The sequence below is a fragment of the Setaria viridis genome, chromosome 6 (assembly GCF_005286985.2).
Source record: "Setaria viridis chromosome 6, Setaria_viridis_v4.0, whole genome shotgun sequence".
Classification (NCBI taxonomy): Eukaryota; Viridiplantae; Streptophyta; class Magnoliopsida; order Poales; family Poaceae; genus Setaria; species Setaria viridis.
The window spans coordinates 31,536,460-31,655,451 of NC_048268.2; the positions used below are offsets into that span (position 1 = coordinate 31,536,460).

Below are 118,992 nucleotides of genomic sequence, written 5' to 3' on the forward strand. Positions count from 1 at the left end.
TAACTGCGCATGATCTCTTCTTCTTGTTGTTTAACTTGAAACATGTCGATCCTGTTGCTAGGATGCTGCATTGCCCCTATGAAGTTGTTGGTGAACGCCACCTTGAGATCCTCCCGCGTGTCGATGGAGTTCTTGTCTAATGACTCGAGCCACATGAGTGGCGTTGCCTCCATGCAGATGGGGAAATAGATGATCTTGGTGCCGTTCTTCCCTCCTGCTACTTGTACTGACAGTGAGTAGCACCACAGCCATTGGACTGGATCCTGCTTGCCATAGTACTTGGTGATACCCGGAGGCTTAAATTTGTCGGGTAGAACTGTCCTCCTTACTCGTCTTGAGAAGGCGGGGAACCCATCAGAATCCTCTCCTGGGTACTCGACTTCTTGCTCACGCTCGCGGCAGCGTCCATCAATGATTGTACGGAAGTCGCGGCCGGTGTTGATCTTGTGATGAAGATCCTGTACTGGGCGTTCAAGCTTTGGGTTGGGCCCGCGATGGCCACGGCCGCTCGAGGGTCCCGCCCGACTACCCTCTGCTCCAGCTTGGCTTGGTCTGGCATCTCCAATTTGACTTGGTCTAGATAGAGTGCACCTATGGTTGTTGTCATGCTGGGATGGGGTGTGTGGAACTGAGTGTATCGGGTTTTGCTGATCGAGTTGTTTGTACGCGTGTTCCGCTAGTTCAGCTAATTGCCTAGTGTACTTATCTTGTGGCATTGCACGGGTAATAAGATCAATGGACGAGATGGTGGCGAAAGGAGTACAATGTGATGCGATTGAACTGCTTCAAACGAGTGGTCTAAGTTTATGATCGGCAAGTTTGCCGCAAGGCGGCGGCGACGCTTTGCTCTTTCAGCGTTTCTTGCTCGCCGTCGAGTTCTTTGAGATTTAGTTTCTTCTTCAACAACGTTGGCGATGACCTATGTAACGATTGAGCTCTCTAATGAACATCGTTAAGGTCAACAAGATCATTAGAGTCTTATTGAGCTGATGAATTAGCAGCTTTCACAGCAAAAAGACCACAATGACCTTAAGGAGTTAAACTACTATTTATATCCTAAACCACATTTTTGCACAACAACTTTAAGTTTCACCAACAAGAAAGTTGTCCAACTGGTTAAATACCAGCAACCTTGGTTCTCAACTTTTGTTTTTCCTTAGCTAGCCAGAGCTCCAAATCTGTGAGACAAGTTCAACCTTGGAGCCTTTTTACTCCAATCCGTTGCGATCTTGATCTAACTTCTTTTGGCAAAGTTGTGCACGGGTTCAAGGTCAGAAACTTGTTAAAGGGTTCGATTGGAGCGCGGTTCAAATTTTTGGAGAAGAGTTGCAAAGCAAGTAACGCCTCTATCCTCTTTGCGCCCCAAACCAGAGCACCCTGTGCGATGTCTCCGTGTGGCACGCCACCACCGACACCTCGCCGGCAACCAACCCGCAGTCGTGACGCGACGGGACAGTTCACTACCCAATCGTGCCAGCAGGCCATCCCTCCTCTCTGTTCCGAATCCCTGGCGCCCAATCCCGCTCCACCTCTCCCCTCTCCGTGAACGCCACACCGCCGAAGCTCACCGGCATGCCTTTGCCCAGTAACCAGCGTGACGCGACCACACGCGCACAGACCTAGCAAATCCGCGTGCTCAGCGAACCCACTTTGCCCCAGCCCCCAAATCCTTGCTGCCCAATCAAGGCAAGATTGCGTCCGAGCTCGCCAATGGAGGCGCCGACCAATCGCCATCGCGACAGAGCACTTCCTTCTCCCTCGATCTTATCATCTCGCCTGCTCGAGCTCGTTTCCTTCCTCCGAACACTTCCGCGCATCTATAAAAAGGTACCAAAGCCACCACCGCCATTGCCGCACTACTTGCTCTATTTTTCTCCACTGCACTCACCGCCGCACTTGGAGCTGCCACTCCGGCCAGCCCCGCACAGTGACTCCTTCACCGTCAGCTTCATTTTGGTTGCTTGGAGCTCGCCGACCCATTCAAAGAGCTCGCCGACCTGCTCAAGGAGCATCTGAGGCTCCTGTCTCGCCGGATCGCCGCCGCCAGTTTTCGCGACGTCGACCCAAGCTGCCGTTGTTCCTTGTTTTGCCTCGGCTTATTTCTTCCTGACCCCGAGACCTCATCAGTAGGACCGGAGGTGAGCTGTTGACCCCCTTTCTAGCTCTTCCCGACCCTGAATCATTCGCGAAGGCGACCGGACCTTGTCCGCCTCGCCCGAGTGCTGCCCGCCTCGCCGGAGGGCTCGATTGTGTCTTTTCTTTTGATCGAGCGTATCTATGTTAAATTCCGAGGACTTCTCTGTCTTAAATCTGAGGATCCTGGTATAGTTATTCCTTAAGTCTAAGGGTCATATTGTAAGTTTTTCCCGATCCGACCCTTTTAACTCGAATTAAATCGACAGAAACTTGGAAATTACATCTTAAATTGAGGAAAAATCAGAAAAATGTGAAATCACTTTGGTTGGAATCCTCGTTCTGAGTAGAATCCATTAAAGTAGGCTTCGCATCTTTTCCTATAGTTTTCCTACAGTTTTGGGTTTAAATCCTTGCAAATACTGTTGAAATCACTATCTAAGTATCTTATCCTTGCATTGCATCTCGTGTAGAACTGAGCGTTGCCGACGGCACCTACGAGCTGCATCAAGTGCTTGACGAGGACTCTGCTGCAGAGCTACTCCAAGCCGGAGCAGAGCCCGTTGTTGAACCCGCCAAAGGCCCTCAAGCTAACTTAGCGTGTGAAGGCAACCACGGAGCATAACCCGGTTTTTCTAAACTTGTGCATGCCTTCAGTTGTTAATGTTTGTGCATTTACGTTTACAGGAGTTGTTTGGAAACTCTAGTTGCATGATCCTAGGTTCCTTTGTTCTGAATACTAGTATGACAGGATCTCGAGTAGCTTCTTTGCTTAAATAGGACTCGGTAAAAGTTGAGTGATTTCCTATCACTCGCGAGTTATACGAGTTGCTTGCTTTCTTTTTGCAACAACTATAAGGACGGTGGATGCGGCAGGGCCTTGTGAATTATTTTGGTGGTCGGTGGATTGCCCCGTTTGTCTAAATGAATTTGACTAAGGTTGAGATATGCTAGTGTTCGTGATCAAGTGTTTGAACAATGCTAATCTCATACCTAGTATGGGATGGGGAAGCCTAGTACCTGATTGAACCGGCAAGTGGCTTATACCCCTGCTATCCTTGGAACGTAGTTCCCATGGTGCATCATGTGGGTGCAAGTGCGGTCATAGTACGGGAGAGATCGGGACTGTGGAGCATTGCATGCCAAAGGCAGTTTGGACCTGACACGCGCCTGGGAATTGATGGGGACGATGGACAAGTGAAGCTACCCTTTGTGGTGAGCGGATGTCGTGGGATTATTTCCACCATGCATGGTTAAAATTCGGATCGATTCGTCTGCCTCTCACAGCTTGAGACTACTTGATCACTATGCTACACTGAGTAAGAAGAGGACATGTTGATGATGTTAATGGTGATGTTTTCTATTAATTGTTTGTATAACAACGCTTGTTCAATATGAGTTGCAAATGTAGAATGGTTAATGAACTAGAACTCATGGCTAAAATATTGAAAGTAAGGATCCACCACTAGTCGCTTTTGGCAAAAACAACCCCTCTGGCCAAACAGCCTGCATGTCTAGGTGTTGGTGGATTAGTACCACCTACGGGTAAGTCTTGTTGAGCGTAGTCGCTCAGCCTTGTTGTGGCTTACCTTTTCAGGTTTTGTTGTGGAAGAAGGTACCGCTTGGCCCTCCCAGCTCCCTTCGGGATGGACGGTCGAGTGGGCTCCCTCCTTGGACGGTGAGGATGGAGGTTACTGGTGTCGTGACCGGCTTCATCACGGTGTCGGGCGTCAACGTTTAGTTACCGTTTTTTATTTCCGTTGCTGACCACTTTGCAACTTGTGTTGAATTTCGAACTCTTTTGTTGTAATAAACTTATGCACTTGTTAAAAGTATGGACTGTTGTAATCTCTGCAACCACTCACTCTCGGATGAGTCCGCTTTCGCGATCCTGTAGCGTGGTTTCATCGGAAAGAATCCAACAGATGACCAAATTGGCTTGATTAAGGTGCACGATCGCATGTCAGGCGACTTAAGTGTGCTTTAGCCGAGTTAATTTGGGTGGTTCTGCCACAGCCTCATCCTTCCGGGTGACGTTCATGCCGTGGATTTCTCTCTGGTTGCTCTTCCTTTTCGCCTCCTTGTGCAGCAATGAGAGCGAAGAGTTCTCATTCCGGAGAATAGCTTCCCGAACTTGACATGATGACCTCCGTGGAGCTGCCTTCTTCGTAGATGGGCGACAGAGGAGTTTCCTCCTGGTATGGAAGGGTGTCAAGGTAGGTGATAAGGCGTGAATTGTTGTTCTTGGCAAGAGCAGGTAGCTTCATTTTGGGCCAGTAGATGAAACTGCCTTGTGGGGTTGATGTGATTACCAGGCCCTGCTGTGGACCTGATAAAGGGGTCTCCTCGCCTGGATCCGAGTAGTAGTCGGGGTCCTCAATCATATACATGTGGGATTGTGATCTGGACAGGGAAGCTTGGTAAATAGCACCCATGTTTCAGAGTTCAAACGGGAATCGACTTGGGTCGTAGTCCGATTCGCACGATGGCTTGAGCACCAGCGCGTGAAAATCAGTCCGACTAGCGGGAGAAGTCGAGTTGTACTCAGACTCGTCCCTCAACCACTGACTAAGTCAGAACGTGAAATTTCGCCGAATTTCTCGATGAGATCCTTCAGAGCTTGACGCTGGAGCTTCGTGGTGTGCTTCTTCTTCTCCGGGGCCGGCACAATGTGCCAGTGAAAATTTCCAGCGCCATCTGCGATGCAAACCCGGGAGCCGAAGATGAACGTCGTGCCCGCTTCGAACGTGACGATTGGCTTGATGATGACTTGGGCCATCGAGTTCGCTAGTGGATTCTCAGCGAGTGCCCCTACCTGGCGCGCCAGCTATTGGTATTTAGACGCAGCAACCTACTAAGGGGGGTGCCCGAGGTAGTGTTTAGTGCGTGAGGCTCGCTGAGATCGGGAACTCGAAGGTGAACTCGAACACACGATTCAGACAGGTTCGGGTCGCTAGATTGCATAATACCCTACGTCCTGTGTGTTGGTTGTATTGAATTGCTTTGAAGGGTGTCCCTGCCTCACCTTATATTGCCGGGGGCAGGGTTACAGGTCGGTCGGTTGCTTATAAGAATACTAGTCGGATTCGACTAGATGGGTCCTACTCTAATTCCTACGAGTAGTTTTCTAATCCTTGACCATTTGTTGTCCTGCCACGTAGACTACACCGTCCTGCATCGTAGTCTCCATATCTGATACGTCTCAGTATCCAGCCTTGTATATAGGACTGTTCAAACCTTCTGGTGGGCCCATAGATGTATGTACGACAGTAGAGAAAAATAAAGGTAACATTTATGGGGTTTTTTTGAGTTGGGTAGTGAAAACGAGGACTCAGAAAATGGGGAACAAACCTACTCAGGACATAGAGGCCCTAATTTAAGGGCCACCGTTGAAGATGCTCTCCTGTCTTAGAAATGAAGTTATGTTTAATTTCATCCATGAATATACTCATGTAGTCGTATTCTTGTGACAAGTTCACCAACAAACTGAAGAGCAATTACCGGGACCTGCCATTAGAATATTGCAAAATTTGCTCACCGAACGCTACAAGAGTTTCCATGACCCCCGACGGTTTTTTCAAATAGCCATACAGTATTTAGCACGTTAGTAAGTAGCCCACAGTGTTCGTATTAGAAATTTATATCATCCCTTGCAATATATCACCTTTTATTAGCCCCAAAATAGGAATAGGGCCTGAATGTATGTGGGCCTAAATTTAAATGGGCCGGGTGCTGTTGTGTGCAATTTCAGTTTCAACTTTTTTGAGCTGCGCCAGCGATACGAAACGTTCGTAAAGTATCAAAACTAAGCTACAACATACTACTATTCTTTCTTTTATGAAGAAGAGGGAATTGAAACCGGTCTACTCGTGTGTGTTTGGCCTGTTTTGAGTTTTGGCATTCGCATCATTCCCGCCCAGTCCTGTTCCCGCCGGCCAAGCACAACACGCCACACAGAAAATTGACACCGGAATCCTTGGAGACCTCCGGAATACTTCTCGAGCAGTGTGTCGTGCGGCCACGAAAAATTCGTTTCGTTTCTGCACAGCCATTCCCCGTGGACGCTCCATCGCCCCGAATAAATGAATGGATCATTCAAGACCGACGGGAAATCGTATCCGTGTCGGATACACGCACCGACGACGGGCAACGCGCGATATCGATCGGCGGCTCGCCGTCGCCATCGGCAACGTCGCCGCCGGTCCGTGTACATCACGTCGGGCCTTTTGCAGTTGGCATTTATTTTTCCGGCGGCAATGGCGTACGTCACCTCTTACGTGTAGGCATGCACACGCATACGAACGTGTAGTAACTCCCAAGGCAGCAGCGCCACGAAGTTGGCGCGCGAGTGCGATCGATACGGACCATACGGTCATACGGAAATCGATGAAATCGCAGCAAAAGACAGCAGGAAGGGCACACGAAGTCACGAACAGGAGTACAGATCCTGTCGTTGGCTTTTAGCCTGTATAAACAGTGGGATTCCAATGTACAAACAGTACAAGAGCCCAGGGTCCATCCGAAAAGACGATGCAGCGTGCACCCTGATGGCCTGATGCTGTGTCGCCAGGCGAGAGGCGATGACCCGGGCCCGGCCGCCCGGGTCGGACGGCGCCGGTACGCCGGGAAGCCGACTCGCCGTAGAAATCATCTCGAATGGTGGTTGTAGAGTGCGCGAACGGCTATGGCCATGGCCGCCGCTTGGACGACCGCGGCGGCGGCGGCGTGCGCATTCATATTCCGAGTCCCTAGGAGCGGGACACCGATGCTGCGATGATCGGCGCACAGTGCCCCGTAAGTCGTAGCTTGTTTGGTGCAAAGTCCAAATCGGCTTGGAGTACGTGGTTGATGAGCAACCAATTCAGTGGGACTGTGGGAGCGGGGGCCATGGGTTCACTCTCGCTGATCATCATCTGGAGAGACATATGAGCTAGATAATATATGAGTATGGCTGCATGCTAAAAGCACGTAACTCATTGACATAGCCAGTGTGCAAGTAAACTGTCTGAAGAGAGTGTAACCCGCGACTATAACAGATGCAGTTCGTGGACAACAGATTATCGCTCTACCCTTCGTCTAGACTTGACCTATAGTTACCCGATGCAGTGCGGATCGTAGATTGTGGTAATACAAGACATAGTTGAAAAGCTTTGAGCGGTCGCGTAGTTGCGCCATTCAAAAACTTTATAGACTCCATGATGGCAATGGCTTGAAAATATCGTTCACCCTCCTCCTTCGTACCAAAACACAATTTAAGGGGGAATGGAGGAATGTATGTTTTCTCTTGACAGAAATTATATCTTTTCCTAACTGTTCCAATAATAACACCTCACTAATTGGCAGTAGTAACAGTGTAATTAACTCGGGATTAAAGTTCTGGTTGTATTTGTCCAATTGAGAGTTTGAGAAGACTAGCAATACGACACATAAATCACTTTCCAGCACAGCTTGTTTGCCCGGGCCGCTCCCAAGCGAACGTAACGTACGCAGTCCAGGTGTTTCGCTGGGCGCCTCTCAATCTGGCGATCTCCCTTGTAATAAAACGAAAAAAAATTAAAAAAATCTGGCACTCTCTGCCCCGAGATCGGCATCACCCAAACTGTGGAAAAGTCCTCTTCCTCACTTTTCTCGCGGAGCGGTGCAACATGTTACCGCGAGTAAAGTACATCGATCGGTCCCGAGACAGTCCCCGACGGTCCCGACGACTCGGGCCATGTTCAGGTCTCCTTTAGTTGCCTAACTTTAAGTGCTAAAATTATTGTAGCAACACTGTAGCGTTTCGTTTGTATTTATGAATTATTGTTCAAATATTGACTAATTAGGCTCAAAAGATTCGTCTCGCAAAGTACAATAAAACTGTGCAATTAGTTTTTGATTTCGTCAGTTTGTGCAAAAACAAGATTTCCCATCACATCAAACTTGCGGTACATGCATGGAGTACTGAATGTAGACGAAATCAAAAACTAATTGTACAGTTTTGTTGTACTTTGCGAGACGAATCTTTTGAGCTAATTAGTCAATATTTGGACAATAATTCACAAATACAAATGAAATACTACAGTGTTGCTACAGTATTTTTAGCACCCCTAAGTTGAACAACTAACAAGCCTCGATGATACGCTGACACGTCCAGCGATAGCTGCACCATGCGCGTCCAACAGCTAGTATACATTGCCGCAGCCGAGCCAGACCCCACGGCACCTGTGCCCAGTGCCCCACCGGTGCCCCCGGGCCCCGGCGAAACGTGCCGGAATTGGGGGTTGGTCTGCTGCTCCGGCCAGTCTGACGGCACCGACGAGGCGACGACATCGCCCATTTTGGTTGGCCCGCGGCAGCATGCACACTCTATCACAGGTCACAGCCGTCTACGACCCTCCCTCTCTGCACTCTATATACAGCGGGAGCCGGAGCCAGCAGTGTCGTCGCAGCTCGCGCACCGCTCGCTCGCGACGAACCAGCCCGACCGCGTGCGTACGTCGTCGTCGTTCGTAGCAGGAAGCGCGCCGTGCGCTGCCATGGAGCAGGAGGAGGCGCGGGCGCCGCTGCTGCAGCCGCAGCCGCGCGGCGGGGCGGGGGAGACGGCGGCGGCGGGCGGCACCAAGGCCGGGCGCGCGAGGCGGGCGGCGGTGGAGTGGTGGGTGGAGTCGAAGAAGCTGTGGAACATCGTGGGGCCGGCCATCTTCCAGCGGATTGCGCTGTACGGGATCAACGTCGTCACGCAGGCCTTCATCGGCCACCTCGGCGACCTCGAGCTCGCCGCCTTCTCCATCGCCTCCACCGTCGTCGCCGGCTTCAACTTCGGATTCCTGGTACGGCGCACACACCAGCTCATTGCCCGTTGCTCTTGCTTGGTCATGCCGTTTTCACGCACGCATTCGTGCCTACCGCCTAATCACAGTCACAGCCCAGTTCACCACACATGCGTGGGGCTCGTATCGATCGGACCTGCCTTTCTACTGCTCTCTCTGTTCGTTTCTTAAGGCAGGCAGATCACGTGAAGTAACTTGCTCGTCGCTCCCATCGCGTGAACTGCGTTTTGCCGCTTTGGAGAAACAGGAACGTGTCTTCTGCGTCTGGGTTTGGAAGATGAGAGAGTAGGTAGTAGACGGATCCAGACCCACCGAGCAATCTCCATCCAAGTCATCACGAGTTCTTGCGGCTCTCAAGTCAGAACCGAATCGCTCTGATCGAAACCTTTATGCTAGAAATATGAAATGGCCAATCCAGCGGGCAGCCTTCCGGATGCAAATGGCTCTGAATATTGCTCAACCCGTACTTTGCAATGTTAGTTAATTTACCTCCAAATAGGATTAGGCCTCATAAAAAAATTATATAATAGAGTTGAGCCCCTGGGGGCACGCGGTAGCTGGTTATGAACTTATGATTATTTTTCAGGGAAGTAGCTACTTATGAATGAACAGAGATGAGAGATGTGATGCTATAGTCGAATTTGATTAGATTTATGGACCGGGATATTCGGCCTGCCACTCGTTTATGATAAATTAGAGCAAGCCGCGTTTAACTGGCTGCGGCTGTTGAAAATTACAGGCACACCAACATGTTCAATTAATAAGAAAGTAGCTTGCTAAGTGTCGCTGTCTCAGTATCACCAGCTAATCGCTTCTGTCTGCTGGTACCTAGCTTTCACCATTTATTTCAGGAAAGGCCCATCCATGGGTTACTGAGATCGATCGGATCCCCGCCGGAACTCCATTTTCTGTGAATAGTTTTGACGTCGACGCTAGACAGCAAAGAGATGCAAACAATTCCGGTTCAGGGACCGAATCCAATCCCGGTGCAGTGCTCCATAGATCTTGCCGAACAAGAGCCAATCAGGTGAGCCATGTTGCCATCTCGGCCGAAGGTCAGGAGAGGAGACCCGTGTTCTAGTTGGGTGCGTGCGTTTACGCGGTCTCATGCATCAGTGTGGGATCGATCGTTGTCACCGGCTGAAGTTTGAGTTCGTACGATTCCAGTGTGTCGACGTTCTTACCTTTGTCTCCATGTGCCTTGGCCGCTGCCTACGCCGTCTAGCTCTGTCTGCTACTGGACACTGGCACAAATCTAGGGTCACCACCTACGGGCGGAGAGCTCATCAGAGCTCGCAGGAGCCGTACAAATATAATGTGGTCAGTGGTCACCATCTTCAGCCTCAATTATTCTGCCATTTCGTCATGGCTCACGCCATGCACTGTAGGAGTTGTACAGCATTGGGCTACGCAGTCACGCAGTAAAAAAACGTGCGTAAATCGCACTAATACTGATGGTTAAGTTAATGATCTGATGATGTGTAGCTGGGCATGGCGAGCGCGCTGGAGACGCTGTGCGGGCAGGCGTTCGGGGCCAAGAAGCACCACATGCTGGGCGTGTACCTGCAGCGCTCGTGGATCGTGCTCCTCATCTTCGCCGCCGGGCTGACGCCGACCTACATCTTCATGGAGCCGCTGCTGCTGCTGATCGGGCAGTCGCCGGAGCTGTCGCGCCTCGCGGGGCGGATGAGCATCTGGCTGATCCCGCAGCACTTCGCCATGGCGATGCTGCTCCCACTCACGCGGTTCCTGCAGAGCCAGCTCAAGAACTGGATCACCGCCGTCACCGCGGGCGCCGCACTCGCCGTCCACGTCGTCGTCACCTACCTTCTCGTGCAGTACTTCCAGCTCGGGATCGTCGGGGCCGTCGCCGCCGCCGACATGTCGTGGTGGCTCGTCGTGCTGGGGCAGCTCGTCTACGTCGTCGGCGGCTGGTGCCCGCTGTCGTGGAAGGGCTTCTCGATGGAGGCGTTCAACGACTTCTGGGATTTCATCAAGCTCTCCTCGGCCTCCGGCGTGATGCTCTGGCACGTACTTCCATTTGACAGCTAGGAACATTTTTTTTTGTTACTGTTCCATATTTCTCAAGCTGTTAACATCCTATGAATTTGCTGATCGGCAGCTTGGAGAACTGGTACTACAGAGTGCTAGTGTTGCTGACAGGTTACCTGAAGAACGCTGAAATCGCTGTGGATGCACTCTCCATATGGTACGGAAATGGTGCTTAGCACGAACAACAGTCTACGCCATTCACATCCAAATTAGATCAGTTTCTTTTTTAAAACGAAAATTAGATCAATTTCATATCTAAGTGCAATATGCCAATATGCATTGGTTCCACTTCTTGATCCAAATGCAGCCAGACGATCAACGGATGGGAGATGATGATTCCGTTCGGCTTCTTAGCAGCAACAGGGTACGTACACGATCGGTGTATACATGGCCAAGTGAAATCTGATGAATAGTACACTAACCAGCAGAGATTTGCCGGTGATGGAATGCAGGGTGCGAGTGTCGAATGAGCTCGGCGCCGGGAGCGGCAAAGGCGCTCGCTTCGCCATCATCGTCTCCATCACGACGTCCGTGGTCATCGGCCTCGTCTTCTGGTTCTTGATCCTCTACTTCGACGACCGGATCGCGCTCCTCTTCACTTCCAGCGAGGTCGTGCTCGCCGCCGTGCACAAGCTCTCCGTGCTGCTCGCCTTCACCATCCTCCTCAACAGCGTGCAGCCCGTCCTCTCAGGCAAGCCGCCGACGAACCTGACATGGCATGGCCTACACGTGCCCACGGTTCCAACTTCCAAGCAGGATAAGCTGACATTTTCACTGTTGCCGTTGCAGGGGTCGCCATTGGTTCAGGATGGCAAGCGTTGGTCGCCTACGTGAACGTCGGGACGTACTACCTGATCGGAGTCCCCTTGGGTATCATACTCGGTTGGCCGCTGCATCTCGGAGTCGGGGTAATGCTATCAAAACATGCGCAATCAGTATCCATCATGGCACCAACGACTTTGTGCGAAGCACAAGGCAAAGTTTGGGCTGATCTTGACAGTTTACGCGCCTGAATTTCAGGGAATCTGGTCGGGGATGATTGGCGGGACCGCCGTTCAAACGGTGATCCTGGCCTACCTCACCGTCAAATGTGATTGGGATGAAGAGGTAGGCATCACCTCATCTTTCCTTTGCTTCTGAAGTTTTCCATTTCTGTTCCCTGTATCTCAGTTTATTGCTTGTACTGTTTCTTTGCAGGCGAAGATAGCCAGTACGAGAATGCAGAAATGGGCGGCCGACTTAAAATAAAAAAAGCTGCTCAGGGGGTGTTTCCTAAACTTTAGAACATGTCACATCAGATGTTTGGATACTAATTAGGAGTATTAAATATAGTCTAATTATAAAACTAATTGCACAGATGGAGTCTAATTCGCGAGATGAATCTATTAAACCTAGTTAGTCCATGATTTGATAATGTGGTGCTACAGTAACCATTTGTTAATGATGGATTAATTAGGCTTAATAGATTCGTCTCGCGAATTAGTATAGGGGTTCTGCAGTTAGTTTTATAATTAGCTCATGTTTAATCCTTCTAATTAGCGTCCAAACATCCAATGTGACCCTCCTAAAGTTTAGTACCTCGTATCCAAACACCCCCTCAGCAATACTGGTGCAGTTTGTTAGCCAAGCCTAGGGAACGACATTGGAGCTCAGCCATGATCAAGATAACTCCCGGTAAAAAGAAGAAGAAAAAGCTACTCAACTCTCTTGTTAACTCTAAAAAGAAGAGTCGAGTACACATGACGATACTGAAGAACAAATGTTGCTATGTTCGTTGTACAGGTATAGCCATGAGCTCAGCCTTCAACTACGTACATTTGGCGGCTGGCGACAAGTTTCTCAAGGTAGTGTACGGCACCTGCCAAAGAGGACCTCCGTACCACAAGTCCACCATATCAGAGTCGTCATCACATAATTACATTTGTGTTCCTCTTGCAAATTTGTAGTAACATGGATTATGTTGCACCACTATTTCAGTACAGTGTGCAAATACTGCGTGCCATTATTGAGCGAATCTAGCACAAGTCATTCGCCAATCGCCATCTGGTCCCAATGCTTATTGTCGTTGTCAAGATTGGCGGATCAAGACTTAGACTAGTAAATTTCTTTTATGCGCGTAAAGCCTCAGGTGGTGGCGTGGGAGACACGGGTTTAGACTGGTTCGGGCAAGGGAAGTCCTACGTCCAGTATCGAGGATGTTCGTGTTGCCCACGCGGGGTTCTGTAGTAGGGGGTTACAGATCGACGAGAGAGGGACTGGTCCCAAGTCTCTTCCGTGCTTGTGCTCTCAGGGAGAGTAGTGGTGTGCTGTGGTTTGCGGGGGAGAAGAAGCCGATCCCCCCTCCGGCCCGGGGCTCCTCCTTTTATATCGCAAGGGGGGTGACCGGAGTTACAGCTGGGATCGGGTGAAGAGGACCGTAAAGTGTAAAGCGTAGAATGGTAAAAAATACGACAGGAAGGAGGAGCAAGATCCTAGACGCCTGACGCCTCCGCCGGCCCCTGGCGAACGCCGGCGTGCATGCCGGAGGGGGAAGCGGTCGTGCGCCAACTGTCGTTGCTTCCTACAGGTAGCTCCTTCGGCACTCGTAGGCGTCGGGTCATGATGAAGGCGTTTCGTCGTTATCCTGGTGTCTGTTGGGGAGGACAGTGGATGCTACCGTTCAGACGACGGCTCCTGGAGAGAGGGCGTCACATCCTTGCTGCTGGGCGCGCGGGACACGAGGGCGCGCGGGGCCCGAGGACAGGCCGGTCTCTCCTCCGCTCCGGCCGGCGCAGGCCATGAGTACCCTGCGGCGAATGGGAGCGAGCCGCCAGCACTGTAGCTTGTACAGTGCGGTCGTGCACGAGTACTTACGACGGGTTTCGTGAGGGGCGCGGTCATCCCTTCCCTTTGCCCGGCCTGCGGCGCATTTATGGTGAAGCCGACGGGGGAACCCACAGGATTTTATCTGTCCTGCCCACCTGGCAGGCATCCGAGGGGGATGCCTCCCCCGGGGGCCCCAGCGCGCCTGACCCCTCCGGTTGGGGTCGGACGAGGCGGAACTTCGTGGCGAGGGGTCGGGCGCCCCCGACCCCGGGGCCGCAGTCGGGCGAGGCGGAGTTTCGATTATGCTTAGGTGGGCTCGGGTTTTTCCTCCTTTAAGCGGTATGTTAGGGGATTGTTAATATTTCCCCCCAACAGTAGCCCCCGAGCCTGTGGTGGAGCAGGAGTGCTCCTCCGAAGGCTTCTTTCGCTGTTTCGCCGCGGGCTCTGTTTTATGGCGTGCTTGTTTTATCCCAGCTTGGCCGGGGAGCCTGCGAATTGTGACCACACGCGTGGCCGTTAGTTGCGATGCTAGCCTCTGAGCCCCCGCGCGTTGCAGGAAACCGGTCGGGAGGCTAGATCGACTTTTGATCGTTGTCCCTCAAGCGTCCGTTCGCTAGGACGGAGGGGTTGAGCCGGGCCACGTTATCCTCGTTGGACGAACCGTGGTGCTCGTTTGAGCTGCAAACGGGTAGGTTCGAGTGGAGTCCCGGTCCCCGTTCGGGGGGGTCCGGCTCGGGCCAAGCTGGTGGCGCACTCCAATTTCCCGCCGGCCAGTTCATATAGTTCCCGGATTCGTTCGACCGGATCCTGGGGCTTGTTGCCTTTCCCTGTGGAAAAACCATGAACTTTATACCGGACGGGACTCGAACGTGAGGTCGGGACGCCCTTGGCTTTCGCTTGCCTGGGTGTTGGCCGCTAGCGGACCCGTCCCTTCTCACCCCTTGCTCGGGGGATGTCCTGAGGCAGCTGTCGAACCCGTGCTGGGCCAGCTTTCGAACCTCTGGACCGTAATGGGCCGTACGGGCGTTTTCAGCCCCGTATCCCTTTCCTACCTCCCTGGGGGCCGTGGGCCGGAGCGAAGCGGTCGTTGCATCTGGGCCGAACGTGGGAGACGTCGTGGGCGTGCCATCCGGGAGGTGGAGTTATGGGGAGCGCCGTCCCGCGAATTGAGGAGGATAGGATGTTTTCGCGGCCGATCGTGCACGCGGTTTTCGAAAAGGAAACGGGCATGGCAGGGGCGTACCTGGCGCTGCATTTATGGCGGCCGGGGCGTCGATTTGGCTTCCCCGGTACCTTTCCTATAAAAATGGGAGCCCACCGCGCCGGTTCCGCCTCCCTTCTGCATTCGAGCCTTCTCACCTCCCAGCCTCACGCTCAGTTCATCCGCGCCTTGCTTCGTTTCCTTCGCTCCAAGCCGCACGCTCTTCTTCCCGTCTCCGTCGATCTCCCCCCTCCTCCGGCGATGGGTTCCTGGGGGGTCTCTCATTTCACCTCCTCGCGCGCCGAGGGCTTAGTGCGGAAGGGCCTCCTTTGCGAGAGGACGGCGGCGGGTGAGTGAGAGCTGCCGGGGCTGGAGCAAGTTCCGACGCCTCCCTCCGACTACGTCGTCTCCTTCGCTCACTTCCATGAGCGGGGGTTCGCCTCTCCCCCGAGCCGCTTCTTCCGCGGGCTCCTCCACTACTATGGCCTCGAGCTCCAGCACCTCAACCCAAACGGGATCCAGCACATTGCGGCGTTTGTCGCACTGTGCGAGGGATTCCTGGGCATCGAGCCCCACTTCTCGCTGTGGAAATATTTTTTCACAGTGAGTTTGTACCAGAAGTCGGGGAAGGCTGGGAGTCAGCAGCGGTCGCCTCCGGTGCCGATCGGGTGCGCCGGGATCCACCTTCGTCGTACTCGCTCCAAGGAGTATATGACGATGAAGACCTCGGCGTCCCACAAGGGGTGGCACAACCAGTGGTTCTACGTGAAGAACTACTCGGACTCCCCCCTGCCGGCCTTCACCGGCCGTACCATCGACGCGGCGCCGGATGTGTGGGCGTACGGGCCGGTGGAGAAGGAGAAGAAGCGGTTCTCCGACCTGCTGCAGGCCATCGAGCGGCTGAAGAGGGGCGGGCTCACCGGCGCCGGGGTCATCGGAGCGTACCATGCCCGACGGGTGGCGCCGCTGATGCTCCGGATTCGGCCGCTTGCCACCATGACCCCCGACGCGCCGACCGAGGGCACCGCCCTGGCGACGGGCGCGCTTGCCGCCTCCGAGATCCGGCAACGGATTCGGGAGGAGCTGGAGGACAAGGACGTCGAGTACCCGATTCCCGGGCACCCGCCGATGCGACCGGAGGCGGGCTTCAAAGACCTGGTAAGGAGTTGAGGCGTCGTCCTCCTTTCTTTGTATCCTTCGATTGTCGCTCTGACGTGGAGCTGTTTTGTTTTTGTAGGGCCCCCTAACCCGGGTCGCGGACTCGCTTCCGCCGGTGCCAGAAGATGCTGAACGGCGAACTCGCAATCGTCTCCTTGCCGAGGCGCAGAAGCGCTGCAAGGACAAGGAGACGGCGAAGAAGTGGAAGAAGGCCGCCAAGGAGCTCCACCGGCGGCGACGGGGGTCTGTCGTGTCCGACGACGACGACGATGACGACGATGATGATGAAGAGGATGAAGATGAGGAAGGTGATGAAGAGGAGGAGCTGGTTCCCCCCCGATCGGGCGCCCTTGTCATTCGGGAGGCACCCCCGCGGACGGCCGCGGGAGGTGAAGCGGGGGAGGCGTCCGCCCGGGCTTCGGCTCCACCAGGCCCTGGGGCTGTGCCTCAGGGGCCAGCACAGCGTGTGCCCCAGGAGTTGGCGCGGGACGCCCCCCAGGGGTCGGCGCAGGACGTCCCCCAGGAGCGGGTGCGGGACGCCCCCCAGGGGTCGGCGCAGGGCGTCCCCCAGGAGCGGGCGCGGGATGCCCCCCAGGGGTCGGCAACGGGTGCCCCCCTAGGGTCGACACGGAGCGCTCCTCAGGGGTCTTCGGAGCCTGCCCCCGCCGCAGCTTTGGAGCCGGCGCGGGGCGCTCCCCAGGAGTCCGCTCAGGGCGCTCCTCGGAGGTCCGTGGAGCCTGCCTCCACCGCCGTGCCCGCTGCCGGAGAGCAGCGAAGCGGCGACAAGCGGCCGTTGCCGGATGCCCCGGGGTCAGCGTCGGGCTCCGAGTCGAAGCGCGCGCGCCGCCCTTGTGCTTCATAAGTTGCCCTTCCTTGCGCCTTGTTCCTCGCCTCTTCTTTCGTCCGTTTCTGCTGACGTCTGTTCATTGATGTGCAACATTGCTCCCCGTGGCCTCACCCTGCAGCTGGCGCCTAAGAAGGCGCTGCGGTTGTCGACCTCCTCCGGGGGGCGGACCGCTGTCCCGCCCGCGGCGAGCGGCGGGGTCCCTGGTGAGGTCGCGGACCCCTCCGCGGAGGTGGCCCCTGCGGCGGCGGCTGGCGGAGCGGCGGTGGCGTCAGCCGCAGGAGGGGGAGCGGACCCCACTCCGCCTTCGGTCCCCCTGGTCGCCCCTACAGTGCAGGGCGCGATCCTCCCGGGTTCTCAGGCCGGGGAGGTGATCGACCTCGATGCCGACGAGGCAGAGGGGACGGCGGCGACGGGAGGTAGGGCGGATGCCCCCGCAGCCGTGGCGGGACCGGAGGTGGAGGGAACGCCTGCTCCCGAAGGCGCGGCGGCGGCGGAGGCAGTGGTGACGGAGGCAGGGGCCTTCGCCCCAATCACCCCCGAGGGAGTGGCTCCGGCGGCGGAGGCGGAGGGGCCTACTAGGATGCCGCTGGCAGCCTCGGCGGCGACGAGCGTGCAGGTGCCTGGGTCGTCGATAGACCCGGCGGCTCTTAGTGCAATGGTGCCGACCTTGACGGCAGTGTCAGGGTCGGCCCCTGCCTCGGCTTCGGCTTCCTCCGTTCCCAGGGCGTGGAGGGGGTCTGTCCTTCGCTGGTCATCCCGCGATGACCCGCCAAGGCATCTCTTCGCGCTGGACGCCGCCGCCGAATGGCACAAGTGGCAGGCGGTGCAGGGCGGCATTGCCCACGTCCAGGCGGCTATTCTTCGGCGTTGGGGGTTCTGGGTAACACCGTCCTCCCTGGCAGCCAGGTACGTTGCTCCTACTGTTGGTGATTAGCGTCTTCCCTTTGCTTTTTTCCCTAACGGCACGTTGCTTTGCAGGCTCTCCAAGAGGGCAGTCGGGGGAAATCTGATTTCCTCCGGCGGCAGCAGGGTCTCTGGGAGCGCTTCAATACTGAGAGGGAGCGCACCAGGGACCTGTCCCTGCAAATCAACGCCGCCCAGGGGGTCATTCGTGACCTGCAAAGGCGTGACCGGGCGGCGTTGGAGGAGGCGCGGCGAGCGGAGGCCAAGCTCCAAGCCGTCACTAAGAAGGCCCGCCTCGACCTCGAGGAGTTCCAGGCCGTCGCTGAAAGGGCCCGCCGCGATGCCGAGGAGCTTCAAGCTGCCGCTGAGAGGGCCCGCCGTGACGCCGAGGAGCTTGCACAGCTGAGGGGGGAGCGTGAAGCCCTCAGTGCGGAGACTGGTCACCTTCGCTCGCAAGTGCAGGGACTTCAGTCCGCCGTGTCCCGAGGGGCCGACCGGGAGCGCGAGTTAAAGACCCAGGCCGACGGTGAGGTTCTTTCCGTTCCCGCGTTCCCGTGTTGTTTGTGTTCTGTTCTTTGACTTGGTTTTTCTGGGTGGTTTCTGCAGGTGAAATCGCCAAGTTGCAGGGTCTGCTCGACGCGGAGCGCGGCGAGCACGGCGCCCTTCGAGATGCGGTCCGCGTCGTCTGCGACGACTTTGGCGTAGCTCCGGAGGAGGGGTCGAGCTCTCTGCCGGCTCATGTCCTTGGGGTACGCCGTCGGCGTCGCGAGATCGCCGTGGACGCGCTTCACATCGGCGTGCGGCGAGCCTTCGTGGTCTTCGGCTCTCACTATTCTGGCATCAATTTTGCCGGGATGAGTGAAGGGTACGCCGCCGGTTACACCGAAGCTGAGCTGGACGGGATCGATGCAGCTGTGACCGCGCCGGCGGAGGCCCTCGCCAAGCTCCTGGAGGATGAAGCCGTCCCTCCTGCCGACCCCTCGTCAAGTTAGCTGTGCCGGGCTTGTGCCCAAAAGTTGTAAATATGTCAGTCTTGAACTCGTTTTGCGTTGGCCATACGGGCCTGTTCTATGACTTTGTTGCATGAAAAAAATCCCGATCCCCTTTGCTGTTCCTTTGAGCTCGAAAGCTTAGAATGCGTTGCCGGGAGCGTCAGTAAGTTTTGATGAGCGAAGGTGCCGTAGCCGCTGGGGCGTAGGTTTTTTCGCAGTCCGATCAAACTTGCCTGAGCACCGTTCACGCATCCTTCTCTTTTTTGCGCTCAAAGGTCTAGAAAGGGAGTGTTCGGTTTAAAAAAGAAAAAAACGTTTCTTTTAGTTGGCGCCAAGCGGCTGGGGTCGGGACCCCTGATAGCCCCCGAGGGGTATGCGGTCCTGGAGCAAGGCCAGGGTCGGATACCCCTGAGTCTTAAAGGACTGAACCGAGGCGGCTCGGGGTTTCTTTTTTCGCAGAAGAACAAAACTGGTAGCCCCCGAGGGGTATGCGGCCCTGGAACGAGGCCAGGTTCGGATGCCCCTGAGCTTAAAGGAAAAAACAGAATTGAAGGCAAGTTTATGCAGGACTTGGAAATAAGAGCTATGGGTAAAAGCGCCTTAGCTGTTCTATGTTCCAGGCGTTGCTGAAGACCTGCTCGTCGGGAGTTGCCAGTTTGTAGGTGCCTGGCCGTAGTACTTGTACGACGATGAACGGGCCTTCCCATGGGGGAGTCAACTTGTGCCGACCCCTGTTGTCCTGGACGAGGCGGAGCACTAAATCACCGACGTTGAAGGCTCGGCCTTGTATCTTGCGGCTGTGGTAACGCCGTAGGGCCTGCTGGTATTTAGCTGAGTGTAGTAGGGCTACGTCTCGCGCCTCGTCGAGTTGATCTTGTGCGTCCTCGAGTGACGCCTGGTTTCCCTGTTCGTCGTATGCCTTGACCCTTGGTGACCCGTACTCTAGATCAGTGGGCAAAATGGCCTCTGACCCGTAGATCATGAAGAATGGGGTGAACCCCGTCGCCCGGCTGGGGGTCGTCCTCAGGCTCCAGAGGACTGCGGGAAGCTCCGCAACCCATCGTCCGCCGAACTTTTTAAGGCGGTCGAAGATCCATGGCTTGTGACCCTGGAGTATCATGCCGTTGGCTCGCTCGACTTGCCCGTTCGTGCGGGGGTGCGCCACGGCTCCCCAATCTACTCGTATGTGGTGGTCGTCGCAGAACTGGAGGAATCTCTTCCCGGTGAACTGCGTGCCGTTGTCGGTGATGATGGAATTTGGGATCCCAAAGCGGTGGATGATGTCGGTGAAGAATTGTACCGCCTGCTCGGACCTGATTTGCGCCACTGGTCTTGCTTCGATCCATTTGGAGAACTTGTCGACAGCGACGAGCAGATGGGTGAAGCCCCCGGGCGCCTTTTTGAAGGGTCCGACGAGATCCAGCCCCCAGACCGCGAACGGCCACGTGATGGGGATGGTTTGCAACGCCTGTGCGGGCAGGTGAGTCTGGCGGGCAAAGAACTGGCATCCTTCACAGGTGCGGACTACCTGGGTAGCATCCGCGACCGCGGTCGGCCAGTAAAAACCTTGTCGGAAGGCGTTGCCCAATAGGGTCCTTGGCGCGGCGTGGTGACCACAAGCCCCGGCGTGGATATCCTGGATCAGCGCCTTTCCCTGCTCGATCGGGATGCAGCGCTGGAGGATCCCAGTGTGACTTTTCTTGTAGAGCTCCTGGTCGATGATGGTGAAGGATTTGGCGCGGCGCGCGATCCTGCGGGCCTCTGTTCTGTCCGCCGGGAGCGTGCCGCGGACGAGGTAGTCGAGGTATGGGGCTCTCCAGTCGATCAGGGGGTCGGCCCCCGCCGCGGGGTCTGCCGTGATTTCCATGACCACGGGGTCGGATGGATCGGCTTCCAGGGCCGAGTCGGGCAAAGCAGCATTGATTCCCTTGGGATTGGTGCTCGGGTCCGGGGCAGGTGGTGCGTTGCCGACCTCCCCTGGCTTGGGTCCCGATCCCAGGGCTGGGAGTGCTTCGCCGACCCCTGCCGGCTCTGGATAGCGGATTGAAGGCTTCAACTGGTCGCTAACGAAAACGCCGTCGGGGATGGGCATTCGGCCGCACGCCGCCTTCGCCAGCTCGTTGGCGACTTCGTTGAATCGCCTTGCAACGTGGTTGAGCTCTAACCCGTCGAACTTGTCCTCGAGCTTACGGACCTCGTTGCAGTAGGCTGCCATTTTGGGGTCGTGGCAGCTCCACTCCTTCATGACTTGTTCGACGACCAACTGGGAATCGCCTCGGACGTCCAGCCGACGGATACCCAGCTCGATGGCAATGCGGAGCCCGTTGAGGAGGGCTTCGTATTCGGCGACATTATTGGATGCAGGGAAATGGAGGCGGATCATGTACCTGATATGCACGCCCAATGGAGAGACGAAAACGAGGCCCGCTCCGGCGCGGGCCCTCATCAATGAGCCGTCGAAGTACATTGTCCAGTACTCCTGCTCCTCTGGCACCGATGGGGTTTGAACCTCCGTCCACTCAGCCACGAAGTCGGCAAGTGCCTGAGACTTGATGGCGGTGCGGGGGACGTAGGCGATACCCTGGTCCATGAGCTCAAGCGCCCACTTCGCGATTCTCCCCGTAGCATTTGGGTTCTGGATTACTTCACCTAAAGGGAATGATGAAACAACCGTTACCGGGTGGGAGGTGAAGTAATGACGCAGCTTCCTCTTCGTGATAAGGATGGCGTAGACGAGCTTCTAGATCTGTGGATAACGTGTCTTGGATTCGGACAAGACCTCGCTGATGAAGTACACCGGGCGTTGCACCTTGAGAGCGTGTCCCTCTTCTTCCCGTTCCACCACCAGGGCCGCGCTAACCACCTGGGTGGTCGCCGCGATGTAGAGCAGGAGGGTCTCGCCGTTGGTAGGCGGGACTAGAATCGGGGCCTTCGTCAGGAGGTCCTTGAGTCGGTCAAGTGCCTCCTGGGCCTCGCTGGTCCATTCGAAGTGGTCAGACTTCTTCAGGAGCCGATAGAGAGGAAGACCTCGCTCGCCGAGGTGCGAGATGAAGCGGCTTAGAGCTGCTAAGCATCCCATGATGCGTTGCACCCCCTTTATGTTCCGGATTGGCCCTATGTCGCTAATGGCCGCTATCTTCTCTGGGTTTGCCTCGATGCCGCGCACGGAGACGATGAAGCCTAATAGCATGCCCCTTGGGACTCCGAACACACATTTCTCGGGATTGAGCTTAATACGCTTATCCCTCAGCCTTTCGAAGGCTAGCTCCAGGTCGGAAACGAGCTGGTCACCCCTCCTGGATTTAACCACGATGTCGTCAACGTAGGCCTCAACGGTCCGCCCGATGAGGTCTCCGAAGCACTTCAGCATGCATCGCTGGAAGGTAGCCCCCGCGTTTTTGAGGCCGAACGGCATCTTAACGTAGCAGTAGGGACCAAAGGGGGTGATGAAGGAGGTAGCGAGCTGGTCGGCCTCTTTCATCGCAATCTGATGGTAGCCGGAATATGCATCGAGGAAGCTGAGGGTCTCGCACCCGGCGGTCGAGTCGACTATTTGATCTATGCGTGGCAAAGGAAACGGGTCCTTTGGACACACTTTGTTGAGACCGGTATAATCGACACACATCCTCCATTTCCCGTTCTTTTTTGGTACAAGGACAGGATTGGCCAGCCACTCGGGGTGGCGCACTTCCTTGATGAACCCGGCCGTCAGAAGCTTCTGGAGCTCTTCGCCAATGGCCCTGCGCCTTTCCTCGTCGAAACGGCGCAAGCCTTGCTTCACTGGTTTGGAGCCGGCCCTGATGTTCAAGGAATGCTCGGCGACTTCTCTCGGGATGCCAGGCATGTCCGAGGGCTTCCACGCGAAGACGTCGCTGTTTACGCGGAGGAAGTCGACGAGCGCGCTTTCCTATTTGGGGGAGAGGGCCACGCTGATCCGCACAACCCCTCCGTTCGAACAGCCGGGATCGAGAGGGACTTCCTTGATACCTTCGGTGGGCTCAAAGGAGATGTTCGACTGCTTGGAGTCGGGCTGACCCTCGATGACCTCCGCAAGCTGGTCCGCTATGCCGCTCGTGATGGTGATGGCCGCGGCGTACTCGCAGCACTCGACGTCGCACTCGTATGCCTTCTGAAAGGTCGTGCCGACGGTGATGACCCCGTTGGGCCCCAGCAGCTTGAGCTTGAGGTAGGTGTAGCTGGGGATTGCCATGAACTTCGCGTAGCACGGCCGTCCTAAGATGGCATGGTAGGTTCCGCGAAACCCCACCACCTCGAAGGTGAGGACCTCCTTCCTGTAGTTGGAAGGGGTCCCGAACGTAACGGGCAGGTCGATTTGCCCGAGAGGCGTCGCCTGCTTCCCTGGCACGACGCCATGGAAAGGTGCCTTGCTGGGACGGAGGCGGGAACGGTCGATCCCCATAGCGTCGAGAGTCTCGGCGTAGAGGAGGTTGAGGCCGCTGCCCCCATCCATGAGTACCTTGGTGAGGCGCGTCGTGCCGACGATGGGGTCGACGACGAGAGGGTAACGCCCCGGATGCCGGACGCGTCCAGGGTGGTCGGACCTATCGAAGGTGATGGCCGGCCCGGACCAGTCGAGGAAGGCTGGAGTCGCAGGCTCGGCCGCGTAGACCTCCCGGCGCTCCAGCTTTTGCTGGCGCTTGGTATCGTACGCCGCGGAGCCGCCGAAGATCATGAAGCAGCCGTCGACCTTAGGGAAGCCATCTTCCTTCTCTTCATCGCCCTTCTTTTCCTCATCGGGCTTCCGCTTCCGGTCGCCTTTCACCGGATTGCCCACGAAGTATCTCTTCATAAGGTTACAGTCTTTGTAGGCGTGCTTCACGGGGAACTCGTGGTTCGGGCACGGTCCCTCGAGCAACTTGTCGAAGAAGCCGGGAGCGCCCTCGGGGGGCGGCTGCCCCCGCTTGCGCTCGACCGCGGCCACGAGGGGGGCCTCGCGCCGCTGCTTGCCCTTCTTCTTCTGCTGGCGGTTGGAGGTGCCTTCGTCGGCATCGTCCTCCCATTTCGCCTTGCCTTTGGAACGGTCGAAGATCGCTCCGACGGCCTCTTCGCCAGAGGCGTAGCTAGTGGCGATATTGAGGAGCTCCTCCGTGGTTCGCGGGCCTCGGCGCCCCAGCTCATGGACGAGGGGCCGACAGGAGGTCCCTGCTAGGAAGGCTCCTATGACGTCGGCGTCCGCGACGTTGGAGAGCTAGGTGCGCTTTCTGGAGAAGCGCCGGATGTAATCCCGGAGGGACTCATCCGCCCCCTGGCGACAGCTCCGGAGATCCCAGGAGTTGCCGGGGCGCGTGTACGTGCCCTGGAAGTTTCCTATGAAAACCTCCTTCAGGTCGTTCCAGCTGCGAACGCGTCCCGAAGGGATATGTTCTAGCCAAGCTCGCGTGGAGTCGGCCAGAAAAAGGGGTAGGTTGCGGATGATAAACAAGTCATCATCCGCCCCACCGGCTTGGCATGCAAGCCGGTAATCGCTGAGCCACACTCCAGGATTCGTCTCCCCTGAGTATTTGGCTATACTCGTGAGTTGCCTGAAGCGCGGCGGAAAAGGCGCGTTCAGGATGCGCGTAGAGAAGGCCCGGGGCCCAGCCGGACCAGGGCTTGGGCTGCGGTCTTCCCCGCTGTCGTAGCGTCCGCCACGATGGACGTGGTAGCCTCGATCTACCCCGTCCTCCCTGTCCGCGCAGGAGCGTCTCCGCGCATTCAGGGTGTCGCGGGCGTCGCGGACGAGGCCGACGCGCTGGTGGACGGACCGAGCCTCGCCTCCCGCGGATGGCGGAGTCCGTCGGGCGGACGCGGCCTGATTCGCCCCCGGAGGGGGTTGATGGACAGATTCCCCCCGCCTTTCTGGGGGCGCGTCGGGCGTCGCCCGGCTGGCGTTCTGCCCGCGTCGCCGGGACGCCGAACTTTCCGCCTGCTGGACGGCAGCGCATTCGAGTAGGTTGCGCATCTCTTGGCACGCCCGCCGCTCCTCGGGTGTCGCTGGTTCGAGGAGCTGTCGGAGCAACACCGCCGCGGCTGCGACGTTTTGGCTAGCGCGGGCGAAGAGCTGCGGACGCTCCTCGTCCGCGCAGATGCGTTGCTGGACGTCGCGCGCCCGTTGTCGCGCTCCCCCCTCATGGTGGGGGTGCTCGACTTCTTGGTGGGCGCCTGCGCGCGCCTCTGGTTGCCGAGAGCACTCCGGGGCCCTTGGCAAGGCTCCGGTTGTGGCTGCGGCGCGCAAGGGGGGAGCCCTTTGTCTCCCCTCGGCATCGTTGCCGTTGGACCCCTTGGAGTGCGCGTCGGCCATGAGGCACTCGCGCGAGGGGTGTGGACTCCCGCTACTGGAGCCAGCATCAGAGATCGTCCTCGTTGCGCCTACGAGCTCGTTGCTCGCGGGCGACGCGGTCATGGACCGTGCTAGGAGGCGTCCGTAAGCCCCCGTGGCGTTGCGTAGCCCGAAGGGCTGTCCCCTGGTGAGGTCCTTCCAGTGGGCGAGCGGCCGTTCGCCGCCGTCCCGGCAGCGGGGCCGGGGGCGGCTGAGCGAGCGGGCAGGACGAGGACAGGGATCAGCTTGATCCCTTCCCCGGTGGCAAGGAAGTCCAGGCTCCCGAATCGGATCAGGGAGCCCGGAGCAAAGCTACTATCGTAATTGGCCAACTGAGGCTGGGAATGTACGCGCAAAGGTCCCCTACCTGGCGCGCCAACTGTCGTTGTCAAGATTGGCGGATCAAGACTTAGACTAGTAAATTTCTTTTATGCGCGTAAAGCCTCAGGTGGTGGCGTGGGAGACACGGGTTTAGACTGGTTCGGGCAAGGGAAGCCCTACGTCCAGTATCGAGGATGTTCGTGTTGCCCACGTGGGGTTCTGTAGTAGGGGGTTACAGATCGACGAGAGAGGGACTGGTCCCAAGTCTCTTCCGTGCTTGTGCTCTCAGGGAGAGTAGTGGTGTGCTGTGGTTTGCGGGGGAGAAGAAGCCGATCCCCCTCCGGCCCGGGGCTCCTCCTTTTATATCGCAAGGGGGGTGACCGGAGTTACAGCTGGGATCGGGTGAAGAGGACCGTAAAGTGTAAAGCGTAGAATGGTAAAAAATACGGCAGGAAGGAGGAGCAAGATCCTAGACGCCTGACGCCTCCGCCGGCCCCTGGCGAACGCCGGCGTGCATGCCGGAGGGGGAAGCGGCCGTGCGCCAACTGTCGTTGCTTCCTACAGGTAGCTCCTTCGGCACTCGTAGGCGTCGGGTCATGATGAAGGCGTTTTGTCGTTATCCTGGTGTCTGTTGGGGAGGACGGTGGATGCTACCGTTCAGACGATGGCTCCTGGAGAGAGGGCGTCACATCCTTGCTGCTGGGCGCGCGGGACCCGAGGGCGCGCGGGGCCCGAGGACAGGCCGGTCTCTCCTCCGCTCCGGCCGGCGCAGGCCATGAGTACCCTGCGGCGAATGGGAGCGAGCCACCAGCACTGTAGCTTGTACAGTGCGGTCGTGCACGGGTACTTGCGACAGGTTTCGTGAGGGGCGCGGTCATCCCTTCCCTTTGCCCGGCCTGCGGCGCATTTATGGTGAAGCCGACGGGGGAACCCACAGGATTTTATCTGTCCTGCCCACCTGGTAGGCATCCGAGGGGGATGCCTCCCCCGGGGGCCCCAGCGCGCCCGACCCCTCCGGTTGGGGTCGGACGAGGCGGAACTTCGTGGCGAGGGGTCGGGCGCCCCCGACCCTGGGGCCGCAGTCGGGCGAGGCGGAGTTTCGATTATGCTTAGGTGGGCTCGGGTTTTTGCTCCTTTAAGCGGTATGTTAGGGGATCGTTAATATTTCCCCCCAACACTTATGGCATGTGAATGTCGGTGTGTATGTGTTTCTGATTATGCTCACTGTTGCATTCCTGTGTGTTACAGCAGGAGCTTGAATGTTTTGTTTCCCGAAATATGGAGCTTGAATGTGTTAAACGGGAGAAAATGTAGTTGAGTACGAACAGTACAACCCAGCTGACGACGTGCAAACGTCGGAGCAGGGGTCTAAGGGAACCCCTTTAAAAAGATTCGGCCAGGGGATGAACGTGTTGTTCTCTTGAATAGTACGAGTGGTGAGCACGGAGAGATTTTTACCCAGGTTCGAGCCTCCCGAAGGATAATAGTCCTACATCTTGCTTATCAACATATTTTGTGGCAGTGGGAAAAGCTCGTTCTTGAGCTATGGATCTGAGGGAGGAAGAAGCCCCTTTTCCCTACCCCGGGTATCCTCTTTTATACTCCAAGAGGGATCCCAAGTATAGAGGAAAATAAAGAAGCTTGACTCCACAGTTGACGAGACGCTGCATGGGTGCCGACATGCCGCCGCCCGCCGGAGTGTGCTGGCCTTCTTTTATTGCAAACATGCATGCATCCCCCTATCTTGGAATCTTCACCGTGGACCACATGCTCTCACACTGAGTGAAAAGACCACATGCTCTCACACTGAGTGAAAAGAGCAAGTGGGTGGAGAGAGAGAGGGAGAGTACATGGCTGCTACCCTCTCATGATACATCTTGCGCTTAGGATCAAACTTTGGGGTTTCATGCATGTATTACTGTGGAGGAGTTGTTCTTGGTCATGTCTTGTCCTTGGTGAATGCATGTTGCCATCCCATGCATGCTGCCATCCCTATTCCAAAGGAATCTTGGCCACTGTAGGGTGTTGTTGCATACTTGCTTCTTTAATATTGATGGCCGATAGTCTTCTATCTTGTGGTGTCTGCCTTCATATTAGGATAAGATAACAGTTTAACATTGATGGCTGATAGAAGACGTCTTGTATCTTGTGGTGTCTACCTCCATATTAGGATAAGATAACAGGTGGGAGGCTTGCTTGGTCTCCTTATTTAAGGTGTCATGTGGGTTTCCTTCGTACCAAAGGAAGAGTTAGCTGTGTATGTTTTCCCGAGGCTCTTTAGTGACGATGTCCTCGGGAAGTTTATGGGGCATCCCGAGGCCAATGGACCCATTCCGGGATCCACCGTGGCGGTTGAGCGCCTCCCTCAACCGTTTGCGCGGGTACCCGTTCCCTTGACGCCGACAGTAGCCCCTGGCCCAATGCCTGGCCGAGGACCCGATCAGGTGTGGGGCCACTCTCCTGCGGACGAGGCTTCGAATGCCACCCTGCGGCCACCACGACAAAGACTTCTCTCTTTCTTTACATTTCTTTTCTACCTACTACGACAGACTTCCAAGCTCATGCCCGTCGAACTTCCGAGCCGGCCACGGCCAGCCACCTAGTGTAGCATTCGTTCACTTTGATGGTCGCAGCAACAAACAATAGCATGTGCGCGTGCGTGCTTGCATGCGTTAAGCGGGCGTTAGCGTGCGTGCTTGCACGCATGCGCGTAGCAGCACTGGCACCGTACCCGGACATGTGGTGTATTCGGCCGGGTAGCTCATACACGTCATCCTGTCGTAGTCATCTCAGCAGTACGTCCGGGAGGTGATTGAGCCGAGCAGCACACGAGTGTGCATGCCTGAGTGCAGCCACGCAGGTGCACACGCACTGGGCTACGTACTCAGCCATCCCGGGAGACAGAAGTTGCACTGGTCCGGACCCTGGGATGCGGGCAGCCGAGGCCCCGGGATCTCCCGGGACAAACCGCGTCGTCGGTGGTCCTAGGAGAGCTCCCGGAGGAGGCCCCGGGCTCCGGGCCGCATGAGCCGGACTCGAGCTCGGCGCGCCCGCGGGGGAGGAGTTCCTGACCCGGGCTCAAGTGCGTCCCCGGGGACCTCCTCAGGAGCCTGGCTTCCTTCGCTGCCCATTTGCATGGAGTTGCCGTCCGAGCTGTATGCCATACTGACGCACCCGTGCATATGCATGTGTGCTCGCATAGTAGGGAAGACGAGCAACTTGATTAGAAATATTTCTGTACTTGCATGTATCTCGATCTCAATCTTTTGGCGTAAGAAAACGGCACGTCAACCACGTGTGCGACCGGCATGCACCGCGGTTTTAAGTGAGTACGTGCATGGCATATTATAGCTATGCACGTAAATACCCAGATACACGATTTAATGCTTATTATGTATGAGAGAGCACGTATGCGTTGGCTCATGTACGCGGGCACAGTACCTTGGTCGTGCCCACCGTACGCGTGGGCCTACCCGAGCAACCAACGCTCAAAGTGGTACTCATGAGCTGTGGTGAAACCAGGCTTTGGTGCGACCGCCGTGAGGCGGCCGCGGCCATGGCCGGGCCGCCGGGGTTTCGTGCGATCGGAATCGCCTCTCCGCCGGAACGGCTACCGGGGTGGATTTTAGTGCGATCGGAGTCGGCTCTCCCCTGGAGCAGGCCACCGGGGTGAACTTTTCGTGCGACCGGAGTCGGCTCTTCGCCGGAGTGGGCCACCGGGTGGATTTTAGTGCGACCGCCATCGACCTCGGCGTCGTTCGTGCACCACCATGAGTCGTCGTGGGGTCATCCGAGATTGAGTGGCGCCGTTGTTGTCGCACAATGTCAGGTGCGGTCGCTGGCAACTCGAGGTAGCCGCCGCGCCGTGTGTGGGCGTCGCCACACCGGGTCGGGCGTCGAGTCAACTCGGGCGTCACCACGCCAAGTCGGGGTGGCCGCGTGCTTCAGCACCGGGCCGGGGTGGCCGCGAGCCCGGGATCTCGGTAGCAGCGGTGGTTCATGCCGGCGAGCATCCACGTCAATCGTTCGTGCCCGGGAACATCAGTAGCATATATATATGCCCGGAAGCATCAGCTGTACGCGTCCCGGGAGCTGCGGTAGGATGCCCAGGAGCAGCACTAGTACGTGCCGGGGCAGCAGCCCGGGTCCCGGGAGCAGCCGTAGGGCATGCCCGGAAGCAGCACTAGTATGCGTAGGCAATGCATGCCCGGGAGCTGTGGTTTCGTAGTTCGTGCCCCGGGGCAGCAACATCATATGCTCGGGGCAACATGCCGGACGTCTCGGGAGGTAGCACGTGGGCCTTGCCGGGGCGCATCCGAGAAGTCTCACGTGCAGCTGCTTGGAGCGGCCAGTGCAGTACACGTGCGGACGTGCAACTCAATCTGCAAGAGACGATAAGAGAGAAAAGAGGCAAAACAGTTCCATGCACATCCTTGCTGCGATGACACAAAGCATGCCTGGACCAGCCTCATTAGTAAGTAGCGGCGGCAGTACTAACAGCCATTCTAATACAACATGCTGTTACAGGCTACGGAGTATTAACTGGTCATTGGTCAATACTTGAGCATGGTTTAAAGGTTATCTTGTCGTGAGATATTTAAATAAACATTTACGGCAAGACTTCCTGAATCAATAACGATACGGCAAACCTATGTCGGCGTGGTGGAGTCCTCATCTGCTATCTGGAGCCTCACGGGTCATGGCCATGCATGCAGGCTCTCATGGTGGTAGAACTCGATCCGCGTCCGGCCGCAGGGTAGTTACAATACGTGCCCGGGAGCGGCCGCGTACGCGCGTACGGGGCAGCGACGGCACGTGGCCGGGAGGCCCGGGGCAGCGACAGTACGTGCCCGGGAGGCCGGGAGTGGCCGCGTACGCGACTACGCGCGCCCGGGGCCGCGACGACTTGTGCCCGGGAGGCCCAGGGCAGCGATAGTACGTGCCCGGGAGGCCAGGAGTGGCCGCGTACGCGCGCCTAGGGCAGCGACGGCACGTGCCCGGGAGGTTGTGAGTGGCCGCGTACGCGCGTCCGGACTCCGGAGGCAGCGACGGCACGTGCCCGGGAGACCCGGGCCAGCGACGGTACACGTGCCGGGTAGTAACAGTACAACCCCGGGACGCAGGGATAGCACGTGGCTTGACATCCCGGAAGCAACGCGTGGGCCCAAGCTCGCGGATAAGCACCCGAGCGCTTGGGATCCACCAGAGCACAAGCGAGCCGCCGGGCGTGCGGCTGTTTGGAGCGGCCGGCGGCGTGCGGTGCGTACGCGGGTACTATGTTTTGGCAGGGTTTCTTTTAATTCCGATTCGTCGTGGAAGTTGATTTTTTAAAAAGTGGTTACGTGACTAAAAGTGATTCTCTAACATAAATTTTTAAAATCAGAATGGAAAATCACTTCACAGAATTAGAAGAAATAATATTTTCAGTTCACAGCCTCTTAGTTCATTTCAGATAATCACTTCACAGAATCAGAAATAAGTACTTTTCTCTAAAAATTGCTTGGCAGAATTCCTACTGGAATTAGCAGAGAATTAGCTATAGAAATTATGTCAAATACACCCTAGATCGTCCTTCAAGAGACGATAAGAAAAAGAAAAAGCAACACATGCAGCCAAACCCACGCATGTGAGTTGCGTGCACTAAAAGCGTGTGTATAGATCTCAATTTCTCGAGCAAGTAACTAAAGGCCGCACTAGCGGCTATACTAGCACGACGCACCCTTTCACGATATTGAACCTCATAATGTATTAGGATATGTTTGCATGTGAATCATTTAAATAAGCCAGTCCTCGTGAATTGAAAGTGTCACGGTGAACCTGTGTTGGCGTGGAGTCCAGGCCTCCTCTTAGGATCCGGAGACGCAGAGAAAAGAGAGACAACACCTCAGCCCCTAGTGCACCAGCTTACGGTAGTCAAGCATCGAGAGCGGGGATCCGATTGGATCCTCTTTTAGAGATCCAGCCTGAGGTTAGTTTGTGCGTAGGGATTCGGGAGGAGTTTAGTGGAGTTAGTGTATGATGTCGGTAAAAGAGCTTTTAGACAGGTTCAGATCACTCGAGAGCGTAACACCCTACGTCCTGTGTGTTCTATTGCTTAGAGTCGTTTGTTGTGTTTGTACAAGAGCTGGCCTTTTATAGGCCAAGCCCATTGAGGGTGGAGGAGGATTGATTGGGGCGAGCCTTGCACCCCAATCCATCTTGAACGTGACGACCCAATGACCGTCCTCCTTGCTACAATTCCTCTGACGCGTTGTCCATTTGCCCTAACGCTCCCTTGCCTTGGTACGCACGGTGCTGGAGCACCCCATCTAAGTTCTTTGTATGTCAATTTCATATTTTACCATCTTACTTTGGTAATCTTGCTTTTATCAGCCCGGCCCCACCGTCCCGGGATGGGGAGCGTTGAACGGGGCTCCCGTGGACCTTCCCGGAGCCCTTCGCCGCTTCCCGGGTCCAGAGTGTGGGCCTACCCTTCTGACAGAGTCTTCGGGGGGCTTTTTGCCGCTTCCCGGGTCCTCAATGTGGGCCCGCCTCTTCTTTGGCAGAGGGTGGCCGGGAGCCTGGCGGGGTGCTCTTGACACGAGAACGGCGCCCACCACCTGTTGTACGGGACGGGTGTGCCCGTCAGTCCCTGAGGCACACAGGCGCATCCCATCAATCGTTATGATGGTATTTTTACGAGGACAGGGTGCCTGCTGACGGCCTATCTCGACTACCGCGCCCTTCTCATGCCAGGATATGCCACTGCTTGCTTAGCTGCGAAGTGAGCCTTCCCAACTGCCACGCCCTTCTCATGCTAGGATACGCTACTGCTTGCTTAGCTGCGAAGCGAGCCTTCCCGGGAGGCTTCCCGGGAGGCCTCTTCAGCCCACGTGGGCCCTCGACAGGTCCCGTAATGTGGAGACGATATTTTCCTAATCCTTCCTAGGCTTCATATTTCGAGGCCCATCCATTTAGTGGGCTCCATGAAGAGGGAGCCTTTTTCTGCAAGTGGGCTCCAACTGTAAGTGCCTCTTCGGGGGACCTCGTTCCCTTGGCGCTGACACTTGCGGATGTTTAGGGTGGTGCAGCTAGAAATAAAAATGTGCAAAGTGTTTTTTATAAAAGAAATCCGCAGTACCTTTCAATAATGTTAATTAAGACACGGAATAGCAAAGTTTTCGAGTACTGGAATATGCTAGGAAAACGGTGTAAATATGAAATAATCTAGGCAAAATTAAATAATTAACCTATGTTCCCATTTTATTTCATTAGCTTTGGGTTGCGATAATACTGTTACTATAGTCAATAAGACTTTATTTCACATATTATAGTATTATTTGAATCTTTAACATGTTAAAAAATTACGTAGAATGAAACCTATCGTTATAAAAATATCAAACAACTTTTTCTAAAAAATATTTAAACTAAGTCTTAAACAATTGACCTAGAGACAACACGCCTAATTTGATATATGCTCATGAAGCACTACTAACCATCTCTACCAGCTCATTCGTCCGACAAATAAAGAACCGACATGAATAAGATATGAAAGTTGGCTCATAATAAGAGCCCGCAATGATAGGAGCCCCACTCCCCAAGTGTTATCCATGGGCATGAGAAAAGGTCTGGTGCACTCGTGTCCTCCTGTGCTCCCGGCCGATGTGCATCGTTGGATGCACATCGGATGGTGCATCTTGTGGGCACTGTTTGGACTGAGGAGCTGATTTCCAAAAAATGTGAGAGCTGAAATGCAAAAGTGCATCTCCACTGTGCCCATGAGATGCACCATCCGATGTGCATCCAACAATGCACATCAGCCGAGAGCACGGGAAGACGCTGGTGCATGAGAACCTTCCTCGGCATGAGCATAGATAGTTTGACAAGTATCCATGCCAGCTCATATTACCAATTGACTCATGTACTTATTATCCGTGCCATCTCATAATACCAGCTAGTATGGATACTTTTTAGTGTTTATCCATGTTGATGCTGGCTTCTAATATGATCTTGCACATATACATATCATCCATGATGGTTCTTATTATGAACAGGCATGAATATGTTCCTGCATTTGTCAATTAATTTTAGCTTATTTTGTAAATTTACAAAACTATCAAACGGATTCAGATCGAGACAAACTTTATTATATAAAGATATAAATTTTGAACAAGATGAACGACTTTCTAGTTGTTCTGAACATACTCATGATCAATCCTTGTTGCTTGCATATTGGATAACCGACATGGATTAAAGTTAGGAGCCGGTGCGGATAAGGTTTCGTCGTGCAGTATTTGAAGGCAACAAGCAACATTTTGATTGCAAGCCGATGCTTTAGATCTATGAAGCATGCCATTTTGGTTTGATTCAGATGTAGTGGAATTTTTTAAACTTCAACCAGTCATTCATTTTCAATTATATTGCTGGGGTTTAGAACATCTTGTTTTCTAAAGAGAGACCGATAGGTTAACCTACCGATCTATGTATTTATAGAGAAGGTGCTGAGATTCATAACATGAAATCAGAGTTATTTTAAGGTCCAAAATAGTATTTATTTCCTCGCAAAAAATATTATTTATTTGAAAAAAATAAGAGGAAAAATTTTTAGATTTTTTTTGTTGATTATTAAAGAGAGATGCCATCAGAATTCTAATGTAACAACCCAGCCTAGAAAAATAACTGCACGTTGAGTGAACTATACTTACTCTACAACCTGCTTACACTTTCGTTCTCGTTTCACATAAAATGGTTAAACTAAGATTGTAATGATTCAGAGTTAGTTATTTAAGTTAGTCTCACCCACTCTCTATTTTCAATTTGGGACTAAAGTCCTAGTTACGCTGGGTCAATACTCAATAGGTCATATGTGACATGACGGCGACTCCGTGTCATACTGTCGTCCTTGAAGTCGTTTTCTTTTCCCTTTGGTTAAGAGATCCGAAGTGATCGCTCAATCGCTTAAACAAGCATGCTGATTTTGCCGATTTGATCCATTCTCCGGCAGATGGCCCCAAAGGGAGTGGTTATTCCCTCGCGGGTGCGCGCTACGCGCCGCGCGCTGTGCCCGTCTCCAACCCTTTATATAACAGGTCGCCAGACCAATCGTGGATCGCCCACCACTAGCAACCAAAACCCTGCGTCCTCTTAGCGTAGAGTGAGACGATGGAGGCGGCGACGGGGACGGCACCGCTGCTGCAGCCGCGCGGCGGCGATGGGTCGACGACGACGACCAGGGGGCGCGCGAGGCGGGCGGCGGTGGAGTGGTGGGTGGAGTCGAAGAAGCTGTGGCGCATCGTGGGGCCGGCCATCTTCCAGCGGATCGCGCTGTACGGGATCAACGTCGTCTCGCAGGCCTTCGTCGGCCACCTCGGCGACCTCGAGCTCGCCGCCTTCTCTATCGCCGCCACCGTCGTCGCCGGCTTCAACTTCGGATTCCTGGTACGCTACTACTACATTTTACGCTGACAGGGTGCTGAAAGAACGAACTTTGTAATGTACGCTTATTACCTGAATCGATGTGATGTGAGGGTGGCATGCATGAAAAACTACTAGATGGTTTCTAAGGCCCTCTTTAGCACGGCTTATTTCGACTTTGGCTTCATCTATTTCACGCAAATCGAGATATTATAGCGTGAAGCCGTTTTGTAAGGTGGGACTAAAATGAACTAGAAGCTGGGTGAAGCCAATTTTTTTAGCTTCACCGGCTTTGGCTTCACCGGTGAAGTTGTTTTGGGATGAGCCGTGACAAAGGGGGCCTAAGTTGAAGTTGCCCCTAGATGATTCTATGCTTACCCATTTGCACCAAACCTCATACTGTGACGAGTTACGATAAAAGAAATGAGAATAAAGCAAATTGATCCCAAACCAATCAATTAGGACGCTGACCCTGCTCGACCGTAGTCGTCCTTTTCCATAGGTTCATGATTACGTGGTAGTTGAGTTTTATTATTTAACTTTTGGATGCATCAATCGACCGTTGAATTTACGGACACAAATTCCGCGTGCTCAATCGTCATGATAAGGAGGATCCATGTTTAACTATTTGGCTAGCCCCATCGAAAGCTATAGGTAGATCAGGTCGTGATTACTTTGTTAACTCTGGCTGTCATACCATCATAAGGTAATCTCTCTGTCGAGTGTCGACCAGTAGTAACTTAGAAGTCTACTTTTTTTCTAAAAGAAGAGGTGCATGCATTGCAAAAGATTGAATCTCAATCAGTCTGCCTCCGGTGCCGTATTTTATGTGGATGATTGCTGCCTACGATAGACAGCCAACGAGCCAAGGCATAAACAACTTTTGACACTCTTCAGTTCAGAAAAAAAAAAGAGAAGAGAATCCAATCCTTGGAGTTCTGCCAAATTAGTCAGTCGGCGCATGATGGATGTTGTCATTTTTCTAAGCGAGACTAAATGAAGTGATGTGCCATGCTCGTGCCCCCGGTCGTTGAACGCTTGCGTGTACGCGCCCGATGGCTGTCATGCAAGCCCAGGATGTGTCATGGGTGTCATGTCATGGCATACGACATCTGCAACTGATCTGCCATTACTCGTCATGGCATACCACATGCCTAGTGCTTTTTTATAAAATATAGAAGCCATTCTAGGGAGAATCGAGGCCGATGGTAGAAGAGAGCCAACAAAAGAGCACACAATTCACTTTATCTAGATCGCTTCAGCAGGGGAAAAAAAAAGAAACAATTCGCGTGACCTTTTATGCCCAAGCAACCATCCACTTTTCAAAAGTATAGATTCAACCTGTTTCTCCTACAAAAAAAGTGGATCAAATGATAAGAACTTTCATATTATTTTCAAGAACATTAAATCTGTATGAAATAATTTTTCCTTTGTACCGGAACATACAAGTCCAATTTCTTTTTGACAAAAAAATGTGACAGGTAAGTAGCAATTGTCGAAAATTAAAATAGATAACCTAAAAGGTGGGATAGCGATTTTCAAACGATTTCCTGTAGTGTTATATTCTAAAACGAACTTAAGTCAAACTTTCTAGTGCTTACATGAGTACAGTAATTTATTTGAGTTTCATAGTCTCCTAAATGTTTTACTTAATAAACATTATTCTGAAAATGTGGTAATTTTTTGTATATTCTTGTGATTGACTCATAAATGAATATCTCATTATTTTCAGGAGGCTAATAAGAAACTCAAAATTACCCACTCTTGTCCAGCACAAATTAATGGATCTCACTGAAAAGAGCTTTCATTACTCAAATACTAGATTATAGTAACAATTACCGGCCCTTGTGATTGATTTGGTGCAGCTTGGCATGGCGAGCGCACTGGAGACGTTGTGTGGGCAAGCATTTGGTGCCAAGAAGTACCATATGTTGGGCGTGTACCTCCAGCGCTCATGGATCGCGCTGCTCCTCTTCGCCGTGGCGCTGACACCAACCTACATCCTCATGGAGGACCTGCTGCTGCTGATCGGGCAGTCGCCGGAGCTGGCGCACCTCGCCGGCAAGATGAGCGTCTGGCTGATCCCGCAGCACTTCGCCATGGCGATGCAGGTCCCGCTCACCCGGTTCCTGCAGAGCCAGCTCAAGAACTGGGTCACCGCGGCCACCGCCGGCGTCACGCTCGTCATCCACGTCGTCGCAACGTACCTGCTCGTGCAGCGGTTCCAGCTCGGGATCGTTGGGGCGGTCGTGGCCGCGGATCTGTCGTGGTGGCTCGTTGCGCTGGGCCAGTTCTTGTACGTCGTTGGCGGCGGGTGCCCGCTATCTTGGAAGGGGTTCTCGATGGAGGCGTTTGCCGATTTCTGGGAGTTCATCAAGCTCTCTTTGGCCTCCGGTGTGATGCTCTGGTACATCCATTATTTGATAGGAACATTTTATTGTTATTCCAAACTCATGTCATTAACATCTTAATGAATTGCTCATCTGCAGCTTGGAGAACTGGTACTACAGAGTGTTGGTGTTGCTTACTGGATACCTGAAGAACGCTGAAATCGCTGTCGACGCACTCTCCATATGGTAACTGGTACTTTAATTTTCCATTTCGATCCAAATTACTTTCCAAGTAAATCTAAATGGAATGACTGATTATTCTTCCAAATATAGCCTGACGATTAACGGATGGGAGCTGATGATCCCCTTGGGCTTCTTGGCTGCAACAGGGTATGTGTACGAGCTCACTTGTCTCAGAGAAATCAGCCGATCAGTCAGCGCTAATATAACCAGCTTTCTGCAAAAATGTCAGCGTGCGGGTGGCAAATGAGCTAGGCGCCGGGAGCGGCAAGGGCGCGCGCTTCGCCATCGTCGTCTCTACCACGACCTCCGTGTTGATCGGCCTCTTCTTCTGGTGCGTGATCCTCTACTTCAATGACCACTTCGCGCTCCTCTTCACGAACAGCGAGGTCGTGCTCGGCGCCGTGCACAAACTCTCCGTGCTGCTTGCCTTCACCGTCCTCCTCAACAGCGTTCAACCCGTCCTCTCAGGCAAGTCACTGAAGCTGAACTACCAGACAGGACATGCATGTTCAGTGTAGAGCCATGGCCAAACATGAGTAACACTAATGTGGGCTCTGCATTGTTAACTGGTGTTGCAGGCGTGGCTGTCGGTTCAGGATGGCAAGCGTTGGTCGCCTACGTGAACATCGGAAGCTACTACTTGGTCGGAGTCCCCCTCGGTGTCATACTCGGTTGGCCTTTGAATTTCGGAGTTGGGGTAATGATCCAAATTTACACGACCGACTGGAGAGACTGCACAACGAACTCGTGCAGATTAGTTTGGATCGAGCAATTTTCAAGTCAGATTGACAATCATTTATGCCTAAAATTGCAGGGAATCTGGTCCGGATTGATTGGTGGAACCGCCGTTCAGACGCTGGTACTGGCCTATCTCACTACCAGATGCGATTGGGATGAAGAGGTGAGTATCTCATCTTCTTTCTCCTTATCAAGTTGTTCTTTGGAGATTTGAATTTACTACTAAATGTTTGTGTTGTCTATTGTTCCATTGCAGGCAAAGAAAGCCAGTACACGAATGAGAGTATGGCCCAGCTCAAAATGAAGGTGCAGTTTCTTGCCTCACAGTGAACATTAATTGGAGCTCAACAAAACGATCATCAGTTAATTTGGAGGATTGAAGGAAAAATGGGTATATATACGGCTATGAGCTCCAACCTTCAACTACATTTGGAGGCAGGACTGCCAGCAGAACTTCGGAGCCAAAGAATAATGATTATATGCGATTCTTTTAGCCTTCTAAAATTGCACTAAGGTTTCAAAATCCAAGCGCCTAGGGCACCGTAAGCAAAGTTTGGACAGCAATCATTAGCCATGTCATCCCCCCATTGTCTTTTGTGTTTTGTGATATTGACTAATCCGTTAATCCATTACTTAAGACAGCACCACTAATCACAAAATTAAGATGTCATCATGGGTTATAATTACCTAATATGCTGGGGGGTTGCAAATCAACTCAGCCTATATTAAGAGGGGACAGTGGCAGTCCTTGCAAGGGTGATATCCGATTTTTTGTTTTTTAGCTTTTTTTTTAAAGATAATCACAATTACACTCTGGAGGTATCCTTTCAAAATATAGACCCTGAGCTCGGCGCTATGGCTTTTGGCGCCGAGGAAACATGTCTCGGCGCCATGGCCGAGGTCTTGGCGAGGCGTCACACGTGGCGGTGACCTAGCACCGACGTGGACAAGATCTCGGCGCCATAGATCTTGGCGCGTCCTAACCACCTGAACTGTAGTATGCTTGTTGCATGCTTCTCGGAACAATTATACTTGTTTCATCCTAAACGTCAAGAGCTATAGAGTAACACCTCGACGCCAAGATCTATGGTGCCGTGCTTGGCGCCAAGCTCTATGGCGCCGAGGCCTTGTCCACGTCGACACCAGGTCACCGCCACATCCGATGCCTCGCCAAGACCTCAGCGCCATTAGCCATGGTGCCGAGATGTGTTTCCTCGGCGCCAAAAGTTATAGCGCCGAGCTCAAGGTCTATATTTTGAAAGGATACCTCTAGAGGCTAAAAAAAAATACGGTGATAACTACGCCTCAACCCCCACCCACCCTAAAAAAAAAGAACACATCTTGACTTTGAAGGCTCGCTACTCCAGCACACCTCATCTAAGTCGGCCCATCTATGATGGCCCAAAGCATACCGGTAGGGATATGCTACTATTGATCCCTACTAGCCCATAATAAGCAATAGTAGGATACGGTAACATTCATATCGACATGTTATTAGTACTGGTGTGCCTTATTTGGTTTACTATTAGCAGCCTTACGCTGGCTTGCCTTATTTGGTTTACTATTGACTATTTGGACAAAAATTTTTATTCAAAATTTGACAACTTGATCCACATGTCAATGACTCAGAATGATCCCACATGTCATTGTGTTAGGGGTGTTAAATTTTAAAAGGCGTACGAATTGAGACCCAAATCCTGAAATCTCTCAAAATAAATTATACAAACTCACAAAACAAATATAACCGGTGCATGCTTGAAATGCAATAGAGGACGAAATTGATAACATCACCCAAAAATATCTACAGAACCCTACATCTAAATTAAATTCTGATTCCATCAATACAAGATCTTCCACCAATAAGTTTCTTACAATAAAATCTTCAAAACAAGATCCACTTAGTATATTTGCATAAATATTTTATTAAATTTTTACCAAGTTGGAAAATTTTCTCAAATATATATATATAGAACAAATTTTACAAACTCACATAATAAAATAATTATTATTGGCGGCAGAATAATTAGTTCTAACTCCTGCAAACAAATGACAATTTTCTACGAATAAAAAATTAAACATGACGAACAAAAAATGATATAATGCGAACAAAAGGATTGTGAATCACGAAAAAAAGATTAAACACGATGAACAAAATAGTGGTATACCACGAACAAAAATATTGAACATCATAGACAATCGATCGTACATGGAAAATATAGAACAGGAACATCACGAACAAATAACTTAGTCTACATCTTCGAACAACTTAGTCTACAAAATAACAAATAACATAATAACTTAATTATTTAGTCATGAAAACAAACACGAAAATGGAAAAGTCCACATCTTCGAACAACTTATTCTACAAAAACTAAAAAATAATTTAGAATCATGTCTAAAAAATTAACATAGATTCACACGCCGCCAAACTATTCATACAGATGAATACTTTAATCTAAAATATGAACAAATAATTTAACATAGCAAAAAAATTAGTTTACAAAGGTGAAAAATAACTTTATGCGCAAATTAATTATTCTTACAGGTGAACAAAATACGTGTAGAACATAATAGAAACTGGATGCTATGAACAAATAAGTTTGTATTGCCGAATAAAGATATACAAACCAGAATAAATTATACGAGCTTACGAAATAGAGATGTGTACACTTTGAACAAATTATATGAACCTGGAGAATAAAACAACTATACACGTCAAATAACTTAAACAAATTCAAAGATGTATAAATTATACAAACTTACGGAGCAAAATTTTACACAGTTAGAACAATTTATATAAATATGAAGAAAAAATAGTGATGCACGTTGAACAAATTGAACCAACTCATAGAATAAAATAATACGAAAATAATAGAGAAAAATAAATAAAGTGAATAATATAGATATCACTAATAATAATTAAAAGCAAAATAAATTTTAAAAAATAAAAAATTAATATAATAATCTAAAAAGGAATGAGATAAAGAGAGGAAGAAAAAAAAAGGAATGAGAAAAAATCGAACATGGTGTGAAAGTAGCCTGCATGCATTAGAAATTGAAAATAAAAAGAAAAGGCAAAAGATAGAAAAGATGAGAAGAAAAAAGAAGAAGAGAAACATAAGAAAATAAATGGTATTACCAAAAAATTAATAAAATATAAGAAGAAAAGAAAAGGAGAAAGAAAGGTAAGAAAATAAATAGTATTACAAAAATACAATAGAAGATAAGAAGAAAAGAAAAGGAGAAAGAGAGATAAGAAAATAAAAAGTATTCACCGTAGTTTTAAGGGTATACGTTTTTTTTTCTGTGAGTTTGTATAATATGTTCGATGCGTATGATTGTTTTATTCCACGGGTTTGTATAATGTGTTTAACGTGTACAGGATATGCAACCTTGATTAAAAAATACGAATAAAAAAAGTTCGTCCAAATATCTTTAAGTGGGATCGTGTTGTAAAGTTAGAAATCCAGTGGTGCAATTAGAATTTAATTTTGATGCTCGACGCAAGATTTATAATTTTTTTAAATCTAAATAGTTTTGCATGTGGGATGACATCATCAGTCTTAAGGGCACATCGTCGTAGAGAACTTATCCCATGGAGAACCTAAATTTATGGATTGGATAACGTCTTTGTGTCTTGCTTAAATGAGACAGATTTCGGACATAAGAGGCCGTGCTTCTCTATGCTTTTCAGGCATTTTGGACTGGTCCATGATTGATTTTCTAGTTCGATTTAGGAAAAGTAAAGGTACCAACAAAGCACCCAAGCCGTATTCTTAAGGCTGTGGTTTTCCCCCTTTATTCCCTTTCTTATTAATTTATATTAAGAATTTACTGATTGTTGCGAGTTAGAGTTATGATTATGTGACCATCTAGTTTTAGTTAGAAGGATTATTGTCTCGAGTCAAAATGGAACCAACAATTAAACTAGGTTTGTAGCAAGCACTGAGCAGTAGCATGCATCTAAGAACATTAAAAAGGATCAAAACATGGCCTAAATTTGGTTAGTTTCTAACTCAAACATTCCTCCCAAGTCAAGTCTCAGCCTAGTTCTTCTAAAAGCGCAGAATCAACCAGGAATCCATGATGTTGAACGAGAAGCTGTGTAAGGTCGTGATAATTAGCTCTGGACTGAAAGATACACACCGTCAGGGTCACGTACCAGTACCAAGACGAAGCCCCATATTCACAGGTCCAGACATGACCCATTGACCCCGGATTGCGCCCGCGCACTTGATCGGGCGTGCAAACCGACCGTTGAGAAGACGATCGAGACTCCGTCAGGTAGAGGCGGGATGCCATGCCCTCGCCGGCAGCCAAGCGAGCGGTTGGAACCTGCGCGACGGCTGGAGGTTTATGGGGCCTCCTATGCATCTATCGGATGGTGGGTAAGGGAGTTATCTTTGAAGCCCAACAGAGCCCACTCCATCTTCTTCCTCCTCCCGTCAGCTTCATCTACCTCCCGCTGCGCGCCGCTCCCCCGCCTCGCCGGCCACCAGCTTCTCCCTCCTCTCCGGCGCTGCTCCCCCGCCCCGCTCGCCTGCTCAGTCTCCGGCGGCGGCCGCCGCCGGATTCGCCTCCGCCATCCCCGCCGCCACTAACCGAGCCAGACGCGGCGCCATCTCCGCTGCCCCCGCCGTCCTCCACGCCGCCGCGCCGCGCCGCCCCCGCGCCCACCTCCCCTCCGGCGTTGCTCACCCATCCCGCCGAACCGCCACCGCCGTCGGGCTTGCCGCCGCCGATGACCTTCTCCTCTATGTCCGGTGGACATTGGATCTCCGGCCGCAGAAACCCGAAATCCTAATTGCCGCCGCCTCGACCACCACCCACGGCTGGCGGCAACCTCGCCGCCGAGCCGTCCCGCCCACCTCCCACCCCCGCCAGCAGCTTCCTTATACAAATCTTAAAGCGGAAGATGAAAGGCTTATCCACCTTCCGGAAGATGGATAGGATTTCCGGAGGTTTATCGCCTTGTGGTAAAGTGTTGTTGTGGGCTGGACTTCCCAAAAAGATAACATATGAGGTGGCAACTGAAGCAGGCCGAAATTGTCTATTATGGACAATTAGAGGGGAAGGCCCGTTTGTTGATCTCTCAAGTAGGACGGCCCATCATATAAGATACGACCCAGTTTCATCCTGAGAGATCAACAATCTCATAACGCTGATGCCGATGCTCGAACTCTATTTCGCTATGAGTGGTCCTCCTCACTAATCAAGCTGCTGCTACTATCATCTCGTACGCCAACCTTTATGATCTTCAGTCCTCTGTCCAATTGTCGATACAACTGCATTAGCTGCTCAGGCTAATTTAAAATTTCCTGAAATTTGTGGAACATGGAACATGGCATAAAAATCTGCAGAAGCAGTCTCAGGCTTTAGCTGAGCTGTTCAATCTCAGTTCTCAGGCCCTGCGACGTCAGATCACGCGCTGCACCCGGGCGATGTCCAGCGCCGCTTTCCCGTCGAGCTTGTTGCTCTGCTGATGCTCCATGTAGTCTCTGTACCTGACGCCTCGGAACTCGAGGCCCTGGCCGTCGGGTGCCAGCTCCGGGACAGGCTCGACCACGGTGTCCAGGCACGGCGAGATCATGCTCACCATGGACATCCTCGCGCGCTCGCCGCCGACCACCGCGCGGTGGAGCACGCCCTTGTATCTCCCGTTGCTCACGATCTGCACGCACAGTCGAACACGTAGACGGCATGACATATGCTGGCGTGCTTACAACCGTGACAAGAGATCGTGAAGCCAAAACTGAGGTTGTTACCTCCAGCTGGTCGCCGGCGATGACGAAGAACGCGCCGGGGAGGGGCTTGGCGAGGAGCCACTGCCCGTCGTGCTCGACCTGGAGCCCGTCGACGCCGTTCTGGAAGAGCAGGGTTAGCAGGCCGTGGTCGGAGTGCGCGGGCAGCCCCATGCCCACACTGTCCGGGCCGGTGTACGGCGGGTAGCGGTTCACGGCGAGGATCTGGAAGCAGGATTCGAGATCCATGGCCTCCGAAATGCGGCCGCCGCCGAGGCCCAAGCTCTCGGAAATCGCCTTCACGAGTGACAGCAGCAGGTCTCTCGTCCTCACCGAGTACTCGGCAGCAACGTCCCTGACAAAGCACACGGACACGATCGTTGCAGCGATGGATATGGTGCCAAAGATGACAGACACAGCGCAGCAAACTGATTGGCAATTGCACCAGTAGTCCAGTACCTTAGTTTTGCTGGCTTTGCAGGGCAGTGGAGCTCAGGGTGCGCGAACATCTTCAGGTAGTCCCTCCAGTACCTGACGCCGTCGACAACGGAGAAGAAGCCCGTCCCAATTCGTATAGGATCCATCGGCCCGGCCTCCAAATGCTCCACCTTCTCCTCTTCCGGTAAACTGAACAGCTCCTTGCATGTCTCCATCATTGCATCTTTGAGCTCCTCAGGAACCCCATGGTTGATCACCTTCATGTCGTGCCAGATCGATGTCGATACACGCCATTAACGATCTTGCACGTACGTAAGCAAGAAGAACAGCGTGCATCGGCAGTGTTCTCCAAACGTACCATGAAGAAGCCCCAGTCCTTGCACGCCCGGCCGAGGTCCCGGATCGCCTGCGCCCGTTGATCGGCCGCGCCGTTGATGAGGACGTCGAAATCGACGACGGGGATGCCGTCGTCCGCACCGCGTGTTCCCATGTCCGACGAGGGCATGGCAGGGTGGTCGTGCCCGCTGTGCTCGCCGTTTGTGCACGGATCCGTGGAGTGATGCAGAGAAGTTCCCGCCATGGCTGTGGAGTGCAGAGAGGCCGGAGATCTGGAGCAGCGCAGAGCTATCGAGCCAGGCCACGCGCGACGCGCAGCTAGTGTAGGTGTTTGCCGTGGCGCCCCGGCGTTCATTGAAGGACACAATGACAATCGTAAGCGGTGCGGCGTTGGACGTGACATGGCAGAAGCCACATGGTTCAGCAGCTGTTGTGTACGTTTGTGAAGATATTTTTCGCGATGCTGTACACTTGTACTCAGTTGTCATACAAGAAGGATTCGTCGTTTTGTGCCTTCAGCTAAAAGCATAAAACATGACCGCGCGTAGTGCATGTGCAAGTCATTTTGTTTTCTTTAAACTAGCAAAAGGTGGTCCGCGCAAGCAGCGTGGGTACCTAAGTAACTTTTATGCCAAAAATTTAAATATGTTTCTTCAAAATAAATGTATGCGAACAATTTCATTTAGCCATGTCATGTGTGCCTTTTTTTCATCATCATATTTTGTGGCGGCTTTTAAAACATGAATTCAGAGGGAAAAGGAATGTCTTGCATGGAAAAATATTATTTGGTATTTACCAAAATGAATATAAAACATTATACATATTTAACAGGAATATAATTCTTTATTATGTCTGTTTTGTCCTAATAGAAAAATATTATTTTTGGCTGGTGCCACCATTTTAGCGAAGCTTTCCGGAGGTTAAATGGTTCACCAGGCAATATGCGACTTGGTTGAGATTTGAGAATTCAATCTAGCTATATAAAATGTTCGTGTTTCTAACACCATTATTATTGCTAGGTGAGATGGGCAAAACTGAAAGCGAAATTGTATGACTATTTGGAAAAGGATAGATGAGCTAGCTGTGTCAACATTAATTTCTCCCCCGCATTAATCCAGACGTTAACTTGTTCACAAGGGGAAAAACGACATACATTTAAGTACTTCATACTTCGATCTGATCATTATAAGAACTACGTGCTTTGAAATTAAAAGAACAACATCTACTAGTTTCATACCGCGTGTCTCGAGCTGGTAGCGCCTTTGATCCAAAAATAAATGTTGCCTTATATTAACGAGGCGACCTGTTTACTTGCAAGTAGCCAAGTGGGAGTGGTTGCTGTTTCAATGTTTGCATGGACCGGCTACAATGAGATGGCCACAGTAGTGATCATTCAGAGACAAATTTCTATGGTTATAGTAATTTCTTATATGCGGTGTAGAGGACAACTGTTGTAGTTACAACTTACAACACTGCTATATGTACAATTATTTGGGTATAACTTCGAGTAATGCAGATGATGATCGAAATCAATTGAATGGAAATAGGGCTGTAAATGAGCCGAGCTCGAGCGAGCTTGCTGCGTCAAGTGTGAGCTTATTAGAAGATCGAGCAAAACTCGACATGTACCTTAAGACCTAGGCCTACAGCCAGGCTTAAGCGTGGCTACTTTGTAATTCGAGCCGATCTTGAACTAGAGTATAAGACGAGTTGTTTTAGGTCTTGTGCTTTGTTAAGCATGATCTATAGAGTAACGGGATCTTGTTGGTTTGCTCTAGGAGGTTTGGGCAATGCAGTTGGATAAAAAAATTTAGAGTAAAATGCAACGGAGGTCCAACAACTTGTAAGGAGATGTCACTTAAGTTTACGAACTCCGAAAGTACATTTTTAAATCCATAAACTTGTTAAGTCATTCACCATAGGTCCATACCCCTTCACATAGGCATCTTGTGCTGACATGGCATGGTAACCGGGCATCTCCTCTCCCATCCTTCTCCATCTTCCGCTATCTCTCTCTCAGGCATTTCATCGAGCAAGTCGTGAGCGCCGCCTTAACCCATCGTTCGTCATCCTGCCACCGCTAGTGAGCGTGTCGTGCTGCCATCGGTGAGCATGCTCACCAGTTGTTCTTCCCCCATCAAGCTGCCTCTACTGCCGGCCCACATCCTTTCTCCCGTTCCTTCTCAAAGGAGCAGAGCAAGAAGCATGGAAGATGGCTGCCGCCGCCATTCACATCCCTGGCGGCCATGTCATGAGTATGGTGGGCCAACGCCATGGTGGGGTCATCATCGAGGAGGACGGCGCCGACATTATAATCCTTCCGTGGCAGCGGTGGCTCGATGGGGAAGAAGGTGGTGAGCATGCTTGTTGGCGGTAACGGCGGAGCTCAGCAATGGTGGCATGCCAACCGAGGTGGATTAAGGCATGCTCATGACATGCTTGATGAAATGCCTGAGACGGAAAAGGAGGGAGAGAGAGGAACGAGAGAAGAGATGCTCAATCAGCGTGCCATGTCAGATGTCCATGTGAAGAGGTATGAACCTACGGTGAACCACTTAATAAGTTTATAGATCCAAAAATACACTTTTGAAGTTCGTGGTTGAAGTAGCACCTCCTTACAAGTTGATGATCCTTTGCATTTTACTCAAAAATTTATAACACATTTACATACACCACACGGAATGGTGCCTAGCAGTAATGCACGAGCTTACTTGAGTTATTTGAGCTCGAGCTTGTTAGGCTTACAAGCTTCGGCTCATGCTTGAGGTTGGCTCATTTACCATTCGAGTGTATCTCGAAACGAGTCCAAGATCAGAAACACGAGTAGTTCACGAGCTTTGAGCTTTTTTGATAACCCTGGATGGAGATTTTATAAATGGGTGGTTTAAGAAGCATATGGGTAAATTGAATAAATTCTTCAGGAAAGTATTATGAACTTTCTAACTTGTCAGATGGATGGAACGGCACAATTTACATGAGTATAGCTGGGTTGCTTGGTGCTCACATCTGTTGATGGTTGTTTAAAAAAAATTAAATGCTGGTTTTTTATGCAATTCACCCCTTCCTTTATGCTAATTGGCTGAAACTTTGCGTCTCCCACTCATCTAAATCGTAGCACTAGAATTACAAAAGTACTACGTGATATGTAATTTTAATTTAGTAAGAGTTTGTTGCAGTTCTATTACTATGCATACAAGTAAAGAAAAAGCAATAAACGAGAGTTGTTGATGTTGATTAAAAGTTTGAAAAAAGTGACTGAAAAGGTACAAGAATAGTACGTATTAGTCACTTCAAAATTAGACACTCTTATATGTCTTGGCTCTCCAAGAGCAGGAAAAAACATATGATTTGCTATATTGGAGGAAAAAGCACTTGGAAATTGATATTATCCTAAAATTAATTTGCTAATACTTGAGCATTTGTGCATGTGGATAGCAATAACGGATAATTGTGAATATGAGATCAAGAGGGTGTGCACACAAATGTTAACATCCGTACTGTATTAAGAGAGAATTAAGAGAGAGAGAGAGAGAGAGAGAGAGAGAGAGAGAGAGAGATGCAAAATTAAGCTTGACATGGCTAGTTTTTCCTTTTATTTTTCTTCCTCCTCACGACTCTTAAAAAAAAAATCGACCGGAGTGAAAGATGTCCTTCTAATTTTATCGCTAAAGATGATGCCAAGATTCGAACCCGGACCACCAATAAAGATTTCGTTGACCTCCGGAGTTCTACACTCTATCCGTTAAGCTATGAGAATCTTTGGTTCCTCACAACTCTTATACTTTCGGTGCCTGAAATGGACCAAGATTTTAGTTGACCGCTAAATCCCAATGAGAGGCAAAAGGTTAGCAACGTGGAAGTGCAAAAATAGATTGGCTATAGTGAGGGAGGCGCCGCGTGATGTGGCTGGGCTTGACAGAAAACGAGGGGGCGGGAATGTTGTGCTGCATGAGCACTTGTACATCAAGTGGGCAAGAAAACAGAGTAAGAGGGAAACCTGTGCCGTCCGATTAGGATCTAATGGATATGGGAAGGCTTCTTGATCGACTATTCTCATCACAAGAATTTGATACCTCCCTGACTGTAACGAACCAAACAAATGGATAATCTGTTTTTACCCGACAGTTAAAAGTTATATACACACACTCTCCAAGTCTCCAACTTCGCCGCCGTAAAGCCGAAGGCGACGAGAAGGACACCTTCCTAACTTTTTACTGGGATACTGTACTGCGTACTCTGAGCTCTTGGGCCTAACGCTAGAGCAGCCACGTCAAACGTGGGCGCCAAGTGGGCACGCCCCACCGTCGCACTGCTCTTCAGCCTTGCCGTCGCCAGCGACCTTCGCGCCCTTGGCCGGAGCATCGGCCTCGCCGCGCCGCGCGGAGCCCCACGCCGGCAGCCTCGCGGAGAAGGTGCGCGCCAGCATCGACATGTTGGGCCACCGGCCGGAGCTGCCGAGCCGGACGCTCCTCCCGGCGCGGGCGCCTCCGAATCCGCGGCGCGCGCTCCCGTCGCCGCCCGCCTGGACGCTCGCGGACCGCCGAAGGCTGCTCGCCGCGACCACCTCCCGGAGAACGTGCTCCGGCAGCCGCAGCGTGTACCGCTCCGAGGCCTCGGCGGGCGCGGCCGCGGCGAGCGAGTGCCCCGTGGTGTGCGAGCGCGGGAACTGCGCGGGCTGCCGGCCCGACTTGCTCCGCAGCGCGCGCTTGACGCTGCCGATCCGCATCAGCTCGGCGGCCTCCTCCCTCCTGTTCCTCTCCTCCTCCGTCTCCTCTGCGTCAACGACGACGACGACCGCCGCTGCCGCCTGCTCCGGCGCCGTGGCTGTTTCCGGCGCCTGCTGCCGCGGGGCGTCTTGCTCCGCGGCGGACACGGCACTCGCCGGAGCCAGCGGTGGCGCCGGTGCCGCCTCGTAGTAGTCGGGGGCGAGGACGGCGCGGCAGACGGGGCAGGTGACGTGCGACGCGAGCCAGGCGTCGATGCAGTCGGCATGGAACGCGTGGGAGCACCGGGGCAGGAGCCGGAGCGTCTCGTCGTCGTCGAACTCGCTGAGGCACACGGCGCACTCGAGCGCGCCCTTCCCGACCTTGTGCGCCTTGACGTCGGCGTAGGCCATGGTCGGGAACGACTCCAGCACGGCGCGGTCCAGCCCGCGCGCCGCCCTCCTGGACGACCGCGACGCGTACGCGATCCCTAGCGGCCGGCGCCCGCCCGCCGGGTACCCGTCGTCGTCGGGCCCGCCCAGCGGGGGCCCCGCGCAGCGGCGGAGGTAGATGGAGAAGAAGCCGAGCAGGAAGAACGCCGTGACGAGCACCACCATGACGATCGCCATCGACGGGTTGAAGTTCTTGGGGTCGAAGTAGCTCGGCCCCGGCCCCGGCCCCGTCCGCGGGCCCTGCTGCGCCGTCACGGCGTCCACGGCCGCGCCGGCCAGCGCGACCGCGACGAGGACCAGCCGGAGGCGTCGGCCATTGCTCGGGCCCATGGAGGGACACGACGCTTGCCGGCCAGCTACCTAGCTAGGACGATCTGAGTGGAGGGTGGTGGTCCGGTACTCGGGGGGTGGCCTTGCCTCTCGTCCCTCGTCTCCTTTTCCGGTGGGAGTATTAATGGAGAACGGAGCGGAGTGGCGAGCGTCCAGACGTGGGTCGAGAGGGAAAGAGATATAAAGGGCCGTGCCTTCAGCGTCCGGAGCAGCACGAATCGTTGCATCCACGCGAGAACACAACGTTTGGGCACCTGCAACATGTGGGATTCTTCCCGTAGCGCGCCGGCTCGCGGTGGAGACAGGCGCTCGATCGGCTTCGTGCCTGGCGTGCACAAACATAAACAATGCTGGTGGCTTCCTGCTCCGGTTCCGGGATGCACTTTGATCTGATCAACGAGGCGTCGAGGCATCGGGTGGCTGGCCGGCCGCCGACACGTGGATCCCCGGTGCTGCAGCCTGCAGGGCGTGCGACGAATTGTGCGCCGTGCTCGGCACCTTCTGCTTTCGTTATGTTTCCCGTGATTGCTTTCGATCGATCACCATCGCAGTTGGTGAGCGTACGAGCTACTGAAACCAGCTCACCTGTTAGCGGCAGGCGGTCGTTTTTAACTTAGATTTGGGTGCTTTTCATCTGAACCTACCACAAATTCATCTCAGGTTAGAATATTGTGCTCTTCCAAAATCTGTGTTACTTTTCGAATCGCGGTAGGTCGAGCGTGGCAGAATTGAACGGTCAATAAGCCAGTGGTTGCTGGTGACTTGCGACTTGCGAGCGATGGCAGTCGTCGGCAACGACCAGACCAAACGACCTTTGCGTGGGCAGGAAACGCCAGCGTTGTTTATTGGCATCTCCCGGGCCTCCAGTCCACGTCCATGCGCGCTCCCGGTCAAACCCGACAGCTCGGACGGATCGGACGGCCGGCCAGCCTCTACGGTTTTTCTCCGCCGGGACCGGGCGAGGCCAGTCAGATCAGTTCAGATGGCAATTGCGCCGCCGGTCGCCGCCGGATTGGGATCATGAGGCCCGTTGCCGTCGGTACTTCCGGCGACATGAATGGATCATGAACGGGTGCGTGAAAACCGAAAAGGGCTAAAAACTTCCAAGTCCACGGGAGCAGGAAAACCTGCCGTTGCACGTACGTGGCGGCCACCGTGATTGCAATGGTGCGTACGGGCATGGATCCGTTGACGATGGGGCACCGGTTCCGGTGGATCCCCGTCACGTAAAGAGAAGTGAACACCTACCACTTGCTGCGCCCATCAATTCAATTTTCCGGCAACGGGGCACTGACCTGTTGGCACTCAACAGGGTAAAACTCCCTTCTAGAAGTGTGGCAACGATGCAAGGTAAAGGTGGCGCCAACGGATAAGCAACGGCACAGTGCCGTACCCGCACGTAACAGCCAACGGACGCCAAGGCCACTGGCTTCGGGGCTCATGCCGTTCTGCAGAAGGCGGATGGGATAATTCAGACTTCGGGTTCATTTTCCCCTTACAGACACGGTGGAATCTCGTTCTCACTTTCTTTGTCCACGCTTTACATCATTGGCGAGTGGTTTTCCTTTACATTCAGATAAGCAGGAAGAGTCCAGGGTCAGTGGAACTTCTTTTCTTTCTTTCTTCTTTCAGCAAAGGCGGCATTTCCTCGATTTCCTGATGTTCAAGTGCTTCGCAAAAAAGAAAAGAAAAAAAAAAGAATACCGATAACTTAGGAAACGAATGGACTACACAGATTTAGCATCTCTTTGCATAGACTTTTTTGAACGAATAAAATACTCAAAATTAGCGAGGCGCTATCGGACTATCTTTTCCTTTTGTGTAGGCACGTTTCTCCTATCATGTCAATACAGGCAAAAGGTAAATGAGACATCCAGCCACAAGCAACATGTAGTTTGGGCTTATGAGTGGTGAACCATCTGCAACGGAAACAAAAGGATCATGTCAAAGCAGGAAAGCATGAACATACTGAATCAAAATTTAAAAGGAGGCATTTGCTGCTGCATCAAGCAACATGAACATCAATAACAGTAATTATAGAACATCCTTTTTTCCCTGAAATGATGACAATGATAGCACTGGATTCTGTTACCCTAATGAAACTATAAGCACTACTGCATGAGCTATTTGTCATGGGATTCTGTTGCCCTAATGATAGCAGATCATGGAGTTAACTGACAATAATATATCATATGATTAATTTCGGAATAACATGGTACACAATGACTTTTAAAGAATAAACAGTTCTCTAACTCCAGAGTATGTAAATGGAAATACAAAGGATGTTTAGAAATATTTGATGCTGAAAGCAGGAGAGAAGTGGCAATATGAGCATCTTACCAATAAGATACCTATTCCTTATGTTCCATTCATAGTCCCAGTGCACACTGTTGCACTTCACTGTCCAATAAGACCAACCAAAGGATGCTTCACCATAGACCTCTAATTGCGCATTTCCAAACAACTGATATTGGAGTTGTGAAGCATTCGTCACATTCCATTCATTTACCCACTCTCCTGAATAATGTAACGCAGGGGGTAAATAAATTAGCATAAGTGTACCTGTGAGATGCAAAGGAAGAGGAAATAGCATCTGATATAATAAATTATCTTTTGTACTGCAAAAAAGTTAAACGGTACAAAAAAAATAAATGAACTATCGATATATTTGAATGAAGTTTAACGTTTTGACATAGGATGTTCTGCATAAACAGAAGAGTTCAAATTGAGTTTGCAGAACCTACCAATAAAAACAAGAGGTACATTTGCACGATTCAAGGACTGTACTTGCGGCAGTCTGTTCTTATAAATGAACTGTATGTTCTCTGTTGCATTCAGTTTCTCAAAATAAGGATCAAAGAGGTTGTAGTAATGTAAATCTACAACCGTGTTAGTTGCACCCAGGTAAGCCTGGTAAAGCTCCATTGGATCTGCATTCCCAATCCTCTGGCAGAATATAACATAAGCAGTGTCTGAATAACTTCGTACAATCTGGTAGCCTGTTTTGTAATATGACACTAGAGTGTCTAGTGGGACTCCAGCTGCAGAAGGTTCATTCAAAAGCTCGATACCTAGGAGACAGGGATTGTCTGCATATCTGCAGGTAAAAACACAACATGCCTATGTTAGGACTAAGGAAATGCCTTTGTGAGACTACGGACATTCTGGTACAAAGATTCTTGTGACTCCTATTATTTTTAATAGATTTTCCATTGAACCAAGACATGCCCTCTACTTCCCTTACTGTTATGTCTTTCCTGACTATAGTACACAAATTTAACACTATTTTCACAGTTCAAGGCTTTAAGCATGAAAAGGAAAATCATATTGATGACAAGTTCACATATCTCCTAAAGTGTTCTTGTGACCAAAAAACTATCAATGTTGCGCATGTCTGCAAAATGTCCACTGCCTTGTATTTATCATATTGCATGAAAAAATTAACAGACTGAAAAAATGAGGGAAAATGATTCTTACCTTTGAGCAAGAAAATTAATGACATCTAATGTTTTCTGTATGTTAGCTTCCGAAGGCCAATCTAATGAACCATCTCTGCTAGCACTGTGCTCCATTCCATTTTGAGATCCAGGAGCCGCGTGGAGATCGATGATGCACTTCAAGCCATAAATCCTGATCTCAAAATCAGAACCCAATACCATGCAGTCTCAAAATTTCAAAAGGAAAATTTTTGTGAAAGGAACAATGAAGAACAGTTTAGAGGCTAGACCTACTGTGCCCAATAGAATGCTCTATCGAGGGCATTCAGGGAGCCACCAATAAATGGAGCAGGTGGATCAGGATCATATGCAATCCACCATCCAACAGGAATCCTGACTGCATTTATACCATTTTGTGCGATGAATAAGAAATCGCTTCCACTCACAAACTTCTTCCGGTGTTCCTGCAAATTGTATGAATGAGCAACAAAATATAAGGAAAGAAAAAATGTGCACTGCAAGCTTGGAGCAAAAGACATGGATTTGGACGTGGAACTTACTGTCAAGACTGACTTTGCCTGCTCAGGCCCATATCCATTCGCAAGCTGGTAGTCTCCATGCAAGTTATTGGCAACAATCGTCATCTCAAATGTTGCCATGTCATCATCCCATCCTGGTTGGGAAGGGTAATTTGAAGTAAGCTGATTATTGTCTGTGACCTGAATAATGTAGTATTTTGTCAACTTTCTAGACTCTGTTTCTGAAGGTTAAGCTATTTAGTTCTGGTTTCATTAGAAGAATATAATGACAGGGCATAACTGGTTCCATTTGTGAACATGGCAAGAGCAATACCTGCAAATAACTCCCATTTAAAAGCTTGATATGAAGCAGTGTATTGTTCCTCTCAATGTAAAATGTTTCCGAGTCCCCTGGTGAATCTGCTGTCGCTGAGATGGCGTCGCCATCACTTGCTGTCAAGAACTGACCGTTGAAGCAGCGGAACTGAAATTCATTCATTGAAATTCTCCACAGCTGACAAAGTGACGAGTTACAAGGCACCAAGAAAAATGCAGTTCAGTTTCCTCGCGCAGTTGTAGCAATAAGAGAACACAGGACAGGCACACAACACACCTTGAAGGTCTCCCACGAAGAAGCGGCATCCCGATCCACTGTCACGTTGCCACCACCACCATCACCCGTGCTCACGTATTTCTGACGCCCCACTGACTTGAGCTGCACCTGCGTGCCATCCTGGAGCAAACCCTCTCATGAGAAGAAGAAGAAAGCAAGATTTCAAGAAAACACACGGCATTGCTCACACATGAGCTGCAATAGCCAGCAGAAGGAAGACCTACAAGCATGTCCCTGTTCGGAATGCCGTCAAACAAGGAGGGCTTGATCCACCCCTCCACCACCAGCCAGCCCCCCAAGTTCACCGCCCTGACCTTGGAGAAATTATTGTCTGCGATGACAAAGAAACAAGAATACAGCACCAAGGCAGACGAAATGAGTAACCAACGCACAGCGAAAGCAGGTTAAGAGTAGACTGACAGTGCCACGAGGCAAAATGATCACCTGTTGACGAATGGGCCATCCGGAACGCTGACAGAAGGATCCCAAAGACGAAGAGACCAGCACGAGGAAGCCTCATCGTCATGACGGCAATTCATCGAACAGCCGGTGCGCACAAGACCCCGGCCGACGGCGCAGGGATGGCAGGCACTTGTATACTGGATGGAAAGGGACAGGAGGATTCCAAGCCCATCGGGGCCAGAAACCGAGAGTGACGTGGCGCGTCCGGTGAGGCCGGAAGTCTCGCCTTTCTGTGATGCTCCGCTAGTCAGCTGGATACCTTCCTTATCGCAAAGTTCATCCCAAACACGGATGGCGACGCAAACGAGCACCACACCGGAAACAGCAGCGGCTGCTGCCCGCTTTGCCGTCGGCCGCTTTTTCTCGCTCGCTGGTGGCACCGCCGCGGCGGTGGCAGGCCGACATCCGCCGCTCCTGAGATGCAGTTCAGTTCAGTTTTCCAGTGTCCGGGACTGGGAGCACTTTAACTATGTGCCATCCTCCCTCCATTTTTCATCCTTACCCATACGCTTATATATTTGCCATTCCTTTGCAAACAAAGCAACACAGACGTGGCGCGCTAACTCACCCATGCCAGCATGGATCGGGATGGGAAAAGATCGAAACGCCCCTACCTTTCTCCTGTTTCCCTCTCCTGTTCCTGCGCGCTCCATGGCCGGCCATAGCCGAGCTCCTGCTCGCCCGACCCCGCATCCTCCGCACCACTGCCGCCAGCCGCACGCCTTCGCTGCTAGCCCCACGCCACCGTCGCTGAGCGCCGCCCCTCCCGCGCCTCCAGTGCTCCGCGCCACCACCCCGCGAGCCGAGCCACACCCTGCCACCACCGCCCTAGCCCAAATCCCTCGCCGGCCCCACCCCCATTCGCCCGCCCTTCCTCCCACCGGCCCCCGCAGGGGATTTGGACGCCAGCCACGAGGATGAGCGGTGGTGACCGGCCCCGGCTAGCGCTGGCCGACCCCGGCGAGCGCTGATGGGGGTAGCAGCTCGTGGTCGCAAGAGTGTCCGAAAGTAGAAGACCCAAGATGTGGGTCCCACATGTCAGTGGTGGAGAGAGAGAGGAAAGGGATAACTAATGGGGATAAGGTAGGGGTGTTTTGGTTTTTTCCCGTCCCGATCCACGCTGGCACGGTTGAGTTGTCACGTTATGTTAGCGAAAATGATAAATTTGTTGCTTCGTACAAATATATAATCGCATTCGTAAGGATACTCTCGTAAGGATAGCGAACAGTTAAATATCCCTCGGTCGAGCAGCGCCGGCACCAGGCGTTGCGGCACAAAGGCTAAGCGCTCACGAGCAGAGGGAGAGAGAGAGAGGCGACGCTGCTGCGTGGGCTTACGGCGCCGCGCACTGGGGGTGTATGGGCTCAAAGTCTCAGGCCCACGGATCCCTTAGCCCCGGCCGCCGAGCGCTCTATGGGCTCAAAGTGTCAGGCCCACACACGGCCGGGCCGTGCTAAAAGCTGGACGGGACCTTGATCACTTGACAGGCTGGGCTCCTGAATCTTTCTTTGTCGGAATCTCCTTTTTTTGAAAAAAAAACAAACTTTTGTCGGATTCTGAGGTAGGCTGTCGCCGATCATGGAGCTGTATCTGTAGGCTGTAGCTAGGTTAGCCTGAGCGAGAGCGACGCTGTGCGAGCGGCGCGCCATGTCGTGTGCCAGCTTGTACATGTGGCCGCAGGCCGCGACCGCGCGTGGCTAGCGTGCAAACTGTCGGGTTCAGATTCCGCTCCGCGTGGACTGTTGCACACGGCGCACAAGTAGATCGAAATCGAATACTAACCTGTCGTTGCCCAGCAAGCCAAAAAAAGGTCTACCACTCTATGATCGTCGTGATGGATGTACACCGCGTGCTTTGCCGTGCTGGCGAGCCAGAGCCAGCTTTACCTCTTATTACCAATGCAGTTTGTTACTAGTGCTAAGTATTACATAGTATAGCAGGTAGCTAGGGCTAGGAATACAGTTTTTACCTTAATGATGATATTCTTGTAACGAAATTAATCCTGATCCAGATCGAGAGGCGACAAAAATAGCGCCTTGACAGATGCCTTAATGTCTTCGTCTTTGTTTTCTTTCCTTTTGTTTTCTCTTGGAGCCTATTCCGATGCCTTGACAGATCGATGCTTTCACAATCTCGTAGAGTTGCTGCATTTTGTGAAATGGGTACATTTGAAGGCAGTGCCATACCTAGAACGTCAAGTATTTTTTGACTGAACCAAAATGCTCACCTGGACTGAGGAGACGAAGTAAAGTGCATCAGCGGTCCTTAAACCCGTTTAGAGGTGTCATCTAATCTAGGTCCCCAAACTACAAATTTGCAATTTCATACCACTAAACTTGCTAATTGTGTCACTTGATGTCCAAATTTTGCTAACTTGGAATGATATCTGCCACTTGGGATGCTATCGACCCACATAACAATAACCTAACTCTCTCTTACATTGTCTCTCATTTTTCTTCATTCGCGTCATCTCCGATGAATCAAACACTGCCCTCAGCACCACCTTAGCAATGTTTGGGACACACGTAGGAAGTATGGCAGCTTAAAACTGCAAATTGGTAGTTTATTAGGGACCCATATACATATCACATCCTTAATAAATATAGGGACTGTTGGTGTATTTTACTTAAGGAGAGAGATATTCAAATCCAAATCCTTTAACTAAAGCAAAGAAGCCCCCCTGAAGAAATCCTCGCCCAGATTTGAACCTAGGCCAAACACTTGGGACACCGGATCCCAGCATCCCGGTACCACAACAAGGCTTCTCTGCACATCACATCCAGGTGCCCGGACATCCTTAACTATCATGGGGGTTCAAAGACGTACTGCAACTTAATTTGCACAGTTGACAGTACAATATGTTCAGAAAAATCGAACAAGCAAGCAGTGCGCTACCATTCATTTCCAAGTTTATGCAACTCTGTTGTGCCTCTGCATCTCGACTGTACATACATCCGAACCGGTGTTAGAGGCTGGATTACCTCATTACCATACACGAAATGCAGGCACGCATTCCGCGCGAACTGGCACCGACTCATGACTCATGAGAGCCAAAACAAATAAAAATAGAATAAAACCCACAGCTGAATAATGTGCATGGATGCACGCACACAAAAGCCCAAAGCGTAGCAGAAAGGTCTAGCCAGCCAGGTACTACTGCTAGCTCGCACAGCCTGAGCCCTGGCCCCCTGAGGGCTGAGGCCTGAGGCCGGTGAAGGTCAAGCGAAGACAAGCCCCGGGCCTAGCGGGAATATTTGCGCCGCGCGCCCGGCCGGCTCGCTGTTGATCTGACGCATGCATGTGCATTCCGGCCAGCAGGTTGGTGGCGCTAGCTAGCTTGCAAGCGGACGCAATTTTTTTGCACCCTGTTCCGCGCCGGTGCGCTACAGCTACAGGGCTACAGCCCCTCCGCCCAACCCCGGGCGAAACAGTAGTAGGCCGCTGATCGAGAGAGAGATCGTTCAAAGGTTCAGACCGGGCGGCCTGCGTGTCGTTCTGTCGCATGCACGCAGTGATTACTTCAGGTCTGGTTATATGGTAACTTGAGACTTGTAATAACCTGCAGCATACCCTGGCGGATCTCACGGCTTGCAGTGAGCCAGGCCAGTAGTGACCGATCGAGAGGGGGTGGCCCGTGGCCGGCCGGAGCCGGAGCCGGACGGAAATGCACTGAACGAACGTCTGAACCACCAGCGTACCCGATTTTTTCCAGACGGAAAGAGCCTTTTTCCTCCTCGCAGCGCAGAGAAGGCGCTGCGTACTGCATGGACACACGTACAGGCTACACGCGAGTAGACCGTGCATGCATGGGGACGAGCTATGCTACGGCGTCAAGCATGTAACCGGGCGATCTCTCCCCGTGCCCCTAGGGTCCGGGCCGGGGCTTTGAAAATGACAAATCGCCGGCACCCGGCAGCCAGGTCAGGGCTCAGGACTCAGGACCTCTGCCCCACATCTCGTAGCCTTTTGTCAATCATCTTTTGTTTTGTATCGTACTCGGCTACCCGCGGCGTGGATCGCATCGATCTGTCCTTGTTGTGTTGCTACAGCGCTGTAAATGCACGAACACATGCAATGCTAGCTGCTTCTTGCATGGCCGTGGATCGAACACAGCACAAGGCCGTCGTCTCGTTCATGACTTTTCACCGGGACATCACATGCTGAAGTGGACGTTGAATAGGGCGAGGAGTGGGGAGAGGGATCAGATAAAGCCAGGTGCTTTTTACTAAGTGAGAGGTTCGGTGTGCATGCATGCGAAAGGGGGTGCCTCGCCTCCCCTACCTTTCCTCTCTCCGTGTGTAGTGTAGGGATCCAGCCTCGCTCATGTGATTTTGGGACAATGAATCCAATTACATACGAGGGGTTTTGGTTTATTTGATCTGAAGTTGCTGCCTAACAATTTGGAATCAACAGTGTCACATGTTGAGGAAAGCAGATTTGTATGACAGAGCCCCCACAAAGTTCACAAGGTTCCAATGAAAATATGCAGCAAACAGAACTTGGAAACATGAGTTGGTTAATACTATATCAAGGGAATGAAGACGGTGTACTTGTAACGGGGGACAAGCTCACAAGCCCCAATCAACATTGGGACTCTCCACTCACTTTTCTCTACTCGCCACAGATACGACTGACCTCCTTCCATTCCTAATTGGCATGCATGTCAGCATATATGGAGCTTCCTTTTCGTTACCTTTCTCGAAGAAGGAAAAGGTAACACATGAAAAAGGTGAAAATGGTACTTGTGTTGAACATAAGAAACTTTACACTGTTCACCACAAGCTTGATGGGTCATCAATCCATCACCTTTATTGCATTGTGACATGATCTGTTTCTAAGACACGGTACGTGTGACATGATTGACACGTAATTCTCTTGTAACCTTTTGCAATAATTTGGTTGAGGGGTGGACCATTTATAAGGCGGTTTTCCCCTTTGGTAATATTCGCCTATGAAGGTAACTCCATGTTTTTCATATGCTCACAAATCCTCCATCCTAAAAGGCGGCAAAGCTAGCCAAAAATGGCGATGGCAACGGGATCTTCGTTCTCACTGATTTTGCATAAATCCATCCAAGGTTAGCTAACCCCGATAACAAAGGCTAGCTCTGCCCCTGTTGAAAGGTAGCACCGGCTGAAAAGTACTGCTCCATCCAGGCATCCCCGTTCTGAATTATAGTTCATTGCTTTAAGTTGTCCTAACTAAAATATTTATAACTTTGATCAAGTTTATAGAAAATATATTAACATCCGTAGTACCGAATAAATGCATTATCAAGAAACTTTTCACTGTGTATTAACTGAAACTAATTAATTAGATGATGTAAATGTTGTTGTCTTTTGATATAAACTTGATCAAAGTTAGAAATATGTGACTCAGGATAAAATTAAAATAAACTATAATTTGGAATGAGGGAGTACTTGGAAGATTTGTTTGGAGGAGGAAAGAATAGTGTAATTGCCATATTTAACTCCATGCCTCAATCTACCCAACAAGATGCTCAGTATCTGTTGATACAAACTTTTTAGGACATATTAGCATCTTTCGGTCATTCTTTTTTGCTTCCTTGTAGAAGTATAACAGAAGGTCTAGAAAACGAAAACAAAAGACAGAAAAGCCAAATCCCAAATTACAGTAGCTACGTATAGTACGTCGCATTCGAGAAGAGCATCGTGAAATTTAGGGAACAAGAAATTGTTAGCTAGCCATGTTCATTCAGAGACGCGCGCATGGGTCTCCACAGCTAGACGTACGCCTGTGATGACACGTGGGTCTGCGGAGCTACAGTACATTATACGCGAGAGCAAAGGCACAGTGACGCTATCCGTCACGCGCCGGCCTCCGTGCACGCGTGCTCGATATGGCAGCAGAGACGATGGACGATGTACCAAGCAGTAGCAGTCGCGTACCATGCATGCTATGTGTACAAGAACGTAATGCATGCAAGAGCTCAGCTCCGGGCCGTGTAGTACGTGGAGATGTCTGTTGACGACGTGCGATGCGCGGCTAGCAGCATGCATGCACGACGACGTACCCACACTGCCAGTCTGCCACACATGCCTCCCCGTGACCGCCGGCCGGCCACAATGATTCCCCTCATCATGCTCGTGGGCGCGCGCCTAGAGGGATGGACGGATCCGATACGCCCGGTGCATGCCGGCCGGCTTCGGGCTTCCTGCTACTAGCTGCTGCTGCGACCCAGCCGGCATCGGAGTGCGGCTACGCTGTAGCCTCCCGTCAGCTCCCTGCCGATGCAACCGCGCAGCTGCAGCCTGAGACTGAGACTCAGGGCACCCGCAATGGTTGCCATGTCAGCTCTCTACAAGGATCCACGTCATTTTTCATCCTATGTGGAGGGAAGAGAAACAAAGAGAGAAATGCATGTTACTGAACCTAGCGTAAGCCGATAGCACATCTTTCCATGTTGAGTGTGCTCCACTCTCAGCCGTCCCCTCTCTCCTCTCTGCCTCGCCACTCGCTAGCTTGCCCCCGTCTCTCTCCACCTCCAAGATCGCCATCGTGGTGTCGACGAACTGCCACCGCGTGGAGAAGGGTGGAGTGCCGGCACGGATGGAGTACGCCACCAGAGCTCGGGCTACCGCCGTGCTGAGCTCAACGATGGAGGTAGGGTGGGTACTAGCGCGCCAGGTATGGGTGCGGACGAGTCGGCGAGGTTGCTGGGCACCGGTGCGGGAGAAGGAGGGGCGATAGCCAGGGTGGGCTGCCAGTGCAGGGAAGAGGCGGAACCCTCCGTCGAGGCATGCGCAGGGAAAAGGAGGGGTGGCTGCCGGGGCGGTGAGGAGGTGGGGTGGGCCGCTAGCGCGTGGAGGAGGCTGGCCCGATCGCTAGCGCGGGGAGGAGGAGAGGCGGATGCGGCTGGCGGGTGGAGCCGTAGAGCCAGTGATGAAGAGAAAGAATGAAGATGAGAGGAAAATAAGGATGGAATAAAATATTTCTACATGTGAATCCCACAAAATTTTGTAAACTACGTTAAAAGCTAAATTATTGGACGGATGGTCATAGTATCTATGGATGAGGTGAACATCTTTATATAGAGCCATCTTTACCATTACGCGGGTGCCGTGAGAGCAAGCGACGACGGCGCTGCTACTCCAGCAAAAGTTACCGCGTGGCTCCGTCACCGGTCACCGTTCTACCGCGTGGCTGCTGTGTGTCCTCTGTCCTCCTGCTCAACCACTCGCTCTGATTGGTAAATCTGGAATGACAAGGTTGTGTATTTTGTGCAGTCTAGGGAGAACGCCTTGTTTTTAGCATCGCCTAGTGTGGGTTGCGTTTCCCGATGCCACTGTACCAGCAATCCAGCGGCCTGCGTCCTCTCTCTCTCTCTCTCCTCTGTCCTCCCCTGCCATTTCGTCCCCGTCTCCCCGACCAAATCATGGCCTAATCACGCCACTCCTCCGTGAGGCCTGAGCCCCCCCGGCCGTCCATGGATCCTGCACACACGCAGTATATAGATTATCCGTCGGCTCCATATGAGGCGCCATGCCTTTCTTCCTCCAAAGTTCTATGGCTGTCTAGCGAGCCATCTTGAGGCTGAGCTATCTCCACGTTACATGTTGCCAGCTTCTCGCGCCTCCTTGTCCCTTTTCGGAGGGTAATTTCTTGAGGCATGGCGCTCGAGGCCGTGGTGTTCTGTGAGGGACTCTTCGGCAGCTGGGCCATGGCGGCGGCTCCCGGAGGAGGAGGAGGGTGGAGCTGGGGCCATGACGGAAATGAGCATGGCGGGGCCATGGAGGGGATGATGGACTTGGAAGGGGGCACCGCCGCCGCCTACTGGGAGGTGGGCGCAAGCTCCTCCGTGATGATGAAAGGGCCTGATCAGGAGCCGGACGGCAGCTCTGCTGCGCCGCCGCCGCCCGAGAACGGATGCGGCGGTGGCAATGCAGCAGCAGCTGGTGCCGGCTTTTCGCAGGAGGTGCTAACCGTGGCGACAACGGCGACGGTAATGTCGCCGCCGTCGGCGGCGGCTGGGAGGCGGAAGCGCCGGAGGACGAGGAGCGTCAAGAACATGGAGGAGGTGGAGAGCCAGCGGATGACCCACATCGCCGTGGAGCGCAACCGCCGCAAGCAGATGAACGAGTACCTCGCCGTGCTCCGGTCCCTCATGCCGGCGTCCTACGTGCAAAGGGTACGTGCCTAGCGCCAGCGCGCCTATTTAGCTAGGGCTCAATTGTTTAACCTGCCATTGTCGATCTCGATGAAGATGATGGTTTTGGTTTGTGTGTCGTGGACGCTGGATGTTCACAGGGAGACCAGGCGTCCATAATTGGCGGCGCAATCAACTACGTCAAGGAGCTGGAGCAGCTGCTCCAGTCGCTGGAGGCGCGGAAACACGCCCGCCGCCACGACCCGTCCCCCGGCTCCGGCGCCGGCGACGCTGCGCCCGCGCCCTTCGCGGGCTTCTTCACCTTCCCGCAGTACTCCATGAGCGCCGGCGCCCGCTCCCCCGCCGCCACCGCAGACACGCCACCCGCAGACGACGAGCAGAGCCCAAACAACGCTGACGCGGACGGCAACAACGGTGGCGACGACGACGACGCCTCGGGCTCGAGGCCATCGTCCGTGGCAGAGGTCGAGGTGACCATGGTGGAGAGCCACGCGAATCTGAAGCTGCTGTCCCGGCGGCGCCCGCGGCAGCTGCTGCGGCTGGTCGCCGGGCTGCAGGGCCACCGCCTCTCCGTGCTGCACCTCAACGCGACCAGCGACGACGCCCGCCACATGGCCCTCTATTCCCTCAGCCTCAAGGTAACCCTACTTCGCTGGTCGCCGCCACCCCTTTGTCCCCTTCCCCGGCCTCGGTTTCCGTGAGCCTTGTCAGGAACGACGCCTCCAAACTCCCCCGTCGTCTCCACGCTTTCAATGAAGTCGGCACCACGGGGTCAGGGACAGGCCGTGGTTACAAGTACTATCGCCGTAGAGCTGGTTGTAGAAGGCCGGCCGGCCATGGCATTCTTTAATGTGCCGTCATTAATGACCTGCTGAACGTTCTTCTCGTGTGTTTCTGCTTGGCGGCTGCCGCAGGTGGAAGACGACTGCGCGCTCTCGTCGGTGGACGACATCGCGGCGGCGGTGCACCGCATCGTGGAGGCGATCGACCAAGAGGAGGGCGGCGCCGAGCTCAGATCGCAGGCTGAAGAATAATGCACTACCTGTAGGCTTTGATGTCTGAACTGATTTGCGCGTTTTGTATCGTCAAGTAGCAAGCAGTGCCCCCTCCTGTATTTAGCAACTTTGCATCTCCCATCTATGGACGACGTACGATTTGTTCTAGCGTCACAAGTGTTTGTGTTTGTACGTAGTACGTGCATGGGAGGACCGTACGACGTGACACGCGTTGATTGCGGGCAGTGACGTGTTCTTCACCGCCTTGTCGTAGTTGTAGCCTGTAGACGACGCAGCACGAGGAGCGACGACAAGCACAATCCCAGCAGAGCTTTCAGGGCCCTGTGCGTGCCTGCCTGTGCGCGCGCCCTGTTGGACCGGCTGTTCCCCTCGTGAAGCAACATTCCCAATCGAGGTAGCAGGAACGAAGATTCCGAGACAGCCCCGGCCCCCGCCTGCCGGTGGCCACCCGCGCAGCCGGCGTCCGCCCCCGGGCGCTTCAGTGGCAAGAGCTCGGCCCCGCGCCGGCCAGCCCGGTGGTGCGCCACCGCGTCGTGTGGCCATGCCAGCGCCTGTGCAGGAGGCCGGGAAGCAAGGGTTGACGAGCGGTTCCTGCAAAAGGAGCTTTTGCGGGAAAGGGAATGGGCCGAGAGCGATGGCGGGCAACTGATGCTACTGAACGCTGGAAAGCGAGGTGGTGATGGGGGGAGATCGAGCTGGGGTCCTGGGGAAACTGAGATGATAGGAAAAGACGTGCCCGCTCGGCTCGTGTCGTCGCATTGACCCTCGCCGAAAAGAGATTCTGGGACAGAGGCCCCTTTCCCCTGCAGAGCCCTTTTCCCGTTTCTGCCTAGGCATGATTGATCGATCCCATTGCTAAAAGCCCTCCTGATTCCTGAAACGACGCGTCTCTCTCGAGATGTCCTACCTCATTTTTCTTTCTCCCTATGTCTCTCTTAATTTTTCATCAAAAGGAAATTCTGGCGATAATTGTATTTGGCAGATGTAACTAGTGCACGAGTACACGTGACGCGTGATCCTAGCGTGGAAAGTCACCGGCCACTGATCTCGCAAAGGAAATAGTACCGGAACGAAGGGTACTGCGATAACTGATGAGCAAAGCAGGTAACCACCTCACTAGAACTGAAGGAAAAATGTACATGAGAGTATGAGACCTGATGGCCCAACCCAGTCTCTTACCGTTGGAAAGGGATGGCATAGTGTTAAGGTAGCAAAAACACAAGATCACATATTCATCCTGCCACTGCAGCAGCACAGCGCCCATGACCACACAACAGGGTGTGTTAGCTTCCGAAATCTTTGCTCTGGGGCTCTGCTAATGGGAAGAAACGATTGTCAGCAGAGTACAAATTTTCACAGTCAACATAGCATACACAAAACATCGACACAAAAATTCTACAGGTGGATCTAACAAGGAACTATGTGATTTGGTTTGGAACATCCAGCCTCATATTTTCCCTTGCAGTTGCAGACCACCACTGCATTGCCATTTAATTTCCCACCATACGTCGGCTCAGACCACTGGAGAACTGGACTTAGAGGTAACAAGGCTATAGACATAGTTCATGCAACTAATTAACTGGATAGAACATAACAATTTGGAGAGGAAATAAAAAGTCATATTGCACCATGTAAAAGACAAACGGACAAGTTGTTTGACAGCTCTCGATATCATTCGATGTTTCCAAACTTAGATCAATGATTCACACGTTTCAGTGGCCTACTTATTGTTTGATATTGAGCTCATGTCTGAAAGGAATAAATGCAGGTAGGCCTAGTACATCCCTGAACAAACACGACAAGATAAACTTTATCAAAAGATTCCCGTGTATCTACAATCTGTCGGATAAAGCATTCTTTTAGTAACAGAGACATTGGTAAATCATAGGAAAGTGACAAGATATATAGTTAGACGTACTGGTCAGATCTTCCAAGAAATAGCTCAAATGGAAATAAAAGCTAAGTACTAAGGAGGTACTGAAAAGTAAAAGCACATGTGAAGAACACAATAAGTGTTCGAATCAGACAAATTAAAAGGACAAGGAGCATAACTTGCTAACTGGATATAATTTGACTGAAATGTGTAAAGTTACAATATGTTGTACATTTTCTCCAAAGAAGACCGGGCTAATATTTCTGAAGTTTTAGATGAAGGAGTATCGGTGCTTATGAGAATGCAGAGAAGTGGTGGCTGAGTAATGAGTGTCATCTTGTTCTGAATATATATTGCCATGAGATTTTTCAGTAATATGAGGGTTGATCTTGCTTTTTGGTTACTGAATACCATTGACTATGTCCAACCTACTCTTAATAGTTAAGCAACTCAACATCTCATTGCACTCTTTTTCCAAAAGTACAAAGCAATAGTTCCACTAATAATTAGTTATCGGCTCATTGCAATTGAATTCAACTTTGATCGAGTAATGTGTGTCTACATTGGTTTGTTAAGGGGGTGTTTGGGAGGCATGTGCTAAATTTTAGCACATGTCACATCGGATGTTTAGACACTAATTAGGAGTATTAAACATAGCCTAATTACAAAACTAATTGCACAACTCCTAGGCTAAATCACGAGACGAATCTATTAAGCCTAATTAGTCCATGATTTGATAATGTGGTGCTACAGTAACCATTCGCTAATGATGGATTAATTAGGCTTAATAGATTCGTCTCGTGATTTAGCCTAGGGGTTGTGCAATTAGTTTTGTAATTAGGCTATGTTTAATACTCCTAATTAGTGTCCAAACATCCGATGTGACAGGTGCTAAAATTTAGCACCTGCTATCCAAACACCCCCTAAGTCTTCTTGAAGTTGGAGCATTGATACTTTAGACAAAACACAAATGATGAACAGATGGAGGTAATTTAACTGTCAAGAACTCAAGATGCTGAACATCAGAATATTCTAAGATTAAAAGAAAATATGCTTTAGTTGATTCTCAATTCTGTCATGCTACAGGTTTGTGCTCTGAAAACTTATAAATGGTTTATAGTAAATGCATTTGAACTTTGTCATGTTACATGTTTGTGGTCTCAAGAACTGACGAGTGGTTAGTAGGAAATGCAGTTCACACATATATAAATCTACTTTGATTTAAACAAATGATAAACAAATAAAATGGGGGAAGCGATGAGAAGGCATTGCCACTAACTACTGCAATGCAATCCATAACTGAATTTTTTTTTAGGGCCAATGGGGGGAGAGCATCAATAACTGAAAGATGGAGCTATAAAATGTCTCTGAGAGAACAAAATTTAGTAATTAAGATGCTTTACAAATTCAAAGCAAAGTTGAGAAAAAATGAGGTAGTTCAGCTATCATTTCGTGATGAACTCTGCATCCATACTCAGGCATCTGCATCTATCCACGGCGCCTGTGTGATGCAGAGTTCATCCGCAAAATGATGTGCTGGCAGCCTGGCACAGATTAATGCCAATCAACTTTCATCACCAGTTTTGGAAATTACTTTTGCTAAGATAGATGAACATGACAAACTCGGTAGGTATCAAATTGCATTCACAAATCCAACCAGACCCAGTTTAATTTCAGGAAGAACGTGGCCGGAGGCCCTCCTTGACCAGGAAACTCACCTCCCGCCTCCCGGCAAGTCAGCACCGACACATTGCTCTCCAGTCTCCACACCGCGTGATCTCCGAGCGTCAACTCCGTCAAACCCGTGGACTCCGATCACCGTTCGTGCTGCTCCTCCGCCGCTCTGCCGCCGTTTCCCGCTGTCAGACTCGGGGCACCATCAGGCTCTTGGCCGGCGGCGTTCAAGCTGAGCACCTGGTGCCCAACACCGGCGTTGTCGGTTGTCTCCTCCCATCCGTTGCTCGGAGGTGGCCGCAACGCCGGGGACACGGCACGGGTCTCGCCGTCGCGGCGGCGGCGAGGAGGATTCAGAATCTCAGACGAAGGGACCCCCCGACTCTTCTCGTCATATTACCATTTTGCCCACCCTTACAAGTTGGATAACGCGCATGATAATCGCGACGGGACCGCGTCGTGGCTCGTAGCAGCCGTCCGATCAAGTTTAAGCGGCTCAGATCGTTGGGTGATTAAGCACGACACCTTCGCGTACGGGCCACACAAACGCTCCTCTCTGATTACACGAGTCTTCTGTCTTCTCCCCCTCCACCAGTCTCAATCCAATCAAGCGTCTCCTCATCGGCTTCCCTCAAATCGATCCCCATCGCTCCGCTCCATCCATCCATGGCGACCCTCACCATGCAGCCGATCGGCCCCAGCCCCGCCCCGGCTGCCCAGGAAGACCAGAGGCGAGTGGTTTCCTTCCTTCGCTTGCTTGTTTTGTTTTGCTCTATTGACATCCAATGAACGAGCGATTCGGAGCTTCGTTTTGTGATTTTTGGTGTTCCTGGTCTTATGCAGGAAGGGGGAGAACCCTGCTGCGGATGCTGCCGATTTGAGTGACATCGACTCGGGGTAATTGCTTCCGTGCCCGTTTAACCGCAGTACCTGACTTCCCTAGCGAATTAGCTCATGATTTATTGATGTTGCTATGATTCTGCACAGCTGGGTTGTCCTCAAGAACTCGGATATCGTCTCGGCGGACTTGGCCGCCGCCGCCATCAGTGGCGGTCAGCGTTTAGGCTCTTCAGCGATTCCTAGCTGGTACGAGTTGGGACTGTATACATCAAGAAGCGTGTGTTTGGTGGTCTGTTTCGTGTGAATTGTGACCGATTTTCTTCGGTTTTTTTCACCATGTTCGTTCGGCGTTTTGTTCTAACAGGGCACGATGGGTTCTTGGAGGTGTGGTGTACACGGTGGTGCCATTCTACAACAGAGTTAGGCAGCTTGAAGGTACGTAAGATTATAAAAATCATCTACTGGTTATTTTCTGTCTTTGGCTCGTTTATAATATTCTGCTATAAGCAGTGAAGAATAGGTTTTGTAGTTTAAAACATGACTTGAATATAATCGTTTCATGAGTTAGCACTAACTGCTTAGTATTTACAAATCGTTTATCTTGCCAATAACTTTAGAGATTCTGATTGCTATAGCTTGATTATCATGCCAGAAGAGACAGTTGGGTTTGTGGAGAATACTGTAGAGGTTGTGGAGCATGTAGCTGAGGTAACAGAGAAGCTAGCTGCAAATGTGGCTAAGCAACTTCCTAAAGACGGGTCTCTGCAGAAAGCAGTGGAAGAGGTTGAGCACATTGCTGAGGTAGTGGATACTGATGCAGAGAAGGTTGAAGCAGTCACTGAGAAGGTTTGCTTCCGTTTTTTTATATTCTTGTCGATACTCTCATGCTATATGTATTTACATATCACAGCTGCATAAGTAATAAAATCTTATTTTAGAAATTTTATCATTGCACATTACAACTGAGCAAAAGACAGCTTTGTGCTTGTTCTGGTGTTTCGATGTTTGCCAAGTTGCTAGCTAATATATGTAGTTGCCTACTTGATCATAAGTTTACTCCTGAAGCAAGAAATGACTAGTATTTTAGACTTTAGTAGTTTCCTTTGGGGAGTGGAAATTTGCGCAAATATCTGTTGTAGTTCTGCAGGACAATTTTTCATATATGCCAAGTAACAATGAGTATCGAGAACTGTTCGAAGTTGTTTCTTCGGAGAGCATAGATTTTCTTAAGCAATTTCAGACCATTTCGTAGCTTATATTGGTCACTGTTTGGCTGAAGGCTTGCTGTGTAGGAATCTAGTTGTTTTCCATATTTCTGGAGCACAGAAATTTTTGACATCTCAACATCTGATTATCTGAAAGATTGCTTGACCGCTTGGTGCTGCAGCTGCAGGAGTAGTAACGCCTCAGACCTTAAGTTTATGACAATTTTTGTAAAGCTACAAGAGAATGCCATAGGTTTGCAAGGCATCTAGAAATAGTTTAGTAGGACTTTATAAAGAGAACTTTGTAGAAGGTTTTTGTGTGCAACATTCGACGGTAACATAAATTTGGAACTACGGAAGATTGGAAGATTTATTAACCAGTTCAATTAGAAAAAGGACTCCTATAATAGATCATGAAATATTTTCTTGTTTTATATGTAAGGTGAAAGTTAACCTGGAATAAAGGTATTAACGTTTTGTGGCTCTCCTTGCCCGTACAGATCGACAAGGTCAGCGATGAGATTGACGCTGCTGTGGAGCCTGTCATCAAGGAGCTTGAAAAGGAACTCGACCAGGGCACAACATCCGACAATGGAGTTAACGCACAGAAGTGATCAGTGGCCTGTTAGGAGTGCTCCTCAATGTACATAGCGTGTGTAATGTTGTTTTTTCTCCTCTCCTCTTTTGAAGGACTGCTTGTACATATGCGTGTTGTTGTGTATGAATTTCACCCTGCCATGATCACATAATAAGGTGTGAAGATTGTGCGCGGGGTGGTCGACTGGTCGTAGATGAAGTGTGGAGAACTGAAAACAGTTCAGACATTCGTTTCAAAAAAAAAAACAGTTCAGACGTGGAACTAGATTAATATTCATGAATTATTTGTACACTATCAAATCATTACATACATAAATGCATATTGGCCTCTTCGCAAAAAAAAAAAACATATTGGCCTGTTCATTAGCCTTCTACTAGGAACCTTCTAATCGTTTAATCTGTTTCACATTTACCCCCTCTGTATGTTACTCTGCTCCTGTAGTATGCAGACCAAGGAAGAAGGATATGAACTCTCATAACCAAAGGCTCAAGCTAACTTTTTTTTAGATGAAGGCTCAAGCTAACTTCTCAACGTTCCATCATGCTAAACCCAGGGCTGCCCAGTCCCTAGTGTCGTGTCACTGAAACGTCCGGCGACACGGGCAGGCACTTGGCGGGGACGCTGGCCGCGAACGTTTTCGGCGTCCGCTTGCCGAGGAGCTGGGATATTTTGCCGTGGCGGATAAAACCCAGCGAGGCCGCCCGCGCCACGGATATCTTCGCCGCCCGCTGCGTCGCGAGCTCGCCATGGCTCTCCCCCTCGCCCGCCTCCTCTTCCCCGCGCTCCCGGCATGCCAGTGCCAGCCACCGCTCAGCCTGCGCTTCCCCGAGCGCCACGTCGCTCCTGCCCCCGCACGTTCCCGCGGCCACCGCGGCGCCTTCGCTGCCCGTGCGGCCGCTAGTGCCCCTGCGGCCCCGGCCCCCGCGGCGCCGGAGGCGGAGGAGCAAGTGGGGCCAAGGACACGGCTCGTCGCGCAGAACATCCCGTGGGACTACACGGGCGACGACATGCGCGCGCTCTTCGAGAAGCACGGCTCCGTCGTCGGCGTGGAGGTAGGCATCTGCTTCAGTCCCCTCCCTCTCTTACCTATTCGAAGTTTTTGCTTCTTGATACAGCTCTGTAATAGTAGTAGCAGTAATCCTGTTAGACGGTGGATGCTGTCGAAAGCAGTGGCTGTCGGATTGAAGTATTAGTACTGTTGGAGTAGTTTGCAGTTGCTCAACTTATGTAGAGACAGAAAGACGACATGGCTTGATGAAGAAACTGAAATGCATTTGGTGTGTAATGGGCCTCACGATCCATTTTTGCTGTGCTCAAGTAGGTGCAATACAATAGTTGCAAGGCTTTGAATCTGAAGGAAAGCTCATTCTATGCTTGTGCGAATCTGGCTGCAAAATACAAACATGACGGCTAATTTAGAATTCTGCTACTAAAATGGGGACATAAGGAGGTTAGTGGAAGCAATATTCAGAGTTATTGTCAGGTTGTTGCAAACTCCGTCGGTATGCGCAGAGCTTAATTACTTGCAAGGTGCCCCTCCCTTTATTAACTTTGGAGCTAGTTATATTTTGTTAAAAAAAATATTTGGGTTAGTCTTATATGATTTCAAAGTCTTGTATTTGGATCCTTGAATAATGGTTTAGTGCTACCATATTACTTTCTACTGCTCATGGAACAATGACTTAACTACTTACGAGAAAGTATTCTTGTTTTCATGGCCGGCCGCTCATTAATCCATTTCACAATGGGTGTTTGCTAAAATTACTCAGCTCTATACAAAGACAGCCATGACCAAGTTAGTGATTATTTTTCTTACTTGATTTCCTAGCTTTCAATGTACAATGCCAGTAAAAACAGAGGGTTGGCGTTTGTAACCATGGGTTCAGAAGAGGAGGCTCTTGCAGCTCTCAACAATCTCAATTCAACTGTAAGTTTAAGTATCGCATAAAGTATAGCTCACTCTCAGACTCACCCTGCTTACTTACATCATTGTTTGTTTCCCTCCATCCTCATTTTGATGTAGACTTTAGATGATAGAAAGATCAAGGTGGACTTTGCGAGACCTAGAAAGAAGCAACCTAAGCAAGTTAAGCAACCTGTTGTGGTATCAGATAGCACGGAAAAGTATATTCTGTTTGTCGGAAATTTGACATGGAGAGTCAGAAATCGTCACCTTCGCGAACTATTTGCCTCGGCCCCAGGTGTCCTATCAGCTGAAGTTATCTTTCATACCACTACGCCAAGGCGATCTGCTGGTTATGCATTTGTTTCTTTTTCTTCAAAAGAGGCTGCAGAGGCTGCCATATCTTCTTTAAATGGACAGGTAAATATTCATGGATTGTACCATGTACACGTATGTACTAGTTTGTTTGTTATTAAAATTCTACTCCATAGCAGCGGTTAATTTGACCTATGATTATTATTGCAGAAATTGATGGGACGACCCATTAATGTGATGTTCAAAGAAGAAAGTGCTAAAAAGAATGAATCTTCTGTCCCAAAGGAAGAGGAGGCCGAGGAGGAATCATCTGAGCAGAGTGATAGCTAAACACTAACTTTTCAGAGAATCAAGAAAAGTGAAATGAATTGATCTGTGGTTACATATATTCTGACCCATGGACATGGTATTTATTTTTCAGCAGTAGTTATATCTTTTGTTTTATTTATCTCTATTTATTCCATGTACATATTGGTTTACCAAGATTGGAAGTTGTTTTCCATGTGAGAAATGAAACAGCCTCCTTAACATGTTATTGTTGATTACATGTCTGTTTATTTATGCCGAACCTACAACTATTTGCCCACTACTGGTTATTCTTTCATGATATAACCTAGCAGAATCATGTCATAAATCGTTGTACTGCCCCTTCTGACTGTGATCTTTGCATCTTTGCAAGTGTTAATGGCAGTAGAATTTTCTTACTTCTCAAGGTAGTATGTATGTAGTTGTGGCATCACTACGGTTGTTTGTTTTTATGACTGGATGTGGAGGTGATGACAGCATCAATTTATATATATTGGCTTGTTAGCCAGCGCTACATGGGTGACACTTCTTTCTCGTAAGGATGCCATATTGCCGCTCCGTTTTGCTGATTCAGGACTCATGAATTGTGAAATACTCCCAATATTTCATTAACTTTTCTAAATACATAGATATCTAAAAAAACTAAAACGATCTACATTTTGGAACAGATGAAGTACGTGCTGTGTAAGTTCTCCAGTTGATATCTGTGACATTTGGAGGTCAAGAATGCTGGGAGCGCGTAAATATCATATCTGTGGTCTCTGTAAGCTATCGGTAGTAGTTAACTGCAAACTAAACATGAGCGTGAAGGAGCTCTCACGCAAACGGCTGACGTACTTGACCGTGGTTTTTGTCTGAGATGAAATATTATTTGGAACCACGTAACCAGATAGAAATTTGGCCGGTCAGAAATGCTGTTCTCAAGTTGAACCTGCTATCTTCCAGGTTAGGCTTTATTCGGTTAATCCCCTTCCCCAGGGGATTGAGGGGGGATCGGGGAGAATTGAGGAGGATTTTGACGTGCACGGGATTTATCTCTTCCAATCCTCTTCAATTCTTTTTCAAACCGAACAAGTTCTTAATGGGATTTGAAGATTTGGGGATTAAGTTCATGATTTAGGCATTCAGATTGAGATCAAATAGATCTCAACTTATTAAGGTCTATATTGCTGGCGGCTTCAAGAAGTTATTTTTTATTTCTATACAGTAGTATGAAAAGAAAAATATTTGGATAATCTTTCCTTAAAAAATATTTGAATAATTCTAAAAATGCATTTAAATAATTAAGAATTGGACCAAGCCTTACACTAGGAAAGTGTCCATTTAACCCCAAACTATCAACAAAGTTTAATTTAATGCACGCAGCTGGCATGCTGTCACATAGCCATATTGGATAGCTAGAGTGGCGCCATGAGGTTAAAACTATATAAAACCATCTAAATAGAAAATTTGAACGGTTTTAAAAGGTTGGAGGCGTAAAAATCTGGTAATCAATTAGAGATGAGAAATGGGACTTCTTCGACTTTTTTCCCCATATAAAAAACCTCACTATCTTGTTCTTGTGCCCCACCCTGTTCTGATGTTCTCTGGTTTGGGACCACCCCGTTCTTGGGTCCACTTCACAGAGCACGCAGGGGGACGGGGCGCGCAGGCCGGATGGTCGCACGGGCACGGTCATACTTCCCGTCTCTCTCTCTCTCTCTCTCTCTCGGGCCGACGATAGGTCGAGCGGCGCCGCCGCCCTTGGCTAGTTCTTCCTTCTTCGTCGGGCTGCTCGCGGGCGACGAGCCGGCAGGTATGCAGGCACATCTCCTTCCCTTCCTACTGTGTTAAATCTAATACCCAAAACCCTAATGTATGCTATTTCTATTTGTATTCGAATCTGACCATGAATCTCGATTTTTTTCGCAAAACATTATCGGGTACCAGGTCGGCAGGTCACACCTGGATTCAATTAAAAGATGAGGAAGCTCAAGTTCCACGAGCAGAAGCTACTCAAGAAGACAAATTTCTTGGAGTACAAGAGGGAGGGAGGCCACCGGGAGGCCCTCGTGACGCAGCGCTACCGCCTTGTCGAGAGGGACGATTACAAGAAGTAAGCTTGTATTCTAATTTCTATCCCAACCCTCCCATGCTTTTCCTGTTAAATCAGTTTTGCTATTTGTGCTGAATCAGTTGGAGGATTGCGCTATGTTGATCTTGAATCGAAGTGTTTGATGAAAAATACACTGACAAATTGTGATTGTTGTGCTGACAGGTACAATGGCATATGCTTAATGGTGCAAAAGCTCGTTAACATCATAAAGCAGATGGACCCAAGAGATCCTTTCAGAATAGAAATGACAGACATGCTGCTCGATAAACTGTAAGTTATTGTCACCACTTTTCTCCATTTGGTTGTGAGATGATATATCCATGCTTTTGTGAATTTTGAGCTGGACCATACAAATTACTGCCTTTAGCTGGGTATGGATTGTAGATTTCTTGTAGAATTACAAGGACGTTCACCTGTATGTAGTTTGTCAACGAAGGGCAGCACGCTATGTAGGACAACTAGACCATTGTTTCATTCACTACTTCAGACATATGGAGAAGATTAAATCGATGCATTGTCAATGTGTTGAGCTACCAGTGTATGAATACTGAATTTGCTGCAGTGTAAGTATAGCAAAACTTGCTTGGATAACCCTCTCTGAGATTGTGAGGTCTTCAGAGCATAAGGGCACCAAGGGAAAGTACTATTATCTCTGCCTATGATTGAACTCTCAACTTCTTGCATCTGCCATGGAGGTAATAGGCACAACCTATCATCTGTACTAGTGTTTTTTCCCTTGAGCATGACAATGGATATCTTTTGTTAGAAACCGTTATATCTCACTCCCAGGCTACCAGGCATGGATATCACTAAACTTGCTATGATACTATTTTTGGTTGAGCGTGTTTGTCGCTGATATCTCAACCTATTTCATTTGTGAAATCATGTAATGTTTGTCCGATTTGCCCATATCCTTATTTGTGTAGTAGTCTGATGGTTTGTCTTAAATTTCAGATATAATATGGGTGTAATTCCAACAAAAAAGAGCCTGTTAAAATGCGAGAATCTTTCAGCTAGCGCCTTCTGCAGGTATCTCTTTCACATGTGGCAATCATTTTCCGTTCAATCAGTGGGAGCTTTTCTGAAAGTTGTGTTTTGGTCAGCCATCCAATTTCACTTCAAGTTTTTTTTTTGGTTTGATTAAGGCCTATGTGTTTCAGAGTATGCCATGCAATTTTGGCTAACCACTTAGAGAACAATATTACACTGAATGGGAAACAGCATGGTATACTGCCTTCCACTTACCTTATTTCTTTGCTAAATCACTGTAGACGGAGACTGGCAACAGTTATGGTGAAGCTCAAGTTTGCAGAGCACCTTAAAGAGGCGGTAACATACATCGAGCAGGGGCATGTGCGTGTAGGTCCAGAGACAGTTACCGATCCAGCCTTCCTTGTGACCAGAAACATGGAGGACTTCATCACCTGGGTGGATTCCTCAAAGATCAAGAGGAAGGTCATGGAGTACAATGACGCATTGGATGATTATGATGCCATGTTTTGAGAGAATCATTCCGCGGAAATTTCTGTGTCCATCATTGTAATCTTGGCTACGCACATGTGGCATTTCCAGAACAAAAATCCGGATATTGTCTGTTGCAGGCTGCTTGCATTTGCATTGCAGACGTGATACAGTCTTGTAGCTGGTTGCTGACGCATTATGTCTGATGATGTAGCGTGCGATTGTCTTTTTTTTTTATTAAAGGGAGAGTTTTGTGCTACTGCTACGTTGTGCCTTCACGATGTTCATTCTGCAGTGCATTTGTGGTTGACTGCGTTGTTATACCCTGCCCCATTCAGCACAATTTCAGTTGGAAGTCGGAGTGCTCTAAAGTCCATGTGGATGTCGTTGAGGCACGAATTGGATGCCAATTGCAGATGAAACTTAAACAAAAACTCGCCACAGAGATCTCTCGGCTATGTTGATGGGGATTTGAGGTTAGGGATTTAGAGGGAGGGCCGGGAGAGGGAAAGTTGGCCCACGTGGCAGAGGAGACTAGTCTGGTCGAAGGTGACCGATTGGAAGGGTCAAGACGGAGACAACTTTTCCTAATGGTTTAGAGCAACTCCAAGAGTACTTCAAAAAAATTTTCTCCAAAATTATATATTGGGGGTTCTTCCAAAAAAAATTTTCCCAAAAACATATCAATCCACAGCAGATCGCTAATAAATAGTCCCTAATATTTTCAAACAGGCCACGTCATCATATTGGACCCATCAGAAGGGACGCGCGAGCGTGCGGGAATCAGGATTGGGGGAGGAATGCCAACGCTAAAATATACGCGGTGGTAGTCTGTTTTTAGCGTTGCTAAAAAATTGGGGAAGGTTTGGGTGGACTGTTGGAGCTCGTTTTTTCTCCTTTTTTCCCTAAAAAAATATTGGGGGTAAGATTAGCAGCCTCTTGGAGTTGCTCTTAGCAACATGGTGGGGCAGGAGTGCTAGCAGATTTGGCACTTGGCACTTTGGCAGTAGAGACATCGGAGATAAGAGGAGGGTTTTCTTCTTTTAGGCTAGGTTGGCAGCGAGGGTAGAAAAAACCAGGGAAGAATTCCCACGCTAGGGATTTTGATGGCAAATCAACTTCCCGGTGGGGATTTCTGATTTCCCGGGAGGATCTCCTTGCTGGTGTTTGGAAACCTTGGAGGACTTACTCGATCAGGCGGGGCGGAGGCGCGGCAGGTCGTCGGCGCCAAGCAGGCGGGAGGGTGATGGCGAAGGAGCGAGCGACTACGGCGGTGGCGTTCGACGGGGGAGACGGACGAGTCGGCGGTGACGGAGGAGCTGGGGGGAGGAGGAGATAGGGGGGCGGCGGGGGGAGACGCGCGAGATGGGAGACGGGCGAGACAAGGATGGGGACGGGCGTCCGATGCCTGAAGGCCGGGAGGTATTCCACGCGGAATATTAGGTTGAGACAGGCTAGACTCCCCCGCCTAGCAGGCTTCCAAATGCACCGGTAAATTAGCTCGTGAAAACTTTCCGCATGAACTTCCTCCGCGGGAAATAGGCCGGGAACTCGGTGGGGAAATGGATTGCTAAATAAGCTCTTAGAGGGTACGGGGTTAATGGGAACTGGGAAGCTTGCTCGCGACTTTGGCGTCAGGAGGAAGACCGAGGATGATCTGAGAAAGAAGGAAGAAGCAAAATAGCCCGAGTGTGGGTTGGACGGGTCAATAAGGAAATCCAGATATTTGTCTGTCTTCAATTCTATGCTTATCTGAGTTGACAAATCGCATTCATTCTTTAGAATCCGGCAGCTGTGCTCATCATTCATGTGATGCCGATATTTCGGTTGATCTGACGTGACAGACTTAGTACAGCCTACGTACGGCACTCGTATGCTCATCCTATCGAAATCTCAAATGGCCTCAACAAAAAAAGAATCGAATGCTCGAACGAACAAACCCACACAAAAGCGAAACGGAAACGCTAGGTCCCGTTTGGAGCCAACACCAAAAATTAATCCCTATCACATTAAATACTTAATAGTAATTAGAAGTATTAAATATATATTAATTACAAAATCAATTATATAAATGAAGGCTAATTCGTGAGACAAATCTATTAAACCTAATTAGTTTATGATTAGCACATATTACTGTAGCGTCGTATGGGCTAATCATGTATTAATTAGGCTTAATAGATTTGTTCCGTGAATTAACTACGATTTATATAATTAGTTTTATAATTAGCTCACATTTAGTCATTTTAATTAATATCAAATCTCCAATGTGACCCGTTAGAAAGTAGTTCACGGAGTGTGAGACGCGTTACGGCAGTTGACAAAATGCTCACCCAGAGATTCCTCCGCCGGTGTTCGTTTTCAACCGCCCCTATCGACGTGATTCCGTACTAATTTGTTCACTCGCGAACAAAGCGAGCGCCACTGTACGTAAAAACACTACCTGGACGTGCCGTCCAAAGCACAGCAACGAGCCAACGACGTCGTCTTAAAGAGCGAGGACGCCGAGGAGCAGCGGCGACCGTCGGGGCCGCGCCGGCCGAAAGCTCGGGCGAGCTCGCAGAAAAGAGACCAGCGGTGACGTCCGGCTCCCCTCGGCGCTCGGCAGACGCAAGCACGCGATACGCCACGCCACGGAGGAGGGAGACGGGGAGCTGGGCCTGATCGAATCCGGGGTCCTTTCGTGCCAGGCCGAACAAGCAACACACAGGATTCACACGAAAGACCCTCTCCTGTCTCCTCCTTGGCGAGTCGGTTGCTCCGCGGCCACGGTTTCAGTTCCTTCCTCGAGGAAGCCTCCGTTCCGTGCGCCACGCTCGAAGCAACCGCTCTCCCCCGTCCCCCCTGAACCTCACCAAACACCCACCCCCAGACCTCCCCCAACCGATGGAGGTGGACCCGGCGGCCGCGGCGGACGAGAGGGGGAAGAAGGGCGCGCCCGGCGGAGGCGGAGGCGGCGGGGGGCTGGAGTGGGAGCTGGAGAGGCAGTACGACTTCGAGCGGGAGATGATGCTGATGGCCGCCGCGGCGCCGGGCGCGGGGCCGCAGCAGAAGCCGAAGCAGCAGCGGCACCGGCCGTTCACCGCCGATCTGCTCCAGAACTGCGACCTGCCCCCTCCCGCCAAGCTCTTCGGCCCCGTCCCGACCCTGCAGAGGTGAGCGCGCGCGCCATCGTCTCTTGCTTTACTTCTCCCTCAGTCGCCGCGAGAAATCCCGCCCGTCGGGGATTGCATTGGTCGGACCTCACTGAGACCAGCGCCGTGTCTGGAAAAAAGGTTGGAGAGCGCGGCGGGGGCGGACCAGAAGGGCGACGCCATCGGCGGCGGCGGTGGGGGGAACAACAACGACAGCCTGATGCGGGCGCTGCGCCTGTCGCAGTCGCGCGCGCGGGAGGCGGAGGAGAAGCTGGCGGCCGCGGGGGCCAGCAACGGGGAGCTCGCGGCGCTGCTGGTGCGGGACTCGGTGGCGCTCTCCGCGCACCGCCGGTGGGTCATGATGCTGGAGGCCGAGAACTCCCTCCTCAGGGGAGGAGGAGGAGGCGCGGCACCCCGCGGCGCGGACCCGGACCGGGACGGCGACGGCGACGGCGACGCGCGGTGCGGCGGCGGTAGCGGCGGGTTGGCCGCGTGGTGGGTCGCGGTCGCGGTCTGCGTCGGCATCGCCGGCGTCGGGCTCGCGCTCGGCAGGTTCCTGTGCTGAACATCTGCGAACAATTATTCTCCCGGATTTTGTAAAGCGGAAACTGCGGATCGGAAGATCGAATTCACCTTATCCAGGTTAGAACAGTTCGTTGATACGGATGCACACGTTCTGTGGAAAATGGAAATATTACAGCTCGGTTACAAATTCTAGTCTGTGATTAGCGTTCCCTTGCTGCTGTAAATCGGGGAGTAAAAATATGAGCTGCAAAGAAGCGAGGGTAGTGTACATAGGATTGGACTAGAAGCTGCCGTATCCATCACTGCACGCTTTCATGGAAAGGAAAAGGAGAACAAATCTCATGGTCGGAATGGGGCATCCTTCAGGTTGTCTACACTTTGATGCCTGCCTTCAGGTTCCGGCGATTCTGCGATGATTTTGCTCTGGTCACTTTCAGAGGCTTATCTGCTTGTCTAACCCAAGCACAGGCAAATCGTAGCCGTACGGGGCAGAGTACAGTACAGACGCCACCGGGTATACTTGGACACTTGGTTACATTCTTGAGTCAATTCCCCATCAAAATTTATATAACTTCCCTCAGTGCCATAAAATTTTATGAAGGGAGGAAATCCCTTCAGTGCTATTGAAGTTAAGATTTATCCTAGTGCCATAGAATTTTATGAAATTTATAGAATTTAACCTCAATGGCACCAAAGGGATTTCATAAAATTCTATGGCGCTCAAGGAAGTCATATAAATTTTGATGGTAACGAGGAATTGACTCTACATTCTTATCATCATTATTATTGTGGGTTGGGGCGTAATCGTAATCCACGGAAAATCAGGATAGGGCTTGTCGGGTCCAATGTCTTTTCTCTCTCTTCCAAATAAAGCTCAAGTTTGACCATTAGTTCTACCAATATGAAAGATAATCTCTACTAAATATTAAAGTGCGGTTGTTTCTTCTAACCGTCGTGGTTGTTTTTGCAAAAAGAAGTCCCTCAACTTTTTCGTAATAAACTCGCAGTCCTTGGAATAGTTCTTGACGATTTTGCAAAAAAGTCCCTTTATCCACCCGTTCCCCTCCTCCTCCGGTCTCTTTCTGACTTTGCATGTGTGGTGCGTGCTGCCATGGGAGGTTGCGCGTGGGGGAGAAGAGAGGTCGACGCCAGCCCCCACACCATCCTCCGGCCGCGGGCGCCACCGCCTGCCGGCCCCTTCTCCCCTTTCTCCACTTTCTTCTTTACTCGTCAGCCCTTCCACCTCTTTCTCTCCACCTCACTAGTGCTCCATCTACCACTAGTGAAGGGCTTATGACGGTTGAGGTTGCATTAATGGGTGATGGTGTAGAAGCAGGATTGGGCTTGAAACATGGCCTCACTGATGTTTCTCAAGACGTTCCATGTGTATATTCTTTAAGAAGACTACTATGGTCTTCAAAAGCCAATGTGACATTTGGGTTCGTCCAAGTCTTTCTTCGTTTGTCCTCTCTTCTTTCACTGATTAAGCTTGGAGAAGCAAAGGATCAAAGTCAAACTCAAAGAGTTTGAATTGAACGAGTTTTTAGACTTGAATTGTCACACGAGAAAGGACCAAATGGTGCCATCATCAGACCAATTATTTGGGGCCATTTTCATTCAACTCTAAGTACAGCCCAGTGATCTCAGGCTATTGGCACAGTGGCCAATCCCGTGCCACTATCTATGATTGTGTTTGGGTGGTAATCAAGGCCACACCAATTTATCCGGTGCTGCTAGCATGCATCCAACAATCCGATGGTGTTGTTTTCTGCCGAATGGGGTGGCTATTAGTCAGCTGCAACACTCATGGCCTATATTTACATCTCCATGTCACTCAATTGAGCTTTCTTGACTCCTAGAATACTTATTGTGAGGGCTAGTTGGGGTGTTTAGGATTTATTAATTAAAGATTAAGCACCCATTATCTTTAGCGACTGTGCATCTGCTTGTAGGTCAAGTGAGATTCTTTGCGTGTTCCTTGCGTGCTCTGTTTGGAATCCGCAATCGGTTGGAAAATGGATATCCACTACAAGCATTTGGTCCTTGCGTGGATTAATGGGAGCTATACCCTTACGTGATTGTGATTGCTCCAACTAATCATCTCTTTCTGCAATTTACATTCTTAGAATTATCATGGCAGTATAGTGTTATAACTAGGTTGCAAAACTTTGTGCTGACTAAACTTTTCTAAGGTTAGGCAAAAGGATTATATTTTCAGGATAAAAATTTGTAGAAGCGTAATTCACCTCGCTCTTAGGTAGTTTGACCCTTCCATACAAAATTAACTCGAAGTAAACATGCATTGTGCCACCATGCATACCAAGTATTCGTGCATGCACAAGAGAATCATGAAAGAAAAAGTTTTCTTGAAGAAATCACACACCAATTAATGAGACCGATAAAGTATTTTAAATAATATGAATACTCTAGAATACTAAATTGTATTAGCTGCCACCTTGAATAAACTTATGCATTTTGGCTAAAACATTATAACATAGATGCACTAATCAATTTAATTGTAAGCACTCATTTTTTCTAAAAATATCAAATACTACTGCACTCATAATTCTTTGATAGTCGAAATTCAACATCTTAAGTGTTGTAGCTGACTAATACATATTTTAATTCTATTGCAGTAACTAAAAGTGTAGTCTAAGACCTAGAGTGAAATTTTCTAATAAAATATGGAAAAGAGCTTTGAATAAGAGCAAAAACAATGAGCACTAGAATTTAAATTTAATATACGGAGAAAAAATCTAGCAACTAACAAGATCTAATTTGAAAGCCAAAATTTAGATTGATTGAGTACGACACATGAGCTGCATCAAGAGCTGAAACAACTCAAGCTAAAATTTCTATTAAACATCTATCGAAGAAAAGTTTTGTTGCAATGCAAAGGGGAACAATGAATATGGATGGTAATAATTTGTAACCAAATTTATCAGAACTAAATAGAGTCTACACAGTATGTACATAGGTACTGACGCTAGAAAAGTAAATAAAAAGAAAATAAAGATAAGCTTGATTAGCCGGGTGGACTTTTAGTGCTTATGTCACCTAACATTCTATCTCATGCCAAAGCATGGGTTCGATGGACTAGTATTTGCTATGTAATAGGGAAAAAATGAATGACATGCATGTACATTTTTGCGAGTGACGTGTATGTACTTAGTACTATAGAAAATAGCATTGATGTATCAAGCATCGGTTTGGCTCTCAGTTGAGCACGAACCAAACATTTTTTTAACACCATCTTTACTTTGCCTAGACTCTCTAGATTCTCCTCCTTCAGATTTGTTTGGATAGAAGAGGATTGCAAGGGAAAGAAGGGGATTACATTTAAAATGAACTAATTTCCTCTTCAATCCCTCACATTCGAATTCAAATCCACTGGTGTCAAACAAAACTTCCTTATTACAGTGGTGAAAGGGTTTATAGAATCCACGGTGCCCATGCACTTTACTTCTCTGCTCCTATCCAAACGGGAGCAGGTCGTGGTCGTAGACGGGCCGGCCGGGGGTTGGTGGCACTGCCACTGTACCTACTCCCTCCCCCTTGCTATCTGCACTTGGACGCGACGCGCCTTCGCGGTCAAGCGACGGCGATGCCGCCATTGCCAGCCGCCAAAAAAACGACTCTCACCGATAGCAGACCGGAAGCCTGAACTTTCTAAGCCCGTATAGCACGGTATGCGGCCTGACATGGTTGCGCAAGCGTGCAAGCCATTGGACGACGAAAATTCAATCGTCTGCCTCTGCCCTGGTTTACTGTCAGGTAATCCGAAACAAACACACACAAACAAGCTACACAAATATGAGAAAAACGTTTGTTTGAGAAGTCGATCTGGTCCAGCTTTTGTATTTTAGTATAAATGGAGGCGTGAGGAGAAGCTGAACTGCTAGTTTCAGCTTATTTTAGCCATAGTCAGGATTTGACTGCCTGTGAGCTCCTGATAGCTTACCGTGTGTCCTCGGTGGTAGCTGCATTCTGGTCTCTGTTGAGATGTCCGACCGCGGCGTGGCGTCGCATTGACTTGAACGAAGATGTTGTGATGTTTCCGGGCCGGTGATAATCGCGTTCGCGTCTTCTTTATTTGCCTGTGATTTTCTCAGCCCTTGAACAGGTTTACGAGGCGCACAAAGTCACCACAAGCGATGGATATGTCGCCTACGCCTACCTTCAGCGAAAGATTTGCATTGAAATAAATTTTTTTAAAAAAATACAAAGACCCCATGTTGAGTAGAAATTCGAAACGTATGGGTATGTTCCACCCAAGAAATCCAATCAGCTGGGTTACGCTCGGCACGAACCTTTATATTTAACAACATGTTAATCATACTCCCCTTCCATTTTCAGATATTTGTGCAACGCATTAGGAAATTTCTTGTGTGTTTTTTTTTTTCAAAAATCACTAGGTCGCTTTTGAATTTAACTGGACGGTAATTTTGAAAATAGAGGGGGCAATAGCCTTGGGGACTAGTAAAAACAGAGGCGAAAAGGACTCATAAGTGAATACAACCATGATTGCCATGGATCTAATGGGCGGTATGGATACTCTACGTGTGAATGGAGTCTGAAGTCTGAACTGTCAATAAGATTTCTGCGTCGTTAAAAATAAGGATATCAGTTCATAGCAGCTTGCTTGTTCCTTTTCAACCTTCAATGCTGAGATGTTGCTCCAGCGCCAAGCCAGGGCTTAAATAAATTATTGGCACCCAGCAAACATTCCTGAAGTAGCAGTATACCTCATCACAAATTCCAATACAGGAAACTTACCTGCAACCTCACACCACAAAAATAAACTAAATTCTTCTCTGAAGTTCTTCCTTTTGAGAAATACTAGTCTTGTCTTCAATTATTACATGATCCCAATCCAGCTCCTGTACGTTTCAAAAAAAAAAATCCATCTCCTGATTGAGACGGAGCCTAACCTGCTCAACTCAACAGCAGCAGACGACGGGTCCGTAGGCACAGCTATCTGCAGTTCTGCACACCACACCCACCGCCTATGATGAAGCCAAGACGGCGTCGTCTTCCTCCTTTCGGTCAATGCATTAGGTGAAAAAGGAGGAGCAGATTTTACACACGCCGGACTGGTACTAGGCTATGGCTGGGCCTGCCTTGCTCTCCGGAATAAACCTGCCTATGATTAGGTCAGCGATTAGTTCGTAACATGCCACCTTGTAACGCGACGTCAAATCAAAGGTTTAACTATTTCCTTCGAGCTCCGGGAAGCTTTTGCCTCTACTGTACACTAGCCTTTTGACAAATGGTGAATCAGCAGGCACTGATCCTTCTTCTTCTTCTCCTTCTTTGATGGAGACATGTCAGGCAACAGGCTGCAATATACATGCTGAAATTGCAGAGAGGAAGGTAGCTGCTGCGCCACTACTGCGGTGACTATACAATACAATCCGTTAGTGGCTTCAAGCTTTGGCATCGGTTCTCTTCTCCTAACCACTCCATCGCGCTGCTCCCTTTCTTCAATCGATCGACACCTTCCGTTTAATCTGTGCTGGGTGTTTGGTGACAAAAGCACACGGAGGTCGATCTGGCAGGCCGTCTAGAAGTATTGAACCGTGAACAATCATTAGAAAACAGAGTCAGTGACTCGGTGTAAACGAAGTAGTTGAATGGATCGAGCTCCATGTATGGCCGGCCGGAAACGCGTGCATGGATGGGTCGATGCTGCGACAAGCGATAACCATCATTGACGACGACGACCCTCACCTACCATACACGATGGATCCATTCGGGGTTCGAAATGAAGGGGAGGAAAGCGACAGATTTTGCTAGCAGCTCCGGCGAACCAGCACGGAAAAGGCAGCGTCCCTGTCTTCGGCGATCCACTTCGCCGTTCGAGGGCAACTAGACAAGATGTTTTTCTTTAAGGGAATGATGCATGAGATCATCTTTTAATTTGCATTTTCCTGACTGCACAAAATCTTTGTAGGATTGGAGATAAAATACTAGTTATAACATAGCATGAAGATCAACAAGAAATCTTTGAATGAGTAGCGTGCATACAAATTCAACGCGAGCTATTTTCCACACCTGCGATTGGTGATGATGGGGAGCGACAATTTCAACCCATGAAACAACGAAGCTGGGGGAGGAGCCCAAGCGTGGACCAACGACTACTCCTTTTATCCTGCAGCCGCGCCGCGTCTTTCCGATAGCTTAATTCCATGAGAACCATGTGGTGTGGCTCTATAAAAGGGGACTCCGGCAACCTGCCCTGCCCACCCAACCATCGAGTGCAAGTGTGCAACCCAGTCACAAGACATCACTAAAAGCTACCTGCTTCGTTTCGTGGGCAAGCTCCTCTGCTCCAGCCTCTTCCATGGCGTCCCGTTCCGCTTTGATCGCGCTGCTCGTCGTCGTCAGCTGCGCCGCCGCGGCCTCGGCGGCCACCTACAACGTCGGTGAGACGCAGGGGTGGAGCCTAGGCGTCGACTACAGCACCTGGGTTACTGGCAAGAACTTCTCGGTCGGAGACAAGCTAGGTGCGTACTCTGTCCTCGGCAAGCTGCTATTTACTCGCTCGGCCTCGTGCTTGCTCTTCTCGTCTGAAATCACACACTTCACCGTTAACTTGTTCATCATGTAATGAAGAGATAATTACACTGAAAAAAAAAGCATCCATGGCATCTCTTTTTGGAATGGCAAGGTGATTGATAATTCAATGGATTTTTCAAGTAACATTTCTTCTCTGTTTGCTAAGCACTCTCGAAACCTGCAGTGACAAATAGCAAAGCCGTTTCTTCACTTTTTAGAAGTAATCGTGGGGAATTGTGTACTGGGTTTTTAATCCAATCGTTTTTTTTCCCGTCCCCTCCTGCAGTGTTCACCTACGCCACCGGGAACCACGACGTGCTGGTGGTCTCCAAGAGCGACTACGATGCCTGCAACAAAGGCAACGCCCTGAGTACCCAAACCGACGGCCCGACCACCATCACCCTCGACTCCGCCGGCGACCACTACTACATCTGCGGCATCGGCACCCACTGCAGCGGCGGCATGAAGCTCGCCGTCAACGTCGGCTCCGGCTCCGGCTCCGGCGGCGCCCCCACCCCCTCGACGCCGTCCACACCCGGCACCCCCACGACCCCCGGCACCCCCAGCACCCCGGCCCCCGGGAACGCCGCGTCCGCACGCTACACGGCCGCGCCCGCTCTCGCCGTGGCCGCCGGCGTGCTCCTCAAGCTCGCCCTGTTCTGATGATCACCACCACCGCCGCCGAGACGCACGGCGCGGCCTGGCTATTTTGCGTGGCCAGGGTAGAGGCAGTGCAGGACTATTCTTGAGCTTTGTTTTCTGATCAGCCGGGCATGTACCTACTGTTGATGCTTTGCTGTTTCGCTTGTTGTTCATTTGCGAGTGTAGTAGTTGGTGTCTTGTAATAATTTCATTGTTTTCCTCTCCATGGATATATCTGCATGACTTTGTCCCAATAATGTTTGCTTTTAACACGTGTTAAATTAACGTGCAATCTTTTTTTCGAAAGATAATTAAGGTGCAATCTAGTCCAACTTGCTCTTAGTGCAAGCTGAGCTTTCTTTTCGCCGGAGAAAAAGGCCCCAAAAGCTTGTTATTCTTGAATTCTTTTTTGAAAAGATATTCTTGAATCTTGACTTGATCAAAAGTTTGCTTCTAGAAGCTTAAAGCTGGAGCTCAAACCAAACCAGCGCAAAGTAACAGTGTCACAATAGGGACCTAGTTCAAAGAACGTAAAAGGTTAGTCATGCTGAGCAAAGCAGTAGGTGCCAATAATCTACATGTTGGACTTTGGTTAGTTCTAGGGCGAGAGTGATTCGGGCGGTTGGGTTAGGTAACAATGACGGGACTAAGGCTATAGAGGAAACGGATTTGGAAGGATGCGCGGAAAAACAATGCCGAGGACGACAGTGATCTCGTTTGGAGGGTACGTGTCGTTACAAGTCCTTCCTTCAATTCCCAAAGTGTTACAGAAGCAAAGGAGCCAGAAGCACGGAAGTGCCCTGCTCTACTGTGCGGAAGTGAAAGACGTGAAGGTTACAAAAGCCTCTACCTTTTCAAGGACGACCGTTAAAAAGACCCTAAGCCTCGAAGTCTAGTGACTTCATCCGCGGTTGTTCGTGCTATGGGGTTAACTGCTCCCTGCGAAATTTCTCTGAATCTGTCCTCGGCCGTTGGAACTCCAAGTCAACACCTGCTCCGGCCCGTGCGAATCTGACGGTTCGCAGCATGTGACCAGCTGCAACGGAGCAGGTATACGAAATCATGCGTCTTTGAATAGAAAAGCATGGAGGTGAAGGGTTTTTCAAGTTTCCTTCACATCTCCGGTGGTAGGTGGAGAGTAAGGCCATTCTCAGTCCAAAAGTGCCACGTCATCTAACAACCAGTAACTTGATGAATGAAACTAAGTCTCTCAATGCAAATTTTATTTCACGATTTCATATGTTAGCGTATCATTTAAATCTTTCATCCAAGTGACTAATGGGAGTTGATGCATGTGTGGACATGAAACTCAAATCCTCTCAATGCAGTTTCATTCTAGTTTCATGGCTCTAGGTAACCGTGTACACCTAGTTTCATCCCCATGAAACTCAATTCTTCTCTTTCTTTTTAAATTACATGTCATGTCATCACTTTTACCTATGTAGCATGTCATTTAATGAGAATGAAACTCATGTGACACTTGAGAATGACCTAAGGAAGGCACTATCAGGTGTCTCAGCCTCTCACAAGTCTCTTCTACGTATCTTTTTTCTTTGCGAGAGCATCATTAGTCTCAGCGAAAAGGATGATGGGCCAGCACAAACTAGGAATATCCTATCCGCCCGCTCGCTACCGAAGAGGCCCAAATCCAATGCATGCATCCTCAATGCTTAACCTATCTGGCCCATGGGCTACAAATGATAAACGCACGTTGGGGTGAACTTGCTGGTGACCATAATAATTATCAACATCAAGATTATGTGATCTGGTTATACGTCTATATAATCTTGATTAAGGGCATTGACTCAATCTATGCCTCTACGATTTATATGCGCCGTTTGATCCATCGTCTAAATTTTAATAGGCTAAATTTAGCTCATCTGGATCCAGGGCAACTAAAGACCTCCCAGCTAAGTTTAGCCCTTTAACTAATTTCAACTTGCTAAACCAGCTAAACCCAAGTAGAAGTGTTTAAAGATAGTTCTACCCCTCCACAGTCTCGGTAAAAATCCCCACTACAATTAATGAAGGGTCGTATGGTAACTTATTTTTAACTAGTATTTAGCTAGTGGATCTAAACACTCCTTGCTAAAATTTAGCTACCTAAAACTAAACTTTAGAACAGGACCTAAGATTCCTACGTTACTTATTAGAGCCACAATTTTGACATCCTTGCTACTGACCCCACGATTCTGCCATTAAGACAAAATCTTATATAATCTAGAGCGATGACAATCTCAAACAAACAGAATATTAAACCCACAATTCTGACAACTTTTCTGCTAACCCCACGATTCTGCCATTAAGGTCACCATCAGATATTTTGACAACCTTTCTGCTGACCCCACGATTCTGCCATTAAGGACATGATCGGATAAGTTATTTGAAAGTGAAGGGAAAGCTAAATCTCACCCGAGAGAAATAGAATCCTTTCTTACCTAAATTTTTCTTCACCCTCATCTCCCTTTCTTCTCCAACTCCGGTGAGATTCCAGCAAGGTTAGGGGTTCGAGGGTTGTCGGGGTGGGGCTGCTCACCGCCGGCCTTTAGAGGGAGGGCCGGCGGTGGCAGGCTAGCCCGGCGGAGGTGGTGGGCGTGGGGGCGCCGCCGGCCGGGTAGCGGAGGATGGCAGTTGGACGGTGCTGGAGCGGGGGTGTCGATGGTGACGGTGGCGGCGGGAGGGGCAGGAGGCGACCAGCGCGGGCGGGCTAGGGTCCGCCGGAGGGGGGAGGGTCTGGGCGGCAGGTGACGGAGGGGTGGAGGAGGAGGAAGGGAGGGGGGAGGGGCGAAGAAGAGGGTGAGGGGAGGAGATAAGGGAGAGAGAGAAAAGGACCGGTCGGCACGGAGCTCTGGCGAACCTAGCCCACCTGCACCGGAGGGGTGGGGGAGGGCCTGGGCGGTGGAGGGTGGGGAGGAAGAAGAAGAGGGTGGGAGGGGAGGAAGAAGAGGGTGGGGAAGGAGATAAGGGAGGAGGAGGGATTTAAGCCGTCAATTTTAAATCCAATAGCTCAACAACTCGTGTAAGAAGAGTCTCTACCTCACGTGGGTAAGCTATAAACACTCTGAGTAAAAGGGCCCGCGTTTAAGCTACATCCTGAAACTTCAAGCATCCTCCTCCCACCAGTGCACAAGCCGCAAGTGATTCGGTCCCGCACGCAAGCCGCAAACGTAGAGAAAAACAAAACAGCCAGGAGGGATCCCGGCAAATCTGATGATCACACGATCCGCACCCCAACCAAAGTTCAACCAGGAAATTCTGCCAGCTAGCCAGCATCATTCTTCCGAGCATCAATTCCAAGTTTCCAACGGCACAACAAACAATTTCTTCATGAATTGTCGGAAACCACCCAAGGGCCGGGTGGTTTCCGACGCGCCACGGCGCAGCCACCGTCGCCATCACGGGCGTCGCGGTTCCGCCGCACGACGACACCGGGGGCGTGGCATGCGGCCACGCGCCCTCGCCGCCCCCGCCGTGTGGCGGCCACCTACCCCCACCACCGCCACCCCGCTTGCTTTCCGCTCCAGTCCTCCACTACAGGCGCTCTTCCAGTCTCCTCCACTCCTTTCCGGAGCTCCCCCCTTCCCCCATGGTGCTCCCCAGCTGGCCACCAACGTCACGGTGAAACCTCCCGTCACCGATCACTCGCCGAGGGGAATAAGAAATTCATCGGAAAAAAGTGCTAGAACAGAAGAACATGCGCGCAGATCTGGAGATCCGGAGCTCCAGATCTGCACGAACAAGCACGGATCAGGAGAGATCAAATACGCTAGAGTACTAAATAACACAATAACAATACTAGTGAGCAGATCTGTAGAAAGAATGCGCTACAAAAGAAACGCGGCAATTATACAATGGCAACCCACATCACTGTCTCATCAACTCTCAATCCCTATCTCCCCTCTCACACGCACGCACGCACGGACGCTAGATCAGATCTGACGAGCCCTAGACTAAAACCCCGAATGGAATGAGCAAACCCAAAACGAAGACGAACAATAAATAGCGGTAGGCGGCGCGACGTCGAGCGGAGGCGGCGGCGGCGGCGGCCATGTCATGTCACACCGGATCGGCGGCCATCTCAGAAGAAGGCCGCGGCGGCTGCCACGGCGGCGGCGGCCAGGGCGAAGGCGGGGGCGACGCTGGACGCGGCGCTAGGCGGGGTTGGGGAGGCCGGGGCCTCGGCCGGCGGCTGGGTGATCGAGCCCGGCGCCGGCGCCGGCGGCGACTGCGGGTGCTCCGGGGCAGGGGCCGAGGCCTTGGGCGAAGGAGCGGGGGCGGTCTGGGTCGGGGAGGGCGCGGGGGCGGAGGACGTGGGAGGCGTCGCCGGGGCCTGCGCGGGAGGTGACGCCGGGGCCGGCGCCGGGGCCTTGGGAGGCGGCGGCGGCGGCGGTGGGGTCGCCGGGGGCTGCGCCCGGGGCGCCGGCGTCGGGGACGCGCCCGGGGCCTGCGCCGTCGCGACGGCGAAGAGGACGGCCATGGCCACGGCCACGATGTGGGTGCGCGCCATGGGGAGGCGGGAGAAAGGTGACGGTTGCTGTGGCGGCGGCGAAGTGATCTAGGGTTTGAGGTGGTGGGGTTTGGCTTTCGCAAGTGGGGGAGGCGGCCGCTTGGAAGTGTGCGAAGGGGATATAAAAAGGGTGGGATACGCGGCAGGAAGAAATAGTATACTGCTGTACTGTATTAAAGAACGAGATTAGGGCAGCATAACCATGGCGGATTAGCGCTTAATAACGCTGTATCGTACAATGTCGGTGGCCCGTGAGACGATCCTGGCCGTCGGATGGGGATCCAGCGGCGTACGAAAAAAATTCTCTTTCCTCGCCTCGTATTTCCTAAAAGTCAAATGCGTATGGCATGAGATACAATCCTTCTTCATCATAAAGTAAGCGAGATAAGGTCGGTTGTGAGCTGGCTTCCAATAGGCCTGGTCCCATTTAATTTCGGCACAACTTTCAAAGTGGAAAATGAATCCATAATTTTCTAGAAAAATTAAATACTAGTAGTATGTTTGGCAAGAAACACCGACAAATTTGGCGGGCCAGGCCAGGCCAGTCCGTGACGCAACTACGCGCGTTTGGTAGCTTTCCCAAATCCCTTGGCTACCGCGTGCATGCCTGTTGCCTCGTTATTGGCTTATTGCTCATGCTCGTTCGATGAAACCTCCGATTTGGGTTCGTGCACAGCTGTGATCAGTTGATCACTGATTTACATCTCCTAACCGCCACAGATTTGATTTCCCGTTTAAGAAAAAAAAATCGAATATTCAGCTTAGAGTACACGCTACCACTTTGCTAAAGCATGTGTGATGTGAGATGCCCTGTAAATTTCCTCGCGCCACGTTGCGGTCGGTCGGTCGGTCATGGGGTTCATCCGCTTTTTCAAAAGTAAAGGAAAATTTTGCTCCGTCCTTGTTATAATTGCTATCGGGTTTCCTCTGCTCTTTGTATTCTTCTTGACTTATTGTGTCCCACCTCTTATGAAAATTGTGTACCCTTGGGAAATTCAGACGGAAACCATGTAGGCTTTCTTAAGCATCAAGCCCTCAAGGAGCGCTACAATGGATTAGTACGGCCTAAGGGGTATTCAAATTAAGACATCGAGGTTCAACATTGACTGGACCAGAGGAGTGTAGGTCACGTTCTGTGATGCTTCTACAGCACAATTCGGAGACGTAGCTGTTACAGGGTAATGTCTTCAAATCACGTACGTGTCGAAAGCATGAGACGACCAAAGGCATCGACGTCAAATTCGTAACACCATAGACAATACGGAGGCGTATTTACAGGGTGATGCGATGAACGAAAAAGACGAAATTGAGTGGGACTTGACGTGTAAAAGACTACCACTATCTCCATATCTTGCTCATTGCAGAGCAACGCTGGTCATGCTTCTGATGCGCTCTGGATCCCATAGTTAATATACAAAAGTTTAGTACATTTATACATTAGCTTATCCAAACAGAGGATTAAAATTTAGTATACGTGCAAAAGCATTAGCCAGTGGGGAGGAGCTAATAAGCGCTAATGGCTTGTGAAAAGATAAAAAGGGGAGAGAGAAAAGGAGGTGAGTGATTTTCCATGGACTTTACCTCTATCCATTATTTACCTCTATCCATTAGTTATATTTCCAAACAAGAGTGCCAATAGGTGGAAGTGCTAAATTTTAGATGGGCTAAACTTTAACAATAGCATATCCAAACAGGCCCTATGACCTTTAGCTGAGACATTCACCTGCCACAAATGTCCCGGGTTTAACATAAAATGCCCGTAAGCCACCACTCAAGCGTGTGATATATGAAGGCTGTAAAACTCGGCCATCAACACCAGTTCACTAAACACGGGATTGGGTAAAGGAAAAGCAGGCGGGCAATTCCCTTTGATTTTGAAAACAAGGTTACCAGTTTTCGTCTTTTCCCAGTGGAGGGTACATGTACATGAGAAAAAACGTGGTGGTCATCTATCAGCTAGATATACAAACCTCTATCAAAATCTACCCTAAAAAGACACTGTCCAAGAGAACCTTGGACATTCATCCTCTACTATGTTGAAGGGGCCCGGAGCGCCCATGTATGCTCTGGAGTATGGATACAGCCTACAAAAGTGCAGCTCTTGGAAGGATCTTCCTTCAGTTTCTCGATGCAACAATTGGTTATTTGCATAGCCTTGCAAGTCCTGTTTGCAGAAGTAAGTCATTCAAAGAAACTCTTAAATGAAATAAAACCTCTCGGACGCCTTGTTCTGAAACACTGTAAAAAAAACAATCATGATTAAGACAGTAACCAAATAATTTAGATGAAAAATATATATATAGGTATTGACGTGCATGATGTCTATGCTTGAGGTGTTTCCATATTAGAGCTAAATAAACATGAGGCAACACGTGTACATAGAAAACGAGAAAGGAAGGCAGCAGCCATATGTACTTACAGTTTACAGGAAAGATCGTAAGCTAAGGAGTATAATCATGTCCATCTGTACATGGCCAGCTTATTTCACTGGTTCGGTTCTCGAACCTACTGTCTCCAATAAATCTTCGCTGCTGCCTTCAGCAACTTCCATTTCCTTCACCTTTTCAAGCTGCCTGAGGAGATCTAACCTATCGGGAGCATATGTGGATGGGATCTACACAATTACAAATACACAAATATAAATTGTTATATAACAAATTGCAACAACATGGAGGAACCATGGGATCATAAACTAAATACCATTGAAGGCACATATTTCTGGATGAAGGCCAACATAGCAGCATGACCAACTGCCGTAACCTGGGACAAAAAAGCAATTGTCACGACTCTCTAACAGCAAAAACATTCAAACTCATGCTATTTCACAGGTCAGAGTATATGATTGATGTCATTCTTGGACACAGAATAGAATACTTGATCATGGAAATTTGGACACCAATAATAATCTAGGTTGTCCGTAGTCCACATGGATAAGGTAAATAACATGATTACTCCACCCAAATAAAATGAAACAATCAACTGGGCCTATAAATCCTCTACTTGTTTAAGAAGCAGAAATACGAGCACAAGAAAGACTCACAGGCAAAAGCATGAGTATTCCTATAGGAACAACAGACGCCAAATCCGTCAGGGTTCTTTGAAGGGCCTGCTTTTCCTTTTGAGTTAGTTCATCCCCAATAAGAGCTCTTCTTAGCAAACCCATAGCGGCTCCTGTATCAATTGCTAAGAGTTGCGTCCCTTGCAACACAGTCTGCACAAAAAATAGGGATAAGGAATGAGAGGCATTTTTATAACTTGTATAATGTAACTAACTATAATTGTCATGAGCTCCATTGGGTGGCAAAAAAGGCTTTATGATAGAGCTATTTCAATTATTTAATCTGCTACTACAACCATTAACAATGATACCATGAGTGTCATCAAGAGTCATTATCATGAGCCACAACAGAAGAAGAAAAGCTTGTAAAGCTGATAAATAAATGAGCAATGATTTCAAACTTTTCTCATGGAATACGCTACATGTGTTTCTTACTGCTACCGGATCTTGAGTTTAGATGGCCATACCGTTGTAGTCTCCTTGACCTTCTCCACTGATTTAGTTATAACATTTTCTTTCTTGGTAGTCTGACCGGAAGGCACTGATGCAACAGAAGATGGCGCAGTTGTTTCGTTTGTGACACCCATCTCCTGGAAAACAGGACTTGATTGAATAGACAATTCTTCCAAAAAGAAAAGAATTCATACACAGTGAAACCAGCCATTATAACATTTACAGAATCGCTGATAAGCCCTGTTCCAAGTGTTCGCTCAAATACTGAAGAGCCAGTAATTTGCTACATCAAAACCATGAAACAAGCATACCTCATCCTTTAGAGCATCATCTGCACTCTTCTGCACTCGTTTTTCTAACTCAATCAGCTCACGCTTCAACTGTTCAAAGCGGAGGATATCATTTGATTCCATGTCTTTCTTCTCCGCATTGGCAACAGTTCCCTTCAGCAAGAAAAAGAATGGATCATCTTGTCAGATTAGAAATATGCTGCAAAAAGACATCCTATGAGATAAAACTAGATGGTATTCATTCGTCAATAGTTTTCTTCTGAAGATCAGAATTAATTTTCAGTAATTAATTAGAATCACGATCAGAGCTGTTCACTAATCAAGGATGCATTTTGTAAATCCCTTCAATGCTAAATGTTGGGGTGTTCTTAAATGCACAAAACGAACTTAACATACAGTACAGCATCCATACATCCTGATCTGCAACTTGAAGAGCTGGCTCAACATTCTTTCCCGAAGGCCGACCAAAGAAGTCCCAAAACGGACGGCGTTTATTATCCACCCTGACAAGAGAAACAGAAAAATGAGCAGGTCTATTCACTACCCTGAAATCACAGAAGCTATCACAAACATGTATGAATTAGGCAAATGATTACAAGAGAATATTACCTGCTTCCTGATTTTTGTGGTGCTGCGATATCATTGGTCCTGCTACCTGTCTTTCCACGTCCTTCCTCTCCGGTGGGAGATAGTGGTCCACTACTTGCATCGGCCTAATTAACCATAAAAAAAGCACATTTACCATGGTTGTAAACCAATTCTAGGACCAACTGTACAATCAACTATACAGTTTGGGGTGTAATGTTGCGAACTGAATATACATGTAATGATCTTAGATCATTGTGGCGCACACACCATTGGGAGGATTGAGAAATTAGGGTTAAGATGAAGATGGCAAACCTCGTTCTAATTGCTTAATTGAAAAGAGATGTAACTGGTGCAATGACTAACCAATGGAACTAAAAGATCCAATCTTAGTTAAGATAACAGCAGAAACAAATTTATGCAAACATGTGCCACAGTAATCCGAGTTCTTGTTCACAGGTGCCGGTTCCTGATGCACTGCCCATGACAGGTGGAGTGCACTGGAAAGCCATAAAAGGAACTCTCGGTACAATGTGATCACAGGCTCATATTAACACGTGGATATCCTTTCTTAGAAGCAACACGCATGAGTAAGGCACTGAAATAAAAGAAAACCAAGAAAGCTCACCTCCAGATATTCTGCTTTTGCTCGAAAGGATGCCTCAAGAAACTCAGCTTCTTTCTTCAGTCTTCTTATCATTTCAAGATCAGAACATGCAGCCTTTAGGTCCTCCTTACCAGAGTTGGAACTGGAAACATGCAATTCTTGAAGCAACTTTTCTAACTTGACCAAAGCTTCTTCAACACTTTCAAGTGACTGCAATGATCAAAACCAATTTCAACAACACTTTAACAACTAGAGAAAGCATCTATTTCAGAGGCAATTATCATAAATTCATCAAAAACTTAAGCCCACAAAATATGCAAAATGGATTTAATTCCCAAATGAAGTCCATCCACCATATATGCAATTGATCATCTTTTTACTTGGCAAGATCTTCCAATACATCTAAGGGACCATACAATAGTGCTATTCAAGAAAAATAGCGTACAATAGTGCCACCTCAACCGTCTATGACATCAGCAAAATCAAGGTGAGCATACTTTTGTTGTCTTTTAGATAAGGGATTGCCATCTTAGGGGTTTGCAGGGTACATGGAGTCCACACTGTAAGGTCTCTAATTTTTTGTGGAGGCATAGACAATGTACAAAGAAACAACATTTTATATTTACCATCGACACCTTTGAGCATACACATGTCAAACACAGTAAGAATTATATCAATGGTGAACAACTGAACATACTTTTGTTCACTAAACACGTGAAAATAGACAAGCAATTCTAAAAACATTCCACAGTAAATACCTTGTCAAAGGAAGCTAACTCTGTCCCGGTATCCAATTCTTCTTCAGGTTCTGGCAAGCCTCGGTCTTTTGATATATTATTCCTACAACATGTTTAGGAAACAAGTAAATCTACTGAATGGTAGAGAATAAATAATGCCAGCTCCTGCTTAATTCTTACTTTGATGTGTCAAGCTCCTTCATGCAGTCACTCAACATGGCATGTCTACATTTTTGATTGCGCATTACAAAATTAATCAGACATATTCATATCAGCAAACAAGTGCAAGATAATCATCATCCTGACTGAGTATTAACATACCCCTTAGACAGGAATTTTGCTGCCTTCACATTTGAAGGGTCCTCAAGCCATGAGCTGTACTTTATAAAACTAGTCATCCAATAAGAGCACACATTTAAGACTCTTGATATTACTTCTCCTTTAGACACTTCTTGTCTACCTTCAGTATCAGTTGTTGCACTTGGAACATCACCATAGTAAAAAGGAAGCCACTCGAGCTCTTCACAGACTACCTGAATGTGAGAAAGACATGTGAACACTGAATGCTGAGTAGCATTAAAAGCTCAGTACATTGCCTGCACACTGACCTCCACATACAGCTGATATGAACTAATCGAGGACAACTGTGGATAATATAATACACTCCCACCAATAAGATACCTGAATTATTGTAAGCTCATTAAGCAGCACAGTGAATCATATTCATATGTGGGCAATAAATCAGGTATGTTAAAGCTTCTTATCAACTGAAACATCATTTAATTGAAAAGGTGCAAAAATCTACATTCACAACGATCATACCTTACAATGCCATTAACTGAATCATCCAAATCAGTAAGTCCATTGGAAGACAAATACCCTTGCGTGCTTCTGCCTAAAGCAATGAAAAAACCAAATATCGCAAGATCCTTTTCCAGAACCTGCAATGAGGAATAAATAACTATTTCAAATTTGGAGCAAAGGAAGAGATTAGTATGACTATATGAAAAGATCATTTTTTATTTTTAACCTCAATACTTTCACTTGTTGTCAGTCTTGACCATATCTTTTCACGATCAAGAGCCCGGAGTAACTGTTTCTGAACCAGATCAATCCAAAATGATATCTCAAGTCCATGATCATTAGTAAGTTTAGGAACAGCAGCACGAGGACCAAAAGTATGTAAAAATTCTCTCTGAAGGCCAATATCTTTTGTCAAGTTATATGCTTTACTTAGAGGGACAAACTCGAGAAGCATATCCATGAATCGACCAATAATATCAGGTACCATTGAAGAGAATTGCTGACAAGAAACTTTTGTTGATCCAAGCTTTGTTATTGCAGCAAGACAGATCAAACCTAGCATAAGCAGAGCAAGGTCACTTTTGCTAGTATTCATTGGCTCGCCTTCACAGCATCTGAGAGTAAACAAGATAAAATATCCATGAGTCTTGTACCATTTACTGGCCGTGAGCATGTTATAGTCTAAAAGAATACATGAAACTTACATTGCTGTTGCAGAGTTAAATAGTGGATCACTTTCAAAAATATTTACAAACTGTCTCACCACCAAAGGATTTTGATCGGATGAATACCATTCGTATAATGTAGATTCCCTCTTAGACAACTCATTCTTGATAACACTCTCTAGGGGGTTGAGCAGGCGGGACAAACTGCAATCAAATAAAATGTCACTGAATAGACACCCAAGAAAAGCTCTATGGAACAAATCATACACAATACTGAGGATAAATCCAATGTCACTTGAACACGCTACAGGTAAGAATAATCATATGAAGAAGATAGATATTCATCTTTATATGCAGCTAGCCACCTACCAACCAAAATATAAATGGATTATGAAAAGAACACACATTTTAGTTGGCATCGTTACAAATAAAATTATCCATAATGGTTAGCTTTGGCAGAAATTTGCATTTTAAGTTAGCACATGCAAGACATTTAAAAACTCTTAGGCACCAAGACCTTCATATTAATGATTGTAATTTAATATCATTCCACCTAACCACATATTTTCTTTATACTCTTGTCATTAATACTTGGGTTATGTGAGTATGCCAGTTTGGTAACTGAAAATTGCCAAACTACTTCTGAATCAATGAATTGCAGATACAATTTAGCACTATAGGCCTCAGCAGTAACTTTGTTTCTTGCTGAGAGCAAATTTCCAATTAGAATCCAAACTTGATCCGAAACCAATCAACCAACAAATGAAAAGTTACACTTAAAACTTTTATTTTGGATGCATTTCAAAACAGGGCCAGAAAGTAATAGTGTTTCCAAGCTCTGATCGAAAACATTCGATATTCGATACGCCACACGGCACACGAGAAAGGCATACTTAAATCTTATATACTAATATAATTTTAGATGGAAAGGAACTTATAAAATAGAAATTTGCTCCCAGCAAACTTCAATGCAAGGGATATTATTATGTATTTAGAAACAAATGAATATGAAAACAACTTTTAAGCAATACGACATGAAGGCAAAGGAGAAAGCTAGAAGGTAGACCTCCTTTGAACAAATACATTAATGTCTCTATCTCTGCCATTCCCGCGAGATGAAACATCGATAACTGCTTGCAACAATGAGTCTACAGCAGCCTGCAAACATCTTCTGTAAGATTTCAGTGAATAGAAAAAAATATATCTCACATGAACTTTGGATCCTTTAGGTTGTATATTGAAGATTTCGTGTACCCACTCATAGCAAAAGCAAGTTCAGTTGTGGTGCTTAACTCTAAGCTGGTTACAACTAGCAGCATCTTAACACATGACTAAAAACTAAGAGAAACCTGTGTTTCTTTTAAGGAACAATGGAAACCTAACCTTTACTTTTCATGCCTTTGATAATGTGTCATTGACTCATTGTAGTACCAAAATTTTCAGAATGACGAGATAAAAATGACTGCAATATTCCTACGTTTCTTCACATGAAGAACAGGGGTAAATGTACATCAGCAAGGTTCAGTACTCTACCTGGTAAGATAGTGATTTTATCCATGCATTGTTGTCAACACCCAGCCATGTCTTCGGAAACCAAGAGCTCTTAGATGACTTGCTGTGCTCTATAAAAGCCAATTCAATAGACCTCGCAGCATCATGTATTGACTGCACAAGCCCATTGCTTATATCTTCACTTTGAAATGCTTTATTCAATTTCAACCTTATTTCCTCCATGCTGCTTGCCGAGTCAACTTGCGGAGCTCCATTAACAGATACACTGTTTCCATCATCATCAGAAGCCAAAGGAATAAGGTGAACTATCCTTCTAGTTCTCTGGAAGATTCCCTTTTGCCTCCGAAACTCCAACCATCTAGCGCTGTGAATGGTCCTGTCGCATTCTGGCGTTGAGCTCCTCAAGTGGCACTTTCTCTTCGAAATCCGGGGATGGAATTTTTGACTCTTCAGATCAACGATGCTTCTGCATACAAATCTGAACCCATATACTTTATCCAGAGTGTAAACCTTAGATGTGCTGCAAACACAAACCATTTGAAACATAAATAATCTGAACCTGAAACAATGCAAATGAATTTAACTACCAATAGAGAAGATAATCGTATTACTCCCATCAACTAGTCCAACTAATCCAAGTCAGAGGCAAAGCAAGACTATCTAGGACAACAGTCCCTAATTACAAGTGAGAGCAAATCGGTGTATATTGAGTCACGTCATTCACAGATAACAGTCTCAATGTATCAAACAGAGAAATCTAGCAGAGAATCCCAACTCCCGATACCCCCAAGTCCGCTTCAAGGGATTCCCAGTATGGCAGCTCCTGTGTCTGAGACCGAAATGCTACACGGTGAATGGCCAAACCAATCAACGGACTACACATTGCCACGGTTTTCCGCCGCCAATTGGCACGGCCAATTGGACCAACCTCTCGATCACAACCAACACATTCGCGCGATTCGTCCGCCCACGGGCAAACGGCGAAACGCCGAATCGTGGCGCCGGACAACAGCATCAGCGGTAGGAAAGCGGCCGGACCAACCTGGCGGCGCACCTCGGCTCGGCTCCGGCGCCGAGGGGGAGCTGGCGCGGCTGCGACGCCACGGCGGTCGTCGACATCGGGCGGCGGTGGGGCCGCCGCGGGGGGGGAGGGGGGCGGCGGGGGCGGGGGCGGGGGCGGGGGCGTGACGACAAGCGACAGCAGGGCGGGGTGGAGAGGGATAGGGTTTACATGAGGAGGGAAGCTAGCGGTGGGGAGGAGCGCGCTGACGAGGAGGAAGGGGAGGCGATCAGGCGAGGGCCCCGGAAACGATAGGCGCTGGAGGAGGCCACCGGTGCCTTTGCCGGGACGCTTCACGGGGACCAGACCATTTCGCGTCTTTCCCCTTTTCTCTCTCTTTTTCCTATTTTTTTGTTGTTGCCCGACTACACAATTCTCTTTTGGCATCCCGGTCCGCCCGTCCCCTGTTTCTCTCTTTACCTCTGGTGTACTGGTTTCATCTTCTTCTCTGGCAGTTTGCACTTGGCAGTTGACATCGGTAACGGGCTCGCTCCATTATTGCCGTGACGGTGACTCCAGCTACAGTTGTAGAAGAACAATCTCGTAGCATCCTTTCATCAGCGTATGTTCCAGAGAGAGATCGTAATTTGAGTGCGAATACTGTACTGTGGCGTGCCTGAATTCTGTGGCTTGCGCGTGAGCACGTGCCGTATTGTGTGCGCATGTTTGTTTTTATGCGTGAAGCAAAGCTCTGTTTCTCTAGGTGATTCTGTTCGACAACTCTCTCATCAGCCCACTTGTCAACAGTGGAACTTGCAGCCTTCTTCCTGGTAACGAATACATCGGTTATACTATTATGTACTCAATACATATGCTTATAATGTCCAGTTCTCCATGTTTGAGTTCACTTCTGAAAGAGAGTCAATCTACCCTCTGGATATAATGCCGAATCAATCAACCCTGACATAACACAGAGGATAAATGTTGAACGGAAAATGTTCATGCCGTTTTAGTGGTAATTTGATACCGGGTGCATCACATCGGATGTTCGGATGCTAATTAGAAGGACTAAACATGAGCTAATTACAAAACTAATTGCACAGATGGAGTCTAATTCGCGAGACGAATCTATTAAGCCTAATTAATCCATCATTAGCAAATGGTTACTGTAGCACCACATTATCAAATCATGGACTAATTAGGCTTAATAGATTCGTCTCGCGAATTAGACTCCATCTGTACAATTAATTTTATAAAACTAATTAGCATACGTTTAATACTCCTAATTAGTATCCAAACATCCGATACGATATGTGCTAAACTTCAGGAGGTGTTTCCCCTTAGTCGTCGAACTTCCTTTCAGAAGAACACCACAGTATAGTGCACGATGTCACTACGCTCATACAAACGTCCAAAAGCTGAATATGTCAACTCTATCCAAAATAAAAGCATCAAAGTATCGAAGAGAGCGTATCCTCTGTTTTCCTAGCGAATCATCGGACACGAATTCCTCGGACCGCAAGAATACTTTGGGCACCAACAACGCCGACATGACTTGTGAGAACTGAGAAGCATATAACCAAAACTTGAGCAGCAGGAACAAACAAAAGCATATAACCTCTGTTTTCTATTTACTGCAAGAAGAAACACGGCCATATGGAGTTACGCTTCTGGAGTTTGCTCTTGTCTGCCCTCCTCTTTCGCGCTACCATCAGTCATGCCACTGCCACTTGTATGACTGCTAGGGCGGTTTCCATAAACATGCCCCATCTTTAGTCGCTTTGCTTCCATATAGCGCCGATTCTCATTGGTTATGGGTGTAAGCAACGGTACTCTGCCCAGGACACTTAAACCATAACCCTTGAGTCCAGTGTACTTCGCAGGGTTGTTAGTCATCAGCCGCATGGTCCTGACACCAAGATCGCGCAGTATCTACAGAGGAGAGAGAGAGTAATCAGTACTAGTCGGAAGCTAGCTGAAAACAGTTCAAATAAACTTTCTTTACCTGTGCACCTATACCATACTCCCGGGAGTCAGCAGGCAGACCTAGCTCCAAGTTAGCCTCAACAGTATCCCGCCCATCATCCTGTAAGTTGTATGCCCGAAGCTTGTGACCCAGCCCAATGCCCCTACCTTCATGACCACGAAGATAAACTACTACACCCCGGCCAGTTTTCTCAATCATGGTCATTGCCAGAGCAAGTTGATTCCCACAATCGCATCTTGCCGACCCAAATATGTCCCCAGTTAGGCACTCCGAATGCACTCTTACTAAGATATCCTGGCCATCGCCAACATCACCCTGCATATGAGTGAAACAGATCATTCTAAAACTCCAAGCATAGTGCTAAAGGGGAAAAAAGACCAGGCAACTTGAACAAGCACTAGAGTCGAAAACACAGGAAATCTTTTGGGTTGTCTGCAAGACCAGAAATTCAGATCTTTGGCTGATATAATGGATGTAGCTAGCAAAATTGTCTAGTCACGCTGAACTACATTTAGTTAGTTTCAATGTGATGCATTTGGGCGCAGCATTTTACACCCTTCGGCATTGGGTGCTGTTTTACTTTTATACATCATGCAATGAAGTCTTTGTTTTTCATAGTTTGTAAGCTGTCCATGCAAAATTGCAACTTTTTAAAACTGATGTTCTAGTGGTAGCCATCATTCTACTGAACATAACATTTACTGAGGCATGCATACCTTCACCATGGCAATGTGTTCCATCCCATCAATAAGAGATCTATAGCAATAGGATGTAAATGATCCCCATTGTAACTGCAAAGGTGTGACACAAACACATTCTACCAATCTGTCTCTCTTCCTCCTATATCTGTGAATGGGAATTATTCGAAGCTTAGATTTATGACGCAAGGAGGGTATCATAAAACATTACGGGAACATTATGCATCTAAAAGTATAATCACGCATCAATTGCATCTTTTACTTTCCAAAATAAAAACGAAAAACAAAAGCTTTTGCAGCTAAATAAAACACATATTTAACATACACATATGAAATACCCATAAAAATTTAATGTTTTACTTACAATATGTCATAAAACTTTTAGGATTTAGTATATAATAATTGTGTAATCCAATCAAGCAAGAATTTACATCCTTGGAAACAAAGAACTACCACTTAAATTATAGGTCGTTTGGCTTTTCTAGGTTCATAGATATTATTATGCATCTAGATGCATAATAATATCTATGAACCATAAAAAGCCAAAACGACCTACAATTTGGAACGGAGGGAGTAGCTAACCTTATCAGATCTGCAATTGATATTATCTTCAGGTTCTCCCTCTTAGCAAATTGTTGCAGTTTCGGTAGCAAAGCCATGGAGCCATCATCATCATCAACAATTTCACAAAGAACTGCAACAGGAGGTAACCCAGCCAACATGGCAAGGTCCACTGATGCTTCAGTATGCCCAGCCCTTTTTAGCACACCACCTTCTCTATATTTAAGAGGAAAAATATGTCCTGGACGGTTGAAGTCCTCAGGTTTTGAATTAGGAGATGCAAGCGCTAGTATTGTGTTTGCCCGGTCCTTAGCTGAAACCCCAGTTGTTGTTCCCTCTTTGGCATCCTAAAATACATATGTTCAGCAGGGAAAGGTTATAGACAGAAGGATAAAGTACAAAATGGAATAAAGGAGGATCATTGTTATGCGTGAAATGTTTCAGCACAAAGCGTGATACCTTAGTTTATTCTTCCCGAAGTACAAGCAGCACAGCTTGAACTCTTTTATTGTTAATACGAATTTGTGTGAATGTCCTTTTTCTATAAAAAGAAGTGCTGAAAAGGGGAAAACTCTTACCACTGAAACAGTGAAGGCAGTCCGCAGTTTCTCTTCATTTTCCTTTGTTGTCACCATAAGAGGAAGTTGTAGCCTTTCCAGATCCTCTTCTTTCATGCTGACACAAACAATCCCAGTGCCATGCCTCACTATAAAAGCCATAGCCTCAGGTGTGACCTTTGATGCTGCCATTATAAGATCACCTTCATTTTCTCTGTTTTCATCATCGACAACAATGACGTACTGCGACATAAAACTCAGTTAGAAATTCATAAATACTACCAAACACAATTTTCGCACAAAGGGAGTACTTTTCCTTGACGAATGTCCTCAATAGCTTCAGGTATAGATGAGAAACCCTCTGTAGGGAAGTCAAGGTCAAGCTCATCATCATCAGCAGAAAATCCATCAACAACAGGAGCCATATCAGCTGCAATGGTCCCAAGTGCAACAGCATCTGCTTGAACTGCATTAGATGGATTGACCTTCCCATTTATAATAACATTCTCTGATGAATCACCCCCAGCATAAGATACATGAAGGTTTCTGAATCGGAGGGCATTTTCCAAGCGAATGGATCTGATTGTCCTTAAATTGTTTAATGTAGCACTCAGCAGAATCGAAGTATCACAAAGCAACCCAGAAGTCCTGTGCTGACCATGGATGCTGTTCAACCAAGCACATAGAATGTGAGTTATGAAACGAGCACATAGAATGTGAAGATAACATAACAAAAAATTTGGACAACAAATAAAAATGAATGAGGGAATTATTTTTCTTCACCCAAGTTCAAGGAGCGTTTAATCAAGTAAGGGAAACAAAACAACAAGCAAGCTATGTATCCATGGGCTTCCTACTTCACTCATCTGGTTCTATTTGGCTTTGGATCAGTTCATCAGCAATATATATTTAAGAAAACATTGTTTTACAGATCAAGGTCTCTGATTCAATCCAAGGGAGTACCCATCTTTTGCACCCAAGGCATATGATGGTAGGAAGACGATTCAAGATGCAACAAGACACCATCCTAAATGGGGCTATTCTTCGAGCCTGACAGACCCTAAAAACCCATGCTATAATAAAACATAACTAATACTGGATACAGGACACCTAACTCGTTCCAAACACAGTACCAAAGTTCACTTCCGTACACGCAGGCTCACTGTTCAGAAATGATTTTCGGTGATACCCCTAAGAAGATTTTGCTCCTTCTTCTCTTAACTACATTTTCCGGAAGCGACTCCATCGTCCCACGCACGACCACGCCGTTTCAATGCAGATTAAACAAGTCGGCTGGGTTGAGAGCTCACCGTGCGCACCACGCCGAGGACGGCGGCGCGATTGAGGCCATTTTCTCACGAGCGATACCTCCGGTCCGCCGCGAAATTCGGCACCGGCCGCCGGGGATTCGAGGCTAGACGAGCCGCGGCGGCTTGCGAAGCTCCCCTCTCGCTGCGCCGGTTGGGGGGTAGGGAAAGGACCAGAAGGTTGGACGGATGGAGACGTCGCTCGGGAGGCGGTAGATAGGGATCGAAGGGATGAACTGATGACTGTACAGAGCAGAAGCGCCGTGGCGAGCTCTGGCCGTGTGTGTGACCGGAGCTGACGGTGCCGATTAATCTGCCTGGGCCTTGAGGGCAGTGGATACCACTGGGCCGGAAGGAAGGGCTGTCTCTGTGCAGCCAAGGTTTGGCCCATGAAATAGAAATCATGCCCGTTTTCGTTAGGGATGCTTCATGAAAAGTGACTCAGCATTAGCTCAGCCAATCATGTACTAGTACTAGTGTACTAAAAAAGTTCATTAGCTCAACCAAAAGTCAGTCTAAAAGAAATGCTTTTTAGACTGAAGATGAAATGCATACAAACCAGTGCGCACCCACGCCATAGCGTAGAGTTAGGTATAAGGGCGTGTTTGATACTGGATACTAAACATAGCAGTGTTACATCGGATGTTCGGATGCTAATTAACCGATGTTCGGATGTTAATCAGGAGGACTAAATATGAGCTAATTATAAACTAATTGCAGAACCCTATGCTAATTCGCGAGGCAAATTTATTAAGCCTAATTAATCCATCGTTAGCAAATGGTTACTGTAGCACCACATTGTCAAATCATGGACTAATTAGGCTTAATAGATTTGTCTCGCGAATTAAACTCCATCTGTGCAATTAGTTTTGTAATTAGTCTATATTTAATACTCCTAATTAGCATCCAAACATCCGATGTGATAGGTGCTAAATTTTAATAGGTGTATCCAAACAGCCCTTAAGGAATGCATGCCACACAAACCTTATCTTTCTTTTTTTTTGAAACTTCGCACAAACCTTATCAGACGTCATGTATAAAGCTGCGATCCCGTAGCGACACCTAAGGATCCCAAGCTCTACTCTGTTCTGTTTAGTTTCTCCTAAAATCCTAACTTTAGCACTATACAAAAAGAAGATTTTCTATCATATCAAACTTGCGGTACATGCATGGAGTACTGAATGTAGACGAAATCAAAAACTAATTGCACAGTTTTATTGACTTTGCGAGATGAATCTTTTAAGCCTAATTAGTCAATATTTGGACAATAATTCACAAATACAAACGAAATGCTACAGTTGCGCTACCGTAATTTTGTTGGGCAACTAAACAAGGCCTCTCACTGCCTTTGTGAATTGTGATGATCGGTGAAGAGAAAGGGACCCAATTTGCAGCCGAGAAGCATTCACGCAGAGAAGCTGACAATATGGCCCCACTTTCGCAGCTGGACAGTAGCGCCACCTGTCAGTAACACCCTGACAGATCACGCCTCCCCGCTTGATAAAACCAAAACACCTATTAGCTGTTGCTCTCCGACGGCTGCAGGCCAGTAGCGCCCATTCGACCGCCGCCTCTCGCTCGGCCGCTCGCCGCCGCCGCCGCCAATGGAGAGCCTCCGGCTCGCCGTCTCCCACCGCCCGGCTCTCCCACTCCCTATTCCCCATGGCCACCTCCGGCGCGGCCATCTCCAGCTCCAGCCGTCGCCCAATTCTCTCTCCCTCTCGCTCCCCATCTCTCCCCACCTCACCCTCTTCCCCACCACTCGCCGCCACCTCCCTCCGATCCTCGCCTCCGCGTCAGCCTCTGCGGTCGCGAAACCTAGCCCGGACCCGAAGCCCGCGGCGGCGGCGGGCGGCGCGAAGCCGCTGCCCCTCCTCATCTCGCTCGCCGCCGGCCTCGCCGTCCGCTTCCTCGTGCCGCGCCCCGCCGAGGTGACCCCACAGGCGTGGCAGCTCCTCTCCATCTTCCTCTCCACCATCGCGGGGCTCGTCCTCGGCCCGCTGCCCGTCGGCGCGTGGGCGTTCCTCGGCCTCACCGCCACCGTCGCCACGCGCACGCTCCCCTTCACCGCCGCGTTCGGGGCCTTCACCAACGAGGTCATCTGGCTCATCGTCATCTCCTTCTTCTTCGCGCGCGGATTCGTCAAGACCGGCCTCGGCGACCGCGTCGCCACCTACTTCGTGAAATGGCTGGGGCGCAGCACGCTGGGTCTGTCCTACGGGCTTGCCATCAGCGAGGCGTTCATCGCGCCGGCCATGCCCAGCACCACGGCAAGGGCAGGAGGGGTTTTCCTTCCCATCGTCAAGTCGCTGTCTCTCGCGTCGGGCAGCAAGCCGAACGACCCATCGGCAAAGAAGCTGGGCTCCTACCTTGTGCAATCGCAGTTACAGGTAACGAACGATGAGATTGATGTTGCAGATGCCTGCAGGCTGTGGTTTAATAGTAAGATGTTACAGATGAATACCCCTGTTACATCACAGATACAATTTGGCTCGAAGGTTTCTAAATTTTGCTCCAGATGGGTGAAGCTGGCATGTGCTTAGATCTAGAAGCATGCATTTTGCGTTATCCTACTGGACTGAGCGAATAAAATTGGTCTCTATGCGTTACTGCTGATGTGCATTAACTGTTTCAGATGCTACTAGGCTTAATAAAATTTATCTTGGGCGCTCAGGATGAATTTATCACGTAGATGTGCATTAACTTTTGTAGATGCTACATAGAAGGGGCTTGGTAATGAAAACTCTGCTCCTAAGATATTTCAATGTTTTGTAGGAATATCCAGTGTTGCTAATCACCACTAAACTGAAAAGGCGCGTTTGTTCTTGGGTGTATAATAAAGAGTGCATTCTAGGTCATAATAGATTGATTCTTGCTTGCATATTTGTAGTGGTAATAAGTCATTCGACTCGGGACCTTGTAACATTGTTGTGAATTGTCTTTTATAGTTTGCAAATCCCTGCTAGTCTCATGAACAGCTGCCTGTTTTGGACAGGGGCAAGTACATATCTTGATACCTGTGGGGTGTAATATCTTTTTTCCCCCTCAAAACATGTGGATTCATAAGCTCCACAACCCACTGGGTGGATCTAGCGTTGATTTAATGGGCTTTTAGTTTTTAGTGCTTGTACTAATTGCATTAAAGACCAATGGCTATGTGTATTTAGGAGATATTATGTATCAGGAAAATTAGAGTCTCATTTTGGACATTTCAACTTTTTCACCATAAAAGGAAATGTCACGCACACAACATTATATTGGTGTTTATATGCGGAAACTGAATTTCCTCCCTTGGATCCATGAATGGCCCAAGTGAGAGGTGGGAATCACTCCATTTTTCTGTCCACCTTTTTAATTGAACTGAATCTAATTGGCTTAAATGAGCCCATTAGGGATGAGAAAACTCCCACCTCCCACACAGTTCACTCAGGTTAACCAAGGGATCGTGGATCATTCTACATAAGATTGTGTTATAAAGCATTAGAGCCTATCTCATAGATGATATCCCCTGAGGTGATATGGAGGTGAAGAAACCCGTAGGAGTCACTGTCAGTGCATCCTTGGTTGCTTTGGGAATGCTGGAAAACATATGGTGGGCAATTTAAGCGTGGTCTTAAAGATGCGGAATGCTGTAAGAAATAAATATGGAGAGATCCGGGAAGTGTTAAAGTGTTCTTTCTAGTGACCAGCATTGTTTTCTAGTTATTAGCCACTTGAAAAAAATTTCACCTAGCTTATTTAGTAGTAGTACCTCCTCCCTCCTTTTTTCTTTTTATAAGGAATGCATGTGAATTGTTTGTTTCTCTTGTTTACCCTCATCTATCATTCCTTCATCTTCCAGTATATAAGTAACTCTCTTGCTGGCTAGTTTCTCTCCCGTTTTTTCAATATATTTTTCTTGTTTTTCTCGTGATTTATGAGCTTCGATGTTTGTGCGCACTCAATCTAAATAAGCATTCTGATTTGAATGAAGAGTTTACCTCTTGAAAGGAGAATTTTGGTGTGTTATGATGCCATAATTTATCAAAGTAGCAGAGATATGCATATGTTAGTGCAGACTGATTTTGGGTACATATGTTTTTTCTTTCCTTTGGTATAGTTCAAATCTCCAACTGGAAATGGGAAGTAAATCTCAAGCTGCTGATCTTCTGTTTCACTGAACAGAAATAACAAATTGCACTTAATTAGGAAATGCTGCCTCTTAAATATTTCTGTGCAAATGGGTGCTCTGTAGTTTGACTAGTTATGTTTTCACTTAATCATTAAGCTCATTTAAAATTGACCAATGGCATTAATATGTCCGTTTCTGTTGCTTGACACTTGACAGGCTTCTAGCAACTCCAGTGCTCTCTTCTTGACAGCAGCTGCGCAGAACCTTCTGTGTCTGAAGTTAGCAGAGGAGCTTGGTGTTAAGATTGCAAACCCATGGGTAACTTGGTTAAAGGTTGCTAGTTTGCCAGCAATTGTTGGGCTTTTAGTGACTCCTTATTTGTTATACAAAATATTTCCCCCTGAAATAAAGGACACTCCTGATGCCCCAGCATTAGCTGCTCAGAAACTAAAGAACATGGGCCCAGTAACAAGAAATGAATGGGTCATGATTGGTACAATGATTCTTGCAGTCTCACTATGGATTTTTGGGTAAGATTTTTCTTTTAGGAGGATTCTTCCATGAATTGACTTGCAATCTCAAGTTAAACTTTTATGAACTCAATTTTCTTTAAATTATATTCGTTACACTGTTCCGTGGATTGCACACATATACACAGTAGAAGTACCTTTCTTGATTGGTGCCTGTTGAATTACTCGTTGTGAACCATGTTCACACGCAGCACTGTTCAGCACGCTATTGGTGTATTCAGTATTGTTCTGTGTAGTGTTTTCCCCTGAAAGGTTCCTTTATCAGTCTTTAGCGGTGAGTTCCACTCAGGGTTGTGTATATGTTTAAAATATTTATCTTTTCTTTAGTCAATTATCAATATGTTTCAAATGTAATCAGTTTCCCCTTTGCTTAGATGGGGTGAAGCTTATTCTGATCCTAATGGTGCAGGGAAGCTATTGGCGTATCGAGTGTTGTTGCTGCAATGATTGGACTCTCAATTCTTCTCCTGCTTGGAGTGCTGAACTGGGAGGATTGTTTGAATGAGAAGTCTGCATGGGACACCTTAGCTTGGTTTGCTATTCTAGTTGGCTTGGCTGGGCAACTTACCAGCGTGGGGATTGTGTCATGGATGTCAAATTGTGTTGCCAATGTTCTCCAGTCCTTCTCATTGAGTTGGCCTGCAGCATTTGGTGTTCTTCAGGCCTCGTACTTCTTTATTCACTATTTGTTTGCAAGCCAGACAGCGCATGTTGGAGCTTTGTTCTCGGCATTTCTTGCCATGCATTTAGCAGCCGGTGTACCAGGTCAACTGGCAGCGCTTGCTTTGACATACAACGCAAATCTCTTTGGTGCACTCACTCACTATAGTAGTGGGCAAGCTGCAGTATACTATGGAGGTAACTTTTCTCTTCCACCTCATCTTCAACACAATTTTCCATGTTTGCTAGAAATCCACCATGTTGGTTTGGTACATATTTCTGCACAGCTTTCAATGTAGTTGCATTTTTCAAACTGATTAGCCTCCATCTGGTATGCAATGTTTAGAGCACATTTTGACATATCATTTGTTTCCATTTTATCTCTTCAATTTACTAAATCTTTCTTTAGCATCAATTCTATTTATTAGGTATGGCAAGTATATTTGACTATGAAACTACTCCCATACCTTGTTCAGAACAAAACCATGGTTCAATGGAGCCTTGTAATGAAATGAAACCACAAGATAAGCTGATGTGCATACAAACATATGTAGACAACCCTTTGTTTCATTTTACTACTATTAGGTTATTCATTAGGGGCTTTGAGTTAAATATTTATTTTCTACTGAGTAACCTGATGTTTTCCTTGTGCAGCGGGATATGTTGACCTTCCTGACGTATTCAAGCTGGGTTTTACAACAGCCGCACTCAATGCTGTAATCTGGGGAGTTGTTGGTGCATTCTGGTGGAAATTTTTGGGGCTTTATTAAGTCTCGGAGCAGTGTTATTTCATGAAAATTTCACCTTACTAAACCAGTAAATCATGATCCATTGGAGGGGCGTCATTTTTTCTTCTGAGGCGCTTGATGACGCATAATAATAGAGTGATGTCCATCTTAGAAGTTTTTGGCCTTGCTACATTTGCACAAAATAATCAACCCAGAAAGCAGATGCGTTTCGGAAGGTGATTAATACCCATCTTATATCTCCTTGATGTACTATCATATCCCCCACAGGGGAATTAATGGCATGTGTTTTGGTGCCTCAAATCTTGTGTTTTGAGATTGATTCTCCCCACGAAGGGAATTAAGTGCGTGAACGAGTGATGATGCCTCATATCTTGTCTTTTGAAGCTGCGACAGTCTGCTTCACTGTATGCCCTCGCTGCATATATGAAGCAGTCTCAGGTTCGGAGGGCATCGTGTCCAGGACCAGATTACTGTTTTCCCTGGAACGATTGTACAAAATCTCCTCTGGAACTGTAGTCGGTACAGCTGATAAATGAGCATGTGTCAATGCTTCGCATTTGATACCATGACTTGACGGAGGATTAACATTAAGTACAAAAGCTTTCGGTGAAAGAACGAAGCAACCATGTAGGCTTCTCGATAAGAGCTTGACGTGCCACAACTTGACTTGCCTAACCCGCCCTCAACGAACTACAGTACAACGGATTGTGGCGAATTGTGACGATGAAGCTAGCATTCTTTAACACTAAACGTAACAACATGAGGTACTAAGTTGAAACGGGGGCTAAACTGCCGTGCATTTCTCTGAACCATGAGCCGTTGCTTACCATTAAGCCACTAGGAGGTACGGCATTTGAAAAGTGAAAATGCCAACCAAGTTGCCTGTTCTGGTGACTACAGGATGCCTATATTTTGATACGTTGGAATAAGAAGTAACAAAAGATGGTGCAAATATTTAGATTTCCTGTTTGGGACTATTGCGTTCTTACCCCTGTTTTAAATTCCAATTGTGATTTTACCCTGTTTTCTTCCACTTTATGTTTTTACCCCTACTTTTCGAAAATGAAAAGTCCGTTTGCCCCGATTCTTAACTCTACTAGCTGCATCCGGACTAAAGCAATTAGAAAATTAACAAAAGCCCTATGAAAAGACAAAGTTGCCCCTTATCTTTTCATATCATACTACTTGACGGGCGACACGGGCAGCACCTCCGATGTCTGCGGCGCCAGGCAGCCTCCACCAGCCCCTTCACCTCGCGCGCCAGCGGAAGCCCGGCGGCCGCAAGGAATGTGATGGCGGGGTCTCCTCTCTTCTCCCGTCCCTATCTCAACGGGGGCATGGTGGCGCCATGGAGACGCGGCGGGTGGCAGCGGCTACCTCCGGCAGCAGATTCGGCGGCTCCATAGCCGGATCTGGCGTGCCACAGGCCTAGGCCCAATCTACTTAGGGGTGTCGGCAATGGGCTCCTTGACAGCACACTGGTGGCCATCGCCATGGGGCAGGGCGGCTGCGTGCGGAGGTGGCTCGGATGGCTGCTCCAGCGGCACGCGCTGGTGGGTAGGGCGGCTGCGTGCTGTCAGCGTTCGATTGTATATGAGGTGGGTTATGCACAAACGTTAGCGAAAGTCTTAATCAGTTTTACCGATTATGACGACGGCGACGCCTTTGGCGCAGTTCCCGTCCTTGGAGGCGTTGTCTTGGTTTTTTTGCACACCCCCTCCTCTGGTCGACGTTTGATACGTTTCGCTAAGGTGATGAGCCATTGTCTCTGGAAGCTTTGTGTCTGCGCACGTGGTGCAGATGAGATTCCAACGGCGGCAAGGTAGGGGTGAAGTTATTGGAGCGGCTCGGTGGCACCATGGCACCCCCAACAGCAAAGTAAGTTCGGATCTTTGACGTGGAGCCCAGCGGTGGAAGTGGCGAGGCCCATTCATTTTAAGGTGATGTGTCTAAGGAGTGGTGTGTGGCGGTGGATGTGGCGAGGCCCCTACGCGTTCGAGTTGCATTGGAGGGCCAGGATCCGGTGCGTTTGTTTTGGTCGTTTGGTGTGTACGGTGCTGCAGCGGTGCTTTGGTGTTAGGTTCTACGTAGCAGTGACCTTTCCGTGTGGTGCAGTGCGCTCCTCTTTTGACTTCTGACGACGCAAGGTCGTGGATTGGGAGATCGATGACAGTGTGTGCGTGACTTGAGGATGACGGCGGCATGATGGAGGTGTCGTGGTAGCTACACGGCTTGTAGCGACTGTAGCGGCCAGTCCTGCGTGGCAACAGTTGATTCAGCGTGGGATATCATCGGGGATGGCAGGGCTTGCGATGAGGGCTACTTGTTGGTTTTTTCTCGGTTGTCGTGGTGCGGCGTAGTGATCGGTGCTCAGACGTTAGCATTGTGCGACTTGTGTTGATGTCTCAATCCAACTGACCACATAGTTTGTTTTGTTTTGAGTTGAGTTCGTTGTGATTCGTGAGGAGTTACCATTGTTGTTTTATTGTTGGTTCGTTATTCTTTTTAGCTCTCCTACTTTCTACTAAGTTCGTTTGAAAAAAATATCATACTGCTTCCAAAGGCCGGCACGACCCCTCTCTCTCGGTCGTCTCTCTCCCGGAATCCTCTCTTTCTCAATCCTCTCTGGCTGGGTGCGACGGCGGCGGCAGGAGGCTAGCGGCGAGCCATCGGGCGGGGCGCGGCTAGGCGGAGGCACCCGGCGTGGGCACGGGTGGCCAGGCGCGCGGCTCAGGCGGGAGGTGCAGAGGCGGACGCACGAGGGCCTGCAGTTGCCGCTTGCGCCTGTGCTCCGCCGGCCAAGCGCATGCCGCCATCCGTAGCGCCCAGGCCAAAGGGAAGGTGCCTTGCGTGAGATTTATCCCAAAGTTCTTTTTTGGATAATTTTTTAAGTTTCCTTCCGAAGTGCTGACTGATTCAATTAAATCCTCCGTGTGCTTGATTTGGCACAAGAAGTGCTTCGTGCCGTGTGTATTGGACTATTCATTCATCGCTTCTCCAACGTCTCAGTAAAATGAATTGCTATCCCTGAAAACTGTCAGGATATCTTAAAAACAGCTTAAAAAAACTGCTCCAGCAGCTTTGTTATATGGATTACTATCTTCAAAAAAAACGCTCGATTGGTAAAACTTGCAATACTCCCGCGGGAAGGCCAACTGCTCCGCTTCTGCTCGGAGTCTTCCACGCTCGCCGCCCGCGCCCTCTCCGCCAGCCGCCGGCGCTACCATGGAAGGAGATGGACCCCTGCCCGCAGCCCCTCCGCTCGTCGGTTAGCCCTTTGCCGGCCCTGCTTGACCCGCCGGTCGTCCGCTTGCAGCAGGCGCGACCCAGGGGCTGCACGGCTGCGGCGTTTCAATCCCCGTCGCACGTGTGAGCTTTACCCCCACCCCGCCCTCCTCGTGGCCATGGAGGAAGCAAACAAACGGATCAGAGGTCGAAGCAATGGCGGATTTGGCCAAGAAGAAGAAGTTCGATTGGATCGATTTCGAGCTCGATTCCGGGCGGCGGACGGGGGAGGATTAGGTTCTTGCGTCAATTTGGGGTGGAGGAACATGGCTGGCGTCGAATCGGGCGCCGGAGGTGGAGCAGCAGCGCGGCCGAGGTGGAGCGGAGCGGCGGCACCGCTAGCAGAGGCGCGGCCGGGATGGGACGAAGCCAGACATGGGCGGCAGGGGCGGCAGGGGAGCCCCTCCTGCAGCGGCCCCGCGCTGCGAGCTGCCGGACACTGCCCCCACGCAGCGAGCCGCTGGCCGCGGCCCGGCGCATCGAGTCGCAGAGGGCGGCAGGAGGACGGTGGCGCGGGGAGGCGAGGAGTGGCGAGCCAGCACGGGCGGAGCAGGGGCGGCCTGATGCGGGGAGAGCGGCGGGCCGGCGCGAGGAGGCGAGCCGCGGCGGAGCAGGGGTGGCCTGACGAGGGGAGAGCGGTGGTGCGGGGAGGGGAGCAGCGGCGGCGCGGTGAGAGCGGCTCTGCGGGTTGGAGCAGAGGGCGGCGGTGGCTGGGAGCAGAGGACGGCGGGGAGGATAACAATAGGCGGCCGGGAGGAAGAGGATAAGGAAAGTAGAAACCGATTTTGCAAATTAGCCCCTGAAAAAGATTTCGTTCGTGGATTAGTCCTTGGATGAATATAGGTCACTAGTTTTAGATATGCTAGAGGGCAATTTTGAAGTACCTAATTTTTTCTCTCTCCTACCCCTGAAATTGATTTTAGGTCACCGGTTTTACATATACACATATGCATGCAGTGATATTTCCATAGTAGTATAATAGGCATGCCTTGATCTTGTGAGACTGTGCAAATGTGCATGCTTTTTCTTTGTTAAGTTTTATTTATTTTTCAATGAAACCGGCTGTTTTTACCGAAGAAATAGGATGAGTTGTTAACTCTGACCGGTTCAATGCAACAGTGGGTCCCAGATAGAAACTTTTTAATAAATTTCAAAGGAAAAGAAAAAACTAGCAGCTCATATATTTGGATACATACGAGCATTATTAACCATTTTGAAATTTATGTTCAAATCTATTGAAATGTTGCTTAAATATATTTAGTCAATATAGGGTATAATCACAAAGTTCTTTAAAAAAATAATAGGGGCATATTCGTAAGAGCAAACTTGTCTTCTTTCGGCCTTTTTAACACCGTTACATGATGTTCACGGAGTAGGAGTAAATTGAGCCTTCCTTGTTAAAAAGCAGGGGTAAAAACATAAAGTGGAAGAAAACGGGAGTAAAATCATAATTGGGGATCAAAACAGGAGCGAGAACACAATAACCCCTTGTTGTTTTGATCAAATTTGTGAGAGGCGATCGAGACATTCCCCCTTCAATTTTTTGGTTATTAAAGCAGGCGGCGGCTACGATTTACCAAGCCTGGAACAATTCAACAAGGGATTTAGGGGGTGTTTGGATACCTTTGCTAAACTTTAGCAGCTAAAAGTTGCTAAAGTTTAGTCAAGGCTGTTTGGATACCTTTGCTAAACAGCATTTAATGAGTTGGATAAAGACCTATTTTCCCTTAATGAATGCTAACCAGACAAGCAATAATGAGAGGTAAGGGTGTCCACCCCACCTTTAAGGTTTAGCAACTAAAAACTTACTAAAAGGCTAAAGTTTGGCAACCATAGTTTAGCTGTTAAAGTTTAACAAGAGGTATCCAAACACCTCTTTAGCTCAAGGTTCTCTGTACTTCCCGTCCCTCGATTCTAATCACTGTCGCGTTTTCTTAACTGTGCTCCATCACATGATTGCAATGTTGCGACTGGACAGTATAAACTGAAAAGTCGATACGTTAGTTAAGCCAGATAATTCACCAAGGGTTCTGTTAGTGTTAGGTAAGAGCCGTAGCGTAGCTGCGTTGGCTCAGTCGCCTTACCAAAGCCTACGCTTCTCCTGTTCCCGGCGGTCCAGCAATGCGGCGGGGCAGAGGCGGCCGAACCGGCCGGCGATGGCACATGGCAGCAAGCACCAACTGACCAACCGACTAGAGGCAGACTAGACTCTAGTGCACCAACATGTGCACGCCCGGAGGTCGGAACCAACGGGCGCCTCGGCCGGCTTTTTACGTGACGTGACGACGAGTCAAGGGCACCTGACCGGGCCGGCCTGAGGATAGATAGGAACGCCGGGGGCGCGGGCGGTCGTGCAGCTCGCAACCGGACAAGCTCACACGGCCGCCGCGGGCCATGCAAAACGCTTTCGCTCTCGCCGTCGCCGCCCATCGATCGACCCGGACCGACCGGCGGACCCGTTGGGGCTCGGCGTTTTCCGCCCCATCGCCGTGCGGCCGGTGCCCACCCGGGCCGGTGTTGCCAGGGATGGGCCCGATCCGCCCGTTAGGTGCGCGTGTGGGGGCGGCGGGGCTCGGCCGGCCCTCGCGCGCCCGGCACGTACGCGGGCGCGGAAAACAGCGCTGCGGCGGGACCAGAGGCCAGAACGCCAGACGGGCAGAGCGGCAGAGCCCCGAGCCGGCCGCATCGGTCGGCGTCGACATCCCCAACCACGGCAGGCGTTGCAACACGAGGCTTTTCGACCAGGACCGATCACAACTAGTGACTCACACGTCGCACGCGTGCC

The 118,992-nt window shown here is 49.5% G+C and overlaps 15 protein-coding genes and 1 long non-coding RNA gene across 20 annotated transcripts; 9 read left to right on the forward strand and 7 right to left on the reverse strand.

Annotated features, from left to right (window-relative positions):
* Window positions 1-8,264: 8,264 nt before the first annotated feature.
* On the forward strand, window positions 8,265-13,030 carry LOC117862072 (protein DETOXIFICATION 27). Its single transcript, XM_034745585.2, has 9 exons — window positions 8,265-8,942; window positions 10,428-10,969; window positions 11,065-11,151; window positions 11,302-11,358; window positions 11,447-11,685; window positions 11,784-11,902; window positions 12,015-12,101; window positions 12,192-12,668; window positions 12,777-13,030. Exons 1-8 carry the CDS (start codon window positions 8,280-8,282, stop codon window positions 12,240-12,242), a joined length of 1,845 nt encoding a protein of 614 aa, XP_034601476.1. The 5' UTR covers window positions 8,265-8,279; the 3' UTR covers window positions 12,243-12,668; window positions 12,777-13,030.
* Window positions 13,031-34,520: 21,490 nt separating this feature from the next.
* Window positions 34,521-39,004, forward strand: LOC117859896 (protein DETOXIFICATION 27). The gene is made up of 8 exons (XM_034743093.2): window positions 34,521-34,957; window positions 36,799-37,340; window positions 37,423-37,509; window positions 37,597-37,653; window positions 37,736-37,974; window positions 38,085-38,203; window positions 38,321-38,407; window positions 38,501-39,004. Exons 1-8 carry the CDS (start codon window positions 34,682-34,684, stop codon window positions 38,546-38,548), a joined length of 1,455 nt encoding a protein of 484 aa, XP_034598984.1. The 5' UTR covers window positions 34,521-34,681; the 3' UTR covers window positions 38,549-39,004.
* Window positions 39,005-43,275: 4,271 nt separating this feature from the next.
* Window positions 43,276-45,182, reverse strand: LOC117859897 (2-oxoglutarate-dependent dioxygenase 19). The gene is made up of 4 exons (XM_034743094.2): window positions 44,782-45,182; window positions 44,445-44,680; window positions 44,010-44,340; window positions 43,276-43,915 (listed from the first exon to the last, which is right to left on the reverse strand). The coding sequence occupies exons 1-4, from the start codon at window positions 45,160-45,162 to the stop codon at window positions 43,661-43,663; spliced, it is 1,203 nt and encodes a 400-aa protein (XP_034598985.1). The 5' UTR covers window positions 45,163-45,182; the 3' UTR covers window positions 43,276-43,660.
* A 3,562-nt stretch (window positions 45,183-48,744) lies between these two features.
* On the reverse strand, window positions 48,745-50,732 carry LOC117860058 (E3 ubiquitin-protein ligase ATL6). Its single transcript, XM_034743265.2, has one exon. It carries the CDS (start codon window positions 50,242-50,244, stop codon window positions 49,030-49,032), a length of 1,215 nt encoding a protein of 404 aa, XP_034599156.1. The 5' UTR covers window positions 50,245-50,732; the 3' UTR covers window positions 48,745-49,029.
* A 958-nt stretch (window positions 50,733-51,690) lies between these two features.
* Window positions 51,691-56,327, reverse strand: LOC117861530 (probable glucan 1,3-beta-glucosidase A). Of its 4 annotated transcripts, none has more exons than XM_034745100.2 (11): window positions 55,889-56,319; window positions 55,257-55,688; window positions 55,037-55,143; window positions 54,813-54,932; window positions 54,534-54,713; window positions 54,242-54,400; window positions 53,976-54,145; window positions 53,722-53,874; window positions 52,989-53,341; window positions 52,585-52,806; window positions 51,691-52,163 (listed from the first exon to the last, which is right to left on the reverse strand). In XM_034745100.2, exons 2-11 carry the CDS (start codon window positions 55,336-55,338, stop codon window positions 52,084-52,086), a joined length of 1,626 nt encoding a protein of 541 aa, XP_034600991.1. In that variant the 5' UTR covers window positions 55,339-55,688; window positions 55,889-56,319; the 3' UTR covers window positions 51,691-52,083. The 4 variants fall into 4 exon arrangements, with proteins under 4 accessions (XP_034600991.1, XP_034600992.1, XP_034600993.1 ...); XM_034745101.2 differs by having other exon boundaries at window positions 55,777-56,319; XM_034745102.2 differs by having other exon boundaries at window positions 54,813-54,920; window positions 55,257-56,327.
* Window positions 56,328-62,592: 6,265 nt separating this feature from the next.
* Window positions 62,593-64,565, forward strand: LOC117860188 (transcription factor bHLH94). The gene is made up of 3 exons (XM_034743442.2): window positions 62,593-63,423; window positions 63,543-64,040; window positions 64,317-64,565. Exons 1-3 carry the CDS (start codon window positions 62,905-62,907, stop codon window positions 64,434-64,436), a joined length of 1,137 nt encoding a protein of 378 aa, XP_034599333.1. The 5' UTR covers window positions 62,593-62,904; the 3' UTR covers window positions 64,437-64,565.
* A 945-nt stretch (window positions 64,566-65,510) lies between these two features.
* On the reverse strand, window positions 65,511-68,494 carry LOC117860584 (uncharacterized). The gene is made up of 2 exons (XR_004641518.2): window positions 68,010-68,494; window positions 65,511-65,730 (listed from the first exon to the last, which is right to left on the reverse strand). It is a non-coding gene; the product is annotated as an uncharacterized lncRNA (long non-coding RNA).
* Window positions 68,495-68,526: 32 nt separating this feature from the next.
* LOC117860582 (uncharacterized) lies at window positions 68,527-70,884 on the forward strand. Its single transcript, XM_072294428.1, has 6 exons — window positions 68,527-68,700; window positions 68,813-68,862; window positions 68,953-69,051; window positions 69,170-69,240; window positions 69,458-69,651; window positions 70,511-70,884. Exons 1-6 carry the CDS (start codon window positions 68,632-68,634, stop codon window positions 70,622-70,624), a joined length of 597 nt encoding a protein of 198 aa, XP_072150529.1. The 5' UTR covers window positions 68,527-68,631; the 3' UTR covers window positions 70,625-70,884.
* A 432-nt stretch (window positions 70,885-71,316) lies between these two features.
* Window positions 71,317-73,371, forward strand: LOC117860581 (RNA-binding protein CP33, chloroplastic). Its single transcript, XM_034743902.2, has 4 exons — window positions 71,317-71,660; window positions 72,437-72,535; window positions 72,632-72,931; window positions 73,037-73,371. Exons 1-4 carry the CDS (start codon window positions 71,355-71,357, stop codon window positions 73,154-73,156), a joined length of 825 nt encoding a protein of 274 aa, XP_034599793.1. The 5' UTR covers window positions 71,317-71,354; the 3' UTR covers window positions 73,157-73,371.
* Window positions 73,372-74,762: 1,391 nt separating this feature from the next.
* On the forward strand, window positions 74,763-76,947 carry LOC117860583 (uncharacterized). The gene is made up of 5 exons (XM_034743905.2): window positions 74,763-74,927; window positions 75,062-75,227; window positions 75,390-75,497; window positions 76,182-76,256; window positions 76,499-76,947. The coding sequence occupies exons 2-5, from the start codon at window positions 75,094-75,096 to the stop codon at window positions 76,728-76,730; spliced, it is 549 nt and encodes a 182-aa protein (XP_034599796.1). The 5' UTR covers window positions 74,763-74,927; window positions 75,062-75,093; the 3' UTR covers window positions 76,731-76,947.
* Window positions 76,948-79,429: 2,482 nt separating this feature from the next.
* LOC117859949 (uncharacterized) lies at window positions 79,430-80,720 on the forward strand. The gene is made up of 2 exons (XM_034743152.2): window positions 79,430-79,840; window positions 79,961-80,720. The coding sequence occupies exons 1-2, from the start codon at window positions 79,572-79,574 to the stop codon at window positions 80,382-80,384; spliced, it is 693 nt and encodes a 230-aa protein (XP_034599043.1). The 5' UTR covers window positions 79,430-79,571; the 3' UTR covers window positions 80,385-80,720.
* Window positions 80,721-86,567: 5,847 nt separating this feature from the next.
* Window positions 86,568-87,855, forward strand: LOC117861553 (umecyanin). The gene is made up of 2 exons (XM_034745124.2): window positions 86,568-86,850; window positions 87,189-87,855. Exons 1-2 carry the CDS (start codon window positions 86,688-86,690, stop codon window positions 87,563-87,565), a joined length of 540 nt encoding a protein of 179 aa, XP_034601015.1. The 5' UTR covers window positions 86,568-86,687; the 3' UTR covers window positions 87,566-87,855.
* Window positions 87,856-91,319: 3,464 nt separating this feature from the next.
* Window positions 91,320-92,229, reverse strand: LOC117861906 (uncharacterized). The gene has a single exon (XM_072294473.1). The coding sequence runs from the start codon at window positions 92,049-92,051 to the stop codon at window positions 91,623-91,625; it is 429 nt and encodes a 142-aa protein (XP_072150574.1). The 5' UTR covers window positions 92,052-92,229; the 3' UTR covers window positions 91,320-91,622.
* A 1,662-nt stretch (window positions 92,230-93,891) lies between these two features.
* LOC117860797 (uncharacterized) lies at window positions 93,892-101,951 on the reverse strand. 2 transcript variants are annotated; one of them, XM_034744176.2, is made up of 19 exons: window positions 101,805-101,951; window positions 100,784-101,282; window positions 100,317-100,408; window positions 99,290-99,454; window positions 98,812-99,199; window positions 98,604-98,722; window positions 98,390-98,462; window positions 98,103-98,314; window positions 97,962-98,006; window positions 97,803-97,884; window positions 97,066-97,254; window positions 96,462-96,565; window positions 96,265-96,355; window positions 95,874-96,005; window positions 95,577-95,699; window positions 95,092-95,262; window positions 94,752-94,811; window positions 94,471-94,665; window positions 93,892-94,289 (listed from the first exon to the last, which is right to left on the reverse strand). In XM_034744176.2, exons 1-18 carry the CDS (start codon window positions 101,879-101,881, stop codon window positions 94,531-94,533), a joined length of 2,757 nt encoding a protein of 918 aa, XP_034600067.1. In that variant the 5' UTR covers window positions 101,882-101,951; the 3' UTR covers window positions 93,892-94,289; window positions 94,471-94,530. The 2 variants fall into 2 exon arrangements, with proteins under 2 accessions (XP_034600067.1, XP_034600068.1); XM_034744177.2 differs by having other exon boundaries at window positions 101,817-101,896.
* Window positions 101,952-103,176: 1,225 nt separating this feature from the next.
* LOC117861218 (probable bifunctional riboflavin biosynthesis protein RIBA 1, chloroplastic) lies at window positions 103,177-107,144 on the reverse strand. The gene is made up of 7 exons (XM_034744740.2): window positions 106,876-107,144; window positions 105,877-106,231; window positions 105,587-105,808; window positions 105,030-105,355; window positions 104,466-104,595; window positions 103,768-104,064; window positions 103,177-103,694 (listed from the first exon to the last, which is right to left on the reverse strand). The coding sequence occupies exons 1-7, from the start codon at window positions 106,914-106,916 to the stop codon at window positions 103,425-103,427; spliced, it is 1,641 nt and encodes a 546-aa protein (XP_034600631.1). The 5' UTR covers window positions 106,917-107,144; the 3' UTR covers window positions 103,177-103,424.
* Window positions 107,145-108,398: 1,254 nt separating this feature from the next.
* LOC117860831 (dicarboxylate transporter 2.1, chloroplastic) lies at window positions 108,399-113,289 on the forward strand. Its single transcript, XM_034744217.2, has 4 exons — window positions 108,399-109,262; window positions 111,200-111,513; window positions 111,923-112,371; window positions 112,828-113,289. The coding sequence occupies exons 1-4, from the start codon at window positions 108,477-108,479 to the stop codon at window positions 112,941-112,943; spliced, it is 1,665 nt and encodes a 554-aa protein (XP_034600108.1). The 5' UTR covers window positions 108,399-108,476; the 3' UTR covers window positions 112,944-113,289.
* Window positions 113,290-118,992: the final 5,703 nt, after the last annotated feature.

Coding starts and splice junctions, on each gene's coding strand:
- LOC117860582 (XM_072294428.1), top strand. CDS start 68,632: ATGGCGACCCTCACCATGCAGCCGATCGGCCCCAGCCCCGCCCCGGCT. Junction 68,701..68,812: donor CCCAGGAAGACCAGAGGCGA/GTGGTTTCCTTC, acceptor TTATGCAGGAAG/GGGGAGAACCCTGCTGCGGA. Junction 69,652..70,510: donor TTGAAGCAGTCACTGAGAAG/GTTTGCTTCCGT, acceptor TTGCCCGTACAG/ATCGACAAGGTCAGCGATGA.
- LOC117861218 (XM_034744740.2), bottom strand. CDS start 106,916: ATGGCCTCAATCGCGCCGCCGTCCTCGGCGTGGTGCGCACG. Junction 105,356..105,586: donor CTGCCTTCACTGTTTCAGTG/GTAAGAGTTTTC, acceptor TATGTATTTTAG/GATGCCAAAGAGGGAACAAC. Junction 104,065..104,465: donor AACACATTGCCATGGTGAAG/GTATGCATGCCT, acceptor ACTCATATGCAG/GGTGATGTTGGCGATGGCCA.
- LOC117860581 (XM_034743902.2), top strand. CDS start 71,355: ATGGCTCTCCCCCTCGCCCGCCTCCTCTTCCCCGCGCTCCCGGCATGC. Junction 72,536..72,631: donor TCAACAATCTCAATTCAACT/GTAAGTTTAAGT, acceptor ATTTTGATGTAG/ACTTTAGATGATAGAAAGAT. Junction 72,932..73,036: donor TATCTTCTTTAAATGGACAG/GTAAATATTCAT, acceptor TTATTATTGCAG/AAATTGATGGGACGACCCAT.
- LOC117859949 (XM_034743152.2), top strand. CDS start 79,572: ATGGAGGTGGACCCGGCGGCCGCGGCGGACGAGAGGGGGAAGAAGGGC. Junction 79,841..79,960: donor CCCGTCCCGACCCTGCAGAG/GTGAGCGCGCGC, acceptor TCTGGAAAAAAG/GTTGGAGAGCGCGGCGGGGG.
- LOC117860797 (XM_034744176.2), bottom strand. CDS start 101,881: ATGTCGACGACCGCCGTGGCGTCGCAGCCGCGCCAGCTCCCCCTCGGC. Junction 95,700..95,873: donor ATGATGCTCTAAAGGATGAG/GTATGCTTGTTT, acceptor CCTGTTTTCCAG/GAGATGGGTGTCACAAACGA. Junction 95,263..95,576: donor AGGTCAAGGAGACTACAACG/GTATGGCCATCT, acceptor TTTTTTGTGCAG/ACTGTGTTGCAAGGGACGCA.
- LOC117859897 (XM_034743094.2), bottom strand. CDS start 45,162: ATGTCACGTCCAACGCCGCACCGCTTACGATTGTCATTGTGTCCTTCA. Junction 44,341..44,444: donor GCAAAGCCAGCAAAACTAAG/GTACTGGACTAC, acceptor GTGCTTTGTCAG/GGACGTTGCTGCCGAGTACT. Junction 43,916..44,009: donor TCGCCGGCGACCAGCTGGAG/GTAACAACCTCA, acceptor CTGTGCGTGCAG/ATCGTGAGCAACGGGAGATA.
- LOC117859896 (XM_034743093.2), top strand. CDS start 34,682: ATGGAGGCGGCGACGGGGACGGCACCGCTGCTGCAGCCGCGCGGCGGC. Junction 37,341..37,422: donor GCCTCCGGTGTGATGCTCTG/GTACATCCATTA, acceptor GCTCATCTGCAG/CTTGGAGAACTGGTACTACA. Junction 37,510..37,596: donor GTCGACGCACTCTCCATATG/GTAACTGGTACT, acceptor TTCCAAATATAG/CCTGACGATTAACGGATGGG.
- LOC117860583 (XM_034743905.2), top strand. CDS start 75,094: ATGAGGAAGCTCAAGTTCCACGAGCAGAAGCTACTCAAGAAGACAAAT. Junction 75,228..75,389: donor GAGAGGGACGATTACAAGAA/GTAAGCTTGTAT, acceptor TTGTGCTGACAG/GTACAATGGCATATGCTTAA. Junction 75,498..76,181: donor GACATGCTGCTCGATAAACT/GTAAGTTATTGT, acceptor CTTAAATTTCAG/ATATAATATGGGTGTAATTC.
- LOC117860831 (XM_034744217.2), top strand. CDS start 108,477: ATGGAGAGCCTCCGGCTCGCCGTCTCCCACCGCCCGGCTCTCCCACTC. Junction 111,514..111,922: donor GTCTCACTATGGATTTTTGG/GTAAGATTTTTC, acceptor CTAATGGTGCAG/GGAAGCTATTGGCGTATCGA. Junction 112,372..112,827: donor AGCTGCAGTATACTATGGAG/GTAACTTTTCTC, acceptor TTCCTTGTGCAG/CGGGATATGTTGACCTTCCT.
- LOC117861553 (XM_034745124.2), top strand. CDS start 86,688: ATGGCGTCCCGTTCCGCTTTGATCGCGCTGCTCGTCGTCGTCAGCTGC. Junction 86,851..87,188: donor CTCGGTCGGAGACAAGCTAG/GTGCGTACTCTG, acceptor CCCCTCCTGCAG/TGTTCACCTACGCCACCGGG.
- LOC117861530 (XM_034745100.2), bottom strand. CDS start 55,338: ATGACGATGAGGCTTCCTCGTGCTGGTCTCTTCGTCTTTGGGATCCTT. Junction 54,933..55,036: donor TTCCGAACAGGGACATGCTT/GTAGGTCTTCCT, acceptor GGTTTGCTCCAG/GATGGCACGCAGGTGCAGCT. Junction 54,146..54,241: donor AGGCAAAGTCAGTCTTGACA/GTAAGTTCCACG, acceptor TACAATTTGCAG/GAACACCGGAAGAAGTTTGT.
- LOC117860058 (XM_034743265.2), bottom strand. CDS start 50,244: ATGGGCCCGAGCAATGGCCGACGCCTCCGGCTGGTCCTCGTCGCGGTC.
- LOC117861906 (XM_072294473.1), bottom strand. CDS start 92,051: ATGGCGCGCACCCACATCGTGGCCGTGGCCATGGCCGTCCTCTTCGCC.
- LOC117862072 (XM_034745585.2), top strand. CDS start 8,280: ATGCGCGTCCAACAGCTAGTATACATTGCCGCAGCCGAGCCAGACCCC. Junction 11,152..11,301: donor GTGGATGCACTCTCCATATG/GTACGGAAATGG, acceptor ATCCAAATGCAG/CCAGACGATCAACGGATGGG. Junction 12,102..12,191: donor AATGTGATTGGGATGAAGAG/GTAGGCATCACC, acceptor GTTTCTTTGCAG/GCGAAGATAGCCAGTACGAG.
- LOC117860188 (XM_034743442.2), top strand. CDS start 62,905: ATGGCGCTCGAGGCCGTGGTGTTCTGTGAGGGACTCTTCGGCAGCTGG. Junction 63,424..63,542: donor CGGCGTCCTACGTGCAAAGG/GTACGTGCCTAG, acceptor GGATGTTCACAG/GGAGACCAGGCGTCCATAAT. Junction 64,041..64,316: donor TCTATTCCCTCAGCCTCAAG/GTAACCCTACTT, acceptor CGGCTGCCGCAG/GTGGAAGACGACTGCGCGCT.